Here is a 144,179-nt window from a genome sequence, read left to right as displayed (position 1 = left end):
CCAGGAGTCATTCTTTTACAGAAAGTACCAAGGAAAGGCCTGGAAGCTGGAGCAGAGGACGAGGTAAAGCTCAGTGCAGCCCCAGGACTGTAGCCCAGGAGAAGGGACGGGGTGGGGGGGAGAGGGGGGGACAGTTAATACAGAACATCGGTACCACAGAGGAGACCGAGCAGCTCTGAGAAACCATCCTGGGTAGACGCGAAGAGAGGACAAACCGTTTAACTGTAGAGAGTTGCAGAGAAGAATTTTAACATAAAGATGAGGGTTTCATTAAGCTAAGGCAGTGCATAACCTAAGTTTGGAGCCGATGAATGTAGCCGAGGAACACAGACCTGTTCCTTATAGGACTTGAGCCCCACGAGACCTCTTGAAGTGACGAGCACCTGCTTTGGTCCATTTTCCCCCGGGGTGTCCTACAACTGCAGTGAACGCCAGAAAATAACTTTGTCTCCCGCGGGGACGTCTTTTCCTTCGAACCCGGTTCTGAGCCAGCAGCACTGCCTGATTCTCCAGGCTCCCCGCAGCCCACCAGATCCCAGCTCTCCAAGGGAGGTCCCTGGCTGCCTGGGTTCCTCACTAGGGCTGTCGGACATGCTAAGCTGTGTCTGTGAGCTGTCTGGGTAGCTAAGTGGGTGTAGGGTCATTTGAAACCGAGGAGCAGCTAAGGGCTCCGTGGGATATGCTTCCCAGATGATATTTGCGCTTAAACTCTTCGTCGTGTAACCCAATAGAGAAACACCAACCCTCTAGGGGATCCGGGAGGCCTCAGTCTCAGGGAGGTTTGGCTTGGCTGGGCCAACTCACCACACAGGGTGGCAGTTGCCTACTTATCCATGCAAAGGACTGCTCTTACCTCAGAAAATCAAAGGAAAAGAGGAGCAATGGGAAAGAGACAAAAGACTGGGCAGGACACCAGGCCCCTGAGCAGACTCGTCTTGTTTATCTTTCTAAGTTTCCGAATCAGATAAATGGGCTCCACATTCCTTGAGATTGTGTTCTCTTTTGTTGAGTGTGTGTGTGCTTCTTTCCAAAACACCGCTTCCTTGTTTTTATGATTATAATTATAGTGCATTCTTATATAGAAACCTCTAGCAATGCAAAGAATATCTAAAAAGATTAAAATCATGAGAAATCTCAACGCTCTATGACCTGTATACTATTAAAATTTTAATGATCTCTCTTCACATGTAGGTATGCCTGTTTTTCTCTCTCATTTTTTTTTTAAGTCAGTGAAGTCCTACTGTTTTTTCATGCTATTGTAGAATGCTTATGTCCCCCAACGTTGTGTTCTAGAAGTCTTACCATATGAAATAGTCTACGCTTCATCCTTTTGGGAGATCTGTTAATTTTTCCATTTTGTAATTTTATGCTAAGTTAAGCAGAACATGATAATTATGACTGGATCTTTTCCTAGATTTTTTTTTTTTTCTTTTTTGGAGAGAAGCAATGTCTTAAGAATTTCCCTTGATGCGGAATAGTTCCTTTAAAAACCAACTCAAGAGCCACCTCGGTTCACCTCTCTGAATACTTGGAAGCTAGTAATTCCAACTTCATTAATATTGAGGACCAGATAGTCTATTAATACTGTAAGCAAGATGGAAAAACTTACCGTAGGAACTTTAAGCTAGCAGTTCAGTATTAAATCCCAGATAAATAAGTAAAATTTTAGAAAGAATCCAGAGCCACTGTTACTTTCCTTTTATCCTCTACGCACTTACCCTTGTAAGCTACAGGGAACAGGCTTAATTGAGCTTGACACTCGCCATTGTAGTGACTCAGATGGAGGCTGAGAAGCCTGCAGTAATTTTTGTAATACTCGTGTGCACTTATACATGGAGCTGTTTCTTTGGTACAATGACCATGCCTCCATCTTTTTGAATTTCATATCACTTTTTAAATAGGTAAAGCCATATCACTGAACAAAAATTAGAAGATTCAGGGAGTGTTCAGTAATATCTTTATGCATGCCAAAGAATGGAGACCTTCCTTCTACTACTGAATTCTATCTGTTGACCTCCTTCGAGATACATCATGTGTGTGTATAAATATACATACGGCTTTAGAGTAAGCTGCAAGAAATGATACAATCTTTTAAGATGATGTAGAAGAACATTGCATGACATAAATTTTTGATAACTATATCAAATCCACTTAATAAAGGGGAAAAAAGTGTATTATATAATAGGATGTAAACAGAGTGTGGGATTTTTTTTAACTTTTTTTTTTTTTTTGAGAGAAAAAATGCAAGGGGGAAGGGTGGAGGGAGAAGAAAAGAGAGAATCTTAAGCAGACTCTGCACTCAGCATGGAGCCCAACATGGGGCTTGATCTCAGAGCTCTGAGATCATGACCTGAGCTGAAATCAAGAGACAGATGTTTAACTGATTGAGCCACCCAGGTATCCCATAGTATGGTTTTCTGTTTATAAAAATTTTCTGTGTAGAGCCATAGAAAAAGACAAATTGGCTACTCTGTGGAAGGTTAACGGCAGTTAATTATCTTAGTGTAGTATAGGAATTAATGGTAATTTTTATTTTCTTCCTCAAAATTTTGTGCTTTTCCAAGTTTATTTAATCAATATCACTTTTATAGTCCAAAATTGACTCTCTTTTTGGAGAGATGAGATATTCTGAATTGGGAAAACTTAACTGAAGACTTTGAAACCAGCAAAGAAACCTTTTTAGATCATTTACAAGGGTCCGGTCCTCTCATTGTCTGCTTGCTGCTTCCCAGGGTTTAGCATCATGGAAGCGTCTGGCGTCAGAAGTCCAAATGCCTACTTCCTACTTTTCTGTTCAGTGATTTCTCTTGCCCTTCTCCCAGAAAGAATTGGGGTTCCCAGACTCAGGGTGCCACACCATTTCCTGCTGTGGACTCAGTTTCTCTGAACCCCACTTTCCTCAGATGTGAGCCCCACCTGTCAAGTGATCTTGCCTTTCTCTCGAACTTACCTACCTCATGTGTTTAATGTGGCAATAGATTTGAAAGTGTCTTGTCAACTCTAAAACCATAAGCATGGAAAAATCCTTCAGTGAGTAAACTTTGAACACCTCTTTGATTTAAAAAAAAAGAAAAATCTCATTGCAAGTATTTATGTCTCTTTCCTTCCCATTGTCACCTTTAGGGTAAGACACCTCAAGACAGAGCCCAGCAGGCTGGAGACCCAGATTTGGCTGCTTACCTAGAAAGCCGCCAGAACTATAAGATCATTGGCCACGAGGACCTGGAAACTGCTGTTTGACCCTGGTAGATCGCAAAGAGAACCTGAGCAAGTGTATCACCTGTGCCCTCCCGGCAATTGGGCAGCTCCCCTGGAAGAAGCTGTTGGAATCCACAAATAAGTCTTTCTCTGCAAGAATCTATCTGAGACCATGCCACCAGATGTTAAGGGCTACCAGACATACAACAGAACATGATAGCCCGCTGAGGAAGAGGCAGGATACCTGGAGATTTGTGGAATACACATTCCACAAAATTTGATCCTTGTTGCTTCCAGCAAGTAGCATGAACTGCTGTGTTCACCTGTATAATTTATTTTCGAGATTCACAGGATGTTCATACAAATGGCACTGCTCCCTCCTCCCCCATGCATTCACGAGTCCTCCGCACCACACAGTTCTACTGCAACTACCCACCATTCCAAAAAAAAAAAAAAAAATACAATCTGCAAAGTACGATCTGCTGTCTTTACACTCAGTCTCTGCAGACCGCAAGGCACTCTGGAGGTCTCTGAAAGCCCTCTGGGTGTCCCGCGACGATGCCGCTGTAAAGCTGCTCCCGTTTCCAAGACGAAATAAACCAAGACGATTAGTGACTCTTTGCATGTCTCCCCTCCCTCCCTCGTCCCTTGTCATTCTGTAGGAGCTGGGATGTGCCACATGGATAATGTCAACGTGTGTGCAGTATCTCTAAGGTATGGCGAGGTGGCATGGGAGGGAACCCGGGGGCTGGCCCTGGCTGCAGGGATGTTGCTGATTGCCACGAAGGACTGGTTCAGCTTGGGCTGTTTGCACAACCCCATACTGCCTACGTGTAGCCATCTTTGCCTTTTGCTGTGATAGAGACGAGCAAAGGATTAAATGAAGGCCCACGGCTGGTTGGGCAGAATCACTGGATTTTAAGTGCTGTTGAAGTTGCTGAGCAGAAAACCATGTGTGGGGACTGTGGTTACAGGAAATGGAGCACTGTGACAGCATTTGCTTCTAGACTTTCTCGAGTGATAATAGAAAGCAGGCTAATTGACTTGAAATAAAACAGCCAATGCAAAAGTAGCAACATATGTCAAAATAACTCACTTAAGCGAGAACACAGTCACTGGCGTGTTGCACGGAGGCAAATAAGTAGAGACTCTTGGGTGTGTGGTGAGAGGGGTCCCGTTTCAGGTTTTCCTTCTAAATGTTTGGTTTTCATTACCCCCAATAAGCCTTATCCCAAGGACAAAGCCTTGTTTTATGAGTTCCACTGCCGGATTTCCAGGATGGCTGGGTCTTCCCGATGGACGCTTCACCTTTTACTTGTCAGGTCCCAAGGTCATGCCTGATGGCGCTGCAACCCCATTTCTGACATATGGGGTAGTCTAATTTATTCTTTTCTCTGTTTCCCCCTGCCAGGAAATTCTTAGTAGAAACCCACTGTGGGAGCCCTAACCAGAAATGTTTCTTCTGGCGTTGGAATTACAACTTTGAATCCCACCGTAGATCACTTTGTACTTACCGGTCCCTCTAGTAGAGACTCTGTGATAACTACAAGAGCAGGAGGAAAGGGCTCCTAACTTTCAGTGAAGATGTCTGCTTGACTTGGGCAGAAGTCAGAAATGAAAGTGGGTGATCCAGGGTTGTTTCAGACTAAAGCTGATGTCTTCTGAGCTTTCTTCCATTTTGTTCTTAGACATAAGCAAAGTGCTTTCCTAGCGTCTCTGCATGTGAACATATAAATGATTGTATTTCCACATTCACTTTAAAGGTCCAGAGGTGACGCATTGCTTACCTGAATCGCATTTTGGTCACATATCATTTTGAGAGGACAGATAGGAAAACTGTATTAAGGAGAAATAGCTTCTCTGGGGATGGGGGTAAAGGATCTCTTTAGCTGTTTCAAAATCAAATTATTGGTGTTATTTCTAGCTGTGGAAGCATAGGTTGGTTATGAGTCATCTATGTCCATCTATCAGTGTTTGCGATGGAATTATCTGTTGGGTTTTATGCTGAGGTGAGGAGGATGGCAGTAGATTGTCTCCAGAAACTGGAAAAAAATGGGCTCCAGGAGAATTTAATCCCTGGGCTTCATCTGGGAGTTTTTCAGTTGGTAGGAATGTCAGAGAGAGGTGGTGATGACAGAAATATAGTCTTTGAAACAGACCGGAATCTGGCTTTGAATGGTGCCTTCCATTCCCTAGATTGAGCCAAATAGTTGGCCACACAGTTGGTTACCCAGATGCCATCTCTGGGATGAAGGACTATTTTCACCAACTACCATCTCCTATTTCTATGTGATGTTTCAAAGCAGCCCAGAGAGAATTTAGGGTATAGATGGCTACAGGCCAGTCTAAATAGGTCCAACTGAAGTCACAGTAAATTCCTGGTATGAAATAGATAAAGTAATGACTACTGTAGGGGTTCTTATGCATTTGGAAATCACTCCAAGCTCCCCCCCACAAAAGAGTTCTGCATTATGGATGGGAAACTATGTACAGCCAAGGCAAATATCTTTTGGAAAAAGCAAAGACCCTCGGGACTTGGGTTTTCCAACAAAAGAACATCAAAAATGAACAGAACGGATACATAGTTAATGGATTCAATATTAAACCTACCTTCTGTAGCATTTCTTAAAGTCCTGGCCTTCAGAAGGAGCTGGGGCCATATGCTCCAGGAGTTTCCAGCTCAGCTCAAGCATATAGTATCCCCTTTAGTGGGCCATCAGAAAGGGCAGAAACCAGTGGGCTGGACCTGGTCTGTATCTGGAAACCCACAAACATTTAAAGGACATAAAACTATATACTTACAGGAATACCATTTTCCACAAACCCTCTCAGGACAGTGCTGGAGCGTGGCTGGCTTAGCTGCCCGTTGTCCTCTGTGCTTGGCTCTGAAGAGCCCTTCGTCAGCGGATGCTTTCTCCTTGGGGCTTCCATTTGTGGATTTCGGTTGGTAGGGAGGAGTATGAGAAATGGAAAGTTACTTCAAGACAACAGGAGAGAACCTTCAGGTCGTTATTTTCAGAACCACGTATTCTGGAAGTACACATTTAATGGAATAGAACCTGGTTTAGAACCCAGCTTCCCCCAGTGAAGCTGTGCTTTATCACATTCAGGGACTGATAGAAAACAAAAACAAACAACAGCAACAACAAAAGAAGCCAAGAAGGAAATAAACACCATGGCCACAAATTTCACTTTGAGAGTTCTGGTTACCTTTATGGAGTCTATCACCTAAAACTGATGCAACTTCTGAAGAAGAGAAATTAGCTGGCAACTGCATGGACATGATGTTAGCGACTGCTGACAGAAAGCCCCCACACAACCCCTGGCTCCCTAGCCCATCATGGTGGTTGGCCTTAGCACGTAAGCAGATGTGTTGGCATTGGGAGATACAAGCAGTTTGCATTTGGACCTTGTAATAGTTTCTTTGCCTAAAGGATTTCTGACATTCATTTCCTAGACTTCTCATAATATCCAGGTTTTATAATAATGTGGGGCAGCAGTTTTATTTTTTTTAACATGTCAATTTTATTTCAAATATATAGATTTTTTAGTCATAAAGGTAGAACATGCTTTTTATAGGGAAAAAAAAGTTCTAATAGCACAGATGAGAATCACGGGCAAGGTCAAGGTTTCCTCTGTACTCCTATAGTGGCCTGAGTTCCACTCCCCAGAGATAAACAGTGTTAACACTGATCAACATTGTTGCTTACAAGTTATGTCAGAAAGACTCTGTACATACAGCTTCCCCCCCAACACACACACATAGAAATGTATTTATTTGTATACATATGTATGTATGGTATGTATTTATAATATGCTATACATACTTTATTGTATAGGTTTCCAGTAGACAAAACATTTTAGAAGCATGCTAATCATCTATGTATAGTAAAGCAATTAAAGAAAAGCTAACGGGAAATTTTCCTTTATTCTTTGTTGTTTTTACAGCTGCTAAGCTGAGTTCTCTTACTGCAGCCACTCCAATTACACATGGCATTTGCTATTGCCTGCCTGTGTCATAAAATCCATGACCAAGAGGTCTTATGATTGTTTAGGTTACCTACCATGAAGCACGAGACCTACCCTAGCCCAGAGTCTGGTCTGTGCTATTTTTGGATCACAAATGGAGAGTTTATTTCTCTGTCAAGCTCGTTCCCCATTACAAGGCTGATTTTGCAGGGCTAACACTCCCTACGTTGCCTAATGATATTTAATGTGGGCATGCTGCTGCCAGGAAGGTTTAGGAACTTGGGTACGTGCTGGGGTCTGAGGAGCCTGGCTTCCTTCCCGTGGAAGTAGTTCACGAAAATCACTGAAAACAGTGCCATCTTTAATTCACTTATGCTGTTTAAAAATGAGATAGATCATTGTTGAAATAATGCACCATAGCCATCAAATAAAACCAATTGTTCTATTTAAATGGGCTATTTTCAGTTTGGGTAAGAAAAATGTAAAACATGTATTAAATGAGAGACTTTTCTAATTGATTTTAAACACTTGTATAAAATCGTTTCTACCCAGGTCTCACTAGAGCCTTGTCTGAATCTCTCTACTTTCTCATTCTCTGAATTCCGTATTCAGCTGATTGCTGTAGTTTTTTCTCTGTCTGTTCTCTCAGATGGACTTTGGCCCCATCCCTTTCTGTGTCCTGGTCTTCACTGATCTCTAGTCCCTCTAGTTTCTGACCTTGTCAAGAGTCCTCCTGGACTTCTGACCACCACCTTCAGTCATTTTGTCATACAGACACCCAAATCTTCCCCAGGTATTCTGATCAAGATGGATCAGAATGAAATTACCCTCTGGGGCAAGTATCCATTTTGCCTGAAGGACAAATATATGTCCACTGACTTTGATTACCCTATAGAGTTACAACATGCCTTATTCTGAGAAGCCATCTGCCATAGAAGTTTAGCACACATATGTCTTAGTCCTTCCGTGGTTGTCCACGATCATGGTGGCTTCTCCCACATCCAGTGACGTAAACCATGTATTCCCCTAAATCACCTAGATGACTGGATTAGATACGTGTTATACCCCTAGTGACCATCCATGGGTTTTAGGCTGTCTCCCCAGAGTTTACTGAGAACCCTAAAAATAGGAACCGAGCAAGGAGGAGTGCCCTCAGAAAACCCACTCTCCCAGAACACATAGCACTGACCCAATCCCAGAAAGAAAGCAGAAAAAAAATAATTCTTAGACTGTTGAAGCATTGTCATTTAGAGATTTGAATGATGAATGGTATCCTCACGGTAGACAGATTCTAAAGTCTATATATGTATTCAGGCATTCTGCGTGCAATCATATGATCGTGAATCAAGCATACATTTGTATATTTAATCATTTATATGAAAAGTAATTTATCCCTTGCTCTGCTGCAGGCAACATGCTAAGGATCTAAGAATGAAAGCAAGAGCCAAAACTCTTGAGTTCATGGAGCTGGCAGCCTAGGAGAAGACAGATTCCAATAGCACATGGTACCAGGGAAGCGTGCCCTGGGGAACCCATCAGGCTTTTACATGCCAGTCACTCTTCAGCCAGCAATGTCTGAGTTCTATGAAATATGAAATGAGAATATAAATATTAAAGAAATGATATTTTGCATTTCTTTTTCCCAAGAGTCTTGGTCCTGTTCTTAAAAATGTGTTTGCGACCAAGACTTCAAGATGAGACAGAAATACGACGCCAATGGGAGCTTAAACTCATGCTGTTTCTCAAGGATGGAACTAAAAGCAATAGGCAGAATTTGCAGTGGGTTTTGCAGTATAACTATTGTCCTAGAGTGGAGTGGGCAACCTTACAGAATTACACACGTTCAGCCCCTGGGATTGTTTGTGAACAGAGGCTCCCTGACCATCTGGAGGGATGCTGTGATTAGGAACCTTCATCTAAGGAGCCGAAATCAGATGCTGTGAGTTTTTGAAATTTTTGTTTTTGTTTTTGTTTTTGTTTTTAATGATGAATGGCCAGACTTCATTTTTAAAATTTATGAAAATCTTTGATTTTTTAATGTTTAGAAAACCACATTGAGGGGAAAAATCTAAGAGAGAATGACTTTTGGTTCTTACTTAAAATATTTTAAACCAACTAAGCCTGAATTTAAGAGCTAGTGCAAAGCAAACATACACAGTGGTCTAACTTACTACAAAATGCTTCTGGAAGCATCACGGATTTGGATGAATGTTCTTAGGCATTCTTAAGTCATATTAGAAATTGGTTTTACTGTCCGTCCAATGTAAAAAAAAAAAAAAAGTGCTGTGATTTGATATTCTCACAATTAAATGTAATCTACAACCACAGAAGAAAATTTTGCCTCAAAGATATTTGGGATCCAAGTGAATGGACACAAAAGACAACCGTGGAAAATGCCTTTGCTTCTGCTACAGGCCTGATAACTGCTAGAGAGCACTCACCCATGCAGAGGAGTGACGATTCTGAATGTTTTCCAGAGTTTTCCTCTTTTGAGCCAAATGACATCTGAAAGGAATCCCTATGTGGTGGGAACAACCGAAACGATCTTGTTTCTCATTCTTTTAGTGAAACACATATAGCTTTCAAAAGAAAATAGTTGAAATAAGTCAAATGTATACTGCTTACTATTATTTTACTGTTTATTACAACTTCAGTAATGTTTAAAAATTTTTAGGGTTTTAGCATTTCGATGCCCTTTTAGCATTTCGATGCCCTTGTGACACCTTTGAGCTTCGGTACGAACCCATGAAATGGGTCATGCAGATCATGTTAGGTGAAAAAAACAAATCTCAACACAGTGAATTCAGCTTGCACAGATTCCTATGGTAAATGCTAGAACTGCGGCCAAAACGAACATCTCTAAATGTTACAGACTAACACGTCCACAGTAGATGTTTGCTGAGTAAACCGTTTCTCCCCACTACCACCCTGCCCACTGCGTTCACTGCTGTTTTACATCATGCAGATTTCCATAGTTTAGAAGGTGCCTCCTTGAAAAGATAATGACTTAGCATCCCACAGCAAGAGTTGGGTAAAACTAACGAAAATGTGAAGTTAAAAAGTCAAGAGTTTTTGCCATCAGTGGCCTCTCAGGTTGGGCAAAGTTCAAGGGGGAAAAAGGTCAAATGTTTTGGTGCCTGGGTGGATTTCACGAGCCGGTAACACTGAGGATGACTTCCAGGTTTCTCTATGACTCTCAGCATTTTAAAGTGTTAGTACTGTCTTCTCTCCTTGGAAGTCACGATTGGAACAATATTTTAGAATTCTATACCCATAAGTGTTAAAAATGGGCTTGCCATTCAAGACTCCTTTGCTATAAGTGGGTGGCCATGGAAAGCTACATCTGTCCTACCATCACACGCACAGGTCTGATAAACCTGTGGGAAGTTCTGCTGACTTTGAAATGGGAAGAATAAACAGACTGGAGAGATTCTTCAATTCCTGCTCTCATCTTTTACAAGGCACCTTGATGGGCAGCTCAGTGACCATGTAGAAGAAGGATGTTTGATCAGGAAAGAGGACAAAGCTAGATCAGGAACAGGAATGTTTGGAGGAGACAGGTGAAGAATGGGGAGATTCAAGTCCTCTAGGGCAGACAATATGCAGAAGAAAGCAAGGACAGAAGAATTCTGAACAGACATGAAAAGGAGGTGACTTTATTACTTCTAGAAGGATTTCTTTTTTTCTTAAACATTACATCCGGAAAAATGGATGGGGCTTTCTGGGAAACAAAGTGACTTACTACAGCTAGGGTTTTTTTCTAGTATTTCAGCGAAAATTAACCACCAAATGAGGGAACAGGAAAAGGCACTTCCATAATTGTGAGGGAGCTTAGACTAAAAGACTCCTTTGATACTTTCTCATTTTAGATTTCTGTGACTTCAGACCCAAGCAGAACTCATTTAAAGCCCTCAGCCTCTTTAGGTTCCTGCCATGTTGATGGCAATTAAAGTTTTTCGTAAAAACACCAGTCATTGCAAATAAGCTCGAATCAGTGAGAAACAGGTTTTTCATGACACCGAAACAATTTGTTTTGCTTATATACACACCTTCATGTGTATATGACACACAGACACACAGAACTCTCTTTGTCCATGGCTAGCCAATTTCCAAATCTCCTGAGTAAGATATGTATTTCAGGTTCAATAATTAAAGAGAAAAAAAGGCTCTAGTGTTCATTTTCCTACTTTCTACCCATTTGTTATTTGGGGTATGTGGTTGTGGCTAGGGCTTAGAGAAGGAGCAGAAGACCTCTATTTTCTGGTAAAGAGGTATAGAGGCAGATTTTATAACTTATTGCCATTAAGTAGGACTTAGTCTTATATCACTAGGCTGGTGTTGCTATGTTTGTGGACTATAGTTTTCTTTTAAGTCCATTTTTAAAATCTTTTTTAAAGATTTATTTATTTTTAGAAAGAGCATGTGTGTTTGAATTGGGGGAGGGGCAGAGGGAGAGAATCTTTCATGCAGACTCCCCACTGAGTGAGGAGGCTGATGTGGGGCTCAGTCTCACAACCCATGAGATCATGACCCCCACACTTAACTGACTGATCCACCCAGGTGCCCTGTGGACTATACTTTTAATTGCCCATCCTCCCTTCCTTCCATAATAATAAGACTTGAGTTCTTAGATTTCAGGTTGGCTCAATGGAAGGCACTATAGAGGTCTTCAAAAATGGACTCCTGGCTGGAATCTTGCTCTGAAAATGCTCCCAGTCCACCTTCTCCCCCACCTCACCTTTGCCCTGAAGGTGAAAGAAGAGCAGAGGTATGAGAAAAAAAAGATTCTCAAGAGTGGGACAATAATAAGGCTCCAGTCTTCACACAAATCACCATGGCAACTCACACACAAATAATATATACTCTCAGCCAACTTTGATCCTCCTGGAAAGCAAATTCAGAAGACATAGAAAAAGATTGAACTTATTCAAAGTGGCTTCAAAGAATATCATGAAATTTTCAATCTATGCAGCTTAGAAGAATTATGTGTGGAATTTAGGGGAGGAGACGATTCCTATAATAGAACTTTCTAATAGAGCTTTCCTTGGGACTGGGTTGTTTGTTGAAGGAGTTTCTCTATGTACTCATAGGAAGTTGGACCTATCCACAGATTCATGATGGTCTATGGTAAAATTTGAGAGAAATAAAGACAACTTGGGTTTTTTTCATAAGTCTATATTCAATCCTTAAAAATTGAAAGACTTTTTTTATTTTGGGGGTTATATATAACATTTCTTCTTAAAATTATAGAATAGGGGATGTTTACAAATTGTCTTGTAAAAATAAGCCAATGACAGCTCTAAATTGGTTTACCCTGTATTTTGTTTTAAATTTATGGGTAACTCTGTGAGATATGTGGGTGAGATTTGTCACTTTTAAGATACTATCCAGCTTTGATATTTACTGCACCTTGTATATTGACTCCAAATAGTTCCTGACCTTTTGGGTTTTATTAACGCTACAGTTTTTCATTCCCTGCCCTCTGTTCCTTGTTGGTTGGACTGAGGCTTTGACCACATGCCTAATTTCCAATGCAATTAGAACTCAGATCGATGCTTGCTAATATCCTGATTGTGGGCTGGAAGTATGGGTTTCTTGCTATCCTGGGAAAAGAGATTCAGAACTTTCATAGACAAAATATTCTAGCACAGAATATTTTGCAACACACGTCTTTAAGAAGGTAGAGTCTGATTTAGTATCAGTAAAGATTAGCTAGTTTTTTTTTAATTACTTTTTATTTATTACCAACGGTTAAGTGACAACTGTGAATCTGAATATAATATGGATCACAGCTGATCAAAAATGGGCCAAACCATTCCTGTAAAGAGTTAAGGAACAGAGGACAATCTCAGTTCCATATGAATGAATATATTCCATTTAATTTGGTGTCTGAGTGGGAGAAGATTCTTGCACACCCAGAGGACCCTTGGCTGTGGGTAATTCACTCTCAGAGGCTACATCTGTGTGAAGAGTTGCAGTCACATTATAAAGGGCTCTTTCATGATTTCTGATTCTGCCCTATCTCATCCCAGAGCCATGCTTTTGCAGAGCTGCCAACTGGCAGGTGGAATCCAAAAAAAAAAAAAAAAAGAAAGAAAGAAAAAAAAAAATAGCAGCTGTGGCAGTAAGTTGATGAAGTTTTATTTCCAGGTAAACTGAGATCCAGAGAATATGAAATGGAGGGAGGGGGGTGGGAAAGGGAGGGGTGGGAAGGGAAGAATGGAGTTTTTTGTAACAAAGTCATAAAGTATTTTTCCCTAATTTTCTTGCATTTCCTATTTATATAAAGTATCTTGATCACTGTGTTGCTCTACAGAGATTTTCAACGGAATTAATTTGGGAGACTGAACTAATCTCTGAAAACGAAATTGACTAGTTACAGTTACTTTTTGGACACTTTTTCTGTATTGTGAATTGTGTGGAAATGTACAGAATAAAAATTAAGAAACATAACCAGTTTCTTTTCTTCTCTTACTGGCTGCTAGATGTAGTGGGTGTGAGTGCTGTCTTTAATGGTGGCTAAGTTAGATTTTCAATATCAGGAACTAAGCAGACATTGGCTATTAGACAAGGCAGAGACTCAAAGGGTCCCTGACAAGGCAGACATTTAAAAAAATTTTTCTTCTTTTAAGATGAACTAATAGAGTCCAGATTTATCCTCCCAGGGACCTGAATAAAGAACATCTATATTTAAAATAGTGGTTGTTAAGACACTAGGCATTAGGCAAAACAAAACAAAATAAAACAAAAAAACCCACTGATTCTTAAAAGGTGGCAGTCAGCTGCATGGTTACGCCATTTTACAGACTTCAGAGTTTCCAGTCAGTGGCTCGGGGAGGGATCATTCCCGCAGAGCCTGGCAGAGTTCTTGAGTTGGGGAGACTGAGGCCATTGAGCTTACAGAGCAGAGTATCAGGAAACTGCACAGAGAACCCCACACATCTGCAGAGACCCCCCCCTTTGGTATGCAGTAAAACACTTGCCTCTGTGTGTGTGTGTGTGAGAGAGAGAGAGAGAAAGAGAGGGAGAGAGAGGGAGAGAAACCCACCTAAACTTTGGAGAAACATGTCAAATGCTTAGAAGGCACAAGGACCAGTGCTTGCTCATGGCTGGGAATAATGCCCTTTGCCCCCAGCCACGCCGCACGCCTCCCATCTACTCTGCCACAGCTTTTTATTTCTTAACAAAACATTACAAATCCCCTGCTTTCCCACTCTGGTCCCTTTTCCTCCCCCACGCAGGCCACAGCGGTGATCGCCATGGTGGTTTCGTGTGAATCTTCACACGTCTCCATCTCTTCTCCCTTCTTCCACTTCTCAACTTCTGTTAACTATATTCCCTGTCACAGACGTGCATTTTATTTCTTTATGTTTTTTTATTTTAACTCCAGTATAGTTAACATACAGTAGTATATTAGTTTCTAATATAATGTGTACTATGTGTGTTCTAGTAGTGATTCACGATTCTAGGTATCACTCAGTGCTCATCATGGTAAGTGTGCTCCCAACCCCCTCACCACCTCCCCTCTGGTAACCACCAATTTGTTCTCTATAGTTAAGAGTCTGTTTCTTGGTTTGTTTCTCTTTGTTTTGTTTCTTATGTTCCACATATGTATGAAATCATACGGTATTTGTCTTTATTTGACTGGCTTATTTTGCTTAGCATTATTCTCTCTAGCTCCATCCACGTTGTTGCAAATGGCAAGATTTCTTTTTTATGCCTGAATAATATTTCTCTCTCTCTCTTTCTTTCTCTCTCTCTCTCTCTCTCTCTCTCACACACACACACCCCACCTCTTTTTTATCCATTCATCTATTGATGGACATTTGCACAGCTTCAATAGTTTGGCTATTGTAAATAATGCTGCAGTAAATGTAAGGATGCATATATCCTTTCAAATTAGGGTTTTTTTTTTTTTTTTGTATTCTTGGTGTAAATACCAAGATGCAATAATACCAAGTAATACCAAGTAATATTAATACCAAGTAATACCAATACCACAAATAGCAAGTGATGCAGTAATTGCACTATTGGGTATTTACCAATACTGGGTAAATTACTGCATCACTTGGTAATTCTATTTTTAATTGTTTTGGGAAATGCCTTACTGTTTTCCACAGTGGCTGCAATAGTTTGCATCCCACCCATACTACACAAGTGTTCCTTTTTCTCCACATTCTCGGCAACACTTGTTGCTTATTGTGTTTTGATTTTAGCCATTCTGATGGGTGTGAGGTTTTATCTCATTGTAGTTTTTATTTGCATTTCCCTGATTATGAGTGATGCTGAGCATCTTTTCATGTGTCTGTTGACCATCTGTATGTCTTATTTAGATAAATGTTCATGATTTTGGTCCATTTTTAATTGGATATCTTGTTTTCTGAGTATTGAGTTGTATAAGTTCTTTATATATTTGGGGTACTAACCCTTTATCAGATATGTCATTTGCAAATATCTTCCCCATTCATAGGTTTTCTTTTTTTCTTTTTTAAGATTTTATTTATTTATTTATCAGAGAGAGAGGGAGAGAGAGCGAGCACAGGTGGACAGAATGGCAGGCAGAGGCAGAGGGAGAAGTAGCCTCCCTGCCGAGCAAGGAGCCCGATGCGGGACTCGATCCCAGGACGCTGGGATCATGACCTGAGCTGAAGGCAGCTGCCCAACCAACTGAGCCACCCAGGCGTCCCTTTTTTTTTTTTTTTAAGAATTTATTTATTTGACAGAGAAAGATCACAAGTAGGCAGAGAGGCAGTCAGAGAGAGAGAGAGGAGGAAGCAGGCTTTCCGCAGAGCAGAGAGCCCGATGTGAGACTCGATCCCAGGACCCTGAGATCATGACCTGAGCTGAAGGCAGTAGCCTAACCCACTGAGCCACCCAGGTGCCCCCCCATTCATAGGTTTTCTTTTAGTGTTTTTGTTTCCTTCACTGTGCAGAAGCTTTTTATTTTGTTACAGTCTACAGACGCACATTTTACATTCTATTTTGCACCAATGTTAAAAATTCTATATGTTATCAATTTTTTTTTCAATTTTTTGAATTCTAAGATTTGAAAGGTAAGAACATGGACATTTATGAGCATGCCAGGTTAATGGGTTTCTCAGACACAAATATTAAGCTACAGTTACATTTTTTTCTGAAACTTTTCAAGGCCAGGACCCCAGTGCCAAACAAAAGAGAGTATTTCTGTCATTCAGAAAATCATTTTTCTTACTATTTTTAGATTTCTCTTCTTCATAGTTGGAACTTTTGATACTGTTTTTTCTTTCTTTTGAAGTTGTCTTTGTTTTTGTTGAAAGATACAACACACACACACACACACAGAGTTTTTTCATTATGTCTCTAGTATCATTGATCTCCCTTGTCATTCTGGAACCCATTTCATTCTTCCTTCTACCTTCAGGGTATCTCGGAGTCCACTGGCTTCCTGTTCTAATTTTGATGAACTTTTTCATAGTCATGCTGTACAATTATCACCTTAGGCTTTTCTTCTTTGGACTTCTGCACTTGTCTTATCACTTTTTTAAAAAAGATTTTATTTGTTTGACAGAGCACAAGAAGGGGGATCAGCAGAGAGAGAGGGAGAAGCAGACTTCTGCAGAGCAGAGAGCCCAAAGTGGGGCTCGATCCCAGGACCCTGGGATCATGACCTGAGCCAAAGACAGATGCTAAACCATCTGAGTTACCCAGGCGCCCCTGCATTTGTCTTATCACTTTCGACTCACATATTTCTTAGTTTCTTGATTTGCTGGAGGATAGTCACAGATTATTTCTTAAAACCGAGCACTGGGGAAATAAGTTCTTTGAGTTCTTGCGTGTCTAAAAATGGCTGTTTTGTCTTTTACTAAATTTTGTCTGCCTTTGGGATTCCGATTGTGATATTTTTCATTAGAAAATTGGAGAATCTTAAGAAAAAGAAGACCTGTGTGCTTTATGAAAAGTAGAAACTAATTTTCCAATATATTCAAATCTCAGAGTCACATATTATGGAGTAAAATAACTCTAGAAAGCCTGCTGAATAACTTCGTTTTGCACAGGAGGAAACCAAGGTTCCAATGGACCAAAAATGCTGCTCAAGGTCACATAGCTAACTGTGACAGGGGATTTCACCAACACTCAGGGGCTCCCCATTTGCAACTGGTATTGCAATAGCATGTTTCAATGCTTTGGATTCTGCCTGAAAAAGCTCCTGGGCTGAAACAGATGTTTGTAGCAGGTGAGAAGGCACTGGATTTCAGCCCAGCTCTGCTCCTGAGAAGCCATGTTTCTTGCTCTCCTTGGGTCCAACTTTCCTCATTGGTAGAACAAGCTTGTACAACCAATGGTCTCTAGAGGGCCCCTTTCTTTTCTCAAGTAGTAAGATTCTCTGAAGGGGATTTTTTTTTTTTTTTTTTTTTTTTTAGGATTTTATTTATTTATTTTACTTGAGAAAGAGAGAGAGTAGGGTTGGGGGGAGTTGCGAGAGGGAGAAACTCTGAAGCCGACTCTGCTGAGCAGAGCCAGTTGCTGAGCTCCATCCCATGCCCCTGAGATGATGACCTGAGCTGAAACCAAGAGTTGGGCTCTTTCTATTTTTAAATATTTTATTTATTTACTTGACAGAGAGAGAGAGAGAGAGATCACAAGTAGACAGAGAGGCAGGCAGAGAGAGAGTGGGAAAGCAGGGTCCCCGCTGATCAGGGAACCCGATGCAGGGCTCGATCCCAGGACCCCGAGACCATGACCTGAGCTGAAGGCAAAGGCTTAACCCACTGAGCCACCCAGGTGCCCCAAGAGTTGGTCTCTTAACCGACTGAGCCACCCATGTGTTCCTGAAGGGGATCTTTTAATAAAGTTCATTATAAAGATGAAAAAAGCTTCAAAATGATCTCCATTCAAGGTCCTCCCTTTGGAAAACATACTAAAATTATCCCCCAAATATATTGTTTGAGCGCTATTTGCCATAGCATTCATTACTGGTCAGCATTTTAAAAGTCTAAAACAAATGCCTTTATAAAAATATATCTGTGGATCCAACCCTTGAGAATTTTTATGTGTGTTTATTTTCAGGGATCAGTACAGTGAGTCACAGGTGGCTAGCTCCCCGACTCTACAGTCTGTCACTTCAGAGGTATAAAGGTAATTAGCTCACTTTCATGCAGATGGAAAGAACCAGAACTTACATGGAGCACAAATGCTTATAACTATTAGGTTTTATAACTGTGTGGCAGCCATGGTAATGATAACAAGGATGTTTCTCCTTCGCTGACCACTCCAGTTAGGTCATGGGGCTTTTTTCCTGCTTGACATTGTCTGAGTCCTTGGGGACAACTCTGGGTTCAACACCTATGTTGCTGATTACAGACAAAGTGAGCTTCGTCATGTAAGACTTTTTCTCAGTCTCAGAATCCTCATCAAAATTGTAGAAAAACAGTACCATGGACTAAATGAACTTTTGTGGACATTAAATGAGACTGGCTGGAAAAATACTTAGAACAAAGCCTAGCACACAGTAAATGCTCAATAACTTGTACCTATGAAAATATGCTGGGGAAAATTACAATGATGACATGCTTTTTTTTTTTTTTAAATCACATTTCTTACACTTCCCCTGCACTGTGGGGCAGGGGACATGTGAAAGGAGAAGGCCTGTACAGAACTTAGATGATTTGGTATACTTTACTCCGACATTCCTTATCTAAAGTTTGCCTCAATCCTTTTTACTCCCTCTGGCTTGTAAAGGTGCCTTAAAAAATAAAAGGTATACACACTTTGGCAGTGATAAATAAGGTACAATTCTGAAAACTTAAATTGACAGAAGATATAGAATCAATAGACCCAAAAGCTTGAACTGAGAATGGAAAAGAACATTCATAGGCTTGTCCTGATTCAAGTTTCAAATGATGTCAGTCTGTGGGCATCTCTGGTTTACGAGGAAACCACTGGGCTGTCTCTTCTAATATGCATACACATGTAACCCTATTAACAATTTGGTTAGGTCCAGAAATTGTTTTCTGATTTTAATTTGCTTTTTTAAAAAAATGTTGAGCTCACCAAATTTCCAGCCTCAGATGGTATAGAGCCAAGCTTTGGAAGATTCTTTCGTAACATGGAAACCTCTGCCAATGCATAACCTGTAGTGATATTGTATATGTTCTCCAGACTACCCACAGGGTTCAGTTCCAGTTTCCGTGTCTAGCCCCATTGCCTGAAGCCTCTCTTTAAATGTCCTCTATTCATAACTTTTACTTTCAGCTTTGGAATTACATTTCGTCTGGCTCCTCTGAATTTAGGTTTTTGAGGTTTTGTGGTTGGTTTTTGTGTGTCTGCATCTTTTTGTTTTTGTTTTTGATTCTGTTCTTGTTTGGTTTTGTGCTCTACAGAAAGGAAAAAGGCTTCTTCCGCCCAAACCTAAGGTTTGCAGTGAACACCATGATATAGTTGCATGAATTAAGACCTTTTCATTGTCGCTGATGATGAGGATGAAATGGAGGCATACAAGCTGTTTTTAATTATCTGTACAGAAAAATCAATAGCAGTACTTTGCGCCAGCTCAGGGAGCTGCTGGCTCATTGCAGGAAGAGATTACAGCTGCCCTGTCTGCCAGCAACACACTCATTCCTCTGACAGAGGCAATCGGGAGTGAGATTCTCAACTCCTTTAGCAGTAGCCTCTGGTAAAAAGTACACGCTTAATTACCAAATGCGAAATGGCCATTTAGATTGTCCCAAGAAGGCTGATACTGAAGGAAAGGAATTTTCTTGTTCTAACCCAAACCCAACTCATATTTTTCATTCTATTTATCTTGTCTAAAAAGAAGTAGGGAGTAAAGGTTGGATGTCACAAATACTAAATATCATCCATGTGGTTTGTGCTAGAATAATGTCCTTGTCACTTGACTTAATATCCCCACTCGAGAAAAATGAGTCTTCCAGAAATGTATTAGTTACGTTGTAATTTTTATTTTCAGGGAACAAAACAGAGGCTGTGGGAGCCTGGATCAGAAACTGTTCCAGTCTCCTCACTGGTGTAAATTGAACCAGAATTTCCCATACTGAGATCTCTGGTCAACTGTTATTTTATGGCCCCAGTGAACCCCACCTCCTGATCTTAATGTCCTGTATGATCCCTTCCACACTAACTTTGGGTTTGTCCCTTTTGCTAATGTCCCATTTAGCTGGTATGAAGCAAGTAGTATTTCATAGGCACTTTCCCAATGGGGCTTGTCCCTCTGGTCTGCTCTTTCTAGGAACCCAGCATCAGTATGACAAATCCCAACTTAGCCACATGGAGAGACATGCAGAAAGAGAAAGATGTCTGCCAGCCCTAATCTGTTTCAGCCACCCCAGTAGAGGCGCCCATCCAATGCAAAATTGAAGAGGCCATCTCAGATGATCTAGTCCCAGTGTGTGACAGTGGAGAGCCACCCTGATGAGTCCAGTCCAAACTGCAGAATCATGAGCAAAAAAGTGATTGCTGATTTTTAAAGCCACTAAGTTTTCGGTGGTTTGGAACAAAACCATGGATAACTGAATCAGAGTCTCAATATCTGAAATGACACAGCCCGATTGGCTTGACCATTTGTGAGCCATTCCCTTATATTAGTGAAGATAGGAGAGGGAATAGTTACATTAATTTTTTAGCCCACCAATAATTGAATTTGTGCATTGAAGTGGCCTGTACTGCAATATAGAATCAGAATTATGGAGTTGAATAGTCCTCCCAAGGTATACATTTGTATTTTCAAACTCTTCACTTTGAAAATTTAAAAAAAAAAAAAAAAACAACGAAGATGGAGTCTACAAAATTTGAACTAGGAACAGAATTCAAGACTCATGATTCTCCCAGTATCTGTATTTTGTTGGCTCCAGTGATTTCCAACACTTTGAAGGACACAGACCACTGTTAACAACACTAGAGCATTGTTAATGCTAAATTAAAGTTGCTTTACTGTACTTTTTCTGCTAATGTTCATCTAAAGCTATCAGATCCATGGCTATATCCATATCAGATATCAGAGGACTGTTTATGCTGATAATCAAGTCTTTGAGAAGAAAGATGAGGTAAAGGACTGAGAAACTATCAAAGTAGGAAAATCACTTCCAGCTACTTTCTCACCTCATAAAGAAGCAGCTGTGTCTGTAGTCACTCCATAATGTACACCATTTCAGCCACAATGACCTCTGATTTGAGAACTCTGCTTCAAGTCTTGATGGACATTTAAGGAGCTGCAGTCCCATGCTTTCAGGTCACTTGAATTTAATTGTTTTCTTCCTTCCTTCCCTCTCTCCCTCCTTCCTTCCTCCCTCCCTCTATCCCATTCCTCCTTCCTTCCTTTCTTTCTCCCTTCTTTCTTTGCTTTCCTGCTTCCTTTCCTCTCACTCCTCTCTCTTTCCCTTCCTACCTTCTTCTCTGCCTTCTTTTTTATAAAAAAACACTCACTTGATGATACGGATGAGTTTTAGGCTCCTAGTGAAGAGCTACCTTAAGTTCTTGGAGAAGAACAACAATCATTTGTGAGTTTCTAAATCCCAGGTGTGCCAGTCTGATAAGCCTCTAGCCATGGAGTCAAGGAATAACAAAATGTGAGGTTAGATAAGGTACCAAATGTTATTCCAGACTGTAGGTTTTCAAGATACATCTTGAGGTTTAAAAAAAAATGGTTTATGACATATTTTATATAGCTTTCAATAAACTTAAGAGAGTTGACCAGTAATATCCTAACTAGTCAAGACTTCACTATTAAGGTTCCTGTGGTTGCAAATGCATAGTAGATCAAAAGTTGCAGTGGCATAGAACCATTAGCTTTTGAATACACCACTAGCAAAATTAGTCTGTACTTAGACTTTCATTCCTAATGCTAGCAAGCATCTACCCTCAACTGTTGAACCAACATCTTGCTGGGAAGTCTTTCACTGATTTTTTTGTATGCCATAATATCTTAATAATACAAGGAAATAAATTATAGAAATAAATCATAAAATATTAATAATAGCAGTGTAGTTTCTAGAAATGAGAATTGAATTGCAAAGAATAAGGGAATCTTGGAAAATTGATGAAAGCTTTACAAATTGTTGTAAATAAAATCATGCTTCAGATTTAAAATGTGAGATAAGGCATATTACGTTGTCATACAAATTGTTGGAAAAACTGAAACAAAATGTAAAAAACAAATGAAAATTTGATGTATTCTTTGGGTTAGTAATTAGTAATATTAGTAATATTTTTTTATTATAAGCTAATTTGTTAAATAATATAAATATTTTCATTTTACTCTTCAATATAATAATCCCCATTTAATATGAAATGTTGGTCACTTATCTAAAAAGGTATTTTCCATGTTCTAATTATGCTCAGATAATAAGGCCCTCTTGTACTTATTAACTGTATTGAATGCATGATTCAAATTCTGGTACAAATGACAGAAAGAGATGACCACTTAGTGAATGTCTTTTATATTCCATGATCTGCTCTGAGTACACATTACACTCATTTTCTTGATATTAATCCTTGTTACAACCTTCTGGAGTAAGTACCTACCAGTAATCCCATTTTATAAATGAGAAAAACTAAGATTAAGGATTTAAGTAGCTTGTATAAATTCAGATAGGTATTTGATAAAAGAAAAGGAATTGTGATCACAAGTTGTTTATCGATGGGGTTCAAGGGGTCACTAAATAACATACCACCTTACTGTTTAAGTTCCAAGCCAATTGAGACATTAAAAATAAATAAATATAAATAAAACAGAAAAAAGCAAATGGGACCCCAAAATATTACTTTTATTAATGATAAATCTGATATTGGAAGTGTGGTTCACATGGAAAGACTAGTGGGCTTCCTGATATGGCTTCTAGAAGGACATAGCCCACAGGATGGCCTTGCATGTTGTTTCCTCAAGTCTTCCCACCCTGCAAGTGGAAAAGAACTATGAATTGGAACAATTGGGGTCTAGGTAATTCATCAACAAGAGATATTTGATTGGCTATTCAGGAAGAAGAATCTTCTTTAGCATAAATTCCTCCTTTAATAACACTTGGCCACACACACATCTTTTGTGCCACTGACAAATAAAATATTTGTCTGAATGAGACATTAGTATCACTTATTGGGAGTCTATCTTAGGCTCTAAGTGTTTTCTTATTCTAAACATTGTGAAAGAAAAAGAGCTTGAAACGTGAACCAGTTATCAGCAGATCCTACTGAGGAGTTCTGAGTTTATATGGTGAGATCAACAAGGAACCCTGAAAAGCCTAAAAAAGAAGATGAAAAGTCTAAGGAAAAGAACAGAACTGCTTATAGTCTGTTTGCACAGGCAGAAGTAACCTGGTGGAGATGAAGAGGAAGAAAACCATTTTCCCATGCAACAGCTTTTTATTAAGCCTGTGGTAATTAAAATAGGAAATTAAAGTGTTGCTAAAACTTAGTACAGATAAAGGAGCGGAAATCCAGCATTGGAAAAACAAAACAAATCAACAAAAACTCAGGTAAGTGCAGGTAACAGTGTTTGCTCTTGGGGGAAGAGATTGTTTTCTGCAGACTCTATCTCTGTTGCCTGCCCCCCATTACGGAGGCTGAAAAAATCATATCTCCAACTTACTCCATCTTTCTTCCAGGAGAAGTCACATCTGACCTTTCCCGGCTAATAGCATGCAAGGAAGGGTCTTCTGGGGGTCCTGGAAGGCTTTATTTTTTTCCCCCCATGCAGGAGATACTCAAGGAGAGACCCTCTGCTAAGCACCACTCCTGTGAGGTAGCCATCTTGTGAGACACGATGCAGGACAAGAGCGTGGCAGAGACACCAAATGGGCTCTGAAATCTTGGAGACACTGAACCACTGCCAACGACCACAGATGTCCAGAAGTCTTGTTATGTGAGACATTGCTAGACGGGTTTTCTGTTATTTGAAGCTGAAAGCATTCCTAACTAGTCCTAAAAATGGAGGCCACACTTTAAGACAGAAATGTATCTTCTCATCTGAATTCCATCGTGATTTTTCTCTAACAGTTTAGTTTCAGAAGGTAAATAATCCTAATGATTCATTTCCTACAGATCAAAATATTATGTAATGTGGCAAAAAAGATAAAAGTCTGGGAAGGAGGTGACCAAAGAAAATCAAAGTACATTCTAGGTCAGACCTGGCTCAGACCCTGACTCGACCACCTCAAACTGTATGATTTCATCTGAAAAATAGGGATAATGAGTCATTTACCTCATGGGGTTGTTGTGAGAATTATGTGTGATATTTATAAATTGCTTATTCCAGTGCCTGGAAGATGAAGATGATTATAGCCTGTTATTACATACTCCTGAATTTGCAAAATAAATGTTCTTTATAGTCAGTCACCTCCTTAATATCGAGTTGTACTTTTCCAGTTTTTCAGGAAAGCTTTATTCTGTCTTTACTTCTCAAATATACTCATTCTTCCTTTTTGACAAAATTCCCATTGGTGCCAAGTTTCTCTTGGGTAGTCAGTTGTTCCAATCCTTTAGATATTATGCACAAGTCAACCACTGCATTCTTCTTACCAACCTCTCCCTGACTCATCTGAGTAGGATGGGACCAAAATTAGTGTCTTATAAGGGAGTTTGGAGAACAGGGTGCAAGATGGCAATGTAAAAGGAACTGGAGACAATACCCAGCTCTACACACGTAAAAGCCATACCCAAGAAATGTCAACTAGCTGGGGTAGGGGAATGAAGCAGAAGTTAGGGTTGCTCTGATCCTCTCACTTGTATGCACAGAAATCCAAAACAAAAGAAAACAACAATACAGTGAGAAAGAAGACTCACAAACATACAACACAAAACAAAATAAAAAGCAAGTAGGATTTAAGGCACTGAAACTAACGGCTTTGGGTAATAGTAAAAATCTGGTTACAAATTTACTAAATATTCCTGAGAATGATAGTTTAAATGGATAAGAGAAGGGTACCCAGAAAGGGGGATTGGGGTGGAAAACAAGTCTTAGTTAAGCTACCAACTTTGTCCCTTGTGTAGCAGATAACTAGGTTTTTATTTAAACAAAGACACAACTTCCTGTGTCTCTAATCACTTTGACATAAGGAACCTCCAAAATATGGTTACGTTCAAGTGGGGGCGAAATGAAAGAATTAGTCATTAGCAAAGTTTCTCCTTTTCCCTTCAGAAATGGAAACATCGAAAATTAAACAGCCCCTTTTAAAGGGCAAAATCTAGTTTGGGAAGATTTTTATTACAGGGTTGAGAGCTTCTTCCATGAGCTGATTTAGAGAGGCATTCTAAATGGACTAATCAAAGTGAGTGGCCCAGAGGTTTAGATCATGCTTTGAAAATACATAAGTGAATTTAAAATTGTCAATTTGTGCCGTGGTATGTATTTCTTTTAAATCTTGCTGAAATAATGCACTCTCCACTTGAACCTCACATAAATGTCCAAACTCAGCATTTCTGAGAGTGGACTTATTTCTAGTTGCCCATTCCTGTTCCCTATCTCAGAGTATGGCATCACCATCCACAAAGCTCCAATCCTAGGGGTTATTTCTAATAATTTTTTTTTCCTTTTGCCATCCATAGCCAACCATCTATTGCTTCATGTCCATCTACTGCTTCTTGTCCATTATTTTCTCTCTAATCTGCTGTCCCTCCATCATCATTGCTGGCTTACTTATTCAACCACCATGATTTCCCAGGTGCATTATCTCAAGGCAGATCCCCTCTGCATCTTCATTGCCCCACCTCCAGGCAGCCAGAGTCGGTCTTTGTATTTCAAAATGGAAATACAAATATGGTGCTTCTTGGCTTACAGCTTACCGAGGAATGTCTATAATAATAAACTCTAACTTCCATATGAATGTTGGCAAGATTTTCCATAGACCTGACTCAAGCTCATCTCTTCAGGCATGTTTGCTACAAACCTGCTATGTAATTTTTAAAAAATGACAAATCTATATATAAGTGGTCATTGGCCATCGCTCAGTTTTGGTTTCTCTCTAACATGCAAGAAACAGAAAGAGATAGCTATCTATTTATGTATCTATACATTGGCTTCTCCCTTCAACCCAACCTTTTATTTTCTTGTCTGGATCTCCACTGGAATTTCTACTAGTGTCAATCAAAAATGTCAATCTATTGAACCCAACAGGATGAGTCAGCAAGGTAACGCAAGGGCTAGGAATTTAACTTCTTACAGCAATTACTATTCATTGACAGCATAAAGGAATGCAAAATCTGGAAATTATATGCCAGAATACATTATGACAGGATTTGGAAATGAGAAGGAGACGGTGATTAAGTGAGGTAGTCACAATTATTCCAATTTTCAATATTCTAGGCCTTGCTTTGCATACAAGATATGTATTATATTCAACCTAATTCTTAGTAAGGTTTTTTCCTACACCATTGAAAGTTAAAATGAAGAAGTGACCGGTTATGAATGCTCTGGTTTCAAGAGAAGACCCCGGAACACCCTGAATATGAATGGATGCCATGAGTCAACTACTCAGAAAGCAGCTGATTGGGGCACTTGAGTCCCACTAAATAATTCAGAATCCCTAATGGAAATCAGACCTAGTGCTTCCCCGGTAGAAGCACAGCCCTTCTTGGTTACCCGATATCCAGTGAGCTACTCAAGAGCTTTGGAAAACAACAATACAGTAAAAGGTAAAAAATATCTTAATGGCATTCATACTCTCCTGGGTGCTTTCTTGGCACAAAGTTCCCAACTTCCTGACAGCTGCTGCCATTGTGAAGAGACAGGGAGAGTGAGAGAAAGAAATCAATATTTAAATCTGAAACAGCCAGAAAGTTCCATGAAGCTTGCCAGCATTAACTGGTTTGTGTATGTGTTTGGCCTTTCAAAAGCCCCCAGTCTTAAGAGGAGAGAAGGTATTCTAAGTAAACAACTCATTAAGAATCACACAGCAACACATTTAATTTAAGGAAGAATATTCATGTGAGACTTTGTCTAGAAACTTCAATAATAGCATCAACTGTTGCATAAAGTAATCTCTCTCTCTCTCTCTCTCTCTCTCGCAAAACAGGAAGAGAATATTGATTTCCCAGTCTTGGCCACCAGCCCTACCCCTTCTCACTATAAGCATTGAGATGAATGAGTTGGTGTCTCTAAAAGCACTAAGCAATCTTCAAGAGAGTACCACTTTATAAATTAAAAAAGCTTTATTATTATTGGGTAGAAATGTTAGAGAGAAAGTTGGAGCTCTTATCAAAGGCTGTTGGTGCCCCGACATTCGCTGTCAGCTCTGAAAAGTGGCTGTGAAATTCATTGTATCCAATCCCGGTTGGCTTTGGGCCCAGCATACAGTGGGATTTCTGGCCAATGGCCCCGTACAGTGGGACGGCTGGCGCCCGGCCCGGGGATTAGAGAGCTTTCATTTCTTTGTCTCATTGATATTAGTCACAGAATCTCCCTTTTCATGCACAACCTAAGCCCATGTGCGGGTGCAGGGGGAGAGGGCAAAAGCAAAAACGACTATGGACTTGGAGCTCTGGAGCTTTCGGAGTAAGAAGAAAATTTCCATTTCCAACTCAGCCATCCAACATCTGTATCTATTCCGTTATGCACAGTTAACAGGAAATGGATAGTCTGGTATGTCCTTGAAAGGAAAATTGCTTTCTAGACATAAGATACTGTGGGTTAACCTTGGACAAACAAGGAACTCAGTATCTTAAGGCTTCTTTTGCTTTCTCCCTCTCGAATAAACTAATGACTTCTAAATTGCATCTCCAGGAGTAGCGTTTTGGCAAACAGAATTTGCGGGCACATTTCCTTCCATTTCTAGACATGTGTGTTCGCGGGTACTTGCGTGTATAGCTTTGCTCCCGTCCCTTCTTTGCATGTGTGTGTGTGTAATTGTGTGTTTGTGCGAGGGTAGGTGATGGATGCTTGGCAGAATCCATCTGTTCTAATAGGTCCTGGAGCCACATTCTATTTGAATCTCCGAAACTGTTCTGCTGAGTTCCAAAGAGTAAACTTTGGTCTCAAATAATAATCATCTTGTCTTAAATATTCATATGCAATGGAAACTGAAAGTCATTTCCAAAATAAAACTAGGACTATGAATTGCTAAATAGCAACTGATCTTAAAATAAACCGCAGAGCCTCAACATATCATAACAAAATGACTCAGGCTCACATCTCTTTGCCTGATTCCCCTTAAAAAATTTTTCAAAAACCCCTTCAATACAAGAAAGGAAGTATTAAAGTCTTAAGGAAGGTCTAAATGGAGTGCATATGCATAAGCTTTTCGTTCTATTACAGAACTGTCATTAGTGAGAAATTAATCTCAGATATGAAATATGCATACTTTCTGGGACCAGCTGAGTGGCAGAGGGTGTCAGTGAAGAGCCGGGAGAGAGGACATATCAATGCCTTTTGAAAAGCTGTCACTCTCCTCTTTCCTCATTACTCGATTAAGCTGTGTTTCCCAGCTACAAAGTAGTAATAATGATATCCATCCTTATAAGCTTCCTGATGTGTATCCAGTGAGAAAATATATGTGGAAGACTCCCTGAAACTTACATTATTTAAGGGGGGGGTGGAGTTGTATATCCCTTGGGGATGGCCCTGCTTAAGAGGAGAAATTAAAAGAAAGATGGATTTTGTTCCTATGAATACACGTTAGGACTTCTAAACTCCTAAAATTATAATAAAATGTCTAATCTAATCCTACACCCAGGATGGTAGGAAGCTTGAAGATTCCTGGTCCTCCTATATTTTAGTGATAAGAATATCAACATCGAGGGGTGCCTGGGTGGCTCAGTCGTTAAGCTCAGGTCATGGTCCCAGGGTCCTGGGATCAAGCCCAGCATTGGGCTCCCTGCTCAGCAGGAAGCCTGCTTCTCCCTCTCCCACTCCCCCTGCTTGTGTTCCCTCTCTTGCTCTGTCTCTCTCTGTCAGGTAAATAAATAAAATATTAAAAAAATAAATGAATAAAACCCTTTAAAAAAAAAGAAAAAGAAAATTGAGATCAAGAGCCATCCGCGATTTATCTGAAGTCGGAAACTAACCAGCAGCCGCTGGAAAGAATCTCACTCTTCTAACCCCATATTCTTTATCTGCATTCCTTACTAAGGACAGCTGCCTGGGTTTTGTTGTTGTTGTTGTTTGATAAATGGATTATGAACTCTGGGAGAGGTGGCCTTGGTGATGGGACAGCTCCTTGGTTGTGTCATTCTGGAAGGCTTCATGGTCCGGGAGGAGCTTGATGGAAGGGTAGGGTGTTCGCGAATGCAGAGCAGGGAAGAATTATCTCGCAGAACAGAGCTAGAGCCCAGGAGGAGTCACGCAGCCCCATGTACCCAGAGGGCACTGGGGACGGCTACCTGGCTGCAGTACAAACAATTCACTGGAGATGATAAAAAATTAAGCGTGTTATCAAAGGCCAAATTTTAGATGATGCCCTTCAAATAAATTTTACTGGGCTCTATCAAAGCTTAGGCTCTCAAATGACAGATTGAGGAGATGACAAGTTCTTAGTAGACTTTCTTTCGTTGAGGCTGCCTCCATGCTTTACACATCAGTCATCCTAAATGATACATGAACATGGTCAGTCTGTTTTAGAAGCCCCCATGTCTCTGTCCTGTCCGCCACAAAGTCAAGTTCCAGATCTGCCACACGTGAACCTCACTCCAGCTCAGGTTTGCTCCCAGACCTCACCAAAGGGTCTACAAGCCATTCCCATTATTCTTGCTGGACGTCGTGAGCTTTACCCACAACTGGAATGATTACAGTCTTTGACTCCGTCTGCCTCACTTCTCTAAACCCGTTCTTCAAAACCCACTATACATCCTTCCATTTCTATTAAGTTGTTTTTTTCCCCCTAACTTCTGATACGGATCCTTTTTCCTCTGAATGGAGGAAACCACCTTTTATTATAAACTCCTATACTTTTATCAGTGATGCTGTATGCATATGTTCTTTGAGGACAGGGTACATGTCCTTACACATGGAACTGTGTTTGTAGTCCCCTTGCTGCCCCTGCATGAGCGGGTCCTGGGGCAGAATCTCAGAGGGTTGCCTGGTCGGGCATCTATACACGGCAGACATCCTTCTGGGTTAACTATCAACTGAATATCTATTAATAACAGCAGTTGGCAATCTACTCTGGGAAATAAGCAAAGAAAAATGGATTTCTTAAAATAAAGAAGTTGGCTCTTGGAATTCTTAGGATATGGTTTGTTTTGACATGGATCTATTCTAGCCCAGAATTTAGGGTGGTGATTTTAAAGCTTCTTTGTTAATGTGACAGATGGTGATACCGTGTTTATTAATTAGCAAGTAATGTTCTAAACGGTTAAAAGCATAATTTTCTCAGCAAACTTAGAAGGCAGACACTGCCATTACCCTCAGCACACAAATGGTAAACCAAGGCATGGAGGGGTAAATTTACTAGTCAAAGTTCAGACCACCAGCAAGTGAAAGGTCCAGGCTTTGAAGCCAGGTAATCTGACTTTAGCCAATGCTGTTAAACACTATCTCTTTATTTTACTTTCTAAGTCAACTTTATTGAGACACATGTAATAATTTTAGTTATGTACAATAAAATGTACCCATGTAAAGCATACAGCCTGATTTTTGACAAATGTGTATTTCTTTTTTTTTTTTTAAGGTTTATTTATTTTAGAGAGAGTGAGTGAGAGAAGGTGCAGAGGCAGAGGGAGAGGGGCAGACTCCCCGCTGAGCACGGAGCCCCATGTGGGGCTCGATCTCATGACCCTGAGATCATGACCTGAGCCAAAATCAAGAGTCAGACACTCAACTGACTGATCCACCCCGGCGCCCTGACAAATGTATATTTCTGTGTAAACACCACTTTAATAGAATATTTGATGATTCCATCAACCTCTCCCCGACCTCAACTTGATGTCACAGGTACAACCTCTGATCTGTTTTTTGTCAATGTAGATTAGATGAGTTTTTTCTAGAATTTGATAGAATGGAATCATCCAGGATGCACCTAGAAGTGTCTAGCTTGTTTGGCACAGTGCCATGTTTTTGAAGTTAATTGAGATTGTTGCATGTATCAACACCTATTCTTTTATTTCTGAATACTATCTCCTTGAATGGATCCACTAGATTTTATTAACACATTCATCAACTGATGGATTTGCGATTTGGGGCTATTATAAATAAGGATGCGATGGACATTTATGTCCATTGTGCGGGACACACCTATACGTATTTAACTGGAGTTAATATCCAACAGCAAAATGTCTTCATCCAATGGTAGGTGTATGTCTAATTAGGAGAAGCTGCCAAACTTTTTTCCAAAGTGGTTGTACCATTTTATATTCCCACCAACACTTGGGATTGTTGGTCTTTTTAACTTTAGCCCTTTCAGTAGGTATGTGGTTGGTATCTCCTTGGGATTTTAGTTTGCATTTCAAACTTGACAAGGAAAATGATGCGAAGCATTTTTTTAAAATATGCTTTTTGGGATTTACAGATTTTCTCCTGTGAAGTGTCTGTGGAGACCATTTTTTAAATGGGGTTGATGGACTTCTGATTATTCAGTTACATGAAATCTTTAATTACCTGGATCATGATCTTCGTCAGACATACATGTAGTTGAGAAATTTATTTGCATTCTTGGGATTGTCTTCTTCTTATTTTAATGGTAGCTTCCAAAGAACAACATTTTATTTTTATGAAATTCAATTTATCAATTCTTAGTAACACTTGATGTGTTTTTCCTATTTTATCTAAGAAACCTTTGCCTACTCCAGGGTAACAAAGATTTTTCTCCTATTATTTTTCCTAGAGATTTTATAACATTCGCTTTTACATTTAGGTCCACAATCCATTTTGAGTTTATTTTGCTCTACAGTGTGAAAATGTATTTTTTTCCCATGATGACTCAGTTCTTTGGGGACCATTTGGAATGACAATCCTTTCCCCATGAAATATGTTTGAGTCTATTCATAAATTGGTGGTTTTGTTCTCCACTGATGTGAAAGTCTATCTCGATGCCAATATTGCACAACAATCTTGATTATTTTTGCTTTATACTGGGACTTGATATCAAGCAGTATGAGCCCTCCAAATGTGTTCTTTATTTTAAAAATGTTTTGCCTATTTGAGATCCTTTGCACGGCCCTAGAAATTTTGGCTCCAGTTTGCCAATTTCTATTAGAAAATCTGTTGGCATTTGGTTTGGATTACACTGAATCTGTAGATAAATATGGATCGAATTTATATCTTAGCAGTGTTAAAATCTCAGATTGATGAACATAATGAATCTCTCCCACTTATTTCCATCACTCCCATCAGAAATGCTTGATGTTTTTCAATGTCTAAGCCTTGGACATGTTTTCTTAAACTTATCTCACTACTTGTTCATGTTTTTGAGATACAGTTTTTAATATTTATTTTTTCAATGATTAATTGCTAGAATATAGAAATAAAATTGAGTTTTATAATTCAAACTTGTATCCAGCTAAGGGCACTTGGTTCTAGAAACTTCTCTGAATTACTGACAATTTTCTGAGTGTATACTCATGCCACATAACAATAAAAATTGTACCTCTTTCCATTATTTTTATTTCTTTTTCCTGGCCTTATTTTACTGGCTGAGATCTCTAGTATAATATCCATTGAAAGTTGTAACAATGGAGATTTTTGCCTCGTTCCTAATCTTTGAAGTAAAGTATTCGCTTTCTCTAGTAAGTGTCCCAGTAGCTGAGGGCTTTCTGCAGAACAAGGATAATCAGTTATATTCTTAACCTGCTGAGAATTTTCACAATGAATGGGTGTTGAATGTTTTCAAATGCCTTTTCCTCCCTGTATGTAAATGTGTTCTTTTTGTTCCTCTAATTATTTTGCTAATATAGTGAATTACGCTGTATGATTTTCACATGGAAAACCAAACTTGCTTTTCAGGGATAATCATCCAATGTGGCAGAATACGGTCATATTTTTACACATTCCTGGCAGTGATGCAATGATATGTGTTAAGGGCTTCAGCATTTGTTTTCCCGAGGGATACTGGTGTGCAGATTGCTTTCTTGTAACTCTTACGCTCCAGCTCTTGGGTATTTCAGGCCTGATTTGCTGGGTGAGTGTGGAGGAGGCCCAAGGCCTGGTCCTCAGATTTGCCAGTTTAGAACCTTGATATTTTAGTTGCTCTTGATAAGAGAGACAAGACTGACGGGCTTAAGCCAAGCAACTGAGACTCATAGCTGCTTGACTGATAAAAGTGTAAGTTTATAAAATTTATAAAATTTATAGGCATTGTTTGTTGCTTCCCAGATCTGTTCTACCTCTTCCTTCTGCTGGCGTGGTCTCTGTGGTCACAGTGACTGGGGAGGCTGGATTTTTCTCTACTGGGTTTGGCCTAATTTACCTATCTTTTTAAAATTTTTTATTTAAATTCTATTTAGTCATATGGAGATATATATATATATATGTGTGTGTGTGTGTGTGTGTGTGTGTGTGTAGTTTCAGGTGTAGAATTCAGTGATTCATCGGTTACACATAACACCTGGTGCTCATTACGTCCCGTGCCCTCCTTAATACCCATCACCCAATGGCCCCATCCCACCCCAACTACCTGGGCCTTATTTGCTTGAAGCCAATTATGCCTGAAGCTCCTGAAAACCATCCAGAAAAGCCTTGGTTCACAAACTGAAGACGCAGAGTCAAAAATGGAAACACCTGGGTTCTGGAAGGCTTTGAAACACTGACTTTACCAAGTCTGCTTGAGATAAAGTCCCAAAATATTTAAGCCATTTCAGTTGAGTTTTCTGTGTGTGTGTTTTTTTTTTTTAAAGATTTTATTTATTTATTTGACAGAGAGATCACAAGTAGGCAGAGAGGCAGGCAGAGAGAGAGGGGGAAGCAGGCTCCCTGCTGAGCAGAGAGCCCAATTCAGGGCTCAATCCCAGGACCCTGAGATCATGACCTGAGCTGAAGGCAGAGGCTTAACTCACTGAGCCACCCAGGCACCCGTTCTGTTTTTTTAAAAAATAACTTTAAAAACCCCACAAGCATTATGAAAATTATCTAATAGAGAAGTACATTTTGTAATCCAGTTACAGTGATCAAAACAATACAGGTTTGTTTTTTTTTTAAATCTTTGGGATATTTCAGAGAGATGAGGAGAAGTGTATTAATGGGACTTCCATCAAACCGAGGGAGCCTAATGGCTTGTCCTTTTGCATTCTAGGGGTACTGCAGCACTTGGAATGGTAATCGAGAATCCAAACATCCTGCCAAGTAGGGATCTGCGAGACACGTGACAAATTTTTCATCCGGTTCCTTTACATTTTTTCACTCCATGCTGATCACACTTCTCCTTGTATTTGTCACTGCAAAATCAGTGGCCTCATTTTCAAAGCACCCTTAGGACACGTTTTAATTGCTATGTCTTCAGATTGTATTGCGTGGGTTATATTTTAGCCTGGTAGCCCTCATGCAGGGGACCATTAATTACACCTGGAGAGGCTGGCCCCTGGCAGGGAGGGTGGGCATTTGCAAACGCTGGGGCATGTCTGGGGGTAGGGGGAGTGTGAAAGGGTGTTTGCAGTTCATTGTTTTTCACAAGAAACAGGGAGAAGAATTTTGGACAGTGGATTACTATCGTAGCCTTCTATCTGCTTCTGCTACCTCTGCTTCCGCCCTTGCCCACCTGTGGGCCATTCAACACAGAGAGACCATAGTGAATCGGTCAGATTTTGCCACTCTCAATGGCTTCCCACCTCATTCAGAGCAAAAATAGAACTCTTACATTAGACAAAGGCCATGCATGATTTGGCCCATTACTTGCCTGGCCTGGATGCCTTTCTCCATGCACTGAGTTCCTGCCATAGTGGCTTCCTTCCTGGTCCTCTAACACATGAGGCCCAGACCTCAGGGCCTTTGCACTGACTGATTCCCTTGCCTGGTGGTCTCCTCCCAAATATTTACATGAACAACATTTTATAATTCTTTTAGGTTTTCACTCAAATTTCACCCCAGGACCTTTCCACCCCACACATTGGCAATTTTATCTTCTTTCATTGTCTTTTTCCACCCCTACGGCACTCCTCACGTCTTTTTAAAATTTAATTAATTAGTTAATTAAACATGTTTATTTATGTAAACAAAAATTTAAACTCTATTGCAGGAGGGATTTTTATCTGTTTTTGCTCATGGCTCTATTCAATCAAAAACTTGAGTCTTCAAAGGTTGTTGGCTAAAGGAACAGAATGAGATGAAATCTTGACTCAGCAGACCCACAATGAGGCAACAGGAGGAAGGTTGGATTTGGAAGTGAACGCTTCAGAGTCCGGTGACAACATGTTCCATTTGAACTTTGGTGTAAATGCTGCGTTGAAGTAAATTATGACTAATCTCAACCTCAGAGGTTACTATTCCTTAAAAAAGACTCTTTAATCTTCCTTTATGTTTTAAAAGTACGATAGTTAATAAGGGATTCGTAATCTCAGCTCTATTAACATATTGGGACAAATAATTCTTTGTTATGGGAGCTGTTCTGGGCATTGTAGAATGATTGGCAGTATCGCTGGTCTCCACTTACTAGATTTGCCTGTAGCATCCGTCCCCCCACAAGCTGTAACAACCAAAAATGTCTCCAGACATCGTTTGATGTCACCTGGAGGGCAACAATTTTTGCTCCTGGTTGAGAAGCCCTGATATCAATAATTCTCATATATCTGTATTTGAATAGAGGGTTCTATTTTTTTTTAAAGATTTTATTTATTTATTTGACAGAGAGAAATCACAAGCAGGCAGAGAGGCAGGCAGAGAGAGAGAGAGGGAAGCAGGCTCCCCGCTGAGCAGAGAGCCCGATGCGGGACTCGATCCCAGGACCCTGAGATCATGACCTGAGCCGAAGGCAGCGGCTTAACCCACTGAGCCACCCAGGCGCCCCTATTTTTTATATAATACATGTTATGGCATGGAAATCATGGGGATACCATTGCTTACGTTATCAACTCTGTAGTGTAAGCCCCGTAATGACAAGCAACATGTTAAATCTGTAAATGTTAAGATAAAATTAGGAAGAAATAGAAAATGAGTAACCCCTTGTTTAAAGGCCTAGAAACTCTACACTTCAGGAGTGACAGTGAATGTGGAGAAGCGTGTTTCAGAAAAGAGCCTTGGCGAAATAAAAATAGTAAAGAACAAAGTGCGCACCTCCCCAATTTATCCAGGTGAAATCACACTGAAACCAACATGGCTTGGTCACTGGGAAAATGGAATCACAAGGAGAAAGAGGCAACATGCAGTCCGTGAGTCGAGGGAACACAGCTCCTTCTTCACTTATTTCTGCTTTAGGATGGTGTGTGGCTTGTGTATGAAGACTTTAGGTAAAGGGATAGACTGGAGGTTTGTAAGCGAATTTCTGCCCCTTTGGACCAAAGAAATGATTGGTTGACTGACTGATTAAAAGGTCTACTGGTGGAGACACCTCCTTGACCCTAACTGGCACCCTCCTGGGACATTTGTCCAGGTGGCAGTCAACCGAAGAGCCCCAGATCTCTGGGAACAACTCGCCACAAAACGATGCTTCTAGTTTGGGGGGTTGGGTATGGGGCTCAGCAAATGTAAATTTTCAGTTACTTAAGGCATTTAGTAGATACTAACCAGACGGAACTGAAGGGATGTAACCTCAGAACTGTGGAAAATGGAAGTTTACTTTGCAACCATCTGTAGGAGGATGCCGTCCAATGATAGGCTGAAAGGAAGTAAAAGGAGAAAGACCAACAGCAGGCAAGAACTGATAAGTGGCAGAAAATCTCAAAATTCACTTTTTAAAAAAATGTATTTTATTTATTTGCTAGAGAGAGAGGGAGGAGAGAGCGCACAAACAGAAACAGAGGGAGAAGCAGACTCCCCACTGGGCAGGGAGCAGGACCCTGAGATCATCATGACCTGAGCCAAAGGCAGACGCTTAGCCTACTGAGCTACCCAGGCACCTCCGCAAAGTTTACTTTTTGAAATGTTTGGGGACATTGGTTTTACATGTCACGATTATGACATGCAATACTTTTATCTCATCGGTATCATAAACATCTACATGCTGCCCAAACAACCCCCGCCCTATTACCTTAGCCTGGTTTCTCAACTCAGCATAATGAAAACCCGGAAAGCCACGCAGCCCAGCCTCCGAGTTTCACGGAGACCAGAGTCGGAGCTCCATTCATGAAGCCTCTAAACCCTTGGGTGTCAAAGGCCTGTCACTAAATAGGTCACTCAAGGCACCAAGGAAGCCAAAAAAGGAAAGAGCCCCCTAAAGGAAAGTGGCATTTAATTGGGAACCTTCAGACATCTGTCACTCTTGGTGACAAGCGCGAGGAAGGACTTCGCACATTTGTGACGCGCAGGTGGGACGGGGCTGACAGCTGGAGGCACTGGAGCCGGGCGCGGGCGAGGGTGTTCGCGCGTGGGGAGGAAGGAGAAGCTGCTTTTGAAGTCTGGGCTCTTTCATCCCGAATCTCATTTAAACAAAACAAATGTCTGAGGCCATCCCTGTATCCTAAAAGGCCATCCGCTCTCCATTTAAGGACCCTCCCGTGAAGGCGGGCGCGCACCCACCTAAAGCACAGGTCCGCACCAAGTTAGGAAAAGAAAGGTTGTGCGGGTCCCTGCTCCAAACAAAACACAGTGTCTCCTCTCCCGGCCTCTGGGTTCAAACCCGCGTGCTGGCTCCTGCGGGGAGAGCGGCCCTGGAGACTCCAGCCTTTAATGAGCTTCCCAATCAGCTCGCGAGGGAAAGGCGCGCTCCCTCCCTCGCCCAGCCCGCGTCCTCGCCCTGCCCGCTCCGCTCATCCCTCCCCTTCTCCATTTCCCTTCCGTTCCCTCCCCGGCAGGGCGCAGCGCAGGCCCAGGCTGGAGCAGGCTCCCCGCCCGCCCGTCCCACAGCCCGCCGACCGAGCCGCCGCGCGGAGCCCCAGCCGAAGCGGGGACAGGGGAGCGGGAGCCCGGGGAGGCGCGGTCGCGGACGGAGGGCGCAGCAGGCGCGCGCGGGCAGCGGCCACCGGCACCCGACCGAGCGCACAGCCTCGCCGCGTTCAACAAAGGCAGCCGGAGCGCGCGCGGCGTCTGCAACTCCAAGTAAGTGGGAAGCGGCGCGCCGCTCCGCCGCCGCCCCGGGGCCACTTTCCCTGACCCTCGCCCACCCGCCCGGGGGCAGCCGAGGATGGCGCTGCGAGTGGGAGCGGGCTGCCCCCGAAACGGACTCGCGGCGGGGGCCAGCTGAGGCAAGGGCGGGTGCGTAGGCGGGGGGGGAGAGTCGGGTGCGGGAGTCGGGGTGCCGGTAGGTGAGCCGGGCAGAGCAGCGGGGGCCATGCCCTGCGCGCCTCCGCGCCGCGTGCCAGCGGCCCGCGGGGTCCACGCCGGGGCTGCGCGCTCCGGAGGACCTGCCGTAGGAGGTGTGTCCGCGTCTGGGGGGAAGCCAGAGACAGGGAGGCGCCCCGGCAAGCGGGGCTCGGCTTCGCGTCCTTTCTCCGCGCCTCCGCCTGCACCTGGGCTTGCGGGCGGCCGCCCGTCCGCTGGCTTTTGTGGGTGCGGTGCCCGGGGGCGGGGGCGGCGGGGTTGCGCCTCCCGGGGCCGGGGGACGTCGAGAAGCCCTCACCGAGCGGGGACACTCTTCGTCCTGCCCGCCAGCCCGGGAGGGGCTCCGGAAAGGGTCACATCCAAAGTTTCGAAAGACACACCTGAAACCCATCTCGTTTGAATGCGGACTTGAACCACCGCCCCGGACACAGGCCCTTGAACTCTGAGGCTCCCGCACAGAAAGGTGGGGTGTGTTCATTACGAAGTTGCCCGATTCGTCGTTTCTGAGTTGATGTTTCTAAGAAATGAACGTTTTTAAAGCAAGGAATATACCCACCTCCTTCCTTGGTTCCCATACGAAACCTAAAACTTCCTCTCCTGAACACACACACATACCTCTTTCTCCTTAACAAAAACACACAGAACACACACCTCTCGCTGATACACACTTGGCTGTTAACTCTTTTTCTCTGTTAACAGCTGCTTTGTAAGTTTGGGGATACACTGAAGAAAAAAAAAAAATAGGAGTGGCATGGGGGGAGGGGGAGAGGTGGCTGCTGAGGGAGCGTGAACAATGGGCGGGACCTCGAAGTTTCCTTTTAGCATCTTTCCTCTTGGTGGGCTTGTTGCTGTAGCAGCTTGCGAACGGTGTGTGCCTGCGTGCGCCTGTGTGGGAGCCACGGGCCTGGGAGAGGACTGAGGTGTTAGTCACCAAGCAGGGCTCTGGGACTAAGAACGTCAGGAAGCAGTTTCATGGTCCCGGGCAAATGTGGCAGGCGAGAATTCTACCACTGAACCACCCATGCGGTCCCGGGCAAATGTGAAGTTTGATGAAACGGTAGAGCCCATTCAGCCCGGCGATCGCTGGGGACTAATTGTTCCGTGGAGATATTTCAAGGTATTGATAGTGAAACAAAAGACGTGTCTCCGAGCACAAAATAAAGCATGCATTTTCCATCTTCATTATATGCCCTTTTAAGTAAATGATGCACTTGAAAGACCAAATGATTAAAAAGCACGCACAGGAAAAAAAAAAAAAGCACGCACAGTCCAGTTAGATGCAAAGGAAATTAGAGCGGGTATTAGCTCTCGTCCTCCTTGGGGCGGTGTGTGCCTTCAGAGTGGTGAGACTTGCTCTCACTGAAACTATAGGATGCGATTTTTTCTTATTTTATTTAAAAACAAAACAAAAAAACAAAAACAAAAAAACCACCTCCTTCCATTACCCTGTGCTTTAAGAAACTTTTGTGCTGGGAGTTCTCTAATTGTGCTTTACATCTTCGGAAGGTGATCTCCCCCGACCCCCTTCTGTTCCCAGACACCCTTGGGGACAGTTTTCTTCCCACAGGTGAGATCTGTGAGGCGGGCCCACCTGAAGCCATTCAGGACCACAGTAGGCGCTCGCTCTGCTGGCCACGTGTGGATGCAACTGCATTGTATTTTTTTCTCTCTCTTACTTCTTTTTTAAAGATTTATTTATTTATTTATTTGAGAGAGAGCAAGTGCACGCAAGGGGCAGAGGGAGTGTCTTAAACAGACTCCGCAGGGACCATAGAGCCCCATGCCGGGTTCATTTCCAGGATCCTGAGATCAGGACCTTAGCTGAAACCAAGTGGGGTCCTTGAACCAGCTGAGCCAGGCAGGCGCCCCTCGCATTGTATTTTCCAAGCCAGAGTTGTGTTAATCCCCAATTATCATCCTGTTAATATATAACTTGAATCACCTGATGTTTAAATGAGGTATTATAGAGAATGAGGTTAATTTAACAGTATACAGAATATAATATATATTATATAATAATACATAGTTCTGTGCTTTCCTAGACCTCTTTCCAAGATATTTGGAGTAATAAATTTGCCAATTTATTGAGAGCTTCAGTGCACTTTTTTTCTTTTACTCTAGTAAAAAAAAGCCAGTGGCCTTGTTGAATTTTCACAGAACTTGATCATTAGAAATAACCCGAGAGAAATAAGGTCCCCAAATAGTTTAATCACTTTTATCAATAAGATCCATCTTAGAAATGAAATATTTTAGGTTAGATGCTTTTTCCCCCCCTTTGAAGATACTCTCGCTTTCTCATTTAAATGACCTCTCATGTGGATTCTGATTCTCTTTCTCATATGTGGGTTTTTTTTTTTTTTAAATTATCACTCTTCAAAATTTTCCCAGGAGACTGAGTTAAGTTGGCTTACTCAAAATGGTGTGTGTGGTTAGCTAATGGCAGATCGCGAAGACCAGAAATCAGAATTCAGAATATACATTCAAGTTCTCCACTCCTACTTTTAATATGGTGGCGTCGGTATATGGGGAGCGGTCCTTGACTCCCTACGGAAGGTAATGTTTGAACTGAGAGGACCCAGGGCGACCCGAGAGCAAGTGTGGTCTACACCGGAGGGCATTGAGTCTAGTTTAAGGTATGGCTTATTTGGGGGCTCAGGGGGGAGTCCGGGCTTCCCTACGGTGCCTTTCCATTGGCTGGATGCTGAATGGGGCTTCTTCCAACGGTGAAGGCTGCCGGTGAAGGCTGCCGTTCTCATGAATAATCAGAACTTCTGTCTCCTCTTGGCACAAGGCCATGCCTTTGCTCTGGGGTAAAATAATATTCAGATATGGATCTTCTCTTTATGAGCTGGGCTGACTTTTTTCCATCCAGAGCCAACTGGCCGGAGTGGGATTTGGGCCACAGCCTGACTTTGGAAAGTTGTTCTTCATCCCTGATATTTATGGCCAATGTAAGTTTCCATCCATCGAGCCATTTTTCCACACACTTCATGCCAGTCTTGTATGTGGCAGAGTTCTCCAGGTCTCACGATCTTTCTAGGTTGTCAAATATAACAAGCCTTTTGTTCCGCTCTGTTTTAGTATTTGGTTAAAAAAAAAAAAAAGAGGTTAAAATGTCTGTGGTTTAAAAGAGTAGTTATACCATGACATTATCGGAGGGTGTTGTGTTTATGGTAACATTGTGGATTCGATTATGTAGATCACATTCACCACAAATCCCTATTTCTTAAGCTCAGGCAAAGAATACAGTCAACAGTTGGTGCTTGAGACAGTTTGAGAAATAAAATTTTAATTTCTTCTACTGGGATTTGTTTGTTAGCCATTTCTTCACAGTAGGTTTAGGTAAAGTGGCATTTCCAAAAAAAGAAAGAAAAGAAAAGAAAAAACCCATCATAATGTGTTTCCTAAAAGCAGAATTCTTAGATTCCTAAACATCATCCTTAGTTGAAAAAAAAAAAGTATATGAATCTTGAAAGACGTTGAGTCATGGTAACTGACACTGACCCCGTGCTCTTAATTCTAAGAACCGTTCGACAACCAAAATGTCACTGAAAAGGCAAATAGCATGCTGTATTCCTAACCTTTTGTTTTCACTTCTTCCAGCTTTAGCACTTCCCCATTCCCCTCCTCTGCTCTCATTCTCTTGCTCCCTTCTATTCATCCAGTGCCATCATTTCCCATTTAACAAGTCCCACGATGTCTTGCCCAATTTCTTCCCCGTATCTGGGGTGGCAAATACGCCTTCATGTACCTATGTATCCGGAAGGGTCGTCCATATCCTGGGATACTTGGAAAGCTGGACCTTTCTAGCTATGATTTTTACATTTTTCTGGCCTGGTTCACTCAAACCTGTTTTCTGGATTGTTTCCCTTGTGACTAAGACCCTGGCCAGGATCAGTTTATGCTCCCGTCACTGAGAATGGTGTTGACTTCATTCTCCTCTTAGTTCCTAAACTTTAGTGGAGCCGGGATTACTCACCTCCATCCTCCCCATCCCGCCTCCGCAGTAGAAGATTTCTTGTTCCTCTGGTGAGTCAGTTCAACCATAATAAGCAGTTTTTATTATATGTATGCTAGATGCCTAATACTGAGCTAGGCGGTGTGATATACTCAAGAAATAAAAGTTTCTTTTCTCTAAGGCTTACAGTCTCACAGTTCCGTTTGTATATGGAAATGGTGCTAACTTGTGAAATCCTTGATTACAAATGCATTTAAAAGAGATGCCATACCATGAAAATCCATTTATGGCCCTGCCCCCCCCATCTCTGGAAAAAAACACTTGAAAAGTCACAGGTCATTTCATCAAACAAATGACTTTTTACATTTCTTCCTTTCCCTTAACATGCAACAGCATCGTTTGCCAACACTGCTTTCTTATGATTATCTGATTATCTTTTACTGCAACCTCCCTGACCTATTAATTTTTTCCAGCTTCCTTGGCCACTCCTCAGCATTTTTTTTCTTCTTTTCTCCTCAACCTCCACATGTGGACATTCATTTCTGAATACTCAGATCTCCCCCTCCTGCCTCTCTCTCTCTCTCCAAATGCTTCAGTATTGATCATGACTCTTTGGGTTTCTACTCCAGTCTTCATGAGAGAGCTCTCAAATTTCTCCATTCTCGGTTGCGTTTTGGTGTCACACTTAAAAAAAAAATTTTTTTTTGTTGTTTTTAAATGAATACTAAATGGGACAATCCTAGTTGGGGAAGGAGACTAAAGCAGAGGACTTCTTGTTATTTTATTCTTAATCCCAACAGACTTCTACACATCATGACTGTCCCATTACTTGTCAGGTAGTGTGATAGGGAATACAAAAATAAATAGGCCTTCAAATAGCTTATGGGCTACTCAGTGTATGTGTGAGTACATTAAAATAACTACAACACGAGTTACAGCAAGATATGTACAGACAAAGTTTTTGCCCTAAGCAGTTCCAGCAAAAAAGTGATTAAAAAATTTTTTTATGAGAAAAAAGGAAGTTTAACTCAAAAAGGTTAAATGGAGAATATTTATTTCAAAATTATCACTGTCTTTTGGTTATTTTATTGCCATTTATTCTGGAAGAGAAGTTGACTCGGGGTTCCTTTGTGTTTTCATTTCACATTGGCCATGTCGTGGGGCAGACAGGAAATGACTGAAAGTGACATCTTAGAATTCACTCTGGGTTACTTAGAATAAATATAATATTAAAGACTTGGCACATCACCATAGATGGATTCTTCAGGAAAAGATATACCAGACATGAGATTTTGACTGTCCTTCAGGGGACAGCTATGCACGGAGGAAGAGAAAGCAAATCCTCCATGTCAGCTGTGGAATTTGGATGGAACTGAGTGAGTAGGAGGTTGAAGGCACCAGAGTGGGGGGGGGGGTCCCCCAGGCAAATCTGTCCTCTAGGTGGCGCTCTGATTCTGCCCTGCTCTTTTCTCCTCCCCCTCTCCATCAGCCCATCCAAGTGACTTTAACTCTTGCTTTTCCCAGCAGGGTTGACTCTGGAAAAGCTCATCTTTCCCCTGTCATAGTTACTCACCATTCTCAGGAGCTCCATCCCACCCACACTGTGCATCCAGAAAGGCAGGGGCTCTGTCTCATTCATCTCAAGAACCCTAGACTATCAAGCTCCAGACCTCTGAAAATGACCAATAATGTCTGGCAAATGAGTGAAAAACATAAATGACTCTGAATACCATTCTCTCTGCCTCTCATGCTCCAAAGAGCTTGGTGATCCGTCCTTCATACGTAATTCCTCTAAACATCACCTGGTGCCAATTTCCGATTTAAATCTGAGCACCCCCATTCTCAGCCTCGAACCTCTATAAGGAAGCCTATCCATCTCTCATTTCTTCACCTCTGTCATTTCACAGGTCATCTAAGCCTGTCAGGTCCCTGGCCCATCTTCTAATCATACTCCTCCTTGTCCACTTCATGCTCAGAACTTGCAAGGTCTCTGACTCATGGTTGCCTCCATAATGGAGAAAGAAATCTGACTTCCTTCTTCTTTAAGGGACCGTATAATTCAAAGCTACAAGACTGCTCACTTAAAGCCTTCTTTTCATCATAACTCCAATGTGGCTATAGAACATTTGCTTTTCAGAACTTTTTACATTTATTTTTAATATTTTTATAACAATTCCACTTAGAGCAGGATTTTTTTTTCTTTACACTGATACAGCTAAGCTTAGAGAGGTTAAGATGACCCCAGTAAGTGCCATGAAAGTATTAAAACAAATCTTTGGGGGTGCCTGGTTGGCACAGTTAAGCATCTGCCTTCGGCTCAGGTCATGGTCCCAGAGTCCTGGGACCGAGCCCCAAGACATGCTCCATGCTCAGCGGGGAGCCTGCTTCTCCCTCTCCCTCTGCCCGCTGCTCCCCCTGCTTGTGCTCGCTCTCTCTCTCTCTCTCTCTCTCAGACAAATAAATTAATCTTTAAACAAATAAAAATAAAAGTTTTAAAATTCCTAGTTTGGATATTTTCTTCTCTATAACATAATGCCGTTTCATCTTTGGCTAATTAATTTTTATGCCCCAGTTGCATCTTATATCAAGCCTAAACTCCAAGGTATATATAATAAGAGGCCAAATAACCTGGGCTAGCGGTTCCCTGTCTCCTGTTTATGGGAATAACTAGAATCATGTCTTAGCTTCCCAGTGCCAGGGGCCCAGCCCTACAGATTCTGACTTGAGAGGTGGAATCAAGGAACGCAGATATGTGACAGGCCACCTGGGTAGAGGGGACAGAGTAGGCATATTAGCCCTAACAGGCCCATATTTGAGCTCCAAGGTCAAGGAAACCAAGGTAGAAACCACAGTTCTACTTATTGCTAGCTCTGTGACCGTCAGCAGGTATCATGGTTTTTCTTCAATGGCCTGACCTCTCATTTTACTGAGAACATGAATACCTCCCTTATAGTATTGACATGACTATTAATCTAGAAAATGCACATGAAGGACTGAAACCAGAGTCTGATTGGTAGGGAGTGTTGGATGAAGGCGATAAAGGCGCTAATTCCGGGGGCGCAGTGACCCTGCCCGGTGACCCCACGCTCCCCATCACTTTTATTTCTCAGGCCCAGGTGGGGTCTCAGACAGGCACACAGGTGAGACCTGGGTGAGACCCTTCTGCTGTGCCTCGCACTCTGAGATCATTCTCTGTAAAGACCGCTCCCCGATTCCCTTCCCCTGAAAAGGAACATGCAACCTGTGGTCGTGCTTAAGGCCTGAGGTCTAAATCGGGCTGCTGACCTTGGCCTTCTTTGTGGCCGCCAGGAGATCACTGGGCATTCAGGGCCCCCCAGTCCAGTGCAGCCATCCCACTGCTGGCGCTGGGGATGCCCGTAACCACATTCTCCGTGATTTCGGCCGCCACCAAGGAAGCATCAGCTCCGGGTGGGAGTCCCCATGAAGCTGCAGAAACCTGATGGTTTCCCTGCAGCTCTGCCTGACATTTGCTAGGGACGGGGCATGTGTCACTGACCCTCCCAAAGCCTCAGGGGATCTTGGCTGTCAGATGGCAGGGAGGCTGGGGATGGCGTCCCTTGCTTTTGCCTTCAGTGATGAAGGTACATCGTGACAGTCTGATGTTTATAAACTGTAAAGTCTTAGGCTGCATGTGAGCGGCTCGTAATAAAATCTGCGGAACCACTTCTCCTTCCCCGATTCTGCTGCTTGTCACTGTCATTTTCCGAGGACGCCTAGAGATCGCTGAAGGTGCCCGAAGGTCGGCTTGACCGGACGAAGTGCGCAGGAGGAGAGATGTGTGAAGGGTGTGAAAATATGAAAATCTGAGTCAGAGCTGGGGGATGGGGAGGAAGCGAGAAGACAATCCTAAAAAAAGGCTAAATGAAAATGGTTTTGCATTCTTTTACTAAATATTGTCTTATAGTTCTTCCTGAGAGTTGTCAGGAGGACATGCCAAATTGTTCAGTCAGTTACGCTCGCTAAATTTAGGTCTTTGCAACTGAAGAGCGACACCGCGCTTACTCCGTAGCAGGTGCTCCTTACGCTTTCACGGAGTTTCCGTCCCCTGGAGGTCTCCGGGCAACGCAGGCTGTGGTTTAGCAGGCGCCCGGCAGCCCTCTCCCACGGTGATAGCCCGGCTGCTGGCCTGGGGACCTGACTTTGAGCAGCCAGCCACCAGGATTGGGATCCATGAACTTGAGAGAATGGGAGGAGGACCAGAACTCTCCAGGCATGACCTTTCATAGCTTAATACAAACATTGAGGGTCCTGGGCAATAACCCTTCTTGTTGGGCGCAAAAACAGCGCATACCCATACTTCATGTCCAAATACTTACAGTGTTTGGTTTTTCATAAAAGAAATTTGCAATCACCGTCTGATTTCCTGCTTGGCTCAACTGAAGACCCTTAGAGTAAGAGGCCCCCTGCCCCGCGTGTACCAGTGTCTCCTTCCAGTGTTTTCCCTGGAGAAGGGAGAAGGGATTCATGCCTTAATTTGTCATAAAAGCGAGTGAGTGAGAAGTGTTTAGGAAACTTCCTTCTTCATATGAAAAGGATATCATATCGTTTGTTTTCTTTGTGCTGGAATATTCTCTTCTTAAGGTTTTGACTATGATTCTCTTTGATTGTCCCTTCTGTACTGTAACAGAAGTCGAGCAGGTGTCCTCCATCTTGGTGACTTCTGGGAAGACCCTGGGCCTCTGGAGATTCTTGCCTCAGAGCTAGGTTTCGGCAATAAGGAACATATCCCAGTACCGTTCTTGGGTAACAAAATCTTCACTCAAGCTCAAACAAGGGGAGACCACACACAATTTTAGAACAGTGTTTTCATCCTGGCCTTACTTCTTTGCTAATAATTCAGCTTTTTCTAAACCTCCCCCTGGGAGTCTTGCCCATAATAGCCAAGGGTTATCCCTGAGGTTTTGACAAATCGTGGTCTTCCTGTTGGATCCTAAGAACACTGGAGGGGTTTTAGTGGGCACGTGCCAGCAGGTCCTGTGGGGCGCCCATGGTAAGCCCAAAGTGGCTTCAAAGTAGCTTTGGAGAATTTTAGGCAAGGGTCAGTGTTGTTGTTCAAAAGATATTTTCTAACCCCCCCCCCAAAAAAAAGAAGAAGAAGAAAGAAAGAAAAAATATTACCTTCTTGTGCAATATATTGCAGTGTTTCTGTAGGTATGGTCCAAGGCATGTAACTGAGGAAAACTCAACTGCTCTAGGAAGGAAAACAGGTAGTTGATTAGATTATTGTAATAGATTTAGGTACTTAAATTTTGGAAAAAGAGCCTGTCTTCCTATGCACACTTTAAATTTACAGCATCCGTTTAACTATTAAGTTCAGTGTCTTTGGCGGTATTCAGAATCTCAGAGCACCATGCATGTCAGACTTGTGAAAAGGTGGCTTCACTTTAATCATGGGGAAAAAGATGAAGTTTTTCATTATTATCTTTGTTATTAGAAAAAGAGAAATACATACCTGAAAAAAAATTATTTTTTCCTCATTCTAGAAAAATATATCTTCATGGCTTAAGATGCTCAAATTTTTAAAAACTATAAAGAAGAAAACCTCCCTTCGAGTCTTGCTCCAAATAGATGCTGCTATTAACACTCTGATGCACATCCACAGCTTTTGGATCTGCTGATGGAACTGTAAGAAATAGTTGAATGAGTAATTGCCTGTCTTTTACAAATCAACATTACAATTAATGCATGCTCTACTTTTAATAGCTTTACACACATTCCTGTGCATTTGTTTTTATGAAATAGGCCAATTAAGATGGAAATTCAGTGTACTTAGCTTGACATGGGGGAATCTGAGTCATTAAAAAAAGCCTAGTCCAGTTGGGGAGGGTATGTGCTTTGGTGAGGGCTGTGAAGTGTGTAAATCTGGCGATTCACAGACCTGTACCCCTGGGGATAAAAATATATGTTTATAAAAAATAAAAAATTAAAAATAAAAAAAAAGATTTTGATATACAATGTTTCAGACTTTAAAAAAAAAAAAAAAAGCCTAGTCCATTACTATTACAGACTCTCCTAATAAGGTTGGAAGTAGCAAAATGAAAGCAAACAAACATAATGCCTTGAAGCAAACAAACAAAAGAAGTCTTTGTCCCAGCAAAGGATGTACTGTTTAGACGAGAACACTTAATTCCGTGGAACTTCGTGTGTTTCGTGTGTGCCAGTTAAAGGTCAGGCTGAGTAAACAGTGTCTTCCATTCTGACCCCGAGGACCCTTCCAGATACATTAGGGGTGGGGAGGGGGATAGAGTCTCCCCAGGGAAGCCACAGCTGCCTGCTCCTGCCCAGGACCCATCTAACCCTGTAGCAGCTCCCAGGAGGCTAGGGGCCTTCCAGACTGCTCTGGGGCTGAGGGGCTGGACCCAGAGCCCTGCATGTGGGTAACCTGCAGGGGCAGCAAACCTTTTGAAGCCTGTGGCTCTCTGATGCATTGGCACCCAAAGGGGAGTTGTTTATTTGCTCTGTTGTTATTTGGAATAACTAATGTACAAATGGGCTCGAGTTTAAAGGAGTCCGATCAAATTTGCGTTGGACAACTGCATCGCTGATTGGAGAGGACAGGCAACAGTTACACGCTTTGATTGTTTCTGCCGGTACTGGGAGTCCCACCAACTTGAGCCCGAAACGATTTTTAGCCCTTTTTAAATAGAAGTTTTAGTCTGACAGGATCACAGAGTTTGCCCTCTGATATGTGATATCTGGGAATTTGGAGATGCAACTTCAAGGCTGTCATAAATGAATTTGGTTTGGAGAAACAGATCAGAAGCAATTCAGCAGGAGTAAGTGGGTAGAGGTGGATTTTAACCAGTTTCTCTCAAAATAGATCTGCGTTTCCAAAATCAGCCTTACTCTGGGTGTCTAACGTTTCGTCCACTGATGTGCTCTTGCAGGAGGTTAAAATGACAGCGGTTAACTTCAAAGGCAGCAGAACCAACAGACAAAAGAAATGGAAGTGGACTTGGTTTTGAGATCTTAGGGAAAATATCCGTAAGCCTGATAGTTGCAAGCCCTGTGCTTGGGGAAAGGAACTTCAGGCCTCCCGGAAAATCCTATTAGAGTTGAGGTCTCCTCCACTGTGGAGGCACCAGTGAGCCCACTGGCTTTGGCGGGGTTTATGAGGAGACTTCTCTGCGCTGGACTGGTCTTGTTTGCTGTCCCAGTCTCCCGGGCTCTGGATGCCTCTACGTATAACGACGCCATGAAGTCAGTCAGGCTCTGGGCAGCAATCCTGGTCCCTCCTTGTTCTTCTCAGAGGAAGCTCTTGAAGACCGAACAGTAGCAGCCATGCCAGTGCCTCAAATGGAACCTGAGCGATCTTGGGTACAAGACCGTAAGGTAGTCCATTTGGTCGCTGAGCCCACTCTTCCATAAAGGCACAATCCTCTAGCCCGCTGTTTACATCTATGTCTTCTCCACCCTTGGGGGGGGGGTGCTGTCAAGAAAAGGGATCAAGGAAGAGACAGGGAGGCTCCCTTTCATGTCCTGGAGCAAGCAGAATCCTCCAGACCCAGGGTTGGCTGCACACACGCCATGAGCTTCCTGGGTCGGTTTTGTCCCTTGCCTTTCATCGCCAGCTGTAAGATGTAATGTTAAGCATCTTGTTTAAATCAGAAAAAAGTTTAGGGTTGGCCCCGCCTATTAAAAAGTCCAATTTTATGTTGCAGAACAAATTGTTATCCTCTTGTCTCCTTCTTTCCTCCAACTGACCTCTTCCTTATCTGATTTCCAAGTCCACGCTGAGGCGTGGCCCGGTCTCTTATCATGCACTAGAACTTGAGCAATAGTTGAAAACCAGTGCAGAATCCGGGGAAAGTGTAACTTCTCTTTGTACTCGATTTTAAATATAATCTTAGGTGGAGAAGATCAGCTTAAGTACCAGAGGCTGTTTTTCTCAAAGGGGAGTGGATTTCTTGGCTTATCTAGTGTGATAAGCAATTGCTTATCTCTATTCTTGGTGCATTTTGAGCAAAATCACACTCTGTCCCTTGAGAGTGTTAAATATTTGTATCTGTTAGGACTCCTGATGCCGCAGTGAGGTCGGGATGACCGTAGATGTGCAGGGAGGCGGGGAAGCTGGGAGCTGGAGGAGGTAACAGCAGGGGTGGTCAAGTGCAGACCAGTTAGTAAGGCTTTAAGGAGCAAGTGACCACATTCTCCACATTCTCCCAGTGGATGCAAAGGGAGCAACTCCGGGCCTGCGGCTTATTAGATGAGATTGACTTTTACTGAAATAAGGGTGAATACGTCCCCTCAGGAGCACCAGCTAAACTGAGGGACACTTGAGGTACATGCTAGCAAGGATCGGGGACACAACTAATGACCGGCGATTCTTGAAGCAAATCTGCAGATATTAGGACACATTCCTCTAGCTAACATCCGATACTGGTTCTGTTTGTAGATCTCCATAGGAAGAGACTTCCATTTTTTTTTTAAAGCTTTAACTTACTATTTTATAGAGAGAGCGTGTGTGCAGGCACACACAAGTGGGGAGCTGGGGGCAGAGGTGGAGGGAGAGAGAGAATCCCAAGCAGACTCCTTGCTGGGCGTGGAGCCTGACTCGGGGCTCGATCTCACAACCCTGAGATCGTGGCCTGAGCCGAAATCAAGAGTCGGATGCTTCCCCGAACCAAGCCCCCCAGACGCCTTTGAAGATGCTTCAGTTGTTCAATCATTTTGGATTGTTGGTCCTTCGTATTTAATGGAAATCATTGCATTAGTTCTGAGTTTCAGTGGTCACGCGTCTTGTCACTGAAGCTCATCTTTCTAAACTCTGTTGCAGGGTAATCATTTCTGGTTCTTTCTCTTTGTCACTGCCCAGGTAGCAGCTGGCTCTATGCTGGCATAGAGCCAGCTGCTCAATTCACATTTGTTGCTGCCTAGAATTAGGATAACATTTTACCTAGTTTCTACCCCCCACGCCCCATCCCCACTGCCCTCCCTCCACCAGCCCTGGCAAGACTGAGTATTACTTGGCTGCCCTCGCCACAAACTGTGACCTGAGCAGTCGTTTTCCTTGGCATCTCCAGCTTTTCTTTTCCACTCGGTTCTTCGTACTCAGGGATGTTTCCGTTATCGATGTTCAGACACCCAGAGGTCTGCCTTCTGCTGTTCTCTGAAGACATCTTGTTTCCAGGCTTCACGCTGACCACTGGCATCCCTCACTTCCCTTGATGTGCTCTGGGCACACATGGCGATCTGTCAAGTTCAGGACCTGGCAGCACCTCTGGGGTGCTGTTTCTAGGAACTTTCCAGGGCCAGACTTTGTCCCTGATCATCAGCAACTTTGAGAAGCTACAGACCTTGCTCGCTTTTTTGTGTGATTTCCTCCCCTTTCTCCTTTCAGAGCACCGTCCACCGGCTCAAAGAATGCTGTCTAATGTCTGTCAGGTGCTTTCTCTGTGTGGGACACAAGGCGGGAACTTGACATTCAGTTCCAGATTAAATGTTCCCAAAAGCCTTGGGGGCAAAAGATTGTTTTGCTTCTTATAGATGAGGAAACGGAGTCTTAGGATGGTGAAGTAATTTGTCCGAGATCACAAGCTAGAGGTAGAACTCAGATTGGATCCAAGTAGTTCTGACCACAAAAGTCTTCAGCCGCATGCTGCCCCACCCTCCTCCCCCTGTTCCATGACAAGGGTCCCGGGAGTATCTGAAGAGGTTTTGGTTCAACATTCCCCTCTTTCCTCTGGCCAGGGCCCAGAAGTACAATCTTGCACTGTGTAATTTATACCTACCTCCCTCTGATGGGGAGAATACCCTCCCTCGGTAAAAGAATTCTGCCATTAGGCTAGACCTCTTTGGCTGCATATTTTCATGTATTGGTTCATTTTCCATTGTCTCCTCAAGAGTCACTTGGCCTGGAATGGTGGTTCAAGGGGCTGGTGCTGAGGAAGGGACCGGGGAGCACAGGCAGGAGAGTGTCCTGGAGACACTCGCTCCGGGCCTGCGGCCTGCTATCACCTGACTAAATTGTTTGTGGGAGTGCTGTGTTCCACCCTGGGGAAGGCCACAATGCCGTGTTTGTTTGTGTAGGAGAGGCTCTGGCTTTGATTAGCGGCTAGTTCCAGTGCAGCTGAACATACAATAGGGCCCAAAAGGATGGGGAGGGGGGGAAACCCTGCTGCAGTTTCCCATTGGAAAGCATTCCCTGTCAAGCTTGGACATCCAACAGTGGGGCCCAGATGGACAGAGGCTGGGAAAGGTTAGGCGATGGATTCTCCATGCCCCGCGGCCTGTTGTGGGGGACGAAGGGTCGAGCCCTGTGCCCCTCGGTGTCTTTCACGATTAAGGTCTAAGACTGGTATATTGGTGTGGTTTGATGCAGGGCAAAGCCTGGGGGTGGGGTGGGGCTGAAGAGCAGGAAGGGGCCCCGAAGTCACAAGGGCTGGCACGAAAATGGTGGGAAGGGTGCACCTGTCTTAAAGGGCCAGTCACTCAGTATGAATAATAATAATAAAAAAAAGGCATTTCTTTGGTCATGTGGACAAGGTAAGACAAACTGTGACTGTAATTTTATCAACAAAAGAGAGAAGTGCGAAGTTCTTATTTTTTAACAGCGGCAGAGTTGGTCATTTTGTAACAAATGAATACTAGAATTTTATTCTCATTAAATTCAATTTTGTGTCGTAAGCCCCCTATCCATGGGTAGCTGAATAAGAAGATATCTGCCCAAATTACAGACCCCCCGATATATTCTTAGAGGAGTATTCCATTCAGTGAGAATTTTTAGCCAGTAGAATGTCTGTCTGAGACACAGCATGTTACGGGGGGCTACCATCCTTTACCTCAGACTGGCAGTCCCTTGTCTGGGTCCTCCTAAGAGGGGCACAGCAGACTTGTAGTTAGAAAACCATACAGTATAGTGTATGATGAATTGGTAAAAGAAGAGTTTGATCAAGTTACCTAGAGGAAGAGGGTGCTGTGGTCTGCAGTGGCAAAGGGGGGCTGAGTGGGGGGAGTATCAGGACAGCCAAGGAGGTGACAAAATTAAGATACAGAGGACCGATTGCAGACGGGTCCAATGTGTGCACACAGTAGGTGGCCAGAGGACCAAAGTTAGGAGCAGAAAAAAGTGTAGGGCAGCAAGAGCCCTGAATGCAAGCTAATGTGCTTGAATTGCACTGTGTTAGACAGAAAGGGCTCACTGGAGGTTCTCCACCAGTAAGGAAGGGGAAAAAATGTAGTAGAGTATAAGAAAGATGATTTTTAGAAAAGCAATAGATTAGAGGTGGAGAGAATCCATTAGGTCTTAAAAAGTAATCCTCTGCGTACCAGCCCTGCCCTTCAAGCCCTTGATCTTTCCACATTCTAGAAATCCTGTTCATGCTTCAGTGCTTTGTTAAATACCACCTCCTCCAAGAAAATCGTCTTCACTGCCCCAGTTGAAATGAATAGTTCTGTTCCCCAGCTTTCAACGATTTCTCTTCTAATTTTCATTCATTGCTTCAAAAACATGCAATGGACACCGTGTCCTGAGCTTCGTGTTAAGTGCTAGGAATGCAGAGATGAATGCGACCCCGTCTGTGTCTTCACATCCCACCGTCTGGCTAGGGGCCAGACACATCTACCCGTGGAGTGTCCGTGCAGGGATCAAGATAGGCACTTCGGAAAGTCCGCTGGAGAGACACTGAAGTCTGCTGACACTGGATTCAAAACAGGCTTCTTGGAGATCATGTCTCCTGACTTGTGTTTAAAGCTTGATTAAGATAAGAGAGAAAGGGGACATTGAAGGTAGGGACAATAGTGTAAGTCCTGATTTTATTCTTGTCTTGAACAGTTACTTTAAATGACTTTCTTTTCCTTACTTATCTTTGGAGCTCTTCGCCCAGTGCTTGGGCACAATACCGAATGAATCAATTCTGATGCGTTAGTGTAACGAGGTACTTGGGAGGGATCCTTTCCAGAGACACTATGAAGGAAAAGACAAGCCATCTGAAACCTAGATGTGAGGTTGGAAGGTGGGTGTTTGAAGGATGGTTGGAAAATGGAATGTTGAAGTTGACCAGTTTGGGAGAATTCTGGTGTCGCGGATAGAAAGACATCTAGAGAAAGGGCTGATTTGGGGGAAGAGGCCGATGTCCTTGGACTGAAGAAAATGTGGCAAGACGGGATTATCTTCAGACCTGAGCATGAGCTGGACCCACGCATCCCACATGTCTCTGAATTTTGGGGGGAATCCTTAGTGTCTACGGAGGCCCTTTGAGGAGGACGAGCTCCAGGCGTGTCTCACGGGGTCAGTGGAAACCAGGCTCCTTCCTGTACCTTCTGCCCCAGGAGGTCTTGCTACTCTGGCTACAATGAGTTAAGACAACATGAACAGTTTTATTTTCTGGGGAATATTTTTTGTTCCTTTGCTCTTTGCTTTAAATCTGCCTCAGATGTCGGCTTTCGAGAAAGCTCTGTAATCAGGTCTGGGCATTTCATATGGAATGGTTTGAAGCCACTTCTTCTAAAAGAGGTCGGTTGTTCTCCAAGAGCCTCTGTAATTCGAGTAACCACATCAGAGATGAGCACCAGTTGCTCCCAGTGAGATGCCTGCTCTTTCCCTAAAAGCGCTCATTTTCCTTTCCTCAAATGAATGATCTCGTGCCAGTTGTGGGTAGACTCACCCCTTGGGCAGCCAGTCGAAGAAAGTAGTTACTCATGATGCGCAACAGCAGAGTAACAATGAAGCCAGAATGTTCTGGCTCCACAAATTTTGATGAAAATTACGTGCAGAAAAACAAGAGCCGGGCCCTCAAAGAGAAAAAGGTTCTTGTGTTCTTTGTTGAAAGAGCTCCTGTGTAGGGGGGATATTTTGTACCAAGATGGCTTCCTTGCTGTCCTCAGTCAGCACGGCTTCCTCCACACATCCTGCTGGGATAGGAACACTCTCCTTTCCTTTTTTGGTGTCTTCTTCATCCAACCCTGGGGATCTTCTTCTCGGTGAAGGCAGAGTAGAGGTAAATGGATAGTTTTCATTTTTCTGCTTTAAAAATTATCTTTGCAGCTTTATTAAAAGAAAAGAAAGCTCAGGGAGTCGCAGTTGTCTGGTTTCCAGTCCAATTTGAGTCAGGAGAGACAGGAAATGTCCTGGGGACAGAGATTAGACAAGATATTTTCCAAGAAAGCCATTTAGCCCTGCATATATTATACTTAAAAATTGTTCCAGCTTTGACGTTAATCTGCAGATTCTGGCCAGGTAACCTGGGGCTTCTTGGGGTAAAATTTTGTGATTTCATGGAGATGTTGCCTCGTCTGGTACCTTTGACTGATCAGTAAGCTTCTGCCAAGATGAGCCAACTACATTACAATTAAGAATCTTCTATCTGCAGATACCCCACTTGATTTAAAAAAAAAAAAAATCTTACCCTTTAGGCTTCTCTGTAATGAAGCTAACAACTAATAACCAGATACTGTTTTACCCTTTGCAATTTGCTTTCATAGGTCCTATCTCATTTTGTCCTCAGACCAGTTGTATGAGATCAGATGTAATATTTTTACCCATTGGGGCACCTTGGGTAGCTCAGTGGGTTAAGCATCCAACTCTTGATTTCAGCTCAGATCATGATCTCAGGGTTGTGAGATCGATCCCCGAGTCAGGCTCCACACCCATCATGGAGTCTCTTGAATTCTCTCTCTCTCCCTCTGCCCCTTCCCCCAAACTCACTCTCTCTCAAAATAAATATTTTAGAAAAGACTTTTACCCCTTACACAGGTGAAGAAAAGGAGAGTCTAGGAAGGGGAAGTCTTGTCCAAAGTTTGTTCAAGAAGGAAGAATTGGTGTTGCCTCATCCACCTCATATGAGAATAGGGGGAGTATTTTGTGGAAGTATTTTGAAAAAAAAAAAAAAAGAAAGAAAAAATTCAAAGACATTTGGTATTCTGTTCTTTGCAGTGTGTACATTCTTTGGCTTAAAACACTGGCATTACCCAATGTTTCCTGAAGAACAGTTCCCCTGCGTTTGAATCCCATGGGGTTGCCATCTAAAAGTGCCTTCTCCTCCACCTGTGAAGTCAGAACCTTTACGTGAGGGCTTAGGAATGGCAATTTTTAGCCAGACCATTTCATACTCAGTAAGTCTGAAAGTGTGTGTGTGTGTGTGTGTGTGTGTGTGTGTGTGATCTTTTCACCATATGTCTATTGAGAATATGGTCTATTATGATGCTGGCTGTCCTCCAGAAATTATTGGAAATAGATTCTAAGTTCTAGACCAGACTTTAAGACTGGCTAACTTCGTATTTTAAGTAAATCATTTGAAGTTTGCAGGCTTTCATGTTCTTAGCGGTAAAATAACAGGGCTTAACTGAAGGATCGCTAAGCCACCTTCAAGGTCTAGGATTCAGTGTCTATCCTCTTGCCAGACTTAGGTTCCTGAGACTTTGCGCTCCCCCATGGAATAGGTTGCGTGTGTTTAAGTCTGTGGTTCGTAAATTGGGGTTTCTTATCTGCAGCGTCCGGTACCTGGGAACTTCCTAAAAATGTTCCTTCTCAGCTACCACCTCAAATCTACAAACTCAGAGGGTGGGGTAGCACTCAGAGGGTGCCTTAGGTTAATAAGCCCTACAGGAGATCATAACACAGGATCAAGTTCAAGACCACCAGTGTAAGTCTTTTTGATCCTGACCAGTAAATGCAAATCTTTTGCTCTGTAATTACATTTTGTTTTTCCGAGAGCTCTGACTACATGCTGCTGTCTGTTTCTCAGGAAAAGATAGTAAGAAAAGTAAAATCTCTCTGTTTATAATCTAAGACTTCTGAGGGTAAAACCCCAATTTCCCATATTTCTAAAGTTGCTTCTTCCATCCATAGAGGTATTGGGAGGTTACAGGAAAGCTTGGCAGAGCAATGAAATTTACAATGAAAGCCATTTCTTACTTGACGTGGTTCCAGTTTGCCTGAATTGTGGTTACTGGAGGTTAGTTAATTAACCCTAATCCCCCAATAACATGGTTGAGATTTTAGCATATTAACCATAAGTAATTGTACACAGGACAGAGTTCACTCCAGATAGTCAGTCTGCAGATCACAGCATAACTAACAAATGTGCCTTCTAATCGGTGACCGAGCACATCACTTCTTTGATCATCTGTACGCACTGGTCACGTTGTGTCTGTTGTTCATGCTCGGTGAGGAGAGTGAAGAAGGTTGTCTTCTTGCCTTCTGGTCTCCCAGAATTAGCCTACATGACATTTTCCAAAAATGGGTAATTAAAAGAAGAAATTGGCCAATAACGTTGAAAGTGTGGGCAAGACATGGACGTGATTTACCGCTGGACGTGAAATTGAAGTGAAACCCAAATGGACATAGGAAAGGGCTGGAAGCGGGAAATTGGACACATGGCCATTTTTGAGAGGCTGCTCATATGCAGCTAAGGGCATGTGGTGAACACAAACTTGACATAAATGAGGCAGGCAGAGAAGACAAAGAGGAGGAAAATGTGCCAAAGTGATTGACGCCGGCCAAAAACTCGCTTGAATGGAATTCTCAAGTGTACGCTCAGACTTGAAAACCTGAAGAATGAAAGAATAAAATAATCTCCGCTTAGAAAGGCCTAGGCGTTTGCCAAGGCGTAGGAAAGATGTTTGCTCTGCATTGTGATTTGCACAATGAGAAAAGGAAAGCAGGCTCTGCAGAAGATTCTTGATAACTATTTTATAAAAGCAGTGATGAAACCCTTTAAGTTTCAATATTTCTTTTTTTTTTTTTTTAAAGATTTTATTTATTCATTTGAGAGAGAGAGACAATGAGAGAGAGCATGAGCGAGGAGAAGGTCAGAGAGCGAAGCCGACTCCCCATGGAGCTGGGAGCCGGATGTGGGACTCGATTCCGGGACTCCAGGATCACGCCCTGAGCCGAAGGCAGTCGTCCAACCAACTGCGCCACCCAGGCGTCCCATAAGTTTCAATATTTCTAACATTGTAAATGACAGTATGCTATTAGTTGTTTTCCTGTCTTTTTTAATTTCTCTGTGCATTTATAACTGACAGAGACAGAGTTTTGAATGATTTGGTGAAAAATTTTCCAAGTTGAAGAAACGGTCATAATTTTTCCGAATGAGTATTAAGGTTGCTTTGCCCGGTTTCAGTCTGTATGCCCATTTTTACGTGAGCAGTACTGGGCAAAGCCATGACCACCTGTGTGTGTCTGTGTGTGTGTCATTTCCGAGCAGTAACTATGAGATGATGCAGTTTGTGTTTTTACAATAGAATAGAGGTCACCACCTGAAAACATCCATTTATTTGCTTCTCAAGTATTTATAGGATGCTCCCATACTCCTCTTAGAATCCTTGCAAAACAGAGGTGAAAAAAACAGAAGTGTCGGGGCGCCTGGGTGGCTCAGTGGGTTAAAGCCTCTGCCTTCAGCTCAGGTCATGATCCCAGGGTCCTGGGATCAAGCCCCACATCGGGCTCTCTGCTCGGCAGGGAGCCTGCTTTCTCCTCTCTCTCTCTGCCTGCCTCTCTGCCTACTGGTGATCTCTGTCAAGTAAATAAATAAAATCTTTAAAAAAAAAAACAACAAAAAAAACAAGTGCCTGCTTTTCCTGAGCTATCATTCTGGATAAATGAAGAACCAAATAAGCAGATGGAATTTCAGTTAGTGTTGGGGTTAGGAAGAAAATCAAAGAGGGAAATGAGACGCATTATGAAGGTGCCTGGGCTGGGGAAGGAAGGTGTCAAGGGAGACCAATTTAGTTTCTACCACAGACTGTCCCTGGGTGGGGATAAAACCACTGTTATATTTTATCTCCTTAAGTTTTGGTGACTAAGTCCAAACTTCTTACTCTGCGGTATAATATCTTTATGAAAGTCAAATAGTTATTAATAATAAACATACTGTTTTACTTAGCCTAGTCATGTGTAGCCTCTTTTAAGTAAAACAAAAAACCAAATCATAAATCTGTAAATAGAGCCTTAATTCAAAACTATGAAATTTTTTTCTTGCATAACTTAAACATTAAACAATATTTTATTTTTGCTGATTACCTATATTGAAATCTGGGATCCTGTGTTTGAATTCCAAAGGCTAGGACTATACTGCAACTGAGAGACAGATTTTAAGTAATGTTTAGACAAGAAGAGGAAACCATATTCTGATGTTCTTTAAAAAAAGAAGAAGAAGAACCCCTGAAGCTTTAGCCTAGATGAAATGGATGCATTCCTGGAAACCTATAAACTTCCAAAACTCAATCAGGAAGAAATTGACAACCTGAACAGACCAATATCTAGCAATGGGATTGAAGCAGTGATCAAAAACCTCCCAAAAAACAAGAGCCCAGGACCTTCTCCTGAAGTTGTTTCAAAAAATAGAAACAGAAGGAAAACTTCCAGACTCTTTCCACGAAGCCAGCATTACTCTGATCCCCAAACTAGGCAAAGACCCCACCAAAAAGAAGGATTTCAGACTAATATCCCTGATGAATATGGATGCCAAGATTCTCAACAAGATTCTAACTAATAGGATCCAACAGTACATTAGAAAGATTATCCACCACGACCAGGTGGGATTTATCCATGGGATGGTCCAACATTCACAAATCAATCAATGTGATAGAACAAGTCAGTAAGAGAAGAGAGAAGAACCACATGGTCCTCTCAATTGATGCAGAGAAAGCATTTGACAAGATACAGCATCCATTCCTGATTAAAACTCTTCAAAGTAGAGGGATAGAGGGAATATTCCTCAACTTCATAAAATCTATCTATGAAAAACCCACAGTGAATATCATCCTCAGTTGGGAAAAGCTGACAGCCTTCCCTCTGAGATCAGGAACACGACAAGGATGCCCACTCTCGCCACTCTTGTTCAACACAGTACTAGAAGTCCTAGCAACAGCAATCAGGCAACAAAGAGAAATAAAAGGTATCCAAATTGGAGGGTATGTGCTGTGGTGTGTGCTGCAAAGTATGTAAAGCCTAACGAGTCACAGACCTCTACCCCTGGGGCTAATAGTACATTATATGTTAATAAAAAAAAGTATTCAGATTGGCATAGAAGAAGTCAAACTCTCTTTGCAGATGACGTGATACTTTATATGGAAAACCCAAAGGACTCCTCCCCTAAACTACTAGAACTCATGCAGCAATTTGGTAATGTGGCAGGATGCAAAATCAATGCACAGAAATCAGTTGCTTTCTTCTGAAAATATAGAAAGGGGAGTTTGAGAATTGATTCCATTTACCATAACACCAAGAACCATAAGATACCTGAGAATATAACTAATCAAAAGAGGTAAAGGATCTGTACTCGAGGAACTACAGAACACTTATGAAAGAAATTGAAGAAAACACAAAAATAGGGAAGACCATTTCATGCTCATGGATCGGAAGAATAAACATTGTTAAAATGTCTGTACTGCCCAGAGCAATCTATACTTTCAATGCCATCCCGATCAAAATTCTACCGGCATTTTTCAAAGGGCTGGAACAAACAGTCCTAAAATTTGTATGGAACCAGAAGAGACCCCGAATTGCTAAGGAAATGTTGAAAAAGAAAAGTAAAACTGGGGGCATCACGTTGCCTCATTTCAAGTTTTACTACAAAGCCGTGATCACCAAGACAGCATGGTACTGGCACAAAAACAGACACAGAGACCACTGAAGCTTTAGTCAGTATCTAGCAAAGATAATACTGTTATAGAGACATCACAAATCCATGTATTTAGTATCTTTTATCACCTGTCATCTAGGAATTTGACATCAATGATAAAGCATTATTGATAAGAGAAACCTTGCCACTGTTACCATATGAATATACACAGAGAGAATATAGAGAGAACCTATAGAGAGATAAAATATATTGAGAATATATACCATATATAACGTATCTATTTTTTTTTTTTACCAGTTAAAGAAAAATCTGTATAAAAATACTTGGTTAAAAACTATTTTGAAGCCAAACAGAAAATCAAACCATATTTGGATTAAAGGATTTTCTTCTGACAAAACAAGCATGTCTTTGATTCTTAGTCAAGCTGGGAGCAGGTAGAAAGCCTGCCCTGAAGCCAGTTGGATGAGCGCTGTGAATCGTGGCATTGGATGTGTGTGTAGGGGTGGGGGGCGGTGGCGTCAGTGGGGAACATCTCTGCTGGCTGAGCCGAAACTGTGTCCCATAACTCAGCACCATCCAGAGCCTGGAAGCTAGGCTGGCAATAGCCAGGGAGGCCTACCAGCTGTTGGATTGTTTCCTTAACTGCCCATTAGCTTAGATGCTCTGAATACCCGTGGACTCCAAGGGCCTCGCTGAATGGCTCATCACAGAGCCACAGCACATACCCTTTACCTCAGCTTCCTTTGAGTCTGTGAAAAATAAAGCCCGAAGTTTAAGCACAGAAGGTTCTCCTAACCCTAGCTTGCTCTGTAAGAGGAATGGCCACATCATGACCTCCAGCGAGAAATGGCGAGGTCTCCCGTGGGACAGGCTGACCCTAGGGCTGAAGGACCAGAGAAGCCAGGGTGCTGGTGTGGGTAAAGCTGCTGCTGTTAGGAATAAATTTTGATTGACAAACTCAGGTCGGAAAATCAAAAGAGAGTGTAGAGTGCAAATCTGAAGAAAAAAACAAAACAAAACAAAACCACCGTGTCATAAAAGTTTGCTTGCTTCTATTCATTATCTGGCGTCGTATTTCTTTTTATAGGACTCCCCATGTGTGTATTAACTCTTTATCCTGTTTAAACATCTTCCAGAGGTATTTTTCTCCCTTTCTTTCTGTATTCCAGCTTTAAGTCCGAGAAGGAGCGAACGTGGTCGTCATCTTCATAATAAATACTTATTTATTGATACAGAGACAGGTGTTAAACTCAGAGAGAAGAGCACTGTGAAATTTCCTAGAAGTATGAAATGAGTTGATAAATTGAGTACAGCGGATAGGATAGTTAGGAAATGAGAACCACATTTTTAATTTGATGCTAAAATGTTCGAGAAAGATTTTATGCGCCAATGTGTGGCTCTTAATTTTCTATCAGGCCGAGTGAGTGAGCACAGGGAAGGGTGTTGGGGTGCAGGGGTGAGTGTCAGTGAGTGATGAGTAGAAAGAGAAAATACAGGACAATTTTGTTCTCCGTGGCATGAAATACTACTAATAAAGGGATGATTCCCAGAAGTTGTCATTTAAATACGAATGCGTCGGTGTGTGTCTTGCAAGCGTGCAAGCACATAGCGGGTATACATGGGGTGTGCAAGGGAATTTCAGAGCTAGAAAGAGGGAGGAATTTGTTTTCTGCCCCTTAGAGTGTCGTGGGCACCCGGACGTGTGGATTCTCAGTGGGTGGGATGTGTGCTCAGGGGGCCTGTCCAGGCAGCGAGGAGTACTGAGTACAGACTGGAAAAATGGCCCAGACCATCTTCACAGTCCTTTTGACCTTTTGATGTCACTGAAGTCCTGCCCTACATATAGAAAGATACAATGTCACTGAGCCCCAGCAAACCTGGAGAGACCGGAGAACAGGCCCCAGGCCCTTCCCGCTTTCGGGTGGCACAAGCCTCGTGTCCAGCCTCTGGGGCCTGCAGTCTTGGCAGCTTGTCCCCCTGCTTACCGGTGCAGGTTTGAATACTCTTTATGGATGCCAACAGGACAGTCTGAGGTCTCAGTCCGATTCTGATAAAATGGCAAACAAAACCCTCCAGGGGAGGAATCCGGAGTTTTCCATTTCAGTGACTATGGAGGAAGCTGAAGAGCTTAAAAAAAAAAAAAAAAAAAAAAAAAGGCTTGCGAGCTTTTGGAGGAGGGTCACTGCTGTCTTGGTGAACCTGGGTGGCTCAGTGGGTTGGGCGGCTGCCTTCGACTCGGGTCATGATCTCAGGGTCCTGGGATCGAGTCCCGCATCGGCCTCCCTGCCGGGCGGAGAGCCTGCTTCCCTCTCTCCCTTTCTCTCTGCCTGCTTCTCCGTCTACTTGTGGTCTCTCTCTGTCAAATAAATAAATAAAATCTTTAAAAAAAAAAAATAATGAAGAGATATTTGTCTCAGTCCCGTGGGCCTTGCTTCAATGTCAAGTTTTAAGAAGGAACTCAAAAGAGAGCGCTCGGCTTATGGGTATTCAAGTCACGCCCTCCTCAGAGGCTTCAGCCTGCAAAGAAGGGGAAGGGAGGAAACGCCAGTCTATCCTTTATGCGTCGGACTTCGGAGAATCCTCACAGTAGTTCAGTAAGGTGGGAAGCAGTTGATCCCATTTTACAGACGAGAAAGTTGAGGCTGAGCGCTGGTTAGTGAAATGCACATGGTCTTCGGGTTAGGAGGTGAGGCAGGTGTGTGCGTGGCTCTGGAACACAGGTTGTCAGCAGTCACGTGGTCTCCGTACCACCCGTAGCGTAGACATTAGTCGGGGACAGATATGCAGATCAGAAAGGTCTCCCTTTCATGACGTGAAGGGATAGAGAGAGACGTGACACTAGTTACTAACGTGCCAGAGAACAAACCAACTTGGTGCTGGTGGCAGGAAGGTTGTTTTGGGCATCAGAGGCTCTGCTTCTGCCTTCACGTCCCTTCCTTCCCTTGAGGGGGTCTTGTCCCATTTTATCCATAAGGAAAATGACAGTTCAGAAAGGGCAGGTCGATTTCTCAGTCACCGGGGGCAGTATGTGGCGAAGGTTAGATTTTTGAGCGCTGGTCGTCTGACACCAGAGACCCCGCTCTGTTTCCAGCCTCGGGGTGACTGGAAGCCGACCCGGGACAGGTGGCAGAGGAGGGACACGCCCTCCAGAAACACCCGCGGCCCTTCGTTCACCCACTTACTCCTTCGGGGCACACGCATCTGTGTGTCAGGTCTCTGGAAAGGAATGCAAAGTTAAATGAGGCGTAGACCCTAACATTTGTTGTCTTAGAGTTATGTCTGATGAGCCCAGAGGATATAAAAATTAATATTTAATGTGGAGTCACGTGTGATAACTTGCCATCTAGAAGAATCTGTAGACTTCTCCGTGGCTTTCCTATTGTTGGAAGTGCCTGGAGTTGCTGAAATGGGGAAGGACGAGGTGCTGAAATTCTTGGCTCATGGCAGACCTTCATCTCTAGGCTCTCGGCCACTAGATTACTTCTTGTGAGCAAAGGGTCCAGCTCTGGTCATCCAGAACATCTTCTTTAAACCCTCCAGCCCCCTTAACCATCCGCTCCTCGAGCTCCAAGGGTACTGACCCACGTCAACCCTATTCACACGCACTGTGCCCTTCACCGTCTCAGCTGATGCCTCTTTTTCCCGCAAAGACTGTAAACTATATGCCTGTTTTTAAAATTTCTCTATAGCACAATCCCCTGCAAGGCATCCTTAGGTCCATACTGAATGCTCTAGAAACAGTGATTTCACTGTAGCGAGGTATCCCCTCGGGAAGGCTCTGTACAATCCAGAGACGTAAAGGAGGAGGCGCGTGGTCTTCCATCTGAGCATTTGCTGATGTGGGACGGGGACCCTGTGAGGTTTCTAGGTTGGATGAAAAGGAAGTCGTTAAATTCTGGGGTCCATAGGATTTCCCAGAGTTGGGACCTCCGTGTGCATGCACTCAGGAGTTTGGGGGTGGTGGGGTGGCCGAGTTGGGGGTCAAGTTCGGGAGATTCCGCTCTTGCCTTCTCCCCACATCCTCACACCCGCTGCTCAGGAAGGAAAGTTGAAAAAGAAACTCTGAATCCAAAGGAACTTGGACATTTATAAGTCTTGGTTTTTAAGTCTAGCCTTCAATAACCCCCTGGGAAGAAACCTACAAGTCACCATCTGATCCCTGAACAGAGGGTACGGAAGAATGGAAGGACAAAAGCTCTTTGGGTCGGGGGGAGCAGGGCCGGGAAGGAGAGGGCAGGTGCCCGAGGGCCCCTTCCCCGCTCTCTGCACGCCCCGTGCCCTGCCAGCGCCTCCTTCTCTCAAGCCTGACCCCCGAGTGATGGATGTACTTGCTCAGCGTCAGAAAAGCTCGAGGTGACTGATGGGGTTTCTGACGAAGGATGCCGTGCATGTGGGGCAAGAAGAAAGAGTGGCAGGGAGAGGGACCACCAGACTGAGACCAAACCCCCCATCCAGCAGAGAGGCAGGCTTGGTGACAGACAAAGCAGTGGGCTGTGAGCCGGTCCACACGGGGGCCTGGGAACCGGCAGCACAGAGGGGGCCCCTGTGACCCATTTGGCACAGACAGCGCTGGCTGCGCGTTTTCCAGCATCCTCGATGATCAAACACCTGGGTCACCTCCTGGGTGCAGCCCTGTTCTTAGAGATTGATGATGTTTACCAAATCTGGCAGCTGGCTCATTTGTAGGAAAGGTAATGCTTTGGGATCCCACTGTGCAACCCCACGAGCCCCAGGAGGCCTTTGGTCTCCTGCTTATTGTTCTTGCTGAATGGCCGGCCAGTTTCTACAGCAAACAAAGTGCTTTGCACTCTCCTAGGGGCCCTCTCCGTCCTCTGGTCTCTTCCAGCAGTCATTTTTTTGAAATTAGCCCCCTCCTGTTTGAAAGACGAGAGCCTCCCCTGACCCCTGCCATTATTAATGCGAGGTGGCCCTGGACCGTCTTTAGTCTTTATAACGTTTGCTTCCCTTGCGTCACCTGACACGCGGAGTCGTGGAAAATGCCTCCCTCTGAGTTTCTCAGGAACACGACTTTGTTTGTGCCCCCAAGGGGTTTTCTTCTATGAATTGTGTTCCCTCCCTCTGGAGCAGGCCTTCAAGATTTCAAGATCGGAATTCCAGGGATAGAAAGCCCAGGGTAAGCACCTTTCCCCAGGGGTACACAGCAAGCCAGTGGTGGGGCTGAGGCCTTTGGAGTTCGGGGCCTTGAGAATGTTCTACCAAAGCTCCCGGTGGCAGGCAGGCTGCTGGTCTGGGGACCTCACGTTAAGAATACTTCCTTAGACGTGAAGAGAAAATCTCTGCGTTATCTGTAGAGCAAGAAGGGCGTTAAAGAGATTATGTCCTTCAGAAGTTGATTAACCACAGTAGAGCCGTAGGCTTCTGAAGAGGGGCCTCAGGGTAAATTTGGGGAGCAAGGCGAGGGTCCCCTGTTTTGGGACAAGATCTAATCAGAGCAGCTTGTTTTTATGCATTTTATATATTAGAGTTTTAGATAGGATTTTGCTTCTGACAACGGAAGGGAAACGACCACCAAGTCCAGTATTTTCTTTTCAGTATGCAAATGCAGAGACAGAGGCCGAGACTGACCTAAGATCCTTGGACTGCAGAACGGGCTTACTTACATCCCTCCTGTCTCCCAGCTTGGCCCCCATCCTTCTCCGCTCTGTCCTGGGGTGCTGGGACGCCACAGACCACACTTCTGTGTGGCCGTTTGGCTCCACGTGAAGCTGTGGTGGGGTTCGCCGAGGGGAAGCTCCAAGTAACTCGGAGGTTGAAGAGCCTGGGTCTTTTGTCAGAACCCCGGTAGACCTCCCCTTTCCAAATTTTGGGAAATCTACTTCCCAGATGATGTCCTCACTGGCATGTGAGAGGACTGGTCAAGTTTAACTTCAACACGGTTAGTCCTTCTTGTAACACACACTCGGAGGTGCTGTGTTTGATTTTCAGGAGATCAGTCCGGAGTTTACAAGAGATTAGAGAGTCCTTTAGGGCTGCTAGGTAAGTTCTCTTCTGTGATTTGTGATAAGAATTTGGAGTTGAGCTTAGCACTTCTTTCTGCAGCCTCTCCAGAGAACTCAGAAGAACCCAGCTCCCGTCACAGGGCTCACACCATGACATAATTGGGACAGAAGCCTTCTGGGCTCTGAAGACACTTTCTTCAGGAGGCACTTGATCACAGCCCTCCACAGGTGTTCATTTGATTAACTGTGATGCTGTCATATCACATAATTACTAGCATGCTCTTTTCCCTTGGCAGAGAGCCCATCGCTGAGTTTGAACCCAAGGACATACCCAACCAATCCTAAAGGCCATCTCTGAGGGTCTGATTCCTGATCTCCTGTCTGCTTTCAATTTCTGTATCAATTAGAACCAATGAAGAGAGAAACCATATCAATTATTTTAACAGAATGAATATTAGCTAACTATGTATAAAGTTAGTAACTAGATAACTGAAAATAAAACACTAAGGAATTCTGGAGCATCACAAAGGCGCAGAAGGAAGGTTGGGCTTGGACCCAAGAGATAAAAATAGGCATAGTGTATATCGTACATTTGTATATATAATTGTCCTGAGCTTCTAAACCTATTAGATCTCCTGAGGTAGAGTCTATATTCTTATAACTCTGTTCATGTCTAAAACGCCAACTTTGCATTGTGCTATAAATATCTTTATACATGTCTGTTAGAGCAGTGGGGACCTCAGTGGTGACATGGAGCCGAGTAGGTCAAGAAATGCAGAGAAGAATAGTGGGCCATGATACCACTGAACTTGCTTTAGTTAACCGAGTACACGGTATAGATGTTATTCTTGGGAGCATGTCTTAGGATTGTATGTTTTAGGGCATTATCTAGCCTTTTAAAAATTGTAGCTATGTTGTAGAGCTGAAAGATGGCCTTCAGTGACTCCAAAGGTAAATACTCTTCTGTCTTCATAGTGTGACTTCCTGCCTCCTGCTTATCACCCAGCAGCTGATGAAAGCAACAGAGGAGCAAACCTGCCCGGACCCCAGGCCAGAAAGCGGGTCCTGATAACAGCCAGTTGTGAGGAGAGGGGCTGCTCCAAGAGGGTGTAGGTGTTTCGAGGAACCTCCATATTATTTCCATATTTTTTGCACCTGTTTGCTTTCCCACCAGCAGGGCACGAGGGTTCCCTTTTCTCCTCATCAACGCCAACACCTGTTGTTTCCTGTGTTGATTTTAGCCATTCTGACAGGTGTTAGGGAATGGCTCCTTGTGGTTCCGATTTGCATTTCCCTGAGGACCGGCGATGTGCCACATCTTTTCATGTGCCTGTTGGCCATCTGCATGTTCTCTATGGAAAACTGCTCAAGCTCTCTGTGCATTTTTTAATCAGGCTGGGTTTTTTTTTCCCCCCCTTTTGATATTTAAGTTGTGTAACTTCTTTATATTTGGGGGATATTAACCCTTTATGGGATATTTCATTTACAAATATCTTCTCCCATTCAGTAGGTTACTTTTTGGCTTTATTGATGGTTTCTACACTGTGCAAAAGTTTTCGAGTTTGATGTAATCCCATTTGTTTATTTTAACTTTTTTTTTTTTTTTCCTTTGCCTGTGACGACTGATTAAAAAAATTATTGCTAGGACCAATGTCAAATTGCTTACAGCCTCTCTTCTTCTGGGAGTTTTCTAGTTTCAGGCTCTTTATGCATTTGTTTTGTGGGAAGTTATTTTAAGCCAGAGTATGAGTCTATTTAAAGTTTAATACTTAATACTTTTATAAAAAGAAATAGAATTTTCTAGCCCTTTCCTAACCCCCCCCCTTTTTTTTCTGGTCTCTCTCATGGACCAGATGTTGGAAAAGCTTCTATTTTTTTTCCATTAAATATGAGAAAGGGCTGGTGGAGTGTGTTTTTTTTTTTTTTTTTTAATTAAATTTGCCACAACCTTTCAAAATGTATATTGAAAGTGAGTTGGAAAGCCAGGATAAAGAGTGGGCAGAGATTATAACTAAGGAGCAGCCAATAAAGGAAACCAAGTTCCCTGTCTCACTTACCCTGCTCCCTGGCTTCGGTAACAAAGCAAGGGAAGTGCTTTCTGGTAAAACTCTCCAAAGAAAAGTATAGACTACAGAGACTCCCCAAAGAGAAAGGGATGGATTCACTTGGCTGCCTCATGGCTGTACACCCTCATTTATATTCATTTTCACTAGAGAATGATTGCAACAGTATAATTAAAAAATTGGCTTTGAAAATGATCAGCACCAAGAATAGAAGATAATTCATAAACTGTCCTTCAGATTGGAAGACATCACACTTCTCCCCTGTCAGCATTGTCTGGTAGGTTTTAAATATTTCTTAGAGCTTTGGAATTGCTACCTGCATCTTAAACCAGTCCCATCTGCTCTTGTGTAGATGATACAATCAATGATACAACTGGTTTCCTCAGGCATTCCAACCATCCACTTCCCCGAGAAACTGTATCCGACACTCATTCTTGCTTTGGGATATATTTCAGTATCTGTTGTGTGTCCCATCATCTTACTTTCTCTTTCCATCTCAGCTTCCTATGGCCATTTGAGCTGGTAGAATAAATTAACCTCTTGGGTGGAGAGGTAACTCAATTTCCAGCCAAGCCTGTTAGATGGCAGAGTACCAGTCTTGGATAATTCAGGGTCCTTTGGTAAATGTAGAGATAGCCAACTGATTCAAACCTTCTTGCTCTTCCCTAATAGTTATAACTCCCAGAATACTGTCTCAGTTCCAGGGAACTTATGGAAAGCCAGTGTGCTAGAGAGAACTGCAGAGATGAAATTTGGGTTGGGAGTATCCTATCCTTGGCTGTCCTGTTTGCTCTGAAGATTTTAATCCTCACCTGTCGTGGCATATAAATGGTCATCGTGACGTGGTCACCCCAAAGGAGAGCCATTATGATGATATCTTTAAAAAATACTGCCTTCATGCTCTGAGCATGAGAACTCATGAACAACTGGGCATAACCTACCATTGAAAAGGAGATGAGGCAGATGGCTAATTTCTCCAGAAGTTTCCATAGGCTTTGGTCAGCTGATTTGAGAATCTAATCACCACTGGTAGAATATATGAGTGTACCTAAGTATTTACATATTTCTATGAAGTAATGATGTGAAATAGAAGAATTAGTTCTGTAGACAGAAGTTCTGTAAATAGAAGAATCAGTTCTGTACTGAATTTTTTCTCTACTTGTAAATCCATTTTTCTTTTTATCCCTTCTTCCCTTGAGCAGCTACATAAAATCATAATGCAAACCTCAAGAGAAAGTGGTTATAGCAGATCATGAGAAAAGAGCAAAATTTATGACTTTTGAGTAGCAATGAATTTGGGGGCTTTCAAAGCCACGGGGGGGGGGGGAGGGTGGGACTCAGGGCATAGAAATTGTAACCATAACAATGAATTGAACAATGAAGAAGACTTATCTTCTTCCCCTTGGACTAGATGACGGTTTTATGGGCTAGGAGAAAAGCAAGTCAGAGGGGGCAGGATTGCTAAGATGCAGGTGTGTCTCTCAGTAGGGATTTTGTAACTTGAGGAAAAGAGGGCAGAAAATATAATCCTGGGCAGTTGAGAGATCCCATGAACAGATAAAGCTATATCTTACTTCCAAAGAACACAGCAAACTTTGCGATGTCCTTTCATTCCAGACCCTGTCACTGTGCATGGGATAAGGGCAGGAATAGAAGTGGTTATGCAGGGTATTTGGGGGTGGTGAGGGGTGTCACAGATATATTCTGGCCCTGGCTCTGTCCTTTATCATTGACCCTGGCAGTTACTCAGCATCCCTTTCTACTGGACAGTGTTCTTGATATTATCAGGTAGAAGGCTATATGTTAAGGCACCCTGGGAGTGGTAATCACAGAATTATAAACCATATTACATGCAGAAAACACCAACCTGGATGACCCACATTAAATATATATCTTAAATACATATTAAAGCTATGTATGTGTACATTGAGTAGATACACACTATATAAAATATATATTCAAATAAGAGAAACTTATAATAGAACCAGATATGATATGATAGAAAAAGAATTGGCTTAGGTATCTTGAAATACGGGTTCTGATTTCAGCCCCACCACAAGCCATATATATGATTGTACGATTTTGAGCAAGAAATTTATCTCCTCTCCCTTAGCCTGGTAGCTCTGAAAAATGGGGTAGACCAGATGGTCTCCATCATCTGTTCCATTTCTTTATATCACTATGATTTTGACAACTTATATGTTTGGTCTGAGTTCTTAATAAGGCAACTAATTTTAATCAGTTGATCTGGTCAGAAATAAAGATTAGGAAAAATGGATTGTTGGAATGTAAAACCACTGTGAATAAGTTAGCCCTCCATCCAATTAGAGGCATTCTGAAAAACATTTCAGTGGCTCTTCTGTTCATAAATGCATGTAACTGAGTGACTTCTAGGTGCCAGGCTCAGGAATCTAGGCATCTTTCCTGTCTTGCCCTAAAAAGGAACTTGCGTTGTCAGGAATTAAGTAGCTCTCAGACAGTGGACGTCAGTAGACGCAGCGGGGCACCATGTCGGTGAGTTGGGAATGGGATAGGAATGCACTTTCATGGAGGCTGAGGCGATCCATGGAGAAGGTAAATGTCAACATCAAAGTCCCAGTATAAAATCTGAAATTCAAATTAAGTGGCGTGTGCACCATTGATATATGGATTCAGTTTCAATCTTTCATCTGACCGCAGAGAACCTGTGGCCTGTATGGAAATTTAGTATCATAGATCAAGTCGTTGGTGGACATCAACCCCATAATTTTCATCTGTGAAATCTGAGGCCTTGGAAAGGGCAGTGACGGCCTAAGATGGTGTGCAGGTGAGTGGTGGAGACTTAAAGGTTGATATCCCTCATTCTTAGTGCTGTGATTTTCCCCATCATAGTTAGCCTCCTCCTTGAACAATGGTTCATTATCATGACATCCTAACATAAATGTGACCTTCCTAAGACACAAGTCAGATTTCATTTTGAGCCTGTGTTTAGAAATCTGAGCATTTTAGGAGTCCTACCCAGTGATGCCAAAGTAAAGACCAGTCAATACGAGCAAGGAGGTAAACAAATGCGGAGTATGTTTCCAAATCTGCTGAAAGATGAAAACTCAGCTATTTTTGTTATCCTTGGTCAGATTTTTCTTTTTCCATTAAAAAAAAAATTGTGAGTTAAGCTGTATAACCATTGGTTTTGGCCTTTTTTCAAAGGGTTTCTTTCATTTTGCAGAGGACCTCATTTATTCCTAGCTCTCCCTGCTCCCCGGGGGTTGGAAACTCAGCCAGGGCATCTGATTTATATAATTAGCCTTTCGTGAGTATGGATGGCCTCTCGCTCCAGCATGAAGTGAGGTGAATTTGAGGAAAAACACTCTTCCTTTATCCTCCTACTGACCCTCCCTCCCAATTCTAGCTCTCATTTGTAACCCGATTTACCGGGGAAAGCCATGATTCTACAATCTGATGTGATCTCACCCTGTCAGAGCTTTTAGCCAGAAAGACTTAGAGCCCATCAATTTCATAATAATGGGTGTATAATGACGGTCCCTTTGGTATTGCTCTCACCCAAATCCCCATTTAGAGACGGCGACTGGAAGGACAAAGGCTAGTGTTTTGGGAAGGGCAGATTTAGGGTAGATCAGTCATGGAAATCAGTGTTGGCTCACATGTCCAGGACCTAATGAGAACCTGGCAGAGGCCCAAAAGGAATTGAATCCACTCTGCCTCTGCATTCTGGTCCCCATTTCAGCGCTTTTCATGAGAAGCTGCAGAATTGGAAGCAGAGGAGGTGAAGGAACGCCCCGGGGAGGGGTAACCACCCCCGTATTTACCGCAGGGTCATCTCTGTCCTTCGTCTGGGGACAATGCAAAGAGCCTCTGGCTGTTTCTTCCGTGAGGGCTTCTTCCAGACTCCTCTCTGGGTCCCACTTTGTGACTTCCGGAGTTGCTCAGGGTCCTTGATCTTCCCGGTGGTGAGATAGTGAGCCTGAAGTGCGCCAGCTTTCACCTGCTGATTCAAGCTCATGGAGATTTGCCACCTTGTCCTCCTCATCCTTCTCGTTTCCCCGTGATGATACCTCACCCCCTTTGTGCGCACCCTCACACTTCAAAATCTGACAGTGCTAAACAGGTGTCACCAGAGATCAAAATAAAGGTGGCGAGGGGCCAAATTGTCTGGCAAGATCATTTCAGAATTTTTTTTTTTAAGATTTTATTTATTTATTTGACAGACAGAGATCACAAGTAGGCAGAGAGGCAGGCAGAGAGAGAGGGGCGGGAAGCAGGCTCCTTGCTGAGCAGAGAGCCTGATGCGGGACTCGATCCCAGGACCCTGGGATCATGATGTGAACCGAAGGCAGAGTCTTAACCCACTGAGCCACCCAGGCACCCTGATCATTTCAGAATTTTATAAGAAAGTAGCTGGACTCTGTCCCTGCGAAAGGAGGGAGACTGTTTCCTACCTTTCAAGCTCTAATGGTACGGCTGAGGTCCCTTTGGTGCAGGAGGAGTGAACAGAGGGGTGATGGAAACATCTTCTTGCCCAGTGGTGCACGTCATGCCCAGAAAATGAGAACCTCTTGGGGGGCTAATCTCAGAGCCAGCGCTTGCTTGGGAGAAACAAACCAGCTCTTGAGATAGATGATTCATACATGAGGAAATGTTTACCTCTCATGGGTAGTAGAGAAAGATGGTGAATGCTGCAGAAATGCCAAACTCTATCTTGAGGTTATCTTGAGCTTCACCTGAATTTAATACTGATTCCCCCCACATCGAACATGCTTATATTGGGAGGAATGCTCTTGGGTTTGCTGACCTCTGTGCTGCAGCCAGGTTGGTTAACGGTGAGGCCATCTGTCAGTCTCATTTGGGTCACTTTCTTAGGTGGCGGTTTGACCTTGGGTGGCAGTTTGACCTTGGGCACGTCCAGTTGCTCAGGCCCTACTGCTGAAATAAAGATCAACTGTATGAGGCTTGCAGAGAGTACACTGGCCGTCATGGCTGCAACTTGCTTTCTGTTTTGCAAAAACTTTCCCTCTGAATGAGTGTAGGACAGGAGGGGGGTTCTCAGTTGCCAGCTTTCCAGCAGGTGCTATCTCTCTCTCCCCGTATCTCCCAGCTGCCACCAAGAAAGGACAATCCTAGAGACTCTGCGCCTTCTCCTTTTGATGCTTTCTCTGGGCGCTTTTGTTGCAAGAGGGTGTGGTGCGAGCGATGGGCACTCATTTTGAAGCTGTTGGGCCCTCGCAGATAACTCAGTCGGCAGAAATGTGCAATGCTGCTTTTCCTCTTTGGGCATTTTCTTTTTGAGATGTCGCAACTTGCGGTCCATGCTGGTTCCTTACTCCTCTATATTTCTTTCCTGGCACTCCTCATTTTTTTGGCCTCCGTATTTCTTAGCTTGCTTTTCAGCCAATAAGGCTTTCTTCTTCATCTCCTGCTTATTGATGAATGAGTTTCATTCATCTTTCTTTCTCTCTCTTTTTTGGAGGGGGGCACGGGGGGAGCGGGGTGGTCTGTGAATAGCTATAGACTTTGCCTGCTCCCATTTTTCCACTTGGCTGTTCAGTTCCATGGAGACGAAAATGGAGGGGAGCAGCAGGATGGGAGGCAGCAGGGTCAGAGGTCGAGAGTGGTCACCTTTTGAATTACAGCTTCTGATTTCCACTGGGGATAACATATTGTAACCCCAAATAACTGCAAGTTGTTGGCTGTCAGAAGGCTCAAAGCAAAGGGAGGGCGGAGAAAAAAGGAAGGAAAGATCAGAGGAAAGGGGAGAAATGCAGACCTTGGAGTCAGTTAGCATTACCGGCAGCACTTGGTAAGACAGTGTTTGGTGACTCCACACAAGGGGCCTTGGGCTTCGTACCGCTCTGCCTGTCTTCTCAAGGCCTGACCCGGGAATATATTGCGCGGTCCATTTACAGGCGATTACAGCCTTCCCTATATCTACCCTATAGATAACTTTATTCAAAAATATTTAGGTAGCAAACTATTGTGCAACATCAAAGCTTTTTTGGGAGGTGGGAGGTTATGCTACAAAATTCGATTGAAAATGTCCCTTCTTGGAGACTTTGTAGACACACACTCAAGAAGCCATTTGTGTCCTTTTGCACATATGCACACATTTAGTGGGCCTGTTTTAGTGTGTTAGTGATTGTCTCGTGGCTAAACTGCAAGAAGTTTTCTGGAAGTAGTTCGGCGAATGAGATTTGCTTGGTTTTTCACTCCTATGTGCCATTTAACAATCCAGATTTAATTGTGATGAGAAATGGATTAAATCAAGCCGTAATTTTCCCACAGACTTTTTAAGGGCTTGGTCGCCATCTGATTTGTCTCTATGCTCACAGCACAAACCTCAGCAGTGTCCTATAATTGCGTGTGGGGGAATAGAGGATAATGAGGATTTAAGAATTTTTTGGACATCATAAGCACTTTTTCCATGCTAGGATATTACTTGACCTATAGCAAATGGTCCTAGTACAGACTGAGGGTCTTACTAAGGGAGGTTTTCAAAGGGTTAGGCTTTAGTGTTATCTGGGACAGGGTTTTCATGCTAAGGATACATTAATAATAAGGATACATAATAAGGAATCCTCAGAAAACAGTGATTCAACTCAGATCAACAGCAAAATAAAAGAATGTTCCATAGAACAGTCACTTTAAAATCTGAGAAGTCATCAGAATCTCTTGGAGGGAATGTAAAAATTCCTCCCGGGCTCTGTCACTTGTGATTCCTATGTGTGCCTTGTCTTGTAATCTGCGATCACGGCAGTGGCAAAGTAAAGAGGGAGTGAGTCCTAGAAATACACTCTCCAACCCGAAATCCTTAGTAGAATTCAGAGCCATATATGACAAATGCTATTACAACAACAGCAACAAATACAAAGAGAATGTTCTAAAACAAAGCTATTTCCGTGTCTCATGCAGCTGGTCCATAGAAACAGTGCCTTATTGATATGATCACAATAAATACTATACAATGAATAAACATGAACAGCAGGGGCTTGCTCTTTGAGGCCATATAAGTAATAGCTATTGTTTCAAGAAGGAACTACATTGTATACAGTTTACATTGACAGAAGGGGGAACAGAGCTGAACTGATACATTTTTGAGACATTTTGATGCTATATATTCCAGCCACCTACGGAGACTATAAAATGAGATGATTCCAATGGAAATGCCTTGCAATGATAAGCACCAAGTTAAGTGTGAGCCAGAGTCTGCTATTGCCTTCCTCTCTGCAAAGTTTCATTTCAGTAAGAGCGACTGCAGTGCGGGATCCCTCTTGAAATTCCTTATCCAAAATGTCAGTTTGCAGAACACACCCAGAAGCGCTTAGAGGGCTCGGGCACTGTGGTCCAGCAGAAGTGCACGCGAGATCTGTCATCTGGTTGATAAATTCAACTCCTTTGTATCCATTTCTGATCCCCATTTTCTTTGCTTTATCTGGTATCACCTTTGGAATTTTTTCACCAAATTTCACCTGCTTGCCAGAACTGTTTATTTTCATTTTACAAGCAACCAAATGTTTCCTCTTGCCAGTAGTTAAAAACTACATTAGGGCAGGGACAACATTCAAGCCTTTGGGGAACTAGGAATCAGCAGATGTGGTTTCTTGCCTCTGCTGTGTTTGTAACTAACTGTGTCCACGTCTCCCTGATAGTTTCTTTGAGGATTAGGTTTCTCTTCTGGAAGATGGGAATAATATAAATTGCCCCCTTTTCCTTCACGAAATAGCTAGGATCAAATCAGAAAATAGGCACAACATTCTTGATAAACCATAAATTGCTAAATAAATATAGGGGAACTGGTTAGGCTTCATGTTCTTTCTGTATCCTACTGACTTCTCTTAAACCTCAGAGTGATTTTTATTTTACACAGACAAAAAATTTTTATAATACATATTTCTAGAAAGAATGCCTTTAGGATTACTATTTAAAAAATTAACAAAGATAATAAATTACTAGAACTCTTAAAAGACATGTATTCATGTTGTGATTCATACCCTGGATTTTTGGCAATACAGAGTAAACGGTTTGTGGGTTACCTCTACTTTGTTAAGTCGTTTTTTGTTTGTTTGTTTTTCCTTTAAGTAGACCCAACCAGGGGCTTGAACTCACGACCCTGAGATCATGACCTGAGCTGAGATCAAGAGTCAGTTGCTTAACTGACTGAGCTACCCAGGTTTCCCCTACTTTGTTAGGTCTTGATCTTCAAATGCTAAGATAAATTTTGTTTCAGTTATGACATTAATGTAAACAAAACGGGACAAACATACTTCTACTGAGTTCAAAGAACAACAACAACAAAGGTTTGCCTATTTGTTCAGTTTTTTTAAAGTTTTTTAAAAATGTTTTTAAAGATTTTATTTATTTATTTGACAGACAGAGATCACAAGTAGGCAATGAGACAGGCAGAGAGAGAGGAAGGGAAGCAGGCTCCCTGCTGAGCAGAGAGCCCCATAGTGGGGCTCAATCCCAGGACCCTGGGACCACAACCTGAGCCGAAGGCAGAGGCTTTAACCCACTGAGCCCCCCAGGCACCCCTATCTGTTTGTTTTAATCTGAGTTCCCAGAGTTCTGGTTATTCTGCATCTGTCAGGGAGCATCTTGGGTATTTTTCCGCAAGAATCCAAAATTTAAACGTCTGTGACACATGACACTCTGCCCCAGGCAGGCTTGCGATACAATTCTATTGCCTTTTTGTCTATAATTCTCAGCTGCTCTTGGCATCCTACAGAGAAACTGTGGATCCTTCTATTTATTCCTTCTTTTTCTGAGTAATCAATACGCTCACTCTTCCTCTCTCTTTTGAAACATGCAACTTTGATGCCACCCGGTCCACTTCCGGCACTGGGACAGCTCACTGCTGCCCCTCCTGGTGGGGCTGCGCGCTCTCACAGGGCAGGTCCCGCGGACAGCCGCTATCCCAAGTCTTCCCCGCTGAGGGTCCCTCACCCTAGCTGAGGGCTCTCCCCTTCCCGCTCTCTTTTCCATGGCAGCCTTTATTTTCACACGTCTGCTCTACTCCCCAGATCGTCTCGGTTCACTTCTCTCTCAGGCGCATTTTGCAGATCTTCAGGATATTATTTAGGATACTCGAGTGTGTAAGGACGTTGACAGTAGGAGCTGCATTTCTAGCAAACGTGGTACAATACCCTGTAGACCATTTCTCTCTAGAACCAGAGCCTGCCTCTTTTGCAATGATCCAAGTCCTCCTGGAAGAGCTCATTAGCACAACGTGAAAATGGGGAACTGGTCACAGGTCCATTTAATGTGTAAGTGAAAGGATGAAATTACAGAAGGGCTCGTCCATTATAGCGTGGAAGGAATAGGTTTCACAGACTTTGTACTGTATTCAGACTAGGATCTTGGAGCTGGGCTAGGCAGTGCTCAGCAGTTTAATTAGCTTTTGAGGTTGAAGTGGGATAAATTCAGGGGAAAATCCAAGCCCTGTCAAGATCACCCAAGACACAGAGAATATCTGCTTCCAGGCACTTCTTGCGACACTTCTCCAAACCCCCCAGAGTCCTTTCTTATCAGTCAGGAGACTTATCGTGCTGAGCAGGCCTTGTCTCTGCCATGAGATCAACCAAGGCTAATGGCCCCTCATTCCTTCTAGAGTCCATTAGGCTTTACTGTCTCTGAAACACCTGCCCTAACTCACCCCTGACTCCCAAGGAAGACTTAGGTCCTTGCTCCTCTCTGTTCCCATAATGCCTCCATACCCCCTCCGCTTTTGTTGGCTTACTTGTCAGTTTTACCTGTCAGTTGTAATCTCTGTGAGGGCAGGTCCTGTGCTGTGTTTGGCTCTGTGCCTCTGCTCTCCAGCCTAGTGGCTGACATCGAGGAAGCACTTGGTGATGAATGAGTGTGTGAAGGAAGATGGGACAAATTGTTAACTTCCCTTGAAATTGATGCATTTTTATGCTGCTCAGATTGTACTCCTATGAACAGCGAACTGGTGCCTTAGGCCTAAGGCAGTTCTGATGATCACAGAATTCTGAGCCAAAATGGGGTAGAAGATAGAAAAACATTTAAACAAGGAATTTTTATGTAGTATCATTGTTTGTTTGTTCTGTCTATCTGCCCATCCATCCATCCATCCATCTTCCTTGAAAGATGATCCTAGGGTTAGAGAACAAGGGACACTTCTTCCTTGGGGTGGGACAGTCACCTCCCCTGAGATTTTTGGTCCCCACACTACCTCCACCACAGACTTAAGGTAAAAGGACCTTGTCTCTTCATGAAAGGATTTTCAGCTCACATCTAATGGAGGGGACTTGGAGGACTTTGGTAAAATTGGGGGCTTCCCTGGCTTTTTAAATAATAAGTACCTTTTTACTTGGAGGCCACTACAATTTTAGAGCCAGGACAAAGGTCTCTGGCAAAGGAGACCGAAGCTAAGTTCCTTTGGTCTGGCTCCCCTTTGAAGATACGACCCACCGTATTTGGTGGTCTCCCCAAGAATAGTCCTTTTTGTGCTGCATGTAGCTATTAGGTGTCCCTCGGAGACCGCTCGGAGGTGCTTGGCCCTGTGTGCTCTGCCCTGGGTGGAACAGCACTTTCTAGTTTGGGCCCTAGCTCTCTCTTCCTTAAGAAGTCGGCCAGATGGATCAATCCTTTTAAACCTCGCTTTCTTGTTTGACCAGTGGGGTTAACAGCGATGACTGGTGAGGTTGCCGTAAGGTTTCATGGGATAAGAACATGCAGAACAGGGTATGGTGCCCAGAACTGAAAAGAAGAAAGAGACAACCGCAGATCACAGTTAATGTGAACAGTTACAGTTAGAAGTCATCCTGTCCGAGCCCTGGGATGCCTGAAGAACATGACCTGGGAAGCTACCCCAAGGTTGGCTGTAGGTCTGGACACCCTGATGAGAAGTAAGCAGCATTTGGCTCTGAATCCCCACCGGCGAGTAGCACGGACCCACAGAGAAAGGGTGTAGGAAGGCTCAGTGCAACTTTTTTTTGAATTCCGAGGGGCAGAGAACAGCCTCTTGCTCTTAGTCCTTACTAAAAACTCTCTCGAGTTTCCCAGTCATTTCTAATGAGCCAGAGGCTCACCTGGTGTCACCTGGAACTGATTCCCGCAGTGAACGTGAAAAAAGGCAGGGCTGCTGTCTTGGCGATCGCTCGGGGTGGTTAACCGGGCCCGGAGCCATGTCATTTCTCGAAAACCCTGGATATATTACAGATCTTCCTTCATTTCTTTGCTCACAAGCTAAGTTCTGGATAAGAAACCAAAACAGAGTTAGCTTTTTCAAAATTCTTGGCAGTGAACCCAAACCCCTGCAGAGAGGTGGTACCCTAAGCAAAGCGGGTTGAAAGAGTTGGATGCTTCCTGCTATTTTGGGCAGGAAGGCAGGAAGTAGTCCCGCTTTACAATAATTATGGGCAGCAGGGCTGGGAATAAAGCAAGGCTTCTATTAAAACAATCTGTTCTTAATACGGTGTGCTGAGCCACCAAGAATATGTGCAGAGTTTTCACTGGGTCTCACGGTGTCTCACTGACCAGCCCCCTAGGGGCTTATTAACATAAATTATAATAAGAGGTTTAGAACTCTTTCATTACCAACATTTTTATGTCAAAGCCCATGGAAGGATCAGAAAATTTGAAAAAAGGAAATTCTCATGAAAGAATCCGCTATATTCAAAGACTAAGATACTCTCCTCTTTTTAATATCTACTCCGAGACCCCTTCAGCTTTTAGCCGGTTCCAGATCAATATCGGGCCAAGTCAGGAAAAAGCAAATCCAAAGCATATTTGCTCAGCTAATGAATACAGTGTTTAGGATTAGTTCAATCAAAATTTAATCAAAAAATTGGGATTAGCTCAAATCTCAGGATGGTAGAAGGCTCAAGATGAGAAGCGAGAATGTTTTCATATCTAAGAATTCTTAATGTATTCCTGCAGTTGTACATGGCCTTGTTTCTTGTTCATTCTTGCCCCTTAATGTAGGTATTTCATCTTGAACGCCCGCAGAAGAGCTGCTTTACCAGGTCTCTGCTCTTGCACCACGAGCCACCTGGGTCGGGTGGACAGTGGGAATCAGAGTCAGGGCAAGCTTGAAACAGGAGTGGGTAGACGGGAAATACACATTTCCCCCATTCCCACCCGCCCGCCATAGGGAATCTTCTAGCCCCATGATATCCTTTTGATCGAACTCATCAGCTCTCTGGGTTATGTTCCATTTTTCCCTCCAGTCCCCTTCTCCAATCTTCTCTATTCTGCTTGAAATACCAGGAGGCTGACCTTCATGGAAAACCAGATTCCTTTGCCATCTGGCTTTTGGCTGGCTTTGGCCCACAGAGGCACTGTCAAGGGCTCATAAAAGGGGAAAAAAAATGAGTCCAGACTGTTTATTTCTGTCTTTCCTTCCCTGCTCATTTGGTGAGTTTGCAGAGTCCGATCACCTTTGGCCTGGCCTGGCCTGTAGCTCTCGCTGTTTCGAGGCCCTGAAAATTACCGCGTCTGCTTTCTGTCTAGATCTAACAGTGGTAAACCTTTCTTGCTGTTGCTTACCCCCCACTATGTTTCAATATCTCTTTTGCTTTGGCTTAACTCTCCTCACATCATTTTATTTATTTTTTTAAAAGATTTTATGTATGTATTTGAGGGAGAGAGACAGTGACAGAGATCATGAGAGCAAAGGCAAGTCGGAGAGGGAGAAGGAGGTTCCCGCTGAGCAGGGAGCTCCAGACGGGGCTCGATCCCAGGTCCTCAGCATCATGACCTGAGCCGAAGGCAGGCGCTTACCTGACTGAGCCACCCAGGCGCCCCTCGCATCATTTTAAATAATGAATCCATTAAACTGTCCTCCAAGAAGCCACGTGAGCATGCTGCCGTCTGCATCCTGCTGAGACTCCTCTGTATGCCATGAAGGGAAACCTCCATTTCTTCAGACGGGTTTGCTCTGCTCGCTGTGTCTTAAACATCTTCTCTGTGGCTTTTCCGCCTCCACAAGTGTGGGGCCCCATCCCCTCTCGTGCCACAAAACCACACTCGACCCAAGCTTAACCATGCTCCCCTAGCTGGCCATTCCAAAGGAAAGTGATGGTCCAGATTCTTTGGAAAAAATGGTCATGTGCTGTTTTATAAAAACGGTATATTAAAAAATATTATTTAATATAATCTAATCATGTCTTTTGGAAGCTTCTTTAGAAAAAGTCAGTTTCTTGCAACTGTATGCATTTCCCCATGATATCAACCTCTTTGTCATACTCGCTGGAACATGTATTTACTGGTTTAAATTAGCTCTGATTTGGAAAGCTTTTTGAATCCATTGTGCAGCCAAGGCATAAAACAGCTCAGTTTTTTGGGTTTCTTTTAAGCTTCCCAGACTGGCAAGCAAAACCAAAGTAGGGTTTCTGAAGCCATTGGATCTGCCTTGATTTTTAGGGTTTGATGGAGACCAGGAATGTTGGGATCAGTTCAGACGCCAGGAAAAATCATCACATCTCTGTGTTTCACTCGTGTGCAGTTACAGGCTAAGTGGCGTGGTGCGTGGCATCGCTAAGCCAGAAGCTGTACAAAGTGGCCTCTGTTTTAACAGGCTTCCATTTACACAGTGTGACATCAGAGGCTGACCGTCCACCTTTGTTACTGCAGAAACACTCAGCTGATCACAGTATAAGTAGGGCGAGTTTGGTGGTTGGTTGGTTTTTTTAATCACTAGTATATAAAAGAGAACTTTCTTTTGAAAGGCAAGTAATATCAAAGTGATCTGTTGGAATAGAGCAGTTGACATGATGTGAACTCCTAAGCTAAACTGTCCCCAGCTCTTGGACATGCTTCCGTTCGAGGTCCCCACCCCTTTATCTCACCTCTGTCCTCGTCAACCTTACTCCTGAAATATTAGTATTTTAATATTTGTATTTGAATTTTTGTTGTTTGGGAATTTTCCCAGAATGAAGGTATTTTAATCTTCTTTGTCCCCCAAGTTTTCTTCTTGATGGAAGTATTTATTATAATATAATATATTATAATTATGATGATCATAAATGATGATAGTGACATTATGAGTTATTGTTTATCAGGTGGTTTCACATACATTTATCTCACGGACTACAATTCTATCTACAATGGGACAGAGTTTTAAAATAGTTAGACCTAATGAGATGGGAATTGTGCAAGATCTCATGGTTTGCTCTTGATTTTTCAGTAAGGACTCTGAGACCGAAGGTGCCAGTTTTCTGATTGAGAACTAGTGCCTCTCCCTTGCCTGGCACTGTCTGCATTAATCACCCAAGATACAAGTGTCCTCAAACAGAAAATAAAAAAAGGGAAACTGAGGCAGCTTATAACGCCTTAGTTATCATGTTCCTCCATCAATGGTTCCACAGCTTCTTGGGGACCAAGCTCCAGTAGGGTGGGTATTTGCAATGACGGAGTAGAAAAAAATCAGTAGAGAGAAGTGTAGATGAGTATGTGAGCCCCATATGGTGTCTTCATTGTCCTTGGAACCACCTTTAACAAAGCAAGAGAGAGGCCAGGTTCCTCTTCATAATCCATTTCATGTAATCCAGTGTTGATGCAATATTACCATTTCATCATAGGAAGGAAATACTTTATATTCATGTTTTCAGACTGTCCTTGGAATCCCACATGTCACTGCCAGCACATGGAAATTCAGTAAGAAATGGCACCTGTCCCGGGAGGCCATGGGTACGTACCCCCAGACTGCGGTGCTGCTTTGAGAATATCAGAAGCATACTCCTAGTATTCATGAGAACGGCCAGCCACTGGGGGAAGAGAACTTTCCGTGACAGCTACTGGACTTGAAGCATCATGAGGGCTAGGACTGAGCTTGTCTTATTTCTTGCTCTATTTTTAATGACTGGCCCAGTGCCCTCCTCTTGAATCAGTGAACGAACTAGGGATGAAATGAACACGATCACTCTCTCTGAGGGAGCTGTACATTGTTTTTTCTTCATCCAGATCTTCACATTCTGGGGTGCGTTGCACACTGACAGCCCTGCATCTCCAGGCAGCCTGCCCGTGTTCGGTGTGCTCTGCAGCCACACATGGCTAGTGGCTCTCAAGCTAGGCAGGTGAGGCATGGATGGCTGGGATTTAAGACTGACTCTCTCGCCATCATTAGTCACCAGAGAGATCTGATAGATAACCCGTTTTGAGTTCTTTTCTTTCTTGGCCAGCTCTCTGGAAGCCTGAATCCCAACTTAAAACTCCGAGTCCCCTTATAAAAGAGGAAAGGACGGCAGAGAGATCCGACTCCCATGCTTATGGAGTCAGAGCAACTACCATCACCTTCATTCACGATCCAAATCATTTGGCCGATGAAAGTGGCATAGATTTTATTTGCCCTCCTCGCCTTCTCCAAAAGGTACACACATACAGTTCTGTCAGAGCACATCACTAGAAGCCCTGAGAGGCCACGTGAAGACATAATAGATAATAGGCTTCAGCAGCTACAACTTGGCCTGTTTTCTGGTGGCTGGGGTGGATAGCACAGAAACTTGCTACCAGGCCAACCTCTCTCGGTGGGGCATGAGATGTCCCGGTAGGGAGCGAGTGATCCTAATTTGGCTTCTGACTAGATCCTTGGCTGCCAAGCAAAGCAGCCAGAGACTAAAAAACAAACCGAAACAAACAACAACAACAACAAAACACCCCTAAGTGTTCAGGACCAGGACTGGTCCACGTCACGCAACATGATACAAAATTGTGTTCTACTCGAGGGCGCCCAACCCAGGCGTAGCAAAATACGTGGCCAGCGTTCCCTGCTGGAGGCTTGTGTCACCTGGAGGAAGTGGTACGTTGTTGAATCCTGTATGGGGACACTTCCTGGAGCATGGGTGGCCACCTCTGGGACCTAAGCAGCCATGTTCAACACTCAAGATCTGTCTAGAAGGAGGAGCTCCCTTCTGCTAAAGCTGTAAAAAAAATATCAACAATGGCAATGAAAAAGCAATTTATAGCTAAACTCTGAAATAGAGAAGCTCTAATATACCTGAAATTGGTCCAAATATGAGTGACTATTATTTCTTTCTAGGAAATAAAAGGAAAAAAAACTCTCTAAGTACACAGATAAAGAACAGATGTGAGATATCCACGTAACACTCTGATGATCATTGTTGCTTGGAAGGTGTGTCAGGACTTTTCTTTTCCTTAAGTATTTTTAAAGCAAGTCCTAGACATTTTATTCTTTCATCTGCAATTGCCAAGATAAAAGCTTTATGAAAATCATACCCACAATACCATTATCACACCTAATAAAAAATAACACTGAGGACTCCTCGTTCCGCCCTTTCTTCACATGCTCTCTGTTTTTGTAACAAATCGTTCAGTTTAGAAAGTGAGGCCAGGACATCCGTTTGCCATCTTCACGGTGCTGCATACAGTGGATTCATCCCGAGTGTCGTTGCCCAAGATAAAATATTTCTTTCTTCCCTTGGCACCCTGCATGATGAATTGCACCCTTAAATTACTCACATTTCAAGTAAGTTGGCCCAGAAACTTTACCCATTGCATGAACCATCTACAAGGTGGTAGATGTATTTAGGAAAGCTTGCATTTTGCTTTTTCCCCAAGAAGGAGTTGTACTGTTTGGGAGGTAGGATAATGGCTGCCCATATCAGCACAGACCGGTTTCAATCACTTACTTCTGGTCCTGTGAGTCAGGACGTAGGTTCCCCACCATCAATTTACAGATTACAGTTTTTGCTCTCTCTTATCGCCTGACTTGGCTGTTAACCAGTTTTAGGCCTAAACTGTTGTTTCATTTGGTGGCAGGATCTAGCCTCGTTTAACCAGTTTGCAGGACCAGGAGTAGCTTAGGAACGAAGAGCAGCCCAGGGAGGGACATGAGCAAGAGCTAGACGGGAACCAGAGGGCCGCGCAACAGGGCTTTGCTCTCCTGCCTGTCACCAGGCAAGGACCTTCATTTTTGGTGACAAGGGGAGAAACAATTTTGGCATATCCAATGGTGGTACCTCTAGTTGGGAGAAATCATGCGGCCTCTTACAAAGAGAAGTTAAGATATTACCGCGAAGCATGGAGAAAGCCTTACAGCTTGTTAAATTTTGGAAAGAACCATGCAAAGTTGTGAGCACCTAAGATGGTAGTTGTGTGAAAGTCAGTATGGTGTTGGGTCAAGTACTAAAGACAATTAAACATGACAATAATTTCTGTCGGGGGTTAGGACGAAGGAATCGGGTTTTTTCTTTTTCACACTTTAAAACTATTGTTTTATTCCACGTTCTCAGTATTTCTTTTCCCCGTTTTGAAGACGACCCTCCCGAGATGCCCAAACTCAGTCTCTTGACCCTAGGTGGAATATTTTCTAGGGGCGGCAGTGGACAGAAAACCATTAAATTCACGTACATGTTCATCGGTTCAGAGTAGGCCGAAGACTCAGGGTCTCCACGCTTTATTAGAGTCGTGGCTTTGTTCTGCAGACACAGAGGAACACAGGGTGGGGGTGGGGTGAGTGTTGCGAGGTCATGAGCGGAGGGTCCCAGAGGACATGGTCCCAGTGCGATTGGGCAGTGGAAACCCCGGCCAAGTTACACCTACTTTTTTAAGAGTCAAAAGAGCTCGCTGTCATTTTTATCCGGCGGCCTTTGGAGGCAGATTTATATCTCAGCAACCTGATTGGAAGCCCCATATCAGGAGTCTGGCGTTTCACAGCCTACGAAGGAGGAAAATTCTCCTTGGCTTATGTCATTTGGGGCCTTGAATTCATGGAGTCAGGAAAGAGTAGGAATTTCCCCAGACTCAAGTTCCTGCTTGGGCTCCTGGCTGACTCTCGGCTGCTGTTGGCCATGGTAATTGGCCCTGGTCTCTCAGTCACCACTGGGGCCGTGCACACAGGTGTTGATGCTGGGGGACCCAATGGGGTGTCAGGGAGCATACCCAGCTACGGTCATGGGAATGAAGTGTAAATTCCCAACCTTCATAGAGATTCCCGGATATTTTATGATACCCATGTTGCTTTAATACAACTAGACTGAGCGTTTTGAGCCCATTATTTTGTAAAATGAAAATGGGGTTTTTTTTTGGATAAAAATACACTATAAAATGTGGTACTTCTAAGAAATGCAGAATATCTGAAAAAGCATCAAAATGCCCCCATTCCACAGATGACCTCTCTCAAAAATTTGGTGTATATATATGTGTGTGTGTGTTTGTTTGTTTGTTTGTTTTACAAAATAAGATTGTAGTGTACAAAGGGAATCAACAACTTCTTGTGTGAATAAATATATATCATCTTTTTAGTGGAAAAATATAGATCTCACTTTTTTTTTCCCAGATTTTTTTTTTTTATTTGACAGAGAGAGCATAAGAAGGCAGAGCAGTAGGCAGAGGGAGAGGGAGAAGCAGGCTCCTCGCTGAGCAGAAAACCCAATGCAGGGCTCGATCCCAGAACCCTGGGATCATGACCTGAGCCAAAGGTAGATGCTTAGCTGACTGAGCCACCCAGCTCAGGCGCCCCTATAGATCTCACTTAAGCAGGAACATAGAATTTCATTTTGCAGACACAGTTTATGAATCCCATATTGACTGTTGAAAATTTTTCATTATCCTATAGCTTTAATCCTTTTGAAGTGTAGTTCAAACTTTTACAAAATCAGTTTGTTTCTTTTAAGACAGCAAAAAAATTTTATAAACAGAGATGTTTTTCTATATAAAAATAAATGTCTAAAAAATGTTTTTTAATATCCCACGTTGTGTGAAGGGTAGGAAAATTGATGTGGGAAGAAAAGCAATTATTCCAAATATAAAATTATCTAGTTAATTCTTCTATTTCTTGAAATAGAGGAGGAAAGGAGGAACATAACTCCTTTGTTTTGCCAAAATGTTTTAGTCAGCCCTGAGAATAAAATATGGTTTTGAGAGAAATTAGAAGACCTTGATTGTCACCTACTGCCTACTGCAATGCACCACCGAATTCTTGTGGTTTGCCTTGAGTTAGTCACCTGCCCTTTCTACATGCTCTTTTCTTGAGCAATAATAATAATAGTAATTGTTTGTCTGCTCCCGTGAGATATAATAAGGCTCAAATGATACAGTGAATGCAAAAGTACATTGAACACCCCAAAGCATTATTTCCATATTACTGTTATTATAAGTCCACGTGGTTAGATGACCAGAGGAATTTGATGCACCTGCCATTTATTTATACACCAATGACGTTTTCTTGGAATTGTGTTTGTAGAAAATCGGTTACACTGCTTGCAGATAAGGCAAGCGAAGTTTCAGACTGACCAGAAGTGCTCATCACTCTTCTAATCACAAGTTAGAAGAGTGTTCTCGCTTCATAGACGTGGGTAGCTCTTTGTTTTGTTTTCTGTTGCCAAGTGACAAATGACTATAAACCTTGTGGTCTATTAGTTCACACTTCTGGAGGTCAGCTTGGGCAGTGATGTGGTTGGGTTTTCCCATCAGGGTCTTAAGGCTGAAATCAAGGTATCAGTCGGGCTGTGTTTATTGGGGAGGTTTGAGGAAAGAATCTGCTTCCAGACTCGTTCGGATGATTAGCTATCTTCAGTTCCTTGTAGGTGTAGGACTGAGGTCCCTCTTTCCTGGGACCTCAGCCCCAGGCTACTGTCAGCTCCTAGAAGCCATCCACCTTCTGGCCACGTGACCCTCAAATCCAGCAGGAGAATGTCCCTTGTGCCAAATACCTCACATTTCCCTTGTCTCTGACCACAAGGCCCTAATTTAATGGCCTCCTGTGATTAGTAGGTCAGGCTCACCCAGATGGTCTCCTTGTATTATGGTCGACTGGTTTGGGACCTGAATGCATCTGTGAGGTCCCTTTGCACAGCACTTACATTAGTGTTTGCTTGAATAACTAGGAGACGGTGTGTGTACCCAGGGGCTGGGAATCCGGGGGACATCTTAGTATTCTGCCTACCACACTCTCCAAATCCAAGGTTCTTCTCCTCCAGTGAGTCAAAGGGCTACTCTTGTTCTCTGAATAAAGAGACTCCATCACACCCCACCCCCCGCCCTACCCAGTGCAAGAGTCATGAGTAGGTCTGTGATCTAGAGAGCTGGGAGATGATATTTGATTACTGAGGTTCTAACTTCATGATGATAATCTCCTCTTAGCAGGCCCAAGGGAACAGGCTTAGAAATCAGATACACAGGGGCACCTGGGTGGCTCAGTGGGTTAAGCAACTGACTCTTGATTTCAGCTCAGGTCATGATCTCAGGGTCATGAGGTGGAGCCCGTGTTGGGCTCTGCGCTGGGCATGGAACCTGCTTCTGATTCTCTCTGTCCCTCCCCCGACCTCTCTCCCTCCTTTTAAAAAAAGGAAAAGGAAAAGAAATCCGATACACCAAGTTCAAACATAGCCACACCTGCATGAGTTGGGCCACATACGTAATCTGTTTAAGTCTGTTGTCTTTCTTCCTGTAAATTGGTGAATGCTACCTGTTTGACAAGGGTGTTCTCACTAAGAAATAAGAATGCGTGTGTAACAAGCTTGAGTATGGCACCTGAATTTAAGTGCAAAATGAGTAATAATTCAGTGTTGCTTCAGTGGGGAGGAAAACAAAGAAGATGCAGATTTAGGTTATTTTTTTTCTCTCGGATTTTTAAAATTAAATCCACCCTCCAGCAGAAGGGCTGATTCTGCCTTTTTAGTGCTTTTACCGAAAGTGCTATCCCATAACAGTGTCATTTTTAATGAATATATTATTTATATTTTTAGCTTTCTTGAAGAACAGTAGGTCCAAACTTGGCAAACTCCAAATGAAGATTTTGTTTTCCCCAAATAAATGTTTCTTTCCACCTCTGTGCCGATGAATATATACACAACACTAAATTAAAAAGTGAAAAAAATTGGCTTTCGATAGCATTAAGTATATTTGATAATAAATGCATGTGCTATTTTCATCGGCAGCCTCTAGAATGTGACTGAATATCCTTTGAAGGATAAACAATAATCACAAATCACATTTTACATGTGAGTAAGAAGGGAATTGAGGGAAAAACTAGACCCATGCATAGCTCCCATCATCCCAAGAAATATTGGCCAGGAAGATGGGGCTATAAGGGTGCCTGGGTGGCTCAGTGGGTTAAGCCTCTGCCTTTGGCTCAGGTCATGATCTCAGGGTCCTGGGATCGAGCACTGCATGGGGCTCTCTGCTCAGCTGGGAGCCTGCGTCCCCCTCTCCTTCTGCCTACCTCTCTGCCTACTTGTGACCTATCTTTCTGTGAAATAAATAAATAAAACCTTTAAAAATATATATAGGGCTATAAAACCAAGTCATAACTTTGTTGCTTCATCCAATTCCTGGAAGCTAATACAGCCAAACACATGGTTTAGTCATCTGAGCAAATTGTTCTCCTATTAGAACGATAGATGGCTTACCTGGGTGAAGAGTTTGCTTCTTAAACAATAGTTCACTTACCTAGACTCTCTCATTCCTGGTCAATTCCTTACCTTGAAAGAATGAATTTCAACCACTTGAGATCAGACCCCAAAGCCCCACAGATAGCCTCCAAAACCCACTTTCCCTGAGACATGGAGACACAGTCAAGGTTACATTCTTCCTTACTCTTGTGGATTTAGTGAAGTTAGCTTTGCTGAGTCAATAGAGTTTTTTGGTTGGACTTCCGGGGGAGTCCACAATTGATGTTAACTACCATATCCACCATTTCTAATTCAGAAAATTTTTATTAATAAAAAGAAGTCATCTAATAGATCTCCCTGGCTTCCCAGTGGACTGTGCTATAAACATTCTGAGCAGCACATATAGCGTAAGGTTCTAATTCTGGGGCACACCTTGTCATGTCGAGCAAAGGAACTGCACTTTCATTTTCATGAAAATCTTCAAATTTTAGTGCAGGTTCTTTAAGGATGAAGGTGACATTTAATTTTATGTCCACCAGGTCTTGTCTATATGAACACTAAATAAATTCTCATTGATGAATAAGTAGCTGAAGGATTCTTTTTTTTAAAAGACTTTTATTTATTTGCCAGAGAGAGAGATGGCCCTAGCAGTGGTAGCAGCCGGCAGAGAGGGAGAAGCAGGGTCCTCACAGAGCAGGGAGCCCTATGAGGGACTCGATCCCAGGACCCTGAGACCATGAACTGAGCCGAAGGCAGATGCTTAACTGACTGAGCCACCCAGGCACCCCTGAAGGATTTAAGGCAACTCTTCTTTCTAAAATTCCCTGAAAAAACATGCACAATTCATTTGTACTTAGATCGTATCCTGAAGGACCCTAAGTAGAAAAGAACTCCACGTCATCTCCGAAAGAGTTGACAAGCTTTACATACACACAGTACTCAAGTTTGGCAATTCCTCAGCTACTTTTTACCAGCACTCTGGAAGCAGTAGTTATTTAAAAGAAGCACTAGGAGCAGAGCTAACAGTGGATTCGTACACAGATTGTCCACATGGAATGCCAAGAGAAGAGAAAGAAAAACTTTACCAGCAAAGCAGCAGATCATCTGCCATTTGGGGAACAGGCTTCATTTAGTCCATGTGCTTTATCATAAATATAACCCCAGAGTGAGAGTTCAGTCTATGAAATGGGTCAGCTAATGATTTCCCATCATAAAACATGAATGACATTCATCATATAATAGAATAGTTAATTAGGATTCAAATCAAGCTAGCTTCTTCTCTGGCCTTGCTGTTAACTAGCTGTGTGGTTTGGGGTAAGTTACGCAATCTATAAAATCTTCAATTTCATAGCCTATTAACTGCAGATTAACAATGCTTGACATTGTTTATTTCACAGTGATTTTTGTGAAATTGAACAAGATAGAATCACATCGTTTTGGGGTTGAAAAGTAGTTAATGGTTATTTAGTCTAATTAGAGCTTTAAATGGAAAAGTGCTTTAAAGACAAATATCTGGTACCGTATGAGGTATTTTAAACCTATCAGACCTTCTGATTTTTAACTCATTCTGAACTATTCCTCCAATTACTTATGTTTGTTTCCCCAAGAGGGTTGCTTTTGCCCGACTCATGCATCGCCCAGCCTGGGATCTGGAATTTAGCAGACATCCACATCATGAATGCAGCCAGTCTCCATGAATGATTACGTGAAAAACAAAATCTTGACCTTTGAGGAGTAGACCAGCCTCCCTTTCTCCTGATTCACTTTCTTTTGTGTTAATTTGGCTTGCATATCCATAAACTGGATATAACGTCCTCATTCTACCACTCCGAACTGTTAGAATAATTGAGGTGAAAACAGAAATTGCCGGAAGATCAGAACGGAAGTTGCTAAGGAGGTTTTCTGGAAGTGTCATGAAACTGACACTCTCAGGAGCTCAGGCGAGGGAAGTCACCACAAATAGTGGAGTCTGGAGTATTTTTAGAGAGCTGAGGGTTTATGCCTTATGTGCTAAATTTTTTCAACTAATTAACATTGTAGGTATAATCTTGTAAAGCTACTTTGTGCATACTTTCCTATGTTGCTAATCACACAACGCCTTGTAAACATTAAGTGGACCTTGATGATCTCTGCCGTCTTACGGATGTCAGTACTGTGATATCAGTACTAATTAAGGAAAACTGAGTGTTCTTGGGGGTTATTTGACTCTACTCTAAATGACCCATATGTGCATATGAATTTTTAAAAATAAATTTTCCATATTTTCCTTTATTTTTATGCTGATACCAGGATACTTGATGATGGCCTTTTTTTCTTTCTTTCTAATTTACCATAGGCCTGAAAACCAATTAGCCAAGCCTGCAGAATTATGTGTAAAATTCAAAAGATAGTCATTAATCCCCTAAGGGAGGCCAACCTTAATATTGTTTCATTAGGTTTGGCTAGTCAATCTTTCAAATCTTATTAATTCATTCAGTAAATATTTGCCAAGTACTTAGGTACTTTAGTAAGCGTGGGAGTAGAAAGACATAAAGGACAGACTGTTTTAGAAACACAAAGTTCCTGGATCTAGATGCCAAAAAAAATAAGACATCATTGTATGGTTTTTAAGGAAATAAATATGATCTAGGTTAGCAACTACTCAAAATCTAGGTAAAATTTTGCAGCTGCAAGGCAGTAATCTCTAATCCATTTGAGCATTACTCCCTGCTGTCATAGTCATAGTTAGACATATTATAATCAGAGTTAATTTTATATCCTGGTGTTTTATATTTGAGTTACCAAGAATTCAACCTCATTCCTCTCTGAGAATAATTAAATGAAATTGACAGTGAAAAGATTCCACTCCATATAAGGAAGAACTTGTTAATAACTGGAGCCTCTCGGGGCGCCTGGGTGGCTCAGTTGGTTGGGCGACTACCTTCGGCTCCGGTCGTGGTCCTGGAGTCCTGGGATCGAGTCCCGCATCGGAATCCCTGCTCAGCAGGGAGTCTGCTTCTCCCTCTGACCTCTCTCCTCTAGTGCTCTCTCTCTCTCTCAAATAAATAAATAAAATCATTAAAATTTTTTTAAAAAAATAATTGGAGCCTCTAAAAAATGGAATGTACTGATTTTCCCATATACTTACCATTTGTATAAATTTTGTGGTCCATTAAAGCCTTCCCGGTATCCTATGAACCACTTTGATGGCTCCAGTTGTTGAGTTTCAAGTTGATACTGTAGTCCATTGAAAATATAATTTTGATTTTTGTCACAAACCATTTCGTATTTGCTCAGATTTGAAGTAACCTGCACATTTAACCAGGATCCTTTTGATGTTTTTATTTCTCTTATTCATACACGGTTTACAGAACAAGTTTAAAGAGAGGATCTTGCTGTGGATTTCTTTAGGTGCCTCTCCAGTTGACTTTTCCAGAGTGGTAGTTACCTAAATTTTAAATGTACCCACCTCATAACATTACTGTCTAATTCAAATTTCCTGGTCTTACTCAGAGGTGTGTTCTCAGAATATGTGTCAAATATTGCCTGAAACGCAGATAAGAATTACTTGCAGGTAAATGATTTTCTAAAGCAGAAAGGAAACTGGCCATGAGATCACTGTTATTAGCCACTTTCTCACATAACTGAATAAGACTTATTTGGCAGGACTGAACCATTTTGATGTCTCAGTTCCTCTTTTATAAATTGCAATGGTTGTTTTATCCCTTAGGCTAATTATTTATAGGAAGCGCGGGGGTTTCAATGAGTAGGGCATTTGATGCTTCCAAAGGAAGGAAGGAAAAAATTAACCCGCTTTTTTTGGTGGGAAAACTGTGCAAGGCACACTTTGGGGGAATCTCCGAAGGGGTAGGAAGCAGTGGATTCTCACACACCCTTATGAGATCTGATGCTCGTGTCTGGATTCATTTCAACATTACGTACAGAGAATCACCAGGTACGAGGTGAATGAGTAGGACTGTGTATGAGAGAGAAGGATGGTGGAAAGAGGGTCAAATGATCACGAAAGTAAAAAAAGAAAGTGGGCTTTTAGAGGACAAAGTGCGCGAGCAGAATCACAATCCCCGATTTTAGTGTTTTTAATTTCCAATAAGTCCCATTTCTTTCAGCTTATTTGGTAGCTGCCTTTTCACTATCGATAAAAATATGGGGAACAGCGCAAAGACTGAACCAGACAGAATGAATGGGGACGAGGTATCCCGACCAAACTACAAGGTCATTTGTTGTTTTAAAGGAACCTGATGTAATGTTCTGGTTTTAGAAGATGTCACTAGGTCCCTAATGAAGTGAGTTTGCCAGCCTTCTAACAAGATTTTCCCTTTCCCAAAGCAACACTCTGCATAATCAATTAAGCCTTTCCTTGATTTCTTTTCTTGTGGGGTTTTTTTTTTTTTTCCGTTCTTCTTTATTTTTTTAGTCAATGAACTCAGCCCCAAATGAAAGCTGGAGTTGTATGAACTGAATTGGCTGGAACTCGTAGCTGAAAGGCGTGGAAATCAAAGCTGGCAAGTTTCGGCTCTTCCGTTCTTGAAGGAGAGGCTAACTTCAATCCAAATGGCTTCCTGGGCAATTCTTTGATTATCCTAGGGCTTTGTTCCTGGTATGGAACCAGACATTAATAACCCAGCTCTTGTAAGCTAACCCAAGAAAATAGACATCACCTCTTTACCTGGCAGTGTCTTCCTGATAGTGTGGACACTTCTGGTAGTGTGGGAACTGTGGACGAAGGGATTTCATTTGACTCATGGGGTTAGGCGGAAGAAGGGTTGTCTTCGTCTTCTTGATACTTCTGGTTCCGTCCTAGCCTAGCACAGGGCCTAATCTATAGACAGGGGAAAGTCTAACTGGTCTAGGTTCTGACCCCATTTCTCAGACTTTGTGATCTAGGCAAGTTATCTCAACTTTCCTACTTATATTTTTCTCACCTCCATAATTGGAATAATATCGACTGCCTTCTAAAGTTTTGAAGATAAAGGTTAGATAAAGCTCTTAGCACAGGGCAAAGCCTTTAATCCATGGTGACTATTATCTTTCCCTACATTTATTTCCCTTGGCCTTTTTCTTTATTTTTATTTTTAACACATCCTTAAAACCTACCTTATACTTCCTGGAAGAAGCTGGACTATAAAGAAAGAGAGAGAGAGAAGGAAGGAAGGAAGGCAGGAAAGAAAGAGTGAGCATATATTCAATCTTTTAAAATATTTTATTTTTTTATTTGAGAGAGAGACAGAGATAGCAAGAGAGAGCACAAGCAGGGAGGAGAGAGAAGCAGGTTCCCCGTTGAGCAGAGAGCTGGACACGGGCCTCGACCCCAGGATCACACGATCATGACCTGAGCCAAAGGCAGTCACTTAACCAATGGAGCCACCCAGGCGCCCCAATATTCAGTTTTTTATTTCAGAAGAAATGATGGTTCCGAGGAACTGTCTACTAAACTTCCATATATGTTGGAGTTCACCTGGGGATCGTGACCTTGTTAAAAGGTGATTCTGGTTCCGAAGTTCTGGGGCGGGGCTTGGGAATCTGCATGAAGGGTTTCAGAAGAGAGGTATGGATGTCATCTTCAGAATTATAACAACACGCAGTGTCCGGTGCTAGGACTCCTTGCATCACAAACCAAAGCAGTGAGATGGTCTCTTATTTCTCCTATTCTTTTACGAATAAAAGCGTCCTCTCTCTAATCAAATTTACCTGACGGGGTCTCCTCGGATTCTATTTCTAGCAAGAGCCATTTCTTCCCTCCTTCTGAGTCACACCGGCTCCTTGAGCAGCTCCTTTTGGTCCCTTGACTCTAGGACAGTCTTTTCTATTATATTGTGTGGGTTCTCGAAGCCTTTCATTATGTCACACTGAATATTTATTAGGCTCTTCTAACATAATAACTTGGCAAAGTCACACAGGATATTCACCAGCCCAGAAACGGTCTCCAAACTAATGTTATCTTAACTTAATGATTGTTTCTGAGATAGCTGTTTGCTTTTTTTAACTCCACAATTATACTGAAATGTATCTCTGTGAGATTGCTAGTGACCTCTATTGCTAATTCCACCTACGTGTAGACTTTGACTTTCTTCACCATTTTTCACTTCTTGAACTTCTCTTTGCTTGGTTCCCATGATTCAACTCCCTTTGCTAACTCCTGTTACTCTTACCTTTCTGCCGCTAGCCGTACTTACAGAAAAACTAGAATTGTTTTCTCGTTTTGCGTACCTCTTCAGTTCTTACTTTGTGTCTTATCCTCTGTTGTCTTTGGGCAGCCCCAAGGCTTCCCACTCATTCAAGGAGCCAGTGTTGACTCTACTGTAATTTTTTAAAAAAGATTTTATGTATTTATTTGATAGAGATCACAAGTAGGCAGAGGGAGAGGAGGAGGCAGGCTCCCCACTGAGCAGAGAGCCTGATGTGGGGTTCAATCCCAGGACCGAGACCACAACCCAAGCTGAGGGCAAAGGCTTTAACCCACTGAGCCACCCAGGCGCCCCTCCACTGTAATTTTGATCAGCAGACCAGCCAGTGCTTTCTTCCAGATCAATTACTCCAATCAATTTCAATTCAGACATCTTCCTGGCGCTTCAAATGCAACATGTCCAAACTGGTCTTTCCTAGCTCTTCTTAACCTTAGTCGCTCAACATCTTTGTGCATTAGTGACTGATCTGAAAAGTCAAGATAGTAAAAGAAACTAAAAGTCATGTTCGCTGAGAATTCAGTCACATTTAATCCATGTCAGAGGCTTAGACTACTGTCCTTAGAATAGGTCATGGTATGTGTTCCTTATGAAGTGGTCTATGAGCCCCAATTCTCTGTGTTGGCCCTTGTCCCTGGATTGACGATCAGAACTGGGAAGATGGCTGAGATTTCTCCATCCTTAGGTGATTCAATTAATTTGACAAATCCAATCAATTGTAGCTCTTTGTTACCTTCTCTTTTTCCCTTCACTCCTTTTCCAATGCCACAGTTGTCTTTGTCATGCCCCAACTGGACTACATCCGATGGCCTTCTCTCAGCCTCCCTGACTCCAGTCCTATGTCCTCCAGGCACTCTGCCGACTCCTCTCGGGGTGCCCTCTCAGAAACGCACCGACGATCGTGCTTCCGCTGGGCTCCGGGCTCCTGAGGGCCCATGTGTCCTAAGTTAAAACATCACTGCCGTTCTCATGGGACCCTTACACACAAGGAAGAAACACCCAGAAACGTAGCTTCTCTCCATTCCTTTTCTATTTCCTAACTTTTCTCTCTGACACTCCAGCAGTCTTTAAGAGTTGAGTCCTGGAATATATCACACTTACTCACGTCTGCACACTTAACTCAGATCTGCACACTTAGTCAGCCTGTGCCTGAGTGTTCTTCCTCCCCTCACCTCATCTGAATGGGACTAAACTCAAAATTACTGTCCTCTGGAAGTTTCTTAAGATCTCTAAACATACTTAGGTAACTGTTTTATGCCCATTAAAAAAAAATGATTACTGCCTCTTTGGAGAACAGTGTGGAGATTCCTCAAGAAATTAAAAATAGAGCTTCCCTATGACCCTGCAATTGCACTCCTGGGTATTTACCCCAAAGATACAGATGTCGTGAAAAGAAGGGCCATCTGTACCCCAATGTTTATAGCAGCAATGGCCACAGTCGCCAAACTATGGAAAGAACCAAGATGCCCTTCAACGGATGAATGGATAAGGAAGATGTGGTCCATATACACTATGGAGTATTATGCCTCCATCAGAAAGGATGAATACCCAACATGTAGCAACATGGACGGGACTGGAAGAGATTATGCTGAGTGAAATAAGTCAAGCAGAGAGAGTCAATTATCATATGGTTTCACTTATTTGTGGAGCATAACAAATAGCATGGAGGACAAGGGGCGTTAGAGAGGAGTAGGGAATTTGGGTAAATTGGAAGGGGAGGTGAACCATGAGAGACTATGGACTCTGAAAAACAGTCTGAGGGGTTTGAAGTGGCGGGGGGGTGGGAGGTTGGGGTACCAGGTGGTGGGTATTATAGAGGGCACGGCTTGCATGGAGCACTGGGTGTGGTGAAAAAATAATGAATACTGTTTTTCTGAAAATAAATAAATTGGAAAAAAAAATGATTACAGCAGTTTTTAAACTTTAGTGCATCAGAGTTTTACACATAGAAATAGTGTTGGATTTGATTCAGTTCTTTTATGGCTTTCTGTTGAAATGATCCTAGGATTTTCCTCCATAATTCTGGTCTCCTATTAATGCAGTGAAATACATGAGCATTCGGTTGTTAAAACAACTTTTCGTCGTGGAATAAATGCCACTGGTGATGATTTATTAGCTTTTTAAGTATTTGATATATGGATTTGATTTACTAATATTAAAAAATATATTTTTATGTTTACGTTCCTTAGGAATATTGGTCTACAATTTCCTTAATGTCCTTGTCAGGTTTTGGTATCAAGTAAAATTCATCTATACTGAATTTTTTTCCTAATTATTTCAGTTAATCAGAGAGATTTTTTAAACCCCAGGTTATGATTCTGGATTGGTCTGTTTCCTTTTTTAGTTCTGAATAATTGAGTAATTCATGTTTGAAATTTGGTATTATGTCTTATAGATTAATATTTTCTAATTATAAAATGTCCCTCTAATTTTTTTATTGTCCCTTCAAGTCTGTATTGAATAATATGACTATAGACACTAGCCTTTTTATGACTGCTGATTTGGTGGAATATCTTTTCCTATCTTTTTACTTTTAGCCTTTTAAAAAATAATCCTTAAAATGTGTCTCTTGTAAATAGCGTACAGTTTAATATTGCTCATTTATCTAGTTTGACAATCTCTCTTTGGTTAATATTTTTAGTGTATTTGTATTTAATGCAGTTATTTGTGTAGGTTTAAATATACTATCTTGCTATTTCTTTTTATCTCATGTGTTCTTTGTTCCTTTGTTTCTCTTTTCCTGATTATTTTGGGTTACTCAAATATGTATCTTTGACACATAACTTTCTATTTAAAATGAACATTATTGAGGTGCCTGCGTGGCTTAGTCACTAAGTGTCTGCCTTCAGCTCAGGTCATGATCCCAGGGTCCTGGAATTGAGTCCCACATTAGGCTCCCTGCTCAGCGGGAAGTCTGCTTCTCCCTCTCCCACTCCCACTGTTTGTGTTCCCTTTCTTGCTATCTCTCTCTCTGTAAAATAAATTTAAAAAAAAAAAAGAACATTATATCACTTTATGTAAAATGCAGAAGTCCTTAAGAGTATAATTGCATTTTCTTCATTTTCATTTGATTGTTGTCAGACATTTTTCTTCTACATATGCTATAAACCCTGCAATTTATTTACAATATATATTTATCATGTCATACACATGCACACACATGCACACACACACACACACATATGGCTATAATTACATATTACATATATTTTAACTTCTATGATACATACATAGCCATAGACCATTCCCTTCAGTCCGAACAACTGCATTTAGGATTCAGTATAAAGAAAACTTGCCTTCATCTGATTCTGTCACCTTTTTTTCCTGAGAATGTATTTATTTGCCCTCAGTTTTGAAATACATGAATTACAGTTTGTGATTTTTTTTCTTCTGTCAGATGTTCTTCCCCTGTCTTTCACTTCCTTTGTTTAAATCAGAAAAAGTCACCCTTCTTCAGTCTACATCATGCACCTCCCTCCATAGTTGCTTGAAAAGTGTTTTGTTTCTTTAAATTTTGTTTTCAACAGATTGAATATGAAGTGTCTTTGTGAGGAATATTTATTTTTATCATGTTTGGGGTTTGCTGAGCTTCTTGGTTCTGTGGGTTGATGTTTTAATCAAACTATAGAAGTTTTCAGTGATTATTTCTTCAAGTACTTGTGGTGCCACATTCTTCCTCTTCTCTACTTTTGGGACTCCCTGGAGCATGGTAGACTTCTCAACCCTGCCTCCCAGGACAGGACACTGAAGCACTATTTGTTTTTGTTTTTGTTTTAATACCTCAAGTTTTGAATTCTGATCATTTCTATGGACCTATTTTCAAGTTCAGTGAATCTCTCTTCTGCTGCATCTAATCTTTTGTTAACCCATCCAACAAATATTGCATATGTATTTTTCAGTTCTCTCATGTCCATTTGATCCTTTTTTTAGTTTCCATTTTTCTGCTAAGATTCTTCATTGGTTGTTGTGGTGTTTCCACCTTCTCACGGAACCAGTGACAATATTCATCATATCTACAGTACTCTCTCAGTTAATTCCAACATTTATGTCATCTTCGAATCAATTTCTTTCTTTCTTTTTTTTTAAAGATTTACTTATTTATTTGAGAGAGAGTGGGGGAGAGTGAGCAGAGGGAGGGGCAGACAGAGAGGGAGAGGGAAAGAATCCCAAGTGAACTCCCCACTGAGCATGGAGCCTGGGGCTGATCTCATAGGGGCTGATCTCACAACCAGAGAATGACCTGAACTGAAATCAAGAGATGGACACTTAAGCAACTGAGCCGCCCAGGTTTCCCTTGGAATCTTTCTGTTGACTACAGTTTCTCTTGATTATGCCCTGCTTCGCAATTCTTTGGCATGTGCAGTTGTTTTTTTTTTTTTTTTAAGATTTTATTTATTTATTTGAGAGAGAGAGACAGTGAGAGAGAGCATGAGCGAGGAGAAGGTCAGAGAGAGAAGCTGACTCCCCTTGGAGCTGGGAGCCTGATGCGGGACTCGATCCCGGGACTCCAGGATCATGACCTGAGCCGAAGGCAGTCGTCCAACCAACTAAGCCACCCAGGCATCCCGGCATGTGCAGTTTTAAAGCTTTATTGAATTTGACTGATATACCACAAACTGCACATTTAGTCTATTCATTTGATGACTTCTGAATTATGTATATACTTCCCAAATTATCACAACGATCAAGATAATTAACATGTCCATCACTTCCAAAAATTCCCTGATCCCTTTTTGTAATCTTTCTCTCATGGTCCTCATAATGCCCCCAGATTCTAAGTAATGATCTGTTTTTGTCACTATATAAATTTGTGTTTTCTAGAATTTTATGAAAAAGAAATTGTACAGTTCACATTATTTTTTAATAACTTCTTTTACCCAGCACAATTTTGAAATTTATACATGTTGCATGTATCAATTATTTTTTGTTTATTTATGTTTAGTAGGAATATGAGAATATCACAGTTTGTTTACCAGTTTTCTTGTTGATGGACATTTGGGTTGTTTCCAATTTGGCTATTATAGAGTATGCTCCTATGAATATTTGTGTATAAATCTTTGTGTAGTCCTAAGTTTTCATGTCTCTTGGGAAAATGTCCAATTAGTAGAGTCGTTGGTTTGTACGGTAGGTATATGTTTGGATTCTTAAGAAACTGCCAAAATGATTTCCAAAATACTTGTAATCAGAAGATTATGAGAGTTAAATTACTCAACATTTTCCAGCCCTTGCTATGGTCAGTCTTTAAGTCACTTGAGTATGTAGGAGTATCACATTGAGGGTTTCCCAGTAATGCTGAACATCTTTCATGTGCTTATTTTTCCATTTGTATATCCTTCTTTGAAAAGTGTTCAATTCTTTTGCCCACACTTTATTGGATTTTCATATTGCTATTGAGTTAGAAATGTTCTTTATATATTCTAGATAAACATCCTTTGATAGATATATTGCAAATGCATAGTTATATAATTGATACTTGGATATTGATCTGATATCCTACCACATTACTGAACTCACTTATCAGTCCTGGTAGCAATAAGAGGAATTGTGAATTGTGAAGAGAGTCCTGCTCCTTACAGACTCTTGGGTAATTCTAGGTTCTTGAGTGGAGAAACCCAGTACAGCCTTGGAGATACAATTCAGACTTACTAGGTAAATATTTTTCGTAATTTCTTTGCAATCAAAAATAATAATCAGTTCCTTTTCTGGTACAGATTTAATAGTCTATGACAGACCAATCAACAAATTTAGGTCCCTCTTGGAAAGTCTCACTTCCCAGGTGGGGCACTTTCATTGGGTCTTTGACTTTTGGCAAATGTAGAAGAGCTTCCGCTCTGAGTTGGTGCTAAGTGCTTCCCTGAGAATTCTCTTTCTCATGCAGCCATACAGAATATACAATATTGTTGGATTATATTTATTCACTTAGTGGTATATTAGTGAATGTGAAAATCTCCATCTTTTTTTTTTTTAAAGATTTTATTTATTTATTTATTTGACAGAAAGAGATCACAAGTAGGCAGAGAAGCAGGCAGAGAGAGAGAGGAGGAAGCAGGCTCCCCGCTGAGCAGAGAGCCCGACGCGGGGTTCGATCCCAGGACCCTGGGATCATGACCTGAGCCGAAGGCAGAGGCTTTTAACCCACTGAGCCACCCAGGCGCCCCTTCATCTGTTTTTAATTGAGTCACTTCATGTGAACAGATAAAGTCACAAGCTCTTAGAGATCCCATCTGAGCTTTGTAGTTAATAAAGTTGTACTTACTCATTTAGAAGACTATGAAAATACCATAGTGATCTTGATGGAAATACTTTTTTTTAATTTGAAGCTGAGAGTTACACTTTTTTTTTCTCCTAAATCTAATTTTGTGGCTGATGCTTGACTTTTGACTGTTAAACCCACCTTGTGTTTTGGGGAACAAACTCAGAATGGTAATTCCTGGTTGATTTTGGTAGCATTTTGTTTAGGAATTTTTTCATTTCTGTTCATAAGAGGGGCTTGCTCTTTTTCTTCCTGTTTTCCATGGTCTGGTCTTGACATGAAGATTATATGACCACATAATATGAGTTAATGAATATTCTTTATTTTTCTTATCCTCTGGGAGAGTTGTGTCATATTGAAATGAACTGGTCTTTGATTGCTTTGTGGATATTGCTTTTCTATTTAACCTGAAGAGACTTCATACTTTTTTTTTTTTTAAGTAACATGAAAGCTGCAATAAATCTCTGCATATGTGTGTGCCCATGAAACCACTGCTCAGATCAAGGTCAAGAACATGTGGTTGCTTTGCTGAGCTAGGCTGAATGAGTATGGATTTGTCTTTTCAGGCAACAGGGGGCATTTATTTATAACTTGTTAATACTGTTGAGAAATTATCTCAGTTCGTCAATACCAGCACAATTAAATAAATTCTTTAAATTAAATAAATTTAATAAAATCTTTAATTTAATAAAATTAAATAAAATCTTTAAGATGACTTTCTTTTAATTTTTACTGCCCCAATTTGAGAAGTGTCCTTTCAACTATTCAGAAGAGATTTTGGGAAAACACTAGACACTTTTATTGTAAACACATTTGCTTTTAGTTACAGCTTTTATATCTCACACAAAATATGGTACATGCTTTAAGTGCCTTGGTCTCTATGATGAGTTAGTAATCTTGTAGGGTTCATGAGATATAATTCACATCTGTGTCTCCCTTATAACATAGCCTATTATCTTGCATATGCTAGGTGGTCACCAAATATTTACTGGTAATAATTAGGATTTCAAAGCTGTGCCTATTCGGACTCCAGCTTATCTTTTTCTAAAAACTACACTTTTTCTTTTTACTACAAAACTACAGTAAACGATAACTTGTAAACTGAACTATTTACTTAAAATGGTCTCTTGATTTGTCACCTAAAACTTTAGCTAATTCTGCTTCTCTCAGTGGAATGCTTCTCGTTCCAGATTTAAACTTACCAAAATCCAAACCATCTTAAAATATCATATTGCCAAGCACCTGGGTGGCTCAGTGGGTTAAGCCGCTGCCTTCGGCTCAGGTCATGATCTCAGGGTCCTGGGATCGAGTCCCACATCGGGCTCTCTGCTCTGCAGGGAGCCTGCTTCCTCCTCTCTCTCTCTCTCTCTGCCTGCCTTTCTGCCTACTTGTGATCTCTGGCTGTCAAATAAATTAAAAAAAAAAAAAAAGATTCTCTCTCTTAAAAAAAAAAAAAATATATATATATATATATAAAACTGCACCCTGTGTATTAAGCTGTCCCTGGTATCCTTTCATAAAGATATACTCTCTTCTATCCCACTCTCTTCCCTAAGAACCACAGGAGCTACCACTGATGGAGTTCCTAAGGTGCCTGTCATTATATTTGTTATCTCATTGTGGTCTTCAAACAGATCGTAAGCCTACATAATAAGTTTCCATAAAGGAGGATATTGAGCATAAAAGATTACCTACTTTGTCCAGATCACTGATACAAGAAATGATGGAGTCAATGTGGAGGAAATCCTGCTGACTCTAAAGCCTCTTCTCTTTCCATCATATTAAAACAAAGATTTTATTGCCATATGACTTTCTGTTATATTATCCTTGTAATTATGATCATACTTGTTAAACTATGTGTTTGATCTTTGATAAGAAGATAAAATCCTGTCAAATTCTTGTAAAGTCTGGAATAGTCAAAATAACACACTTGTAAAATTTCTATTTTTACATACAGGAATTATGGAAATTCCTCTTAATACCACAAGCAAGGTATTTTGAATACTCAAAATATATTTCACATTTCCATCACCATACCTTGCGACATCTGTTCAGTTCCGCCTTTTAAACAGATAGTTTTGTATTATTGGCATATCCCCTCCAGTGTAAACTTGAGTCTAGCTAGACAGGTGACCATTAGTTTTTCATTTTGACCGAGGAAAGTTAGAGGGGAGCCAGTGAGGAAAGGAGTGAAAGAAGAGCTGCTCTAGCCGAGGCGGAGATGCTGGTGAGGGCTGGGGGCGGCTTTCAGCAAACCTGCTCAGGACGCACTCAGTGCCTTGCACCAGCCTTGGATGCCTCTCTGGGAACACGCCAGTGCTCTAAAAAATCACTGCTTTAGCCCAAGTTTGTTTTCCTATGAAAATCAGAAGGGTGTGTGTGTGTGTGTGTGTGTGTGTGTGTGTGTGTGTGTGTGTCTGTGTCTGTGGGTGTCTGTGGGTGTTTGGAGTCTTAGATCTTGTTCTTGACTCCCAACTATAGTACCTTTGGTACCTTTGTAATAAACACCTCAAGTTGAAGTCCCTAAAACATCTATAAATTGACAAACAGCAACCAAAAACCCACAGCCCGAAGAGGAGTCACGTAGAGAGCTTCTGGAAGGACCGTTGAGTGTGGTGGCTGACATCTTGGCGGAGTCCTGCCATTTCAGCCACACTCGCACACCAAGCCGCCTTTCCTTCTCTCCATCACCTTCCCTTGCTTCTCTTCTCCAGACTAATGCGTGACGCTGTCTGTCTTCCTCTCAGGATGTACTCATTTCCTCTCAGGATGTACTCATTTCCTCTCAGGATGTACTCATTTCCTCTTCCTCCTTTTGGGGTCCATCCATTGCTATTTGATACCCTGGACTCCACGTTCTAATCACTTTTGGTCCCTGAATATATCACAGACATCTTCATACATTTGCTGATGTGATTCCTCCTGCCTGAAGTTGTCTTCTTTGCCTCCTTTCTTAGAAGACTTCAACTATTTTTTTTTTCCAAAAAACAGACAAAAATGCTCCAACCCTCTACCTCACTCAGACTTGCTAAGCAAAATAAGTACTTGGGCCCTCAGAAAGCACTGTGTGTATAATTTTTCCATAATATTTACCACAGTGAATTATCATACTTGTTTCTCTTTCCTCCCAGTTGGAACTCTTATGAGGAAGGGCTGTATCACATTCATTTCTCCTATTCCCATTCCCAGCATAGACCCAGCCTTTAGCAGGTGCTCTAAAAGTTGGCAGATGGATAGATGTCTAACAAAAATGTCCTAAAATATCCCACTTCTCCAGCAGGTGCCACCATGCCATAAAAATATTTTGGCCTGAAAGTTCTCTGTATTTGAGGCATTGCATTATGCAAAATCAAACGAATGCCCTACTTTATCAATCTAATTGATATGCACTTAGTTAAAATCAAAGGTGGAACGCTGCTGAATTTACTTCTGTGCTGTGAGCAGAGCGTACCTGAGGTTGGGCTGAGGTTATGCACGCATGTGCTTGGGACACATTCTTTTCAAGGCTTAGTATTTAAATAAGACAGCTTAACAAGGCCAAAATGAAGGGCTGATTTAGTAACAGATTTCATTATAAACACAATGCCTATTTACGTGAGACCAGGAGCCTGAGACAGTGATCAAACCATTCAAGAATAAATTAATATGATGATTTTAGGCTTGAAGAAGAGTTACTGAAAACAAAGGGAACCTGTAAGCAAGGGAAAATAAAATTAAAACAGTGAATTCCCAGGGTGCCCAGATGACTCGGTCACTTAAGCTTCTGCTTTTGGCTCAGGTCATGATCCCAAGGTCCTGGGATTGGCCCCATGTTGGGCTCCCTGTTCAGCGGAGAGGGAGAGCCTGCTCCCCCCTCACCCCCCCAACCCTGCTCACTGTTCCTATGCCTGCACGCACTCACTCACGCTCTCTCTCAAATGAATAAGTAAAATTAAAAAAATAAAATAAACCACTAAATTCCCCATAGAAACAAATCTCTCTCAAAGATAGAAGGCAGAAGAAATCACCATTATTAAGTACAGGTATTACATGGGAAGTTAAAATTACAGTGGTGTATTTGTCTAACCAACCCTTTGTCTTTGTAACCTTAGAACACCTACCTCTGTGAATATTGTGTGTTTCACAAGCAAGGTGGAGAAAGTGGGCTTAAATAAATAATAAACTACTCCAAAATCAAGGGTCTCGAGCTGTTCAGGGAACGCATGAATTCAAATGTATTTTCATTACAATCGTACCTACGTAACCCAGTGCTCAACACATCCCCCTGGGATGTCTTTCCACTTCTCTGTGCTTTCCGCACCCTGGTCTTGGTATGATCTCAGCGGCCAGCACCTACAGTTCTTCTCCAGAGGTCTGCTGTCTTGGGAGAGAAGATAATTAGCAAACAAAAATAAAGACCTAATACATCCCAGATGGGCTTGTGCCAAGGAAAACGTAAAGCCAGGTGAGGGAACATACATGTATGAAATTGGTGACATTTTAGATAGTGGAGTGAGTTACCCTATTGGACACCAGGCTATTTTTTCTCTTATTTATGTTATTCTATTCATCCATTTAACAAATAGATCAGTGACATTTCTGTGTCAGACACTGTTCTGAGCTTTACAAATGAATGTAAGGAAAAGATAGTGTCCTGTCCCTTAAAAGCCTTATGGATTACTGCAGGGAAATGCATACAGTTTGTGTATATACACAACTATATACATAGATACACAAATATAATCACAATGACACATGCACACAGCGAAAGTTATACTAGATGTTAAGGCTTTTTATTTTTTTATTATTATTATTTTTTAAAAGTAGGACTATGCCCAGCATGAAGCCCAATGCTGGACTTGAACTCACCACCCTGAGATCAAGACCCGAGCTGAGATCAAGAATCGGACGCTTAAAATGACTGAGCCACCCGGCACCTCTGATGTTAACGCTTTTGATAGAAATTCAGTTTAGTGGCTACTCGAAATGTCAGTCATTCTAATAGGACCTTGAAAGGTTCAAGGCTTATAGTGTTGGCAGTTTTCCAAAGATGGGCACTTACTTCCTGGCCGGCGTGTGGGGGCGAGTCAGTTAGCTAGCAAGGAACCTGAGGAACCTCCATTGACTGCTCCATGACTACAGTTTTTTATTCTCTACGTGCTTTGTGCGTGACAATTAGAATGTATCATTTCATTTTTTTTAAAGAAAGGAATGATTTTAAGAGAGACTCAATTGCTAGTCATGGTAACAAAAGAAGACAAGTCAAAGGGGCCTTACTAAGTGGTGGTTACTCAGTATAACAGGGTAGTGGGCTCATGGTATTTTTCGGTTTTTTACGCTTCGGTTGATAGAGTCAATAATACGCCACTTGTATGTTCAGGGTTTGTGAATGGACAAAGTCTATGGATTGGACATGACACAGTGAGCTCCCAAGATAAAGAGGACAATGTGGCCTCGACAGAGGCTTCATTAGAGGTGAAATCCCTGGTGGCAAGCCTTGGGAGGTGATAAGAGTTTGCTAGGTAGAGACATGTGGGAAAGAACTTGTCATTGTACAGGGTAGCAGGGGCCAAGGATCAGTTGACTGAAACACTGTTTTTGAGTTCAGAGAATTAGCAGTCTTTCCAGCTAGAGACACACGGAGTGGGTGCAGGAGGGAGAGCACAGGTGAAAGGAATTCCTGTGAGAAAGAAAGATTGGCACATGTTCCAGAAATTCTGTCTATACCTAGGCTTTACAAGAGTATAGATCAGAGGGAAGCAAGAAAGGCCACTTCATGCTAGAAGGTAAATTACAAGATAGTATCATCATCTGTGAGGAGGAGAATTGGATTGCCATTTTTGCCCAGGGGAAATTCAGCTTTTTACCTTCTATTCTAGGAAGATCCCACGCAAAACGCCAATTTGTTGTCCTAATACCATTAAGGATGAAGGGTTTAGGGGGCTGCGATAGAAGGTAAGAAAGCCTACTGGGTGGCTCAGTCAGGCAAGTGGCTGCCTTCAGGTCCTGGAATCAAGCCCCACGTTGGGCTCCCTGCTCAGCAGAGAGCCTGCGTCTCTCTCTCACTCTACCCGCTGCTCTGCTTACTTGTGCTCTCTCTCTATCTCTCTGTCAAATAAATAAGTAAAATATTTTTTAAAAAAGAAAGGAAGAAAGCAAGCAAGCAAGCCTACCAACCAAAGGCACTGTGGGTCTGCCATGTGCCACGTACTATGGTGCTGACTTTTCATGCATCCTCTCCCCTCTCAAAACATGGTGGGCAGTCTTCACAGCCATGTCAAGAGCTGAAGAAGATAAGTTCTAGAGAAATTAATTACAGGGCTTCATTACATAGCCAGAGCTGGGATTCTAACTGAGGGCTCACCTACTACAAAACCCTTACTTATTCCTCTGTATCAGGTTGCAGTGAACAGATAGAAAAAGGATTAAGAGGAAACTAGAACATTCTAAGATTCTAAAAGCTCATCTCCAGTTACTTTTGATTATAGCAAATGAAAGGAGCGAGGGAATAATACAACTGACCCAAGTCCCTTTTGAACTCATGTGGCTCCAAAAAATAGCTGAATAAACATACCTTCACGTCACTGCCATAGTATGAAGGGTAACCAAATTGATTTCCATTGAATTCTTGCTTCAGTTGATTGATTTCCCCCCCCTTTCTTCTTCCTGGATGTTTCTGTGTTTTTAGAGTGGAGTTGGAAATAGAAAACCATTTTCAAGAAACTTACACATTCCTGTAAAGATTAATAAGGGTCAGAAGTGAGGCGGCTACATGGTTTTAGTCAAAATGGGTTTCCTGCTATATTACCAAGTCAGAAAACAGGAGAAAAGAATACGCTGGGGTATCATGTTTAAATTAAATAAATGGTGGTCATTATTTTTCTTGAGAAAGGTAAACATTTCTTAAAATGATGATTTGGTTGGTTTTCTTTTTTGAAACATGAGATTAGATATTCATACAGGTTATACGATGGTAAGACTTCAGCTTTGACTGGGCTGCTTACTAGTAAGTCAATAGGAGTGAGAAATCGTTGGTTGTTGGCCGAACCTTAAGTGGATCCAGAGATTGTAGCGGAGTGGAGAGAACAAGGTCAGTCAGGAGGACTAGATGGCTAATTATTGAATTTCAGAAGAATTATAAAAGCGACTAGGCCTATTCCATCTCTGAAGACAAGAATGAGAAATGAAAGTGATAATTAGGAGGCTTGATGCAAAATAATTGTCAACAAGATATACCATAGTCTTCTGGCTCTTTCTCAGTCACATGGACAAAGCCATCTGTCACCACCCTACCTAATTAGTCCTCTTCGACTCACTGTTTATCACATCACCTTTTTATTTTGTTTATAAAATTTACCACGGTCAGAAGTTATCTTATTTTTGAGTTTCTTTACTTGCCTATTTGTTTACTTTTGACTTTGCCCACCAAGTGTAAGCACCACGGCGTCAGTACTCTGGTCCGTGTTGTTCAAATCCTTGTCACTGCTGCCTAGACCAACTCAGGCTACGAAGGCTGCAACTCCTATGTACCCAGAGTTTTTGAATAATTGAGGAAATGGATACACCATTTGTGATGTTTCAAGTATTAATGTTAACATATGTCAGTATTTATAAAGTACTTAAAACAGGTCCTCGCACATAGTACAATAAATGCTTGTTAACCAAGTGAGTACCTTCCTAATATAAGCTGACCGATCTCCCTCAAACGAAATTAAAGTCACTTCTGAGAAATAAGAGAACACAGCATTTAAGTCTATGACTGCGGTCCTCTAGAACATGAGTCATAGTTCATGCTCCGTAACAGAATTTCTGACCATCAGTGGTTTCGTTTGCTTTGTAGGAAACGTAAAGGAAATTAAATCTTTGGCCTTAACTGAATCCCTGTCTTTGGTTTGCCCTCAAGAAAGAGAAATGCAAAATAGTGGTCCTTCCCTCATACATCATGACATTCTATAGTTCTTATCAGAACAGAGTGAACCGTTATTGGCCATTTGACAGTATAAACTTTATTGGGGTGTAAGCTTCGTGAGAACAAGCAAAAACTTCTCACTGGTCTTTGTTGTATCCGGAGAGTATAGCTCCCTGGTTGGCATATGGTAGATGTCCCAAAAATGTTTAATGAAAGAATGTGCTCATGTGGGGAGAAAGGAAACATTAGGATATTTTTGGAATCTTCCTGAATCCTTACATAAATCAGATTGGGGGGTAGATAGATAACAAAACTACAACCAAGGGACAAGGTTTAAAGCAACACTCAGGGTAGATTTTTATTATTTTTATTATTATTTCTTAGCTCTGGAGACTCGAAGTCCGAGATCAGGGTATCAGGATCGTTGGGTTCTGGGTCATAGGCTGCCAGCTTTCCATTGTATCCTCACATGGCAGAGAGCAGAGGCAGAAAGAAAACTCTCCTAGGATTCTCATAAGGGCATGGAGCCCATTCAGGAGGGCCCTACCTATATGACCTCGTTGGATCCTAATTCCCTCCCAAAGGTCCCACCTCCTAGTACCATGCGGGTTAGGAGGGGTACGGCTTCAACATATGAGTTTAGAGGGGGATACAAATATTCAGTCCATACCAGCCCACCAGTAATCACTGAGTAGTACCCATTGCTGTTCCCATCACAGACGAGCCAAACAAAAGACTGTGCAGCTCCTGGGGAAATAGCACGGTGCCACTTACAGTCTCGCCAAAGGGATAACACCTGAGTCTGATTAAGCCTCTGCTCCCAGCCTGCCAATTTGCAGCAGAACAAAGGAATGTTGAAATTCATCATGAGTTTGCAATCATCAAAATCCAGAATATGGCCCACTGCTGATTAAATGGCCTGGTTCTTGTAAAAAGTGAAAAGCAGGAAAAGAAAGAAAAAAGGGGGGCTGGAGGATAATCCTACTTAATAAAAGAAATGTAAAAAATAACCTTTTTTAAGATTAGACATGTCTAAAGAAGCACACTTGAGTAAAAGCCTCAGGAAGTGCAAAGAAGGAATTGCTGCCTATTTGTGTTGGAGCTCCAGGGCTCTCATGGCGATGGGGAACATGGTAAAGCCTTTGGATATGAGTGGAAAATTAATTCATCTTATAATTCACTAAGTTGTGTGTTTGCTTTGTGTGGTTTTCTATACATCGTGTTTGATTTTACAATAAAAAGGTAAACTATTTCCCAGGAGTTTGGGCAAAGAGAGCACAAAAAGTCTAGAAAGTTCTAGTGATGTGTAATACATGGTGCAGATCATTCTCTGATGACACAGTCTGTACGCTTGTGGACACTGACTGTGTATGTCTGCTTTAGATTCTGGCTGTTGTCTCCAGCCCGGCTTCTTCAGTAAATTTCATGTCCCCTGGCATAGACAAAGGATGGAAAAATCAGTTGAGCATGCATACTAATTCCTGTGCTTGATGCTGTGTTTTGGAGATATTTTTCACTAGCAAAAAGTTGACCGAGCAGCTACTCTGGGCTGGGTCCCGGACCTAGGTATTTAAAACAAAATACCTAGGTTTCTACACGCAGAGGGCATAAAATACAGTTGCAACAGGAGATTTTTGTTTTCCCCCATTTCATACAAGTTAAATTGCATTGGCATGTTCCCTGAGCCTCAACGTGGAACCTCTCGACTTCCCTGAACTTCAAAAAAAAAGTACTGGGGATAAAGGTCCTTGAGTTTATTTTAACCTAGGAAGTCCAAGGTCAGAATGAATTTGTGCCCCGATGATGCTGAACAAGTCTTCAGTGGACAATCAAATCCCCTCTCTCTCCTCTTTTTTGTTTCATTCTTTTGTGTTTTGCTTTTAAATAATACTAGATGCTTGTTATTTCTCAATAGAAAGCAACATTATCGTTTTGCAGTACAAATATTGAATCAGTATGTTGTACACTCAAAACTAGTATAATGCTATGTGTCAATATACCTCAATTTTAAAAATTGAAGAGAAGTATTTCCTTGTACTAAGAGTGTAAGGGTGGATTAACTTTATTCAGCAATTAATAATACATTTCTTAAGATTCCGGGTTGGCTCTCTGCCTACATCTTCATTTTCACAGCAAGCCTCTCAAGCAGTTGCTATAATCACTGCCACTTTGCAGATGTCAAATAGAAGTTCCAGTGGTTGTGATTTGCCTGAGGACATCCCCCAAATTCGGTGGTCAGGCTAAAGTTTGAGCCAACATTTCCGCCTCCGGGTCCCATGGTCGTCCTTCCAAACAGATCGCTAAGGGGCAAGTTCGATTCCAGGATTCTTTTCTTGCATTTACACCAGAGTTTGATCGCCTCTTAAATTCTAGATCCTGTTAAAATGCTAAAGGAAGGAGAGCTCTCTTTTTCCTTCTCAGCAGCTTTTTCTCTAGGGAAGGGATGAGGATTTTGTAAACTAACTCATCTCCTTTGAGTTGGTTTCTTAAACTTTAATTTCCTTTGATCTCTGAGATTTAGACTTATTAGTGATGGAGATGAACTCAACAGGAGTTTCCACACACCACCATCTATGGCAGTTTTCCAGTTGACGGTTCAACCCCATGAAACTAAATCTATCAGGGCAAGTGCAACAAAAAATGGCGGTAAGAGAAGGTGAAAATAAGGAAATGATTCAAAAGAACAGCCAATTTAGCAAGCCTTCTTCCACTGTTTTATTTTCCTCAGTGCCAACAATTCGCCGTGACCCAGGTCCTTGTGTCCGTTCATCTCGCACTCCCCTGGAGAGAGAACAGGGTTAAACTCTTTAGAGAGAGAACTTTCGCCTTTACTTGATGCTAAGGACAAATAAACAGTCAGCGATGCAAATACCACAAGCAGGGGACCCATGAGCCACACGTGTGCTAATTACTCAAGTATTTCCTACAGCAGCAGGCATCAACGTGCACATTGGGCAATGTTTGGGAACACTTGAATTTGGGGATGATTCTAGTCCTCCTTTTTCTAAAACCCCTTACTTTCTTAAATAATCTTTATTCATTTTCTCCAGCCGGAAAAACGGAAGCTATCAAAATATAGGCCCATGTAGAATAGTAAGCAAAGTAGGAGGAAGGGGAGAAGGAGATGAAAAGAAAGATGGTCTCCAACTCAACCCCATTGCTGGTGGCTCCTTTTACACGGGCGAATTCCTGTGCACAGGGACTTGGGTGCATTTTTCCTTAGTGCATCTCAAACTAAAGTCTACTATTCACCCACTCCTTCAGGCTCTGAATTGTTGTGAATTCATATCAGAAGCAGGGAGGGTGTGTTTCCATTCTAATTCCAGATGTCATCCACTTCCTCTTTTTCCTTCCCATTAGCTCACACTATGGCAAAATAACCCCTTGACTCAAAACAAGGGTATCCTTAGGAAATTCTGGTCTGGGTGGGGTTTTTCTCTTCAGAATTCAGTGAATTTAACTTGAAACATCTTTGAAAATAAATATAAAAGTAGGAACTTAACAGTGTAAAACTAGAAATGCTGAGGTTAGAAGTAGCCAGTGACAACAGCTTTCTACTAATACCCGTTTGCCTGAGTGACCATGGTTCTTCACGTGGCTCCAAGGGCATTACAAGGCTCTACAAAGATCAGCCCGTTGTGTGGTTGGCAAGTTCACTTGTGAGCTGTGCTTTCTCAGTGGGAACTTGTGAATCCTCAGAGGACAGTGTACACATTGTAGTACACTTTGTTCTATAATAAATGGTAGAACAGAATAATATCAATTCTGTGTGTGTGTGTGTGTGTGTGTGTGTGTGAGGTTTGATTGTTCACACTCAAGGGAATCTAAAATCACTCTTCTGGAAAAAAAAAAAAAAATCCTCAGAGCTAATGACCATGGGTAACCATGCTGACAATTAGTTGTCACAAGTGACTTCAAGTTCCAGGAGAGTCTTTCTAATGTTATTCTAGGATTTTTTGACTCAGAGAAAATGTGGAGAATTTCAAATTATGAGTGAGTATAAGCTCTTTATTATCCTAGAATTAAGAAGATTTTTAGATTTTATGTGAGCTTATACATGTATTTGACATAAAGCATGCTAGCCCAACTTCTGTCTTGCGCCTCCCTCTTGGTGGACCAGTGACCATTAACTGGGTTCATTCAAATTATCCATGTGGACTACAAAACCGAGGTTGTTTCTAGGAATTGTCAGGAGTCACAAAGATGACCATAGTTACAGACCTTACCATGTATCCCCACCAGCAAGATTCACTGCTCAGAATTATGCCATGAAAATTCTTTTGCTTCCATAATTCTTTTTTTTTTTAAAGATTTTATTTACTTGAGTCATACTTAAGCAAGTAATTATGTGTGAAGTTCTTAAGTGGAGAATCATTGTATTTTTGTCAGTAAACACCTAATTGCAGAAGAACACTCACTTCAGTGGCCGTGGGAGAGAAAAGAAAGAATTCTGCTCAAGAGCACTGATAGAAACCTTCTGAACATCTATTCCAGAAGTGGAACATGGTGCCTTCCTTAAGGAGTGCCACCAGCCTTCCTCTCTTAGGCTGACAGCACCTTCTGGTTCTCTGTTTATTCCTAGAATGCAGTCCCAGCAGTATGTGCAACAGCGTCGAAAATTTGCAGCTGCCTTCCTGGCGTTCATTTTCATCTTGGCAGCTGTGGACACTGCTGAAGCAGGGAAGAAAGAGAAGCCAGGTAAGCTGTAGGGTTAGGACTACATAACCCTACATATGACATACTTAACCCTACATGTGACACACATAACCCTACATGTGACATACATAAGGCAAGACTGTTCATGGATGAGTGTCCATCTAATCCAACTGCCTGATTTTTGTCCTCCTCCCCTCCTTCCTTCTTTCTTCCTTCCCTCCCCCTCTCCCTCCCTCTGTTCTTTCTTTAGAGGAACCTAAGTGACATCCCCCGTCCTCACCCTGCCATAGGTCCTAAAATATAGCTGATGGTTATTAACATAAGGACTGTATTGTAGCCCTTATGTATGGACTGCTGAGGAGCAAGCAGGTGTCTTACATTGAGTCTCTTCCTCAAAGAAGAGTCCCGCAGGGCATTTTTGTTTTATCTCATATGAACAAAGGGGGACTCTGAAGCTCAGAGCGATACAGCATCTTCTCTCTGTCACTCCCAGCGTCATGCACAGTAGGCTGTGGAGCTGGCAGTCTGTTTATGTCTGTGAGGCAGCACATTCAGCTTATGGCTTCCAGCTCTAAGACAGAGAAGGGAACATTGACTTGCAATGAAATGCTAATCTGACAACCCTTACTTCTAAAAGAATGTTGCCTTATCTTTCATGTTTCACTGGCTTGAACATCTTTACCAGAAGTGTTTGCTTCCAAAAGGAGATGTCATTAGATCCTTTGTACAGTCCCTAGCCCCTGGAGTTACACTAATATGAGTTCTGTCTCCTTCCGTTCACCTTCTCTCTTCTCGTGATCATTCACCAATTCAATCACTTGGCTACCGTGGGTCAAGGTGCTACGTTTCACTGGACAGTGAAGACAGAGGTCAAAAGCACAGACCCCCGCAATTATGGCGTCCTGGAATGAACTTTGTTGTAGGAATCAGAGTTTCCCAGAGGTGGACTCGTGTTCCTTTCTTCTTTCCAGAAAAAAAAGTGAAGAAGTCCGACTGTGGGGAGTGGCAGTGGAGTGTGTGCGTGCCCACCAGTGGGGACTGTGGCCTGGGCACCCGGGAGGGCACCCGGACCGGAGCTGAGTGTAAGCAAACCATGAAGACCCAGAGATGTAAGATCCCCTGCAACTGGAAAAAGCAATTTGGAGGTAAGCCCCACCACTACTGTCCTGTCGATTTGGTCTTCCACTCCGGGATAATGCTTGCATTCTTCTACCAGTCTTCTTTTTGAGCTTGACTACTGTTTATTTTCAATAAGTTGATTTTATCAGATCGCAAGTAACCAGATACCTTGCCTTACCTCCCAGGTTTCTCAACTTTGGTGCTTCTACCATTTGGGGCCATGATGCGTCTGTTGGGGAGGGCACTGTAGGATACTGTTCCAGGCATTGTAGGATATCGAGCAGGATCTCTGGCTTCTCTCCACTGGTTTCCAGCAGCACTCCCCGCCCCCATCAACTGTGACACATAAAAATGTCTCCAGATATTGCCAGATGATCTTTGGGGTCAAAATAGTCCTAGATTGAGAACCACTGTCCTACCCATCGGGACATAAAACATACCCTTGATCCCTCCTGAGTGTGCCTTGACCTGTCTTTTCTTCTCTCTCTCTCCTTCTTCTTCTAGTTCTCATTCTTCCCCCTTCTCTTATTTACTCTCCTCTTCCTTCTCCAGACATCTTTCGGGGGCTCTCAGGCCCCCCCTCTTTTGATCTTTCCCCACCATCCACCCTGGTTAATAGATTTGCTTATCAAATCTAGCCAGGCTGCTTACAGGCAGTTTCCATAGACTATACTCTCGCTAATTATTGTCATTTTCCTGCTGGCCTCCTCTGCCTGTTTGGGAAGGAGCCTTTCAACACTTCCAACCTTGAAGCCCACTACTGAACACCCAGATTACCTGTCTTTTCCACATTCCAGACTTTTTGTCTTTCTTGGCCTTGGTGGTACGCAGTGCCCCAAATGTTCTCACTCTTTGCAGAAATGTATTCTGACTTATAAGACAGTAAAGAAGAACAATGAATATACAAACTGTATCTTTCTCATTCTCTATAACCTCTGGGGTGCTTCTTGTGAATGCTGGTAAGTTCTATAGCACATGGTGAAATTCAGATACATTTGGTCTTAAATTGTATGTGGGTTCCCTAAAGACTCACCTACAGAAAGTTTTTAAAAGTGTGTCTTAAAGAATGAATGCCTAGAATATATAAAGAACTCACAAAAATAAGAATCCAGCTATACAGTGAATAAAAGACATGGACGAAATATTTTACCATAGACGAGATACAGGTGACAAACACTTGAAAGATGTTGAACATCTATCTCTTCCGCGCTAGGGAAACGGAATGAAAACCAGTGAGATGTCACTGTATACCACGTACCTATCAGAAGAGCTAAAATGACAAATAAGACCAAATGCTAGAGAGGAGGTAGAGAAACTAGGTCCTTCATACCTTGCTGATGGAAATGTGAAATGGTACAGGCACATTAGAAAGGAGAATGGCACGTTTTGTTTTTAGTAAGAATAAATATCTGTTTACCATACAACACAGTGGTTTCACTCTTGGCCATTTATCCTAGAGAAGTGAAAACTTACATTCCTCTAAAAATTTGTACACAAATAGTAGATAGCTTAAAATGACAAAAATTATAGAGATGGAGAAAAGATGAGTGATTGCCAGGGCTTAAGGAGATGGGAAGGGGAAGGGAGGAAGGTGCCAAGGCAAAGGCTATGACAGGATTAACCCAAAGGACTGTTGGAACTCTTCTGCCTGTTAATGTGTAGATGTTCACTCATATCTACAGACCTGACCACGTCACATAGAACTAAATGCACACGCGTACACACAAATCAGTGCGTGTGAAATTGGCAGAACTTGAATGACTTCTGCGGGGTGTATCCCTGTTCATTTCCTGGTTGTGCTCAGGAATTCTGGTTATGCAACACAATCACAATCGAGGGGAGACAGGGTGAAGGCTATAGGGGTCTCTCCAAATTATTTCTTTCAACCGCATGGGACTCTACAATGATCTCACTACAAAAAGGTAAAAACAGAAGTGGGTCTACCTTTACGGCACTACTAGAGGAACTCAAAGATTTCTGTTTGGTCCTACACTGCCTTTAGCGGAGTGCAAATACCAGTTCCAGGCCTGGGGAGAATGCGACCTGAATACTGCCTTGAAGACCAGAACCGGAAGTCTGAAGCGAGCCCTCCACAACGCGGACTGCCAGAAGACAGTCACCATCTCCAAGCCCTGTGGCAAGCTGACTAAGCCCAAACCTCAAGGTAGGTTCCTGTCATTGCACTGCAGTTTTCACGTGTGTTTTGATGGACTCACGCGGGATTTTCAGGTAAGGAAACTCGAATTTTCTGGAAGGAAACCTTAGGTGAATCACCTCAAGAAAAAGACTGAACAAGCCCTGTATGTTGAACATCACACCAGTGCTTTTCAGCAGGCAATTGACGAGTCCAGATTAGAGTCCTCTGCACAGATGGGGTGTGGGGGCGGGGATTGGAACAGCCTCCTCGCACAAATAAACAACTTAGCAGAATAAGCCAATTAAGACATTTGCTGTGTGGTGACTGTATATTCCAAGCCCTAAACTGGGACTGCATCCTGACAAGTATGAACAAATTCATGAAGACCGTGAGGCAGAAAATCTAAAATCGGTGTCTCCTAGATTATCCAACGAACATGGTTTTCATGAAGTCAGCTACATTATTTTACCTTTTTCCTATCTCCACTGAAAAAATTGATAGGTCCTATATTTCCTTCACTTCTTTCAGCCTCTCTCTCTCTCTCTCTATATATATATATTTTTTTTTAAGTTATTTTACTAAGTACATTCATCGTGAAATTTTCAAATTATGTAGAGCTGGCTTTCTATTTATTCCCAGAAAGTTACACTCTGCTCTCATGCCAGAGAAAGGGAACCAAAAACAAATATCATGGCTATGGTTTCGTAGAAATAGGATCCCAGCTGAGGGAAGGCAAGGAGGTATTACACTCTTATTTCATGGGTGTTATGGGCTGAATGGTGTACTCTTCCCCCCTCCCCCATTCAGATGTTCAAGGTCTAACCCTCAGTACCTTAGAATGTGACTGTGTTTGGAGATAAGGCTTTTAAAGAGGTCTTTAAAGTGGAATGAAGTCATATGAGTGGGCCCCAGTCCAATCTGACTGGCATGTGAAGAAAGGATATTAGGACACAGATACATGCGGAGGGAAGACCATGTGAAGACATAGCGAGATGGCCGTCTACAAGCCAAGGGGACACACCTCAGAATAAATCAGTTGCTGACAGTTGGTCTCACACTTCTAGCCTCTAGAACTCTGAGAAAATACATTTCTCTTGTTGAAGCCGTCCACTCTGTGGTACAGGGTAAGGCAGCTCTTGCAAATGATACGGCAGGTTTCAGGGAACTCTAAAATATCTCCCTGGTTTGTGCTTATATTTGCACTCTAAAACTCATACTGGCCAGATTAAATATAAGGAGAAGCTCAGAACTGAACATGAAGCCCACAGGAAATGAAAATAGGGAAAAAAAAAATATCCTCCAGGAATTAGGAGGATTGGCTGGCTCGCTACTGATCATCAGAAAGGTCTAACTTCACAGACCTAGCGCTTCCATCTCTGGTGGAGTGGACGTGGTTGCCCCCAGTGATAGGGTGGCCAGACGCAGTCCACACCTGCTGATGGCACATATAGGATTCAGGCTGCCCTTTCCAGATCATGGAAATGTGCTGGTTCCGGTGTGTGTTTGGAAGGTAAGAAGTGGGGTTGGGGTCAGTATATGAGTGTGTGTGCCCACTTTATAAGTACTACTTGTCTGGAAACAACTGCTCAGATCTAATGAAAATTAGCAGCCTTGTCTACCCAGTGACACATTTCCAAAACTGGAAGAACTCAGAGATACACAGTTTTCAAATTAATTTATTTTTAAGGCAGTCAGAGAACCAAAATATTCAGCATAAATTGAGCATGGAAAAGAAAAGGAATGAAAGAAGTCCCCATGCTCGACCATCGTGGTTCTCAACCTGGGTTGCACATTAGAACTTCCTATGAGAGCTTGTAAAAATCCCAGTTTCCAGGCCATAACCCAGACCAAGTATCTCAGCCTCAGTAACTTTAAAAAATTAAGATGTTCCTTAAAAGCTTTCAGTATCAGCCAGAATCAAGAATTACTGTGCTAGTAAACTCAAAGAGACTAGACACACTCACACGTGCATACACACATGCATATACCCATAAGTCCACAGTCCATTCTGGTTCTCTCCAGTGGGTGAGAGAAATTGCAGCCTAATGAATGAGGAGGAAAGAATGAGAGAGGGACTAGGCAGTGGGTGGTGGTAGGGCTGGGTGGATACAGAAATCATTGCAGGGTTTGGAATAAATAGAACAAAGGGGGGACATGATTCAGAAAGACCCCTTCTTCTTTGGACTTGGACCAGTGGATAATTGACCTTTTTACATTTTTCTCATCTGGCGATATGTAATGAAGGTTGTCGGCTCAGGTTTTCACCTTGCAAAATAGCAGTTAAAAACATTTCAAGTAGGTAAACAGTCTGTCCTTTGTTTCTATATCAAAAATGAAGGTATATAATGAATTAAGCATGGGATTAGCCTGAGTGAGTTCTCTATTTCACAGCACTAGGTAAAGCCCACCACGGTGTGCAAAGGGGACTCCCAAATGGAAGACACTTTCTAGAGCGTGAGCTCTTCTTTTTTAAAATTTTAATTCCAGTATAGTTAACATACAGAGTTATATTAGTTGCTGGAATATAATCCAGTGATTTAGCAATTCTGTATATGCCTCAGTACTCATCACTACGAGTATACTCCTAATCCCCTTCCCCATTCCTCCCCCCGCCCCCCGCCCGGTAACCAGTTTGTTTTCTATAGTCAAGAGTCTGTTTCTTGGTTTGCCTCTTTTTCTTCCCTTTGTTTTGTTTCTTAAATTGCACATATGGGTGAAACCCTATGGTATTTGTCTTTCTCTGACTTAATTGCTTAGCATTGTACTCTCTATCCATGTGCATCCTTGCAAATGGCAAGATTTCGTTCTTTTTTATAGTTGAATAATATTCCGTTGTGTATCTATACCACATCTTCTTCCTCCAGTCATCAATCGATGGACACTTGGGCTGCTTCCATAATTTGGCTATTGTAAATCAAGCTGCAGTCAACATAGGGGTGTACCTGTCCTTTTGAATTAGTGTTTTTGTATTTTGGGGGGTAATTACTTGGTAGTGCAATTACTAAATCTTAGGGCAGTTCTGCTTCTAAATTTTTGAGGAAACCCCATACTGTTTTCCCGCGTGGCTGTCCCAGTTTGCATTCCCACAACAGTGTGTAAGGGCTCCTTTTTTTCCACATCATCACCAACACTAGTTGTTTCTTGTGGTTTTGATTTTAACCATTCTGTCAGGTATGAGGTGATACCTCGTTGTGGTTTTGATTTGCATTTCCTGATGGTGAGTGATGTTGCCCATCTTTTCATGGGTCTGTTGGCCATCTGGATATTCTCTTTGGAGAAATGTTCATGTCTTTTCATTTTTTATGGATAATTTGGGGTTTTGGCACTGAGTTGTATACGTTCTTTATATATTTGGATACTAACCCTTCATGGGATATGTCATTTAATATCTTCTGCCATTCAGTAAGTTGTTTTAGTTTCATTGTTTCCCTTACTGTGTAGAATCTTTTTATCTTGATGTTGATGAAGTACCGGTAGTTTATTTTCACTTTTGTTTTCTTTGCCTCAGGACACACCTAGAAAAATGTTGTTATGACTGATGTCAGAGAAATGACTGCCTGTACTCTCTAGAACATTATTTCTAAAAACTGTTCTAGAAGACATCTACCAGAGTGTAAGTTTCAGGAGAGCAGGGACCTGACTTGTGCTGTTCACCACTGTATCCCTTTTGCTTAGAACAAGTAGTAGCCCGTAGCAGATGCTGAATAATCTAAAAGAAAAAAGGTTTCACACATGAAATTTACCATAGACTGGTGGAAGGTGTGGTAAAGAACTCATTTAAGTAATATTTTCATACAGTTATGCAATTACAAATTATTTTTCTCTTTCTTCAGGAAAGAATAATTCATCAGGGCTTCCTGCTACTTTAACTCAGGAAAGAGGGAGGTAGGGAACCCACCAATTTTGAGTCGGGCGCTATGATGTGATAGGCACTCCTCATTTCAGCTTCAATGCAACTCTGTGCATGAAATTGTATTTATATTACTTTATATTTGAGAAAGCACGGACCAGAGAGGGTAAGCAACTTATTTAATGCTTCACAGATTATAAGTGGTGATTCAGATTCGAGGTCAGACACCACAGACCATGCTGCCTCTGAGTATTATACGCCCATGAAACTTTGGCCATGTTAGATAAATCTCGATGTCTAGAATCATTCAATAGTAGAGCTTCTGGGGACCTTGCCTTCATCCGATATAACCCTGGGGGAACAGATGAGGACAGAGACTGTCAGTGATTCATCTAAATCCATCCTGTTGCTGAGGAGCAGAATCTGTTCTGGGCTTTCTTCTCTTTCAGCGCCATTTTCTGCCCTTTTATCCCAGTCCTGAGCTCATACCCAGAAAGTACCTTTTACCCCTCCATCGTTACCTTCTCATCAAACAAATCATCAGGTTCTGGTCTTTTGTCTACCTTTTTTTTTTTTAAAAAAATGTTTGTTTTATACAACTTTTCAGTTTGATTTCTGTCCTCTTTTGTTTTGGAAAATGGCAGTGGCTTGATAGGCAAATGATGGGACGCTCAGTGTGGAGAACGCACTCTTTAAATTTTAGAGTGGAACATAAATATGTTGGTTAGGCTGTGACTACCCAGCATTAAATTGAGAAGAAGCTGGAGAATATCACTGTGACTTGATTCCTAATAAGGCCAGAAATGTAAAAGACTTGCTTGGGGGAGAGAGGGCACTTTCTATCCCGAATTGGTACCGAAACTCGGGGAGATAACTAACCATGCCCTGGCTTTAGTTTAAAATCACCTTAAAACTCACCACACTCCAGTCCGTTGGGTAGAAATGGTTCATCCTGTGGTTACATCAATATTGAAGAAGCTCCACACTCTAGCCTTGGTATAATTTCATCGACACTACATATCAAGTTGGAAACTCTTAGTAAAGATTCTCCTCTATTGAAACCCCACTTAATCCAAGAAGAGGTTTTTGTCCTCTTCTTCCATATTATATACTCAGAAGAAGAGAAAATATTGATATACTTAATGCAGACATAAGAACTGAAAGGTGCATAACTAGAATACAGCTTTCCTGGGGATGGGGCCAGGGTTGCTCTGGAATGGTCAGTGACTGAAGGATTGTAACTGGAATTTGCTTCGTTGCTGCTAGAATCCATCAGAGATATATTGGCGAGCAATTGCATTGGACACTGGAGATTTTAATTTCTCAGGAAAAGAGATGGAGAGTATTAATTACAGTTATTAATTGAGAATTAATTAAGAAAATTAATTATGAAAATCCTGTATCTGTCCAGGTTTTTAGTTGCAGCAAGGTCTACTCTAGTTAGTTGAACAGAAAGGGGTTATTCGGTGGGGAATAGCTCACAGACTCTCCAGAAGGGCCAGAGGACTTGAGTTGGATCCAGGAGGACTGCAGCAGAAAGCAACAGGTCCAAGAGAAATGTCTAATCATGCCAAAAGTGACTGATACAGAAACCCTGCTGCTATAATTATTCATAGTTTAGCACATATGCTAAGAATTGAACGCCATACCTTTCCCCTCAAAACCAGATACCTTTGCCTCCCTTCTTGCCAAAATACCCAATTTCCCCCAATTTGGCCCTTTCTTTCTGGTTGCTGACTGCTACCTCTAGGACTCAAAGCGTACCTGCTTGCTGGAAACGAGGTCACCTATAAAATTCCGCTGCAAGGGACTCTGGGAAAATGTGTCTTTAACTTTCAAAACTCTCCTTGTAAATCCGAGGAGCCAGTGACTGTGTCTTGAATTGGTATTTAGTGCGCAGCCGGCAGGGGAGTGTGCGGGAGTGCTGGAATGTATGGAAGTCCTCTTCGGACCTAACCCTCTCTCCTTTGCCTAGATGAGGCATTGATGACATTTCTTGGAGAAGTTGCCAAGAGTAATGTCCTATCAGACAGTTCCCCCACTGCAGAGTGAGTGAGGGATCTCATTATTGGAACCACCAGGAGTTTTTTTTTTTTTGTTGAGTCATTTCGGTCTTTTCAGTTTTGAGGGGAAGAAAAAGTGAGGATAATTGAGCTGTGGACAAGTGAAGAAAGTGGGAACCAGAGTCACTCTCTGCCAACAGTGCTACCCAAATGACCAGAGCACAGAACCCTTCAGAGGGCGAGGAACACGTCTCTGAGCCACAGTGTCTCTCAGTGGTCCCCCTGGAGGATGGGCTCACTGTGGAATGAGAAGGTAGGCAAGCTAAGTGGAGCTGGCAAGATGGCCCCCCTGTGGGAGAGCCGTGGCCCTGCCGGCAGTCCGGACAGCGTGAGCAGGGGCAGCGCAGTGAAGCAGGCTTCTGGCCGTTACCACTGGAGTGCAGAGTCTGAGCTGAGGCTGGATTGGGGCTCATGCAGAAGGCCTTTGTACGAGCTGAGAGTTTCCTAGGGACTACAGAAGATGTGGCCTAATGATCATCCTAGAACATTCTAGAATCTTCAGTTATGGTCGAAATGGAAATTATTAGTTGTTACTGTTTAAACAAGATACATAACATTTGTATCAGCCTCCAGATTTGCCTGGGACAGGAAGAGGAGGGAGCACAGGAATGTGTGTCTGTGCTACAGGTGGGCCAGGGAACCAGATTAATCCACCCCTTCCCCCTCCACCCCCCCCCACACCATCCTGTCCACCCCCTTTGTACTCTGCTGTCACCAGATCCTTGTTCCATTTTCCCCTGCTCCTGAAAACCCCAATTCCTTTTACTTCTTCTCAGCTATTTCTCAATGTTTTACCATCTTGCTGCTCTTTTTTTGGGCAGTTGCCTAGCCCTCTCTTGGGTTTGACAATTCATCCTTAAAGATCAAAAGGACGGCCACTGTTTCAGCGCAAGACTCAGCTTGTGTGCAGGACATGGCACTGGGCAGCCGATTATAAATGAGAAAGGGGGTCGGTAAAGTGATGTTCCCAGCATTCTCCGTTCTCTCCTGCTCAACAGATATTTTTTTGTTGCTTCTTTTAAAGATAAAAGAAGTTGCCAACATTTCTTTCTAGACTCTGGGCTCTGCCATCCCTTAGCAGTGAGCGTGCAGATGCGTTTTTCTAGGCTGAGAGACTCTCCACTGTGTGGAGAGGGCGGCGGGCAGCCTGGCATGGGCTCCCCTTCTCCCCGAGACCCCGACAGGTTGGTGGTTGCTGCCCTTGTGTCTGACCAGAAAGAGAAGCCTGAGGAATCAGGCAGGAATTTAGTCCTTCTTGATCAGAGGGAAGCCCTTGCTCTGTTTGGTCTTAAGGTCTGATTTGGTTTTTATTCTGTTGTGGAAATTGTCTTTCAACATCTGTATTTTAGTTCTCATTCCTGAAACTGTAGCTGAAGTGAGAACTAATTCTTATTAGCATATTAGCAAGATCTCTTTCTTATTAGCATAACAGTTTTGTCTTCTGTAAGCTAAAGTCTACAGTGACTACCTCATCACTGTCAGGATGGAGTGACTGTAAAAATGCTTGATAAACATGCAGTGTTCTTAAAACTATTTCCTTCCTTCCAAATGAAAATCTTGAGGTGGATATTTCCCTCAGTACCTTTTTGGGCTAAAGAACTACGGCAATTACAGCAGGAGTCATTACAATTAATATTTATTGAGAGACTTGTGTGTTTGGAGGACATTTTAGCGTACCGAGTCTACACTGTGTCCTTGAAGAATCACAGAAGCGCTGTGAAAGGGTTGCTATCATCATTCCTAACTTCACATCCGAGGAAAGTCAGATGCTTAGCGTGAGGCTGTAGAGCTGATAATACAGGTATCCCGGGTTCTTACCCAAGAAAGAATGAACTTCAGACCCAGCCCTACACTCCCTCTTCTGTCGCGGCTTTCCATCAGCAGTGGAGCCAGATCTGGACTCCTCAGCAGGACAGGTGGCTCCGCCGTCCCGACTGACGTCTCGCCTGACCCTTGCTCCCAACATTGCCCATGTGCTCTGCCCCGGCCCGGGGAGGGCTGGCGGCATGGCCACGCGTTCTGGCACACCCGCTTCTCTGCACCCGCGGGCCTAGAATCCTGGCGCCTGTTCTCCTTCTAGACATCATACATTTCGTTCTGTGAAATCCAGCTTGTTCGTTTGTAAAGCGTTTACCACCGTGGGCCTTGTGCTAGAGTTGGCACCGGATCAGCTACGGCCCTGCGTGGACCCACAGAGCGGAGGGAGCAGCAGAGCGCGCTCCCATGCACCTGGGAAGGGCAGGTGCTGTTGGCCATGCGGTCCTCTGGCGCGGTCTCCAATTTATTCATTTGTTTAGACAATCTGTGAAGAGCCTGCAGTGGAATGGGTAGTTAGGCAGGCGCTGGGGATGGGATGCAAGTTTCCTGCCCTCTTACTGCTCTGTTCTAGTTGGGGGCATTGTTGGGGGGGCGGGGCAGGTAGATAATAGTGACAAAAACAAGAACTAAAAGGACAACCCCATATTGGAGGAAGTGCTCTTGGAAAAGGCGGTTGGGGAGAGAGAGAGACCAGGGCGAGCTTCTCTGAGGGGGAGTCCAGAACTTGGTCTTGAACACAGTAGGAGCCAGCCCTGCTGGTTGCTCAAAGAACGCCCAGTTCAAAGTCCCCGAGGCCCACCAGGCTTTGTTTTGTTCCAGGACTCGAGAAGAGATAAGTATTACAACTGGCTCGGCTTCCCTTCCCAGGCAGTAGGTCCTGCCTTGCTGCAGGACCAGCTGCTCGGATAAGGCATTCATTCATTCCTTCTCCGTAGTGTGTGTGTCTTTGCCTCTCGCAAGCCTGAACCTTGTTCCCCTTCATAGTCCCTAGTCCATGAGAGGATTTCAATGAACAGCACCGACTGGAATGAATGAACCCACCCGTCCGTCGGTGAATCCGGGAGGACCCCTCCCCATCGTCCTGTCTGGCTCACTAGGGCACCTCATTGGTTCCCCGGCTCCAGACGGACGGAGAGTCCCTGCCAGGGCAGCGTTTGCTCACCTGCAGTACGAGTCATCGGGCTGTATGACTCCCGGCCTCGTGAAAGGATTTTTAGTCCTCATCACCCTTGGTAAACCCAGTGCTCAGAAGCTCATTCGCTGTGCACAGGCGACAGCGATTCGCGTGAAGGCAGGCTGCGGGTGATACAAAGTGTGCGCACAGGCGGGTTGCCAGGTTGAGGGACCTTCTCGCTCTTCCCCTGCTGCTGTTGCGTTTCTCCCCGCTGACTGCTTCCCAACTGAGCATTTGTGCTTTGCGTTTTCAGTTGTCGCTTGCGTCGTCATTTCTGAGCCACATACAGGTGGTTCCCGTGGAGTATTTTTGAAGCCAATGGCATCTCACTAAGTTGTGAGTGTGCATCGTCTTGCTTACTCCTCCCAGGAGCCCCAAGGAGTTTTGTGCCCGTTTTACAAATAGGACATGAAGGTTGCAGTTTGCAACTTACCCAGCTCAAGAGGGTCAGGTTTGAACTCGAACTCAGAATAGTCCTTTTTCCAGAGTTCTTTTTGTCATGTCCGTGCTTCCCAAACCAAGTGCTCCATATGGTGTCTCTTGGGATATTCTGAAAGAAATTAGGAATTTGGGATTCTATTTCTACGATAATCCTAAATCATTTCCATATGCGTGTTCGGGGTCATTAATTGAGCTGTGGGAGATCATTTTTGGCTCAAGCCTGTGTGTACTAAGTGCTCTAAAGCAAATAATAACCTTTAGTGCTGCATTTCTCAGGCTGGGGTCTTTTAAAGAGCGGGGCACTCCTGTACAGCGTCGCTTGCTGCCCCGGGCCTCCCAGGCCGGACGCTGAGCTGGACTCAGACTGCCACCTTGATGTGGTGAGGGTCAGAGCGACTCCAGGGCTTCACGAGGACCTGAAGCTCTGCTGTCCTGGTAACCAGGGGCGATGCTTCGTGTGCTCTCCATGACTCCAGCCAGCTTTGCCCTGATGCAAAGCCTCTGGGAACCCTCAGGGAAATCAAAGCAGGCTGGCTGTTGCTCAGCACCAAAGGCCGGGGGTGGGGGGGTGCTGAAAGACTTTTTCTAGAGGGGTAAACGGTGTTTGTAGAAGAGCTCATCAGAGATGCAAAGAGCAGAAAGCAGGTAAAATGTTCGTGGTGTCCTGCTGCTCAGGCATGCAGGGGACGAAACCTGGCACTGTTTCCAGTGGGTTCACACATTCATTTGCTTTTGAGAGGTTTTCAAATCTTATTTTCATTCATAGAAAAGTGTATTTTCAAATCTTTACCCAGATGCAGAAAAGCACTACATTAAGCCACTGTGAGGGCTTCTCTCTGAAGAGAGAGAAGTCTGGGGGCACCTCTTCAAGTCTACCCTGGGCTTCTGCTGGAGACAGAGCACTGGGTGGGGTAGTGGGGAAATCTGGAGGACACGCGTGCAGGTGTGTGAACGGGTGACTGAGGGGGGCACCCATGAAACTATTAAGGGACATCAAATCCTATATTGTGTGCCAAAGTCACATACCCTGGGGGGACACATGTAAGATACAGCTGACATATTTTGTACTTCTGTAATTAATTTTTGTACCAAGAAGAAAGTGTGAAATCTATTTCACTGGGGTACGGGTTCACTAGCTCTTGGGTGACACAGTACCTCAGCCTGGGTGGCTTCAACAGCAGAAATCCGTCTTCTCACAGCTGTGCAGGCTGGAAGGCCAAGATCAGGGTTTCTGCAGGGCTGAGTCTGAAGGCTGTGAGGGAAGGATCTGTTCAGACCTCTTGTTTTTTTTTTTTCTTTTGGCTCATAGATAGCCGCTGTGTCCCCATGTCTTCACATAGTTTTCACTCTGTGCATGTCTATGTTCAAATTCCCTCTTCTAAGGACACCAGTCTTTGGGTGAGGGCCCACCCTAATGACTTCATTTTAACTTACCTCTAAAAAGACCCTCTCCAGGAAATTCAGATTCTGAGGTATGAGGGTCAGGAACTCAATATGAATTTTTGAGGAAAACCTAATTCAGCCTGTAGCTAGATACATAGAATCAGTTGGAACAACAACAACAACAAAAATCCATTGGGGAAGGAAATAAGAAATGATTTATGGAGCTGTACCTACTGAACTTTTAAATATTCTAGACTTCAAACTTTTCCCCTTGACATAAATCAAAATTTGACTTTCCAATAGCACCAGTCATGTAATATTCAACTTCAGGTACAATAAGAGAAAGTGATGATATGATAAGTGGGAACTACTTATTATTGATTCTAATAATACTCTGCATTTCTGGTTTAGGCTACCGACATATAAGATCTGATCGTATGACAGCTTTTCTCCCTGGGCCTTCCTTCTTACAGAAACCAGCTTTTGAATATTTACATGTCATGTCAGAAATATCATCTCTTTCCTGTGTGGGGGTGGAAGTGAAGAAGGGGGAGGTCTTCAGAGTGGTGCACAGAGTGAGGGAGGGGCAGATGCTTTTGCTGAACATAGGAAACCCCTCGTTAGTTCACGACCCCATGTTTTTCTACGTCTGTGTGAGCACATTCGCATGTGGACCACTGTGCCTGACTCGAGTTCTTTACACTAACTTTGGAAGACATGAGAATGAAGTCAGAGCTTCATTCTACCTGTCACTACTAGCCGTCACTACCAGCAGCTGTGACAACGGGTAGTGACGGGACACCCCCACACGTGCACACACACCCCCAAGCATAAGCATCAGAAATGCATGCCTTCCACAGGCGGTTTCCCTTGCATTAGTTATGTTTGCCTCTTTTCAGTTTAGCTAGTATTTAAAAACAAAATTTTGCACGTGAACATCAAATTCATCCCCTGCAACACACACAGCTGTTGTTTTCCTTCTGTAACTTGTATACAAGTGAGAACACCATGGATTAAAGGCCTTAGAGATGATGCCCTTCTGATCCCCTTCCTCTCTGCTCTTCTCCTGTGAGTCAGAGGGAAAATCCACACAAATGTTCAGCTGTTCCACACCAATGAATGGGTGGAGCTAATACAGGAGGTTCCCTAGACCTGCTGCTGATGGTCTTCCCGGTCTCCCATACACAGAGGTCCGATCAGGGCATCACCCCAATGCACTCATGGCTGCTGAATAAAGAAAGTGCGTCCTAACAAGGGTCCCTTTCACGATTGGCTGGGGAAGCCAAAAGGTGTCTCCACTTCCTTTAAAGAAAGGAGAATGGAGAGATGGAAGGGAAAAGTGGCTGAAAGGCCAGAGCGCTGGGTCTTGGGTCAAGGGAGGGGGGTTACTTTACCACTGCTGGGTGACTTGCTTTGGCACGGAACTGACATGTTTACTGTCTTATTAAGCTTCCTCTGTGTGATCAATGAAGTAATCCACAATAAGTACAGTTAAATCTGTATTACTTACCAGCATTTTCACAGTTGAACTTTGTTTTGAGGAGATGCAGTTAAACGCTGAGTCACCTCTCAGAGTAAGTGGGGGCAAGACAGAGGTTCCCCATGGAACCCAGACATGGTTAGCCTGACAGACGTCTAGACAGACGTGTACTATCTTTTATCTAGCACGCACTATCCCATCTACTTAATAGCAGAAAGGACAGGTTAGAAGGATGGTTGGTTGAGAGGGAGAGGTAGGTATTGTGCAACACAACTGATGAGTGCAAAGGAAGGTGGATGGGGAGGGAGAGAACGCATATCCGCGTGTGGGCAGCACCGAGGAGCAGTTTGGATGTATGCAGTCCATACGTAATCCTGAAAGTAAACACACGGAGTCAACAAGAGGAAACAAAGCAAGTGGTTATTCCAAAATAAAAAATCGAAGAAGAAATAAAAGAATAATTGCACAGATAGTGGACTAATCAGATCAGAGAATGATTTAAGAAAAAAAATGTAAAGATTATACGTTGGATTTTTAAATAGAAAATTCTTTCTGTGTTGTGCAACTTAATACATGCTACCCCACTTTAAACTGAAATGTTGGGAAATTTTAATGAAGGAGGCTGAGCTGTCTAGTTCCCGGTCGGATTTTAGGTGGATCACTGAGTTGTGTAACTCAGGATTTAAAAGCCTTGTTACCAGTTCTAAGGAAGAGCTAGGTAACACGAGGGATTAGGTATTTTCAGGTGGCTAATTCTGAAGCACAAGCAAGTTCCTTTAAATAGGTTCCTGAAACAGTAAAAGAATGGGGGCGGTTTCCAGCCTTGGGGACATATCTACATTGGAACTATACGCTGACAGTGATATGATCCTTTCCCTTCACTCAGTTCTAATGGTTTTTTAAAATAAAGTTTTTATTGGGGTGCCTGGGTATCTCAGTGGGTTAAAGCTTCTGCCTTCAGCTCAGGTCATGATCTCAGGGTCCTGGGATCGAGCCCCACATCGGGCTCTCTGCTCAGCGGGGAGCCTGCTTCCCTCTCACTCTCTGCCTACTTGTGATCTCTCTCTGTCAAATAAATAAATAAAATTTTAAAAATAATAATAAATAAAGGTTTTATTTATTTGAGAGAGACAGATAGAGAGCAGGAAGGGGCAGGAGAGGGAGAAGTAGGCTCTGATGCGGGGCTTGATCCCAGGACCCTGACGGAGCTGCCCAGGTGCCCCAGTTCTCATGATTTATTGAATGAGTCTCCAAAGGCTAGTTTCCATGGCTCTGGCATGGCTCCGGCTGGCCTTGCCTTCCTGCTCTCTGAATCTAGCATGTCCGTTTCTGACTGTCCATAGCCTCTTCCTTTATGAATTCTACCTGTAAGAAGGTGCAAATCTCTTTTTTCTATTCCAGTAAGTAGTTCTTGCCACTGGTTTAGTGACCCAAAGCTACTTCATTGAAGTCAAGAGCAAACAGAGTTGAACTCACGGTAGTTAAAATCCAGGCTCCACTCAACCATTTCATCCCTCAATTCCTTTTCATGCTTTCTGGGGGCACAGGCAGGCCCTCTGAAAAAAAAAAAAACAAAACAAAACAATCCAAGATGTTTTGATAAGAAAATGAGATAAGCTTATTCCAGAATTCTCAACTCTTCTACTCTGATATAACATCTCCCTGGAGTTCTCTGAAAACTTTTACATTGTTATCTTTCTTCCAAGATTCACTCCCCCAACTTTCTCTCCGATTTCCTGAATCCTGAAAATGTGTTTACTTGTACCAACTGCATGGTGGTCCTGTTCCTAAAAGGACCTGTGATGGATGAAAAAGAGATGATGCACGCTGTTGATTACTGTCCTTTTGAGAACAAGTTTGCTGGGATGGGGTCCGACAGTAGTCACTGCTAGGAATGTCGATGATTACTGTCTTTCCAGAAAGAAATTTGTCAGTGCATATCTAGAGCTTTCCGAAGGCCCTGCCCTTTGGTCCAGCAGATCCTCTTCCGGTAATCTGTACAACACTTTACAATATTGTGATTTGTACAAAATGTGCATTGCATCCCTATTTGTGGTAATAAAAAGTGAGAACAAGCTACCTGACTGACAAAAGAGGGAAGGTTACAAAACATATGGAACGGGATGCCATAAAGGAATCCTCTGTGGGCATGCTTCAAAGTAGATGCAGTGGTATAGAAATAAGTTTTAGTATAAAATACTTTATCAACCGTCAATATATTCCTACTGAAAGTATATGTTACATATAGTCATTGAAAGACTACAAATAGAGGGGTGCCTGGGTGGCTCAGTGGGTTAAGTCTCTGCCTTCAGCTCAGGTCATGATCTCAGGGTCCTGGGATCAAGCCCCGCTTTGGGCTCTCTGCTCAGCGGGGAGTCTGCTTTCTCTCCTCTCTCTCTTCCTGCCTCTCTACCTACTTATGATCTCTGTTGGTCATATAAATAAATAAGAATCTTAAATATATATATATACAAACAGAACCCACGGTGGAAAGTGTTCTGTCTGTATTTCGAAAATATGGGTGATTTCTGTTAACATATATGTTTCTTTACTTTCTATATAAGCCCGTATTACTTTTTAAACCAGCAAAGTAATATTCTTAAGAAGAATACAATAACAAAGCGAGGAGAAACTCCTTCTTACCTTCAGGCTGAATTTCCTGTAGACATTCTTTTTCTCCCTAGTAACTAATTCTTCCCGAGGATACTGTATCTTTTACAGCGTAGGCATCAATGATGCCATGAGAAACTAGGAAGAAGAGAAATAGACATTGAGGTCATCAAAACAGCTGCCACATACTCATGATTCCAATTAAAAATACATACTTTTAGAGTCCTTGACAATTTTGTAAGACTCTCACAGCAAGCACTCTTGAAATCTTATAAACTCTACGAAAGCAGAATTTTGTCTTGTTTGCCATCATCTCCCAGCATCTAGAACGGTGCCGGGTACACAGTGGATATAGGGTTATATTTGCTAAATGAAGAAATGAATGTTTCTTGAACAGTGGTGGTCAAATAGGATATTAGAGGCTGTAAGCTCACACAGTATGTATGGTGTCCCTCTCCAGAGGACAGACTAGGTGTTCTTATCCTCAGTTTATAGGGAACAGATGTAAAATAATCAATTTTCCAACATCACAGAGCTAGTAAAAGGAAGGATCCGGATTAGAATAATTCTTTGAGGATCTGGTTCTTAGTATGATTCGAGCAGAATTTCATGGTCTCCTTATTGCCCTACTAAACAAAGGCTCTGATGCCACTTACTTCTTAAAGATTTTGTTTTCTAATCAGAATTTTTAAAATGTATAGGTTCCGAATTGACTGTAGCATGACTCTCATTAATCCCTATGTTAAATTACTATGTTAAATTTTAAATTAAAAATTCTCATGATGCATAGCTCATGAGAATTTCCCTTGGCCAAATTTTGATTTTTCAAAATAGAATACTGTCAGGGTGGCCCTCCAGGTGACTCATAGCCATACGAGCAACCCGAATCCTCTCTGGAGTGTTCCTCCTTAAGGAAAGTGTTGGGACTTCCTGAACACTTTCAAATATATCTTGAACAAAACAACCTGTTTCTTTCTGAGCAACATGAAATACACACATATCAGGAGAAAAGAAGGACTACTATCCTCCATCACCTCAAAAAGTGGCCAAAAAAGAATGAAAGTCTTTATAAACCTAGGAAAGGAAAACACACTAAGGGCACCCCTGTGAGTGTTCGTGCAGTGAGGTCCCAGGAGGGATCATCCAAGCGAACAAAACAAGCCACTTTTCAGGCAGGTGCCCTTTGAGCTCACATGTCCACAGTGGCTCACTTCCTATTGGCATCCCTTTGAGTTCCACAGCCTCAGTCCCCGTGGGGAAGAGTGACATGGAGCCTGGGGTGTTATTTCATGTGCGGCATGTGTGTCCTTCTTTCCGTTGTCTTGGCTCTTTTCACTGGGAACTACGGTGCTCGGCTGTTTGACATCAAGATACCAATCACAGAGGCTCTTAAAACCTTTGAGAGTCGCCGCTGTGTGACTCTGTCACAAACAAAACACTTGCTTATGCTGGTGTAGCCCTGCTCCAAGCCGATTCGTGACCCTCATACTCACGGCAGATTTCTCTTCCCTGTAACCTCGATGGGCTGCTAAGACGGGACAGAACTTTCTGAGAGAGTTAATTCAGTCTTCTATTTTAAAGACAAGAGAAAGGGTTGAGGAATCTGGATAGCGTTCAGGGATGTATGTTGGTAATTTTCTTCTTCATAAAATAGCTTTAAGGAGATACTGAAATACTGCAAGATTTTGACGGCACTCCTTACTTTTCTCGAGAAATGCGAATGAATTAACTGTTTCCTATCCACGTGTTCATTTCTTCACTTTTTTTTTTTGTTTAGATTTTATTTATTTATTTGTGAGAGAGAGAGGGAGAGAGAGAGGGAGCACAGGCAGACAGAGAGGCAGGCAGAGGCAGAGGGAGAAGCAGGCTCCCTGCCGAGCAAGGAGCCCGATGTGGGACTCGATCCCAGGACGCTGGGATCATGACCTGAGCTGAAGGCAGCTGCCCAACCAACTGAGCCACCCAGGCGTCCCTCATTTCTTCACTTTTAGGCAACAAATACTTCATGAGCACCTGTCATGTGCCAGGCACTAAGACACCGATGTAAATGATAGATACGGTCTTCTGCCCTCACAGGAAGAGGGAAACGTAGATTAATTAGGTATGAAATTAGAATTGAACAATGAATTTTCTAAGAGCAGTGAGAGGCACATGGAAGTGTCTGACTATGGGTGGAAGCTGCTTAGTTTGGGGGTTCTGGGCAGGTTTCCTTAAGGAACTGAAGTCGAAACGAAGGTCTCAAGGATGAGCCAATGTTGGCTAAGGGAGGCTGAGGGGGCAGGAGGAAGAGCAGGAGGAGAGAAGGCCGCGCATAATGGCTGAGGTCATGGGCATTCCTTTGACACACTGGAGACAATTTTTGACACAATTCAGTCATTTGGCTGAGGTGAAAATAAGCAAAGAAACCTCCAGGAAGCCCCGTCAGGAAGAGGAGGGCGTGGTGAGCCAGTGAGGCTGGAGTTCTTGTCATGGGAGAGATTCATGTACCTCACTGAGGAGCTGCCAGTCAGCTGTCACGCGCTAGGCCCTGTGCTGGCGGCTCGGGAAGGAACAGTGGGGCGGGATTCTGCCCCTCACGTAGCTTATGCTTAGGGGCGACTACAGTATGAACGGTCAGTGCTCTGAGAGAAGAGATATAGAGAGAAGGCTTCTAACGCAGACCAAGCAGAGAACCAACTAGAAGTTGGTGTCAACACTGGTACCTAAAGGATGGGAGGCATTAACCAGATGGAAGTGGTTGTGTGTGTGGGGGGGTGCAGACCTGACGGAATGAAAAGGAGGTTTGAAGGCCAAAGACTAGGGGAGAAAAAGAATGATGTGCTCCAGGAACTGAAATAGGCAGAAGGGTAGAGACTCAAGCCAAGGGAGGGGACCTGAGTGACGGCCAAGAGACGAGTGCAGAACAAGACCAACGGCATTTACTAGAGATGGATGAGCAACAGAAGCTGTGGGAGGAGGTCAGACAATGGCCGCTCATTTGATTCTACAGCCAGATCGAGGTGGACCCTGAGGAATGACTAACACTCTTTTGGACTCCCATTTCTTCAGCACCTACATAGGGCAGATGGACGAGGTTCTTTGCAGATTGTAGATTTGATGATACTATTTGAAAACCCTCATGTAGAGGGGCACCTGGGTGGCTCAGATTAAGCCTCTGCCTTCAGCTCAGGTGGTGATGCCAGGGTCCTGGGACTGAGTCCCGCCTGAGTCCCTCCCTGCTCAGCCAGGAGCCTGCTTCTCCCTCTACCTCTGCTTCTCCCCTGCTTGTGCTCTCTCCCTCTCTCAAATAAATACATAAATAAAATATTTAAATAAACACCCTCATGTAGAGTGGGTAAAGCCTGAGAGGCTGTTCCTGAGTTTTTGAGGCCACAGAGACAAGCAGTGACAACATTCATATAGTCTGTCTATAAAATGTACATAAGTCACCAAAAAAAAAAAAAAAATGCTTTTGTTTGGAAGCAATATTACCAACCTAAGTTTCTTCCTTATTCTTTTTTATGTAAGAAACCAATCTGACCTCATGCAAATAGAATTTAATCCTTCTTCCCACTACTTTCTACTTAGATTTGAACCCAGAGTGGTCTTAAGGTCTCCAGTGTGTCAAAGGAAGGCCCATATGACTGGCCAGCAGTGTCAAAAAGAAAACTTTCTGATTGGCATTGTGCAGATTAAATGGGCAATTGGTTGATTTCTTGGTATTTAGCATGTTGTTAATTAGTGAATTTAAACTATGGGCATTCCCCAGTAGGGGATTTGGAGAATTTGAGATCAGAGAGACTAGAATTCTACTCCAGCTGACATCCCAGATTATTCTCTGAGGATACCTTTCTAATAAACAGCTGTTGTTTAAAATGTCAACCAAAGACTGGGAATTATTAAATGTTAAGACACTGACTATTCAGAAATAAAACAGAAAACAGAATTTGACTTTATAGGTATCTTTGAACTCGGAAGTTCTGGTCATCTTACCTTTCATGGGTCCAAAGGAGGGGACATTTATAAAGACAAGCAAAAACAGAGTGAAAGTTTAAGTCTCTTCAGTTTAGGTAGAAAGGGAAGGACGGGCATGAACAAAGTGAAAGCTGGCGAACAGCAATTTAGCAACTCCTGTAGTAATTGTGTGTGATGCCCTCTTGAAGCTTGAGTAAGGAGCGTAGGACTTTGTATGGAAATATTACTTCACCTAGTAAATAATGGGCTTTCAATCTTATCAGAAGAAATGATGAGGATTAGGGAAAAAAAAAAAAGGTTCAAGCTGTGCCTAGGTATAAGCTTGGGTTTTACAATGTACGTGTTTGGCATTACGTTCCCTAGGCCCCTCTTGGACACAGGCCCCGTGATCCAGTGAACAGGGGCTGCTTGCCATGACTCTTGTCCCAGTACTCCTCTGTCACTCAGCACATTCAGGAACCTGCTCAGTCAGTGTGTCTTGGGGATGATGAAGAATATTAATAATACGGAGAAATAGCCTCTTGTTCTTAGCAGGTTTCTTTAGGGTAATAATAGACTAACCTTTATTGAGAACAGGCTATTAAACCATGCTCTGTTCTCAGGGAATTTTCTACAACTCGTTTAATGAGGATATTGACCCTAGAAAGTGGTACTATTCGTATGCCCATTCACAGGTGAGGGATCTGACACAACACGACTGGCTTTCGGGAAGCCTCAGCTTGGCTTAGTGGTGGAGCCAGGCCTCACACGCCAACAGTCCCACTCCAGCGCCCGTACCTGACCCCTCTGTTTCTACCACTACTGTGGGCCAGACAGGGGCAAGGATCTTAAAAACATTTTAGCAATAGCCTTTCACTTGCTAGCCTAGCGATTCTGGCCGTTCTCATCTTTGGAGCCCTGTTCCACACTGCATTCTCTTCAGCCTAGGAAAAGGGAGACAGCAGGATGATTGACTGGAAAAGGACGGGATGTTTTGATTTAAATCCTCATGGTTGGGACATGTGGGCGGCTCAGTGGGTTAAAGCCTCTGCCTTCAGCTCAGGTCATGATCTCAGAGTCCTGGGATCGAGCCCCACATCGGGCTCTCTGCTCAGCGGGGAGCCTGCTTCCCCACCCCCCCCCCTGCCTGCCTCTCTGCCTACTTGAGATCTGTGTGTCAAATAAATAAAATCTTAAAAAAAAAAAATTCTCATGGTTTTACTTACCCAGTTTAGCTCAAGTTGGGACATTCCATTGGCTTCATCCAAGGCAAGAAGACTATAGAGTCAAAGCTCCTTGTGGTTCAGAGCTGGTCCTTCAGATACAGATCGCTGGCGAATATATAAGCAAAGAGCAAATCAGGAGAGAAGGCGCTTTGAAATTGGCAGGAAAAATGCTTATTAACAGCCCCATGGGAAGGGCATATGGGGAGGTGAGGGGGCTAAGCAGAGCTTTTATACCTCTCCACCGAGCAGTGAGTATCCTGGTGTGTTCTCTCACAGAGGTCTGCCCTGTTTCTCTTCTAAGTAGGAGCCTCAGACAGTATTTTAAATACCAAATGGGAGCAACCAATAAGATGACAGGCATCTACAGGTGTCTGCATGAAGGAAGGCTGTATCCCTCCTGCCTGCTCTCCTAGGCACTCTCCTGGCAAAAGCAGGTTCACACACACATGCGCCTTGTCCCTCTATCTAATCATTTCATTCCTAGACGACGACAGTTGGCCCGTGAAAAATGAGGGGTGGAACTACTTGGGTCCACTTGGATGTGAATTTTTTTTTTTTTAATAAATACAGTACTGTATCAATAGCATTTTTTTTCACTAGCTTCCTTTATTGTAAGAATATGGTATATAATGTATACACAAATGTGTGTTAATGAACTATGTTCTTAGTAAGGGATCCAAGCAATAGTAAGCTATTAATAGTTAATTTTGAGGGGATAAGAAGTTACATGCAGATTTTCAACCGCATGGAGGGTTGAAAATCACATGCATTGTTCTAGGGTTAACTGTAAAAGAAAAGTACCCCCATTCCCATTGTTTACTAACGTGATGATTTTTTCCCCCTCTTTTTCATCACAGCAGAATCTAAGAAGAAGAAAAAGGAAGGCAAGAAACAGGAGAAGATGCTGGACTAATGGGTGCCGCCTTCTGTGGAACACGAAAAGGATGTCAGCAAACAGGATCAGTTAACTATTGCATTTATACCTATGTAGGCTTTTTATTCAACAGTTATCTATAGCTTAAGTACACGATAGGCAAAAACAAAAAAATTTTGTAGTAGTGTTTTTTTTTTTAAATGTATACCATAGGACCACTAGGGGCTTATAATAAAGGACTGTAATCCTATTTAGAAAGTTGACTTATAGTATATGATACATGGTAGAGAACTGAGGTAAGTTTTTTTGGAGTTATGTGATATTTTGCATTTAAATTTTTTTTTTTTTTACTTTTTTTCTTTTGCCAGCAATTAAGTGTTATGACCATGTAAACTACTTTTCTTGTTAATTTTTCACCTAGACTTTTTTTTCCCAATTGAGAAAAACATACATACTAAACAAAACAGCAATAAACTATAATCATCCTATCTGAGGAAAATATCTTGTTTTCTGCCAATGGATTAAAAAAAAAAAAAAAAAAACTTTGGTTAGCAAAATGGGGGGAGGGGGCACAGGAAGCCCTAATTCAATGTTGCTTTTTTTTCTTTTCTTTTCTTTCTTTCTTTCTTTTTTTTTTTTTTTAAGAAAAGCATTAAAAGAAATTCACTTTGGCAGGAACATTTGTTTTCTTGATGAAATTATTTTTCCTTCTGAGGAAAAAAAAGACTAGGAAAATAAATCAAGGTGATGCTGAAAAAAGGTGTTTTTGTGTGCAGTGATTTGTTATTGCAACCCTCTTCCATGGTCTCCTACACTCCCCCATTAACCTGCAATCAGACAAATTAAATCACTCGGGCACAAATGTTATAGAGGGTTTAGGTATACACAGCATAGATGTAAATGTAAATCTCTGTATTTTTTTCTAAAGATTTTATTTATTTATTTAACAGAGAGAGAGATCACAAGTAGGCAGAGAGGCAGGCAGAGAGAGGGGGCAAAGCAGGCTCCCCACTGAGCAGAGAGCCCGATGTGAGGCTTGATCTCAGGACCCTGAGATCATGACCTGAGTCAAAGGCAGAGGCTTAGCCCACTGAGCCACCCAGGCACCCCCATACATCTCTGTATTTTTAACTATCAATATTTAGTGTTAAAGAATTGAACAAAAGTCCCAAAGTAACCCAGAGTTTAATGGACTAGGAAAACACTCTTCCTGATTTGGATTATGCAAACTCAGACTTATCCAATATAAGAACAGAGTAACACATGCAAAATAGTAGATTGTACTTGGCTTCTGTAGGCTAACAATTCCGACTCTATTATCTACCACATGTACCAAGATACCTACCAAGGACTATCTGTACAACTCCCTTATCAGCTGGGTTCCAAGTACAATCTCTAAATAAACAAGTCAATGCTTCTATTAGAGAAATAACACCTCAGAAATCAGCTGAGATTAGCTAGTATTACGCTTGAAAAAGCCACTGCTAATTTTAAAGCGGTAAGACTCGATAAACAAAACACCTATCTACCAAGATAACTCCAAGTCCACTTTCAGAAATAATGGTTTCAGCATATCTTGGGCTAGTCATAAAATCATTACACACTGTTCTAATGATACAGCCAAAGAGCCTTCAAAGCTAAACTGCTCTGCAGTTGAGTCAAAGACTCCACTTGAGCTAGAAATGTTCAAGGGGGTCCTTGCTCCCCACGGAGTCAAAACCAACTGCCAGTGAGGAGTAGAAAAACCTGAAACACTTTATGGACTCATGCTTGATAACAGCAGAGCACCTTGTAAAGAGCAAATGACAGAGACATGAACCGTGAATGCAGTCCTTTTACCAGAGGACCTTAATAGGAAAAAAGCACTCATGGGGATGGATGGAGGAGAAGAAAGTTTTGAGTAGGGTTCTTTCTAGCAAGTCCCATAAGGCTAGAGATGGTGGAAGAGTCTGCAGCAAATTTTGTTAGCCTCTCAGCTAATATTGCCCCTCCATCATACTTTAGCCAAAAGAGCAGCTCAGGAATCGGTAATGAGCTAAGGTAAACTAGAACAAAATCTCCCCAAAGAAAAGCAGCTCTGGAAGTGATTGTGGCATCCCCTCCACTCACAGGGCATGGAGGATGATTCCTAACAAACCATAAGATAACCCTCTGATTCTCTGGTAAAGCAAGGGCAAGGGTTGGAATGTTCATTGCTATTGCATAGGCTATGAAATGAAACTTCCCCTAAGTCTTGAGAATTATTCTACCCCAACTCCAGCTTAAAATATCTTGCTGAAGTACTGAAAACATAAATACAAAAGGACAAGCTCCAAAAAAAAAAAAAAAAAAAGATTCTCACAAATAGGATAAAACAGACCATCATTAGTCATTTCAGAGAGTGCACTAGCAAACTCTTCTTCCCAAATGTTCTGAATTTTATGGACTTTACCTTAAAGTTTATTTAGCCTTGATATCAGCTATGATAGAAAAAGAGGCTTGGAAAGTTGGCAGAGTAGGAGGACCCTGAGTGCATCTCATCCTACATTTACAACTATATCCAAGAACATGAATTGGAGAGCGAACCAAGGACTGGCAGAACAAACTCCACAACTAAATGTAGAGAAGCTGCCGCATTAGAGAGGTTAGAAATCGGAGAGGTTAGTAAGGGCCAAAATGGTAGTTGGGAGTTGACCAAAGGAGAGAGGAAGCTGTAGGGCTCCATGGACACGGAGAGGGGAAAACCCAAAGAAGCCTGCACGGGGAAAATGAATCCCTGTAATATCTGGCCTTAAAACCAAGAAGGGCTGAATTCTGTGAGTCTGTATAACCAGTGGGACTTGGGGCCTGGAGCTTTAAAAGTCAGCTGACTGAGCAGTGAGTGAGCCAGGATAGCCAGTGGTAGCTGGGTCTCTACCCCTAAAGAGACAATAGCCCAGGGAAAGTCAACATAGAAGCCACAGTTTGCACAACATCAGGGAGATCTGTTTATGGTAATTTCAGAGAGAGTTGGGGGAACTTCTCTGGGAACAAAGGAGCAAGCAGCATACAGAGAGCCACCTGAGTGAGGTGGCCCTGCACAGACACTTACCACTTACCCTGCTAGCTATATGCTCTGCCCATGAGTTCTGAGGATTCACCCACTCCAGACACGCTGGTCTGGGCCCTGGGCTCAGTACAATGCTGTGCAGGCCCCACCCAACTGCAATGCACACAGACACTGCCTGTCCCGGCCACCAACACCATGACCATGCACCATGCTCCCAGCAGCTCAATGCTACCCTGCCCCTGAGTCCTTCTGTGGTCATGCCTCCTGAGACCCTGCATGCTTGGTTCTCACTAACCTCACAGAGAGCAAGCACTGGCCACAATAGGCAGAAAATCCATGCAGACAGCTGGGCTGAAAGGTAAAGGGACTCCGACACAAGAGCAGGACACTAGCAACACACATAGGAGACTCCCCTGAAGTGCTGGGTTCTGGTGAACAGGAGACAGTGCACTGCAGGGCCCTACAGGACCTCTTCTTCCTAAAGCCACTACTCGCAAGAACAGAACACATAGCTGACTGACCTTAACACAGGAAAGGCAGACACAGAGAGGTAGACAAAATGAGACAAGAGAGATATGTCCCAAATGAAAGAAACAGGACAAAGAATAGGACAAAAGAATAGGAATATAGGAAAGAATAGGACAAAATCAGAGCAAAAGGTCTATGTGAACAGAAACAATATGCCTGAGAACAGAATTTGAAGTAACAATTAAGATATTCACTGTGCTTGGGAAACCATGGAGGACATCACTAAGACCCCTGACAAAGAGATTAAAAAATAACACATCAGAGATCAAGAACATAATACATGAAATTAAAATGCTATAGATGGAATAAGTAGTAGACTACAAGAAGCAAAGGAAGAGATCAGTGACCTGAGGATAGAGGAATGGAAAGCTATCGAGTTAAACAGGTGACAAACAAATCCTGCATAATGGAAACAGAGAACTCAGCAGATAACATTCAAGTTAGAGGGATGCCGGAAGACTAAGAAACAGGGAGAGAAAATGTATTTGAAGAAATAATAGCTGAAAACTTTCCAAATCTGGGATTGAAAACAGAGATCCTGATTCAGGAGGCAAAGAGGTTGCCCAACAGATTGAACCCAAGGCAATCCACACCTAGACACATAGTAATTAAAATGGAAAAAAAAAAAAAAACAGAGAATGAATTTTAACGTTTCCAAGAGAAAAGGCGGCAGATACAAAGGAAATCCCATAAGGCTATTTGTTGATTTTTCAGCCGAAACTTCACAAGCCAGAGGAAAGTGACATGATGCATTCAATGTTGAAAAGGAAAAATATGCAGCCAAGAATACTTTCTCCAGCAAGGCTATTATTTAGAATAAAAAAAGGAGAAAGCATTTGCAGACAAAAGTTAAAATTCATGACCATTAAACCACCCCTCTAAGAAATGTTAAGGGGTAGTCTGAGTAAGAAAAAAAAAATACACACACACGACTGAGTGAAAGAAAAATAGAAGCACAAAAGCAAAAAAAAAAAATTTTTTTTAAGTATATCTGTAAAAATAAGTCAAGAGAAGCACAAAATAAAAGGATGTAAACTATGATGCAAAATATCTGAGATGGGGGGGGCGCCTGGGTGGCTCAGTGGGTTAAGCCGCTGCCTTCGGCTCAGGTCATGATCTCGGGGTCCTGGGATCGAGTCCCGCATCGGGCTCTCTGCTCAGCAGGGAGTCTGCTTCCCTCTCTCTCTCTCTCTCTGCCTGCCTCTCCATCTACTTGTGATTTCTCTCTGTCAAATAAATACATAAAATCTTAAAAAAAAAAAATCTGAGATGGGGAGGGG

General features: G+C 42.6%; 2 protein-coding genes and 1 long non-coding RNA gene across 10 annotated transcripts in view; 2 read left to right on the top strand and 1 right to left on the bottom strand.

The window, feature by feature from the left end:
• The window catches only part of DGKI (diacylglycerol kinase iota), a 438,228-nt gene extending 434,412 nt beyond the window's left edge, over window positions 1-3,816 (top strand). For all 6 annotated transcript variants that reach the window (XM_044246656.1, XM_044246655.1, XM_044246660.1 and 3 more), the window contains one exon: window positions 3,124-3,816. In XM_044246656.1, the coding sequence (XP_044102591.1) occupies window positions 3,124-3,240 (117 nt within the window). In that variant the 3' untranslated portion in view covers window positions 3,241-3,816. The remainder of the gene's footprint in view (window positions 1-3,123) is intronic.
• A 34,151-nt stretch (window positions 3,817-37,967) lies between these two features.
• On the top strand, window positions 37,968-140,102 carry PTN (pleiotrophin). Of its 3 annotated transcripts, none has more exons than XM_044246654.1 (5): window positions 37,968-38,200; window positions 115,162-115,277; window positions 116,207-116,380; window positions 118,357-118,518; window positions 139,330-140,102. In XM_044246654.1, exons 2-5 carry the CDS (start codon window positions 115,163-115,165, stop codon window positions 139,380-139,382), a joined length of 504 nt encoding a protein of 167 aa, XP_044102589.1. In that variant the 5' UTR covers window positions 37,968-38,200; window position 115,162; the 3' UTR covers window positions 139,383-140,102. The 3 variants fall into 3 exon arrangements, with proteins under 3 accessions (XP_044102589.1, XP_044102586.1, XP_044102588.1); XM_044246651.1 differs by having other exon boundaries at window positions 37,971-38,200; window positions 139,327-140,102; XM_044246653.1 differs by lacking the exon at window positions 37,968-38,200 and adding an exon at window positions 66,044-66,062 and having other exon boundaries at window positions 139,327-140,102.
• LOC122905109 lies at window positions 130,716-138,578 on the bottom strand. Its single transcript, XR_006384320.1, has 4 exons — window positions 138,470-138,578; window positions 133,344-133,448; window positions 132,177-132,256; window positions 130,716-131,074 (listed from the first exon to the last, which is right to left on the bottom strand). It is a non-coding gene; the product is annotated as an uncharacterized LOC122905109 (long non-coding RNA).
• Window positions 140,103-144,179: the final 4,077 nt, after the last annotated feature.

The sequence above is a fragment of the Neovison vison genome, chromosome 4 (genome assembly GCF_020171115.1).
Source record: "Neovison vison isolate M4711 chromosome 4, ASM_NN_V1, whole genome shotgun sequence".
NCBI classification, from domain to species: Eukaryota; Metazoa; Chordata; class Mammalia; order Carnivora; family Mustelidae; genus Neogale; species Neogale vison.
Note: the sequence above shows the minus strand (reverse complement) of the source record. Positions and strands in the feature narration are given on the sequence as shown.

Coding starts and splice junctions, on each gene's coding strand:
- PTN (XM_044246651.1), top strand. CDS start 115,163: ATGCAGTCCCAGCAGTATGTGCAACAGCGTCGAAAATTTGCAGCTGCC. Junction 115,278..116,206: donor AGGGAAGAAAGAGAAGCCAG/GTAAGCTGTAGG, acceptor TCTTCTTTCCAG/AAAAAAAAGTGAAGAAGTCC. Junction 118,519..139,326: donor GACTAAGCCCAAACCTCAAG/GTAGGTTCCTGT, acceptor TTTTCATCACAG/CAGAATCTAAGAAGAAGAAA.